The sequence below is a fragment of the Microcaecilia unicolor genome, chromosome 2 (genome assembly GCF_901765095.1).
Source record: "Microcaecilia unicolor chromosome 2, aMicUni1.1, whole genome shotgun sequence".
NCBI lineage: Eukaryota > Metazoa > Chordata > Amphibia > Gymnophiona > Siphonopidae > Microcaecilia > Microcaecilia unicolor.
In genome coordinates, this window is record NC_044032.1 from 64,073,476 (window position 1) to 64,217,654 (window position 144,179).

Genomic DNA, 144,179 nt, shown 5'->3' on the forward strand with positions numbered 1-144,179 from the left:
ATTCCTGCCTTAGTTTTGATGTTGTCTGTTCAAAAGATTGCCCTTCAATGGCCTCATTTACAGACCTAAAAACATCAAACTTCTTTGATAGTGAGGTAAAAGAAATGCTCTTTTCAATGCATCACACATGGGAATTCCAGAAAGTTCTAACTTTTGAAATGAAGACATAAGATGCATAATGTGATCATTACATTTACTTTTATCCCTTAATTTGGTTTCATTCAACTCTGCTAACCAAATTGGTTGCTGCTTTGCATATGTAGTTGCATACATAGTTCTCAGTTTATATAAAATGTCCTTTGGTGTATCTTTTCCCTCCACTAATATGGCTTGTTTCTCTGAGAGAGCTTCCAGAAGCATGCACTTCACATAATAGTTTGCATTGTCCCATTCAGCCATATTTTCAGCTGTTCTGTCTTGGTCTAAGCATATATTTAATCCTTTTGCTCGAAGGAGACATATGAATCTTAGTTCCCACTGCTGATAATTAAACTCAGTTAATTTAGGCACCTTGAGAGAATAGAAAAATGGTGAATTTCTTCCCTCAGCCATTTTCTTAGCCTTCTGTCTGCTGTGTGGAGGGAGAGAGAGACAGACTGAATCTTTCCTTTAAAACTTAAGAGAAAAATGTGGCCTTTTTTTCTGCCTGGTAATATTTCTCTTCTTTTTCAATTCCTGGCCCTGGGCCCGTAACCCTTTTGTTGGATTATTTGTAGTAAATAATTAGCAGATTTTAGTACACACAGCTTCAGCTTTAGAAATGTTAATTTCTTTCTTCATCTCTCTCTCATTCACCCCTGAATAATTCACTGCTGAGTCACTTTAAAGTTGAAGTAACAAAACATCTGTTTACTCACAGTTTGTAGTTAGATTATAATCAGACAGGCTTATATATACATATTACTATACATTTGTATTATCAGCTCCTTCCATGTGCTTAGATGGTAATGGATGCTCACACCATAGTAGATCCTCTCAGGTTAGGAGAGATCATGAGCTCCATGTGCTCCATGTGCTGCATGTGCTGCATCTGACCCCCACAGGAAGTTGCATAGCTGTGTGACCTCTCTAAGTAATTCACATCAGAGGTCACAGAGTAATCACAGAGAAATAATAGGTGACAGGCAATGCATGTAAAATACAATACATTCCAACACTAGAGTCCTTGCCCGGGGGCGCCGAAGCATGCTCCCTAGAACTCTTAGCCTTCTTTAGGGCCAGATCCACAACTCCAGAATCATGAGGCAACTGAGTGCGCATCAGATCTGGGTCCCCATGGATCCGGTACTGGGACTCGATCTTCTTGGGGATGTGGGGATTAGTTAATGGTTTTGTCCAGTTCGCAAGCAATGTCTTTTTCGGGACATGGTGCAAGGGAACAGTGGACGCTTCCTTAGGTGGAGAAGGATAGTCCAGGAGCTCAAACATTTCAGCCCTGGGCTCGTCCTCCACAACCACCGGGAAGGGGATGGCCGTAGACATCTCCCGGACAAAGGAAGCGAAAGACAGACTCTCAGGAGGAGAAAGCTGCCTTTCGGGAGAGGGAGTAGGATCGGAAGGAAGACCCTCAGACTCCTCGTCAGAGAAATATCTGGGGTCTTCTTCCTCCTCCCACGAGGCCTCACCCTCGGTGTCAGACACAAGTTCACGGACCTGTGTCTGCAATCGTGCCCGACTCGACTCCGTGGAGCCACGTCCACGATGGGGGCGTCGAGAGGTAGACTCCCTCGCCCGCATCGGCGAAGCTCCCTCCGCCGATGTAGTCGGGGAGCCTTCCTGGGAGGCGACGGCAGCCGGCACCGCACGCGGTACCGGCGCCGGAGACCTCACCTCGGGCGATGGGCCAGCCGGCGCCACGCTCGACGGTACCGGAGGTGCAAGCACCGCCGGTACCGGAGGGGTAGGGCGCAACAGCTCCCCCAGAATCTCTGGGAGAACGGCCCGGAGGCTCTCGTTCAGAGCGGCTGCAGAGAAAGGCATGGAGGTCGATGCAGGCGTCGACGTCAGAACCTGTTCCGGGCGAGGAGGCTGTTCCGGGCTGTCCAGAGTGGAGCGCATCGACACCTCCTGAACAGAGGGTGAGCGGTCCTCTCGGTGCCGATGCCTGCTGGGTGCCGACTCCCTCGGCGACCCAGAGCTCTCGGTACCGACACGGGAAGGGGACCGGTGACGATGCTTCTTCGACTTCTTGGAACGAAGCATGTCACCGGAGCTTCCCGGTACCGACGAGGAGGACGTAGAATCCAGCCGTCGCTTCCTCGGGGCCGAGGCCGAAGGAGGTCGGTCTCGGGGGGGCTGTACCGCAGGAGCCCTCAGGGTAGGGGGAGACCCACCCGAAGGCTCACCGCCACCAGCAGGGGAATGGACAGCCCTCACCTGCACTCCTGACGATGCACCACCGTCCGACGACATCAGCAGACGAGGTCCCGGTACCACCGACGTCGATGCAGCTATCCGATGTCTCGGCGCCGATGCAGAGGGCCGATGCCTCGATGCACTCGATGCACTGGCAGCCGAGGATGAAGCTCTGGACGCTGAAGACGTCAATGCACACGATACCCCCGGTGCCGATGCCGACGAAGAGCCCGAGAACAAAACGTTCCACTGGGCCAATCTCGCTACCTGAGTCCGCCTTTGCAAAAGGGAACACAGACTACAGGCCTGAGGGCGGTGCTTGGCCCCCAGACACTGAAGACACGACGCGTGCCTGTCAGTGAGCGAGATAACCCGGGCGCACTGGGTGCACTTCTTGAAGCCGCTGGAAGGCTTCGATGTCATGGGCGGAAAAATCACGCCGGCGAAATCAAAATCCGAAATGACGAAAATGAGCACCAAAAACTTTGAGGGAGAAAAATCTCGACCGAGGCCGAAAAGAGGCCTACCCCGACGACGAAAGAAAACTTACCGGGGTAAAGACTGGAAATACGGGTAGGGGCAAACGAAACCCAAGGGGGTTTGCGGAGCACTTCCCGAACGAAATCAAATATTTTCCGAAGAAAAAACACGTCGATTAGACAAAGGACGCGCGAGGTCGACTCTCCGGGGCTTGACACGGCGAAAAACACAGCCGTACCGAGTGCAGACGAAAGAAGACTGGCCGGCTCGAGCCGGTTTCGGGCGGGAAGACGGCCGCGCATGCGTGGTGCGCGCGGTCGCGCGAGAGCAAGCAAAGGACTTTGCTAGTGAAGATTCCGATTGGAGGGGCTGCCGTGGACGTCACCCATCAGTGAGAACAAGCAGCCTGCTTGTCCTCGGAGAATGTATTTTTTCTTAACCTTTGGTTTCATTATCGTGTAAAATATCTTCATGACAGTCTTTTTTGATATATTTATTGATTTTGGCACACAACACCTCATAAATTGTCTTGAGATATATATATATATATATATATTTTTTTTTTTTCATTTTCTTTGAAATTTTAATAGGTCTTTAAATGTGTTCATATGTATTCATTTTTGTGTACAATGTTTTTTAACATTCCTTTTTGATCTGGCCATTCGTTTTATTTTTGTATACACCACCACTTTATTGACACAACTTGTTTTTATCAATGAACTGTTTTATCAATGACTGATGTTTTGATATATATGTATATTTTGTTTTTAAATTTGGATAGCTTTGGTAATGTGTTTATATGCATTTATGATTGTCTCATATATATCAATATGGACTTTATCTACAGATGTTTATATATTTTCAAGTCGTGCTTTTGCTATATATATGTGTAATTATTTTGGCATTCATCTATTAGACTCATGAATAGTTGGATTAGTTTATTTATTTATTTATATGTAACTTTTTAAATATATATGTATTGAATTCTTATATATTTTCCTTTCAAAGATATGTTCTTTTATGGCTTTGGTGATTTTGATAGATTTTTTTGTATTTTTTTTTTTAAACACCTTGTTTCATAGACTTCTGAGGAATGCGCGTGGTAGCGCTGAAACACAGCTGTGTTGAGTCGAGTCATTTTCGTTTTTCTTGCAATAAAGAATTGATTCTTAACACCTGTCTCCTCCGGTTTTTCAGAAGAGCCTACCCTTTCTGCTTCTTGCTTCTGCATCTTTTCACATAGGAAACTAGTGTACCTCCACAGTTGTGGAAAGGGTTCATTCAAAGATGAAGGTTCTAGATTTCATAAACTAATTTTGTTCAGATGGAAGATTAACTCAAGGAGTTGATAGCTAGAAGAGAACATCTGAAAGAAGTAGGAAAACAGTGGGAAAAACTGAAAGGAACAAACCTTTTTGTAAGGATTGAGAGGAGGACTGGATAAGCCATATGGTTGTTATCTGCCTTCATGTTTCTGTTTTCTATGCTTCTATGATGGTGGACATGGAAAAAGAAGAAATGTTAAATGGACAGAAGACCCTGCAAATACAGGAAAACAGAAAAGAGACACTGGGACAAAAACAAATAGAAAAATAAAATGCTCAAAGGTAGAAAAAAGTATTTTATTTTTAATGTATTAATTGGAATATGTCAAGGCTTTGGAAATACTGACAAAGATTTTAGTTGATATTCTCGAAGTAGCTCATGTGTGGATTACAAAGCAGGTTCCATTTCAAATGCATGTGTGCTTGCAGAGTAATTATAAGCATTCCTCAATGTGAAAGAGACAGCAGAGTTAAAAGTGCATTGCTGAAAGGCTTCTAATATGTGACCTCAAGTGAAAAATAATTCTGCAGAAGAACTGTGCAATGGGAAAGCTCTAAGCCTCAGCTCTATCTCCAGCATAGAAAATAGAAGTTTGTTAAAGTAAATTGCATTACTTGAAAATTACTTGTGGTGTCAGTTTGAAGAGAAATCTGGACTGTTAAAGTACAAAGCCTGATAACACTTGTTGTTGGAGAGTTATATAGAACACAGTTTTGGTACACTCAAGGAGACACTCTTGCTGAAGATGTTTAATAAAGCTACAAATTGTATGGCAGTACTGTGTGAATTTAAGAGAGAGACTGGTCTGTTTGAATGACTTGTAGTTTGCATTCAAATCTACAAGCCAGTGGTTCCCAAACTTGAACCTGGAGGCAACCCAGCCAGTCAGGTTTTCAGGATACTCATAATGAATATTCATGAGAGAGATTTGCATGCAGTGGAGGTAATGCATACAAATCTCTCTCATGAATATTCATCACGTATGATATTGTTTATGCTATACAATACTACAGCTGTACACATTTAATTCCAAAAACAACCATGCTTCTGCTTTTACATGACAGAACATTTCTCTTCAGCAGTCTGTTTTATTTCAGTAATTGTGGCCTGAGCTTTCTCTTTCAAAGTGTCCAGATTCAGATTTTGAATATCTTGAAGGTGCCCCAGAAACGAATCTTTCTCTTCTTCCTCCTCCTGATCTTCTGCTACCATTTTCTGAAGATCCTCTGGTAAATCTATCTCATCCCCTACTATCTGGATCTGGTTCTCATCTTCTTCACTCTACAACAAAAAGAAACAATGACCACTCTGTTGACTTAATTCTTGTGTAAATGTGCATCAGTTCTGCTGCACGAAAAAGCAAACACTGGGCCTTCAGGAATGAGAAAAATGTTAAACTTTTATTCAAGCAAAGACCCGACAAAGGCCGTGTTTCAGCGTTTGGCAGTATTTTCTGCTGACAGCGTTTTGAAACAGATTGACTTGTATAGTTGGGAAACTGTTCCTGATTGTTTATCTTTTCCTTTATGTCCACAAGCAGACCTATAGGACTTTTTTGACCCCTGATGTAGGTGCTTGAACGCTGAAACACGACCCGTGTCGGGTCTTTGCTTAAATATAAGTTTAACATTTTTCTCATTCCTGAAGGCCCAGTGTTTGCTTTTTCGTGTTTCTGTTTATATTTGTATGCTGTTACCCTCTCTTTTGTGACATCAGTTCTACTGACCATTGCTTACTGGTAAGACCACAAAAAAATCTGATTCTTATACAGCATGACTGGACAAAATGATCAGGAAGCTCCTGACGGAGTGAGGAATCATAGCGGAATTGAATGCATTTTTAAAAATAAGAGGATATTTCAGCAGCAGATTACTCAAGGACAGTCAAAATGTTGCAAATGATTATTTGACTGGAGGCAGTGCTTAATTTGATTACTATAATTGACTGTACATGGGTCTTTGGGGAAAACAGTTGAATCAGTCTAAAAATGTGCAAAATATTGCAGTGTGTATTTTGTCAGGCCTTAGGTTCCATGATCATATTACACCAACACTTCACAAGCTTCACACTGTTTCAATAACTTCAAGAGTTACATTTAAACTATTGACAGTCTATGCATTACTAAATCGTTAGCTAAACCCACACAAGAACCAAATGAAGACTCCTTGTTCTTGATTTCCGACTATTTATTACGAACAAGTATTTGTTTATGAATTATTTTCCTATCTTGCTGAGTACATTTTTGACTGTACATCGCCTTGATTTACTTGGTAAGGTAGGCGATTTTATCAAATAGAAATAAACCATAAACTATAACACTGCAGTTGTTGAAACAATGGCAGGATGTATTTGTACATAAATGCTTGGTTAATTGTCAGAATGAAAGATGGAGATTAGATTTCTGAATAGATGGATGATGAATTACTGCAGAGATGGATGTTGGACAGTAAGGTAAAAGGAGGATGTGTTTCCAAGGTTAGAGAGAGACTGTGGACTGCGTGTTCCTCAGCTCAAGATAGAGAATTCTAGTGCACAAAATGCCTATAAGGCTAGGGGGCTGTGGGTTGGCTGTTAGGGTCAGAGATTGAACCTTGGGCTGAGGCATGAAACCAGGCAGGTCTCAAAGAGACTGGGGGAATAGGGCACTTGCAACATATGTCAGAGATTACAATATCTATCTATCTACCAAATTTCTATACCACTTAAAATGAAGTGGTTTATAGAAAACAAACAAAATAAAATACAAAAAATACAAGTTAATAACATTACCACAAACAAACAAAACAGACAAAGTGCTAAATCTGCTAATATTACAACATACTGTCACAAAGCTATACAAAATTGTCTCAGTCTTGGTTACAAGAAGGCCCCAACAAACAAGGGGGTCTTTAAAAATCATTTGAACTGGGAAACCTCTGCACATAAACGTAACTGCCTTTTTAAAGAATTCCACAAGGAAATCCCTGTTAATGAAAAAGCTGAGAGTTTGTATCATTGTTATTATTATTATTTATTGCATTTGTATCCCACATTCCCCCAACTATTTGCAGGCTCAATGTGGCTTACATAGATTTGTAAACAATGGCTGAATCAACAGAGAGATGCATCGCCATATCTGATCTCAAACTCCTATTAGGATGGTATACACAAAAACAATCCTTCAAATATTTTGGAGCATATTGCTTAATGAATAAAACATATGACTTTAAACCGAATCCAAAACTGAACAGGCAACCAATGTAACTGTTTTAAGATAGGGGTAATATGTGTTATTTATTTATTTGTTACATTTGTATCCCACATTTTCCCACCTATTTGCAGGCTCAATGTGGCTTACATAGTACCGGAGAGACGTTCGCCGACTCCGGTATGAACAAATACAAAGTGATGTTGTGGTAATATAAGGTTCATGTGGAACAGACACATTAGGGAATCGTAGAGCGGAAGAGTTGTGTTATGTCCATTACGTGTTTTGGTTTTGTTGTGTTGCAGAGCTCAAGCATTTAAGTTGGATCAGTAGGGTATGCCTTTTTAAACAGGTTAGTTTTTAGTGATTTCTGGAAGTTTAGGTGGTCATACGTTGTTTTCAAGGCTTTTGGTAATGCGTTCCACAGTTGTGTGCTTATGTAGGAAAAACTGGATGTGTAAGTTGATTTGTATTTAGGTCCTTTGCAGCTGTTACCTTTCACACCCCAGTGACCAACGTTGTGGCAGCATTTTGTATTAACTGCAATGCTCTGATCGTGAACTTACACATCCCATGGTAAAGAGCATTGCAGTAATCCAGACAGGCCAAAAACCATATTTGGAATAACTTCATGAAAGTCATAAGAAGGCAACATAGGTTTCAACCTATATAACAGCCAAAATTGGGTGAAGCATGACTGAATGACATTTACCACCTTATGTTTTATAGTCAAACCTGAATCTAGAGAGACACATAGCAATTTTACAACCCTTTGAACTGGTGAACTCATCCCATTTAAATTCAAGGATTGTGACCAAAATTCTGTTCAAAACTCTGTCACACAACTAATATTTCACCAAAGTCGTTATGCCCATATCAGCCCTCTCCTGAAATCACTTCACTGGCTTCCTATCCGTTTCCGTACACAATTCAAGCTCCTCTTGTTGACCTATAAGTGCATTCACTCTGCAGCCCCTCACTACCTCTCCACTCTCATCTCTCCCTACACTTCTTCCCTAGAACTCCGTTCACTAGGCAAATCTCTCCTAATTGCACCCTTCTCCTCCATCGCTAACTCCAGACTCCGCTCCTATCTCGCCGCACCTTATGCCTGGAATAGGCTTCCTGAGCCATTACGTCTAGCTCCATCCCTGGCTGCCTTCAAATCCGGGCTAAAGGCCTACCTGTTTGATGCTGCTTTCAACTCCTGACTTGTAACTTTTATCTTATCCTTATGTGTCCTTCTGTCTGTCCTTCCCTTATCCTTTTTGGTCCTGTCTGTTTGTCCTGATTTAGATTGTAAGCTCTTTTGAGCAGGGACTGTCTTCTTCATGTTCAATTGTAAAGCGCTGCGTACGACTGGTAGCGCTATAGAAGTGATTTATAGTAGTAGTAGTTTTTATTTTTCTAGGAAGGACCTCGTGTGACCCCCCCTAGAAATTAATGTTATGGCATGGTAGAATTGCTTTATTGGTCCTGGGTGATTTTGTAGGGTTTTGTATTACTTCACAGTATGGCTGGTACTAGATTTTGGATATAGTTCATATCTTTTTCAATTGTAGCTCAGTGAGAATTATATTAAGATACAGTAAGTATTTTCCTGTCTCTGGAGGGCTCATAAATCTATATATATTTCCAGAATACTTCAAATATTGTTCTGTTTAATAAGTTGTACTATATTGGTGTACTATATTGGTGTACCCTCATCTTCTTCCCTCCATCCTTTACCATTTCCCTCCCATTCTCCTTCCTTTTCACCTATCATATCCTTGTCTACCTTCCCTATTCTAGTTCATTACGTTCTTTTCACATGTCCTTTGTAATGCCTTTCATAATGTAAGTAGTTATGATCATCACAATTTATAATACTGTTCCTACATTTCCTTGTTTTTACTGTATTCTTTACCATGTAAGATGCTTTTTACTATGTAAGCCACATTGGACCTGCTGTATGTGGGAAAGAGCGGGGTACAAATGTAATTAATAAAATAAATAAAATACTATTTTAACTTTTTCTGTCACATAATTCCTGGAGTGTATTTAGCGGTTAGTGTATCTGGGTTTAAAATGTTCTAGACAAGTTTCTGGTGGGAAAAGCCCATAGTCTGTTATTGATATGGACATGGGGGGAGCCACTACTTGCCCTGGGATTGGTAGCATGGAAAGTTGCTACTAATTGCTTTTCTGCCAGGTTGGAATGAGGATACTGGGCTAGATGAACCATCGGTCTGTCCCATTATAGCTATTCTTATGTTCAGTGTGCATACTACAGAGGTACTGGGGAGACAGTTGATACATCTGCACAAAAGCCACACAGTGAAAGATTCCTTCTTTGCAGTGTTCAAAAGTACTCTACTATACTTTTACTACTGACATAAGCGTTGTCCCCCACTCTTAAGGATTTTAACTTGTTCTGTTCCACTCTGTCCCATACCCTGACCCTGGCCCCACTAGGGGCGTATCTGAACTGCGGCGGTAGGGGGGGCCAGGGCCAGAGTGAGGGGGCACATTATAGCCCCCCCCCCCGCCGCCGCCGCCGCTATTGCCGATCCCCCTCCCCCCCAGCCGCTGCCATTGCCAATCTCAGACTCAGAAGAAACTTTCGGCGCCAGCTTTGCAGACTGCAGTGGAAGAAATGAAAGGACCTCGGCTTGGCTGGCGGAGGTTGGGGGTCCCCCGCCAGCTGAAGGAATTCTTTTAAAGGCAGCCGGCAGCGGCAGGAGGAAACGGACCTCGGCTGGCGGGGGTTGGGGTCCCCCGCCAGCGAAGGTAGGCGACAGCAACGGCGGGGGAGGGTTGGCGGCGGTAGGGGGGTCCAGGGCAAAATCTGCGGGGGCCCAGGCCCCTGTGGCCCCACGCAGATACGCCCCTGGGCCCCACCCTATAACCTCATCTAGCCCCACCCACTTTAGCCTCCCCAAACAGCTGAGTCACTGACTGCCTATGATAGCATGTATTTGTAAGAAGGGCATACACATCAGCAGGACATGTACAGGGCTCTCACTCATGCAGATAACTTACAGACTATTGTTAATTATTATGTATGTTCTTGCCACATTTAGGCACTCACATTTATGTCAGTTCTATGGCTGGCATAAGTGCAGTGCCTAAATGTTACCAGATTATGATAGCATTCTATAACAGAACCTTGGCACACACACATACGTGTATTCTCCCTCTTGCGGGCCCTGCCCAATGTTGATCACAAGCAGAAGAGAAGGAGAGTGGCTGCACATCAGGCTGCATCCTCCTCTTCTGCCACCCGGTATTAAATGTGTGAGAGTCTACCAGAGAAGAAAGGAGGGGGGAAGAGGTATTGTGAGAGTTTACTGGAGGAGAAAGGAGGAGGAAGAGGTATTGTGAGAGTTTACTGGAGGAGAAAGGAGGAGGAAGAGGTATTGTAAGAGTCTACAGGAGGAGAAAGGAAGGGGAAGAGCTACTGTGAGAGTTTACTGGAGGAGAAAGGAGGAGGAACAGGTATTGTAAGAGTCTACAGGAGGAGAAAGGAAGGGGAAGAGCTACTGTGAGAGTTTACTGGAGGAGAAAGGAGGAGGAACAGGTATTGTAAGAGTCTACGGAGGAGAAAGGAGGGAGAAGAGGTATTGTGAGAGTCTACGGAGGAGAAAGGAGGGAGAAGAGGTATTGTGAGAGTCTACTGGAGGAGAAAGAGGTATTGTAAGCGTCCACAGGAGGAGAAAGGAGGGGGGGGGAAGAGGTATGTTGAGAGTCTAACAGAGGAGAGAGGAGGGGGAATAGGTATTGTAAGAGTCTACCGGAGGAGAAAGGCGGGGGAAGAGGTATAGTGAGAGTCTACCGGAGGAGGAAGAGGTATTGTGAGAGGCTACCAGAGGAGAGAGGAGGGGAAAATATATTGTGAGAATCTACTGCAGGAGAAGAGAGGGGGAAGAGGGATTAAGAGAGGCCACTGCTTGGGAAGAGAAAGGAGAAGCTTCATCTGGGGTGGTTATGTAGGTGATAAAGTGAGGCTTTAGGCTGTGACTGTTGGGAGCGGGTGGACAAGCAATGGGGGAGGTTAAGACTGCAGTTGGGGGAAGGTGGGTAATAAAGAGAGGTTAAGGCTCAAGGTTCTGGGGGTAGGTGGCATGGAGTTATAGAATTATCCCCTAAATGATCATAATGAAAAAAATCCTAGAATATCCATAAAAATTTCAATGTAATCATAGCCATGGAAGGAGCGTGGGGCACACTCAAACACTGAACATATTTGGAATCAGCAGACTATCAAAAAAGCAGAATTCTCACTTTGAAATATCCTAGGGTTTGATTTGAACAAACTTGAGAAGATACAGTATGAAAAAACATATAAGTTCTTTTATCAGTATTTGAAGAGGACTTTTTGAAATATCTGGAAGAGTACTGCCTACCCGTCCAAGTCTGTATTTCTCTCTGAGGTACAACCGAAGTGTTGCTCTCTCTGCTTTTTTCTTTTTAAAGGCAGCATCTCTCTCCATCCTGTGTATTAAAAGCAGCACAATCTGAGTTTCTAAAACAAGTGCATGGACATATTTTCAAACAAACTCAAAGGAGTAACTGACCAATCAAAACATATTTATTATGAATACTACACAACTTTACTGAGGTCTATTGCAGTAGTCAAATGGCTGTGACATATTCTATTATATCATGAGTTCTCACATGCAACCCAACTCAATGTCTTCTCCCTCCATCTTTTAATGTCTCACCCTTTTTCCTACCACTCTATATCCTCCTCAAAATACCCCAAATCTTCTTCCATGATGACCTGCCAAGAAAGTGATCTAGGTGCCATTGTAGACAATACGCTGAAATCTTGTGCCCAGTGTGTGGTACTGGCCAAAAAAGCAAATAGGATGCTAGAAATTATTAGGAAAGGGATACAAAATAATATCATGAATATTATAATGCCTCTGTGTCGCTCCATGGTGCAACCTCACCTTGAGTATTGCGTTCAATGCTGGCCACCATATCTAAAAAAAAGATATAGCTGAATTAGAAATGGTTTAAAGAAGAGCGACCAAAATAATAAAGGGGATGGAACGCCTTTCTTATGAGGAAAGGCTGAAAAAGTTAGGGTGCTTCACCTTGGAAAAGAGATGGCTAAGGGGGGATATGATTGAGGTCTACAAAATCCCGAGTGGTGTAGAATGGGTAAAAATGAATCGATTTTTCACTCTTTCAAAAAGTACACAGACCAGGGGACACTCAATGAAATTATATGGAAATACTTTTAACACAAATAGGAGGAAATATTTTTTACTCAAAGAATAGTTAAGCTCTGGTACTCAATGTCAAAGGATGTGGTAACAGCAGTTAGGTTTGGACAAGTTCCCAGAGGAAAAGTCTATAGTCTGATATTGAGATAGAAATTGGGAAGCATTGAATGCTACTACTACTACTATTTAGCACTTCTATAGCACTACAAGGCGTATGCAGCGCTGCACAAACATAGAAGAAAGACAGTCCCTGCTCAAAGAGCTTACAATCTAATAGACAAAAAATAAATAAAGTAAGCAAATCAAATCAATTAATGTGAACGGGAAGGAAGAGAGGAGGGTAGGTGGAGGCGAGTGGTTACGAGTCAAAAGCAATGTTAAAGAGGTGGGCTTTCAGTCTAGATTTAAAGGTGGCCAAGGATGGGGCAAGACGTAGGGGCTCAGGAAGTTTATTCCAGGCGTAGGGTGCAGCGAGACAGAAGGCGCGAAGTCTGGAGTTGGCAGTAGTGGAGAAGGGAACAGATAAGAAGGATTTATCCATGGAGCAGAGTGCACGGGAAGGGGTGTAGGGAAGGACGAGTGTGGAGAGATACTGGGGAGCAGCAGAGTGAGTACATTTATAGGTTAGTAGAAGAAGTTTGAACAGGATGCGAAAACGGATAGGGAGCCAGTGAAGGGTCTTGAGGAGAGGGATAGTATGAGTAAAGCGACCCTGGCGGAAGATGAGACAGGCAGCAGAGTTTTGAACCAATTGGAGAGGGGAAAGGTGACTAAGTGGGAGGCCAGCAAGAAGCAGATTGCAGTAGTCTAAACGAGAGGTGACAAGGGTGTGGATGAGGGTTTTGGTAGAGTGCTCGGAAAGAAAGGGGCGGATTTTACGGATGTTGTAAAGAAAGAAACGACAGGTCTTGGCAATCTGCTGGATATGAGCAGAGAAGGAGAGAGAAGAGTCAAAGATGACCCCAAGGTTTCGAGCTGAGGAGACAGGGAGAATGAGAGAGCCATCAACAGAAATAGAAAATGGGGGGAGCGGGGAGGTGGGTTTGGGGGGGGGAAATGAGAAGCTCGGTTTTGGTCATATTTAATTTCAGGTGGCGTTGAGACATCCAGACAGCAATGTCAGACAAGCACGCTGAAACTTTGGTTTGGATGCAAGGTGAGATATCAGGGGTAGAAAGGTAGATTTGGGAGTCATCAGCATAGAGATGGTAGGAAAAGCCATGGGATGAGATTAATGAACCAAGGGAAGAAGTGTAGATAGAAAAGAGGAGGGGACCAAGAACAGAACCCTGAGGTACGCCGACAGGCAGAGGGATAGAAGTAGAAGAGGATCCACCAGAGTGAACACTAAAGGTGCAGAGGGAGAGGTAGGAAGAGAACCAGGAAAGGACAGAGCCCTGGAATCCAAGTGAGGACAGGGTATCGAGAAGTATGCTGTGATCAACAGTGTCAAAAGCAGCGGAAAGATCAAGAAGAATGAGGATGGAATATTGACCTCTGGATTTAGCCAGTAATAGGTCATTGGAGACTTTAGTAAGCGCAGTTTTGGTTGAGTGGAGAGGGCGAAAACCAGATTGTAGTGGGTCAAGAATAGCATGTGAGGAGAGAAAATCAAGGCAGTGGCGGTGAACAGCACGCTCAAGTAATTTGGAGAGAAAAGGAAGGAGGGAGATGGGTCAGTAATTAGAGGGACAAGTAGGGTCGAGTGAAGGCTTCTTAAGGAGAGGTGTGACCACAGCATGTTTTTTTTTTTTTTCTGTTCCAATATTTTTATTGTGTTTTGTAGTCAATAACAAATGGCTAAAATAAAAGCAAATAACCAGCATAACAGAATAACAAAGCATCAGCATACATGTTCAGACTAAGATTATACAAGAATTATTGCTATAACAAGTCATGATCATACATAAATTCAACTCTAAGAGAGGTTATTATGTAGTTGATCTAGTAAAGAAGTCCATATTTTATTGTATTTAACAAGTGAGTTATGTTTTTCAGCCGCAGCATATTCATATTTAGCTAATATACACACAGAATTCCACCAAGTTAAATACGTTACTTTGGTAAGGTCTTTCCAACAAAAGAAAAGGGTTCTTAAAGCTTGATGTAACATTATGTCTAATAATTGTGCTTGATATTTGTCTAGTGGTGATTGTATCATTAGGGATCCAAATATGACTATGTTATATGTTAAAACATCTTGAATATTCAAGGTAGATGATATTGTGTTCCATACAGAGTTCCAATAATCTTGAACAAATAAGCAAGAATAAATAATATGTTTGAGATTTCCAACATCCTTTTCACATGTCCAACATTTATTCATATTATTTTTGTTTTTTGTCGTATTCATTTTGGCGAGTTTAGCTGGAGTCCATAGGGCCCTGTGTGCTAGGTAGAACATAGATTGTGAAATGGACGCTGATTTGGTGGTATGAGTAGTTTTGAACCAGAATTTTTCCCATTCTTTTTCATTTAGTTGGGTGTTTAGATCGTGTTCCCATGATTGCATGGTACTAGTTGGTGAGCTGAATTTAGCTAATTGAAGTATTTTGTACCATGTAGATGCAACTTTTTTGGAAGACATAAATGATTTGCAGAGTTTCCAGCAAGTGGGTAACTCAGTAGTTAATTTACTTATATCTAATGTATTAGTTACACAATGTTTGAGTTGGATCCATTTATAGTGTTGAGAATTTGTGAGGCCAAATTTTATACATAATTGGGAAAAGGGAAGCCAAGAGTGATCTTTTATGACATCATTAAGGGACCAAATGCCAGCTCTTTTCCAAGCAGTCCAATTAATACAAGTGTTGTTAATTTTGAACTTTGGATTATTCCAAATTGGGATGTATATGGTATGTGTTAAGGGGTGTGTAAGAACTGAATCAAGTTCTTTGAAAACTGTTTTAAGAGTTTTAAACAAAACATTGGAAGAGATTTTAGTCTGTTGAGACCAAGGAAAGAAATGTGTTGGTGTATCTGGTTGCTTTAGTATTTCAAGATGGAACCATGGTGATGTGATGTGTTGTTCCTTATCATACATATAAGCTGAGTTTTGTTTTAAAAGAAAGGATATGTGGTATTCATAGAAACTAGGGAAATTGACACCACCTTTTAGTGAGCAAGCTTTCAATTTTTTAACAGAAATTCTAGGTGTTTTATTACTCCATAAAAATTGTATTAGTTTAGCTTCAATTTTCTTATATGTTGGAGGATTCAGTAATACAGGGAGCATACTAAGAATGTAATTAATTTTTGGCACTATCATCACCTTTATAGTTTCTAGTCTACCCCACCAGTTGAGCCTTAAAGGGGACCACTTTTGAGTTAATGTTTCAGTGATTTTAATTATATTATCAGAATTATATTTAATAGTATCTTCAATAGTGGGGCCGAAAAGAACTCCCAGGTACTTAATTTGATTTTCATTCCATTGAAAATTATATTGTTTAATAACATGTTTCAAATGTACACAGTTTATAGGCAGAAGTTCAGTTTTTGTGGTATTTAATTTATAACCAGATATTTCAGCAAATTTAGAGATTAAACACAGGATGTGAGGTATTGAGGAAGGAGAAGTGAATAATAGAACATCGTCCGCGTATGCTGCTAATTTAATATTTTGTTGACCAATTTTAGCACCGTGTATAAGGGGATGTTGACGAATAGCTGTTAGTAATGGTTCTAGAGCTAAATTAAATAATAATGGTGACAATGGGCAACCCTGTCTAGTGCCTCTTGTTGGAGTGAAAGGTTTAGAGATTACATCATTTATTTGAATATATGTAGTTGGGGAAGTATACAAGACCTTTATTATATTAATTGATTCATCAGATAAACCATACCATTTCAGTACTTTGAACAGATATGGCCATTCTACACGATCAAAAGCTTTTTCAGCATCAAGTCCTATTGCAACCAAAGGATCTGAGGTTTCTTGACCATGTATTAATATATTAGAGAAAATTCTTGTGTTATCTGAAGAGGATCTCCCATTCATAAAACCAGTTTGATCTGGGTGAATGAGTTTGGGTAAAAAATGTTGTATTCTCTCTGCAAGAATTTTGGCATCTAAGTTTATTAAAGATAATGGCCTATAATTTTGCACTAAACTGGGATCCTTATTAGGTTTCAGTAATACTATAATATTGGCTTCAGTGAAAGAGCCCTTGATGTTACCAGTTTCTATCATGTAGTTGAAATAATCACATAAAATTGGGGATAATATGGATTTGAACGCTGCATAAAATTCAATCGGTAATCCATCTGGTCCAGGTGCCTTTTTTATCGCTATGCTTTGAATAGCAAGATTAATCTCATTAACTGTGATCTTTTTTGAGAACATCTCATTATCTTCTTCTGAAACAGTGGGATGATCTAATTTTTCTAAGAAATCGTAATTTAATGGCTCAGCATCAATGTCTGAGGTATATAAATCTTTGTAGAAAGATTGGAATCTATTTGCTATGTTTATATTATTTGTTAAGGGGACATTGTTCTCATCTTTGATTAAAGAGATGGTGTTTTTCTCTTTACGGGCTTTCAAATAATTGGCTAGAAGATGTCCAGCTTTATTGCCTTCATAGTAATATAATGCATTGTTTTTGAAAATATCCTTACTAGCTTTAGTTCCTAATAGAGTATTATATTTGAGTTTGGATGCTTTAAGTTTTTCTAGTGTAATTAAATTGCTAGTATCATTTATATGTGCTAGTTCTAAAGATTTTATTGTATTTTCTAATTCCAATATTTCTTTGTTTAATTCTTTATTTTTAGAGGCTGTAAATGTTATTATTTTCCCTCTGATAAACGCCTTAAAAGCATCCCAAAAATTATACCAAGAGGTATGACTTGGCAAATTAAAGCTAAGATATTCACGCATCGCATTAGAGATATTTTCTATAAAACTAGGATTAGTTAACAGTGTGGAATTAAATCTCCATCGACCACAGCATGTTTAAAGGCAGCAGGGACAGTCGCAGTGGAAAGTGAGAGGTTGAGAATGTGACAGATAAAAGGAATAAGAGCAGGAGAGATGGCATTAAGAAGGTGGGTGGGAATGGGATCAGAGGAACAGGTGGTACATTTTGAGGAAGAAAGGAGAAGTGTAGTTTCCTCTATAGTAACTTCAGGGAAGGAGGAAAGGGAATGAGGGGAAGGAGAGAGAGGGGAACGGACTAGTGGAGGGAGAGGTGGTGAGGTAGAGAAAGCAAGGTTTAGCTTTTGAACCTTGTTGTGAAAGAATTCAGCAAGAGTCTGAGGAGATAATGAAGGGGGAGTTGGGGGAGGGGGCACCTTGAGGAGAGAGTTCAATGTGGTGAAGAGAAGTCGAGGATTAGAGCCAAGAGAGTTGGTCAGTTGGATATAATAATCCTGTTTGGCACGTAAAAGAGCAGATTGGAAGGAGGTCAGCATGAACTTAAAGTAATCGGCAAGGGCCCGAGATTTCCGCCAGAGGCGTTCGGCGGAGCGGGTACAGGAACGTAGGTAGCGGATATTAGAAGTCAGCCAAGGTTGGGGTTTTGTACGCCTTACAGGGCGGGTCATCAAAGGTGCAAGAGTGTCTAAGGCAGAGGATAGAGTATTGTTGTAAGAAGAAACAGCCTCGTTGACAGACGTAGATGGTGCCACAGTAGAGAGGAGGTTTGAAACATGGGAGGATAGAGATGAAGGGTCAATATCGTGAAGATTCCTAGATAAATTAGATAAGATAGGACGGGACTGGGAGGGAGGAGATTTAAGTGTGAAAGTTATAAGATGGTGATCAGAGGAGGGAAGATCAGAGGCAAGGAAACTAGAGGGTGAACAGTTGGAGGAGAAGATGAGATCAAGACAGTGACCATTTTGATGAGTGGGGGAGGTGGAGCATAGTTGGAGATTAAAGGAGGACGTTAAAACGAGTAACTTGGAAATATAAGAGTTGGAAGGATCATTAGCAGGAATATTAAAGTCACCAAGGATGAGAGAGGGGGAGGAAGGATCATGGAAGAAGGCAAGCCAGGCGTCAAAGTCACTGAGAAAGGATGAAAGGGACTTATCAGGGGGACGATAAATGACCGCTATTCGAAGAGGCAGAGGAGAGAAAAGGCGGATAGAGTGGACTTCAAAGGAGGAAAAACAGTGAGATTGAGGTGGAAGAAGGGGTTGAAATCTGGAGGACGGAGAGAGAAGTAGTCTAACACCGCCCCCACGGCCAGCAGGGTGAGGAGTATGTGAAAATAGATAACCGCCATGGCAGAGGGCTGCGACTGAAGCAGAGTCATCAGGGCAGAGCCAGGTTTCTGTTATGGCGAGCAGATGGAGGTGACGCGAGATAAAGAGGTCCTGGATATAGGCGAGTTTGTTACAGATAGAGCGGGCATTCCATAGGGTGCAAGAGAAGAGGAGGGGAGTAGAGAAATAGAGATGAGGTTAGAGAGGTCGCAGTGAGATCTGTAGAGTTGGGATAATAGTTGGTGAGGGGGGCCAGGATTGGGATTGATGTCACCGGCTGAGAGTAAGAGAAGGAGTAAAAGAGAGCGGAGGAGAGTAGGAGAGGTGTGGCCATGAAGGCGTCGAAGGCGAGAGGTATTTAGGTGGAATGGGGAAGGCAAAATGGACGGAAGAAAGAGGCGGAGATTAAAAGCCAAGAGGGAGGAAGAGGGTAGGAGAGAAGGTGAGGTAATGAAGTCGATGGATAGGCAGTGAGTTCCTGTAGCGGAGAGAGGTAGGGGGTGAAGGAAAAGATTAGGAAGGGACAGGGCTAGGAAGAGAATGTGAATAGGGGCCATAAATGACTGAGGTACTTTAGCAACTGGGAAGAAGATTAGATGTAAAGAGAAAAATGCCCCAGCGCGGCACCTAGAGCGGAGGCCCTGAGTGGATCGGAGTGGACCTGGGTGTCACCCCAGAGAAGGCTGTAAGGATATGCAGATAAGCTGCAAGTCCTCCACAGCACCTGAAAGGCAGCCGGTGGTAGAGCTGGGCACCTCTCAGCTGAGGAAAGGCTTACCAGGGGTTAGGCCGAAGCCAGCATTCATCCCCCTGAGGGTCGCCTGATCCTAGCCAAAAAGCACCTGGAAACTCTGTGCACTTGGAGCAAAGGCCCTGGAAAGATCGGGGTGGAACTGGAGTCACCCCGGATACAGCTGTGAGGAAATGCAGAAGGGCTGCAAGTCCTCCACAGCACCTGGTGGGAGCGCTGGGCACCTAGAGCGGAGGCCCTGAGTGGATCGGAGTGGACCTGGGTGTAACCCCGGAGAAGGCTGTAAGGATATGCAGATGAGCTGCAAGTCCTCCACAGCACCTGAAAGGCAGCCGGTGGTAGATCTGGGCACCTCTCAGCTGAGGAAAGGCTTACCAGGGGTTCGGCCGAAGTCAGCATTCCTCCCCCTGAGTGTTGCCTGATCTAATTGGGTTTCTGCCAGGTACTTGTGACCTGGATTGGCCACTGTTGGAAACAGGATACTGGGCTAGATGGACCATTGGTCTGACCCAGTATGGCTATTCTTATGTTCTTATTCATGGTGCTGTGTGAGACTGAAGAGCATAGCCCTGAACTGGAAGTGTTGGACCAACACCGCAAGATGTAGAAACCTCTGAAGCAGCAGCCATATGAGTATATGCAAGTATGCCTCCTTGAGACTGAGGGTGGTGAAAAATTCTCCCACTTGAACCGAGGCAATATCTGCTCTTAGTATTTCCATGCGAATGCAGGACAAGCAGAGGCAGCGGTTTAGACCTTTGAGATCTAAGACCAGATGAAAAGTGCCTTCCTTTTTTGGAACAATGAAATAGATGGAGTATCTGCCTTGTCTCTGTTCGGCCTGGGGAATTGGAACAATAGCCCAGGATGCAACAAGGAATCTACAGTGGCCTGAACCTTGACCATCATGGCTCCCTTTCGACAAGGAGACTTCAAGAAGAGAGAAGCAACTGGGTAGAACTCCAACTTGTAACCTTCTCTAAGAATGTCCAGAATCCACTGGTCTGACAGGATTTTGCCCTACATTTCCCAAATTCTGAAGACGTCCTCCCACTGGAGGAAGAGAAATCATTGTGAAACTCTGGAGGCATTGCATGCTCAAGCTGACTGAGAGGAGGACTTCCTGTCCATAGAAAAGGAAGATTGGTGTGCCTGAAAGTGGGACTTCTGACCATATTGCTGATGATAGTACCATCTGCTGTCTCGAAATCAAGATTGAGAGTCCCCTGAAGATGGACAACCAGAGGCTTTCAGCTTATCCTCCAGCAACCTTTTTGACTTAGTTTCTGCCAGTTCTTTCACCAAGTTATTGTGATCTTCTCCAAATAGCCACTTGCCCGAAAAGGGCAGTTCAACTAGATGTGACTTTGACACTGCATCTGCTGCCAAATGATGCAGCCAGTGTTGCTGACGTGCTGCGACAGCCAAAGACATATTGCAGGCCGTAACCCATAACGTACCATAAATAGCATCCCACAGTGGTAAAACTGCTTAACTGCCTCTGTGGGTGTCACCATTCACCTCAACTGGCACAAGCACAGCCCAACATAGTCCCAAATGGTGAGTCAGGAACCCTCCCCTGCAACAAGTACTGTAGAACCTGCAGCCTTCCAAATGGTTCTGAGTCAAACTCTAGTCAGACTTACCACTGCCAGCTGCTCCCTGCAAGCTCATAGTCTCTACAAGCCTTACCCCAAATAAGAAAAATCAGGACTTATGCACTCTCATGCTCTCCAGTAAACCTCTTTCCTTTTTTTTTTTTTTTTTTTTTTAAAGGTGGATGTGTTGGAAAATGAGAGCTCCACAGGAAACAGGGGAGAGGTGAAAGAAGGGAAGAAGCAAATTCATGGGGCACCAGAGACAGGGATCTGAAGACTTTCACGTATGACTTTGCAGACTCAAGCCATCTGCAAAGTTCAACTGGGGACCAGTTGACCAACTAGACCAGGAGCAAATCACTCAGAACTAAAGGTCAAAAAGTGTATCCATCCACCTGCTGGAGATAGAAAATACTGAGGAGCTACATTGGATACCAAGAGAGATATGTCTCAGCTTGGTGTTCGGTTCTCTATCTCCATCTTCTAGTTGATGGACACAACTATCCCATAGGTTCAGGAATACTGGGTAGCTACTAAAAAACTTGGTGTAAATCCTAGTGTACAAGTTGGGCGCAAATCCCAGGAATTCTATAACACTGCACACATCTTTTGAGAACACCCTTGACCTGCCCATGCCCCTCCCATGGCTACACCCCCTTTTGAGCTGCACGCTATGGAATTGGGATGCTCAGACTTGTAGAATAGCATGCAGGCAGATGCATGCAGAACCCCTAATTGGTGCCAATGTCAGAAATTGATTATTGGTATCCAATTATTGATGTTAATTGGCTCATTAATCAATTAGGTTGCACATGTCTCTTTGAATCGTGCCCAAATTTGGGCATGGATATTTGGGCGCACTTTACAGAATCCGGGTGATGGTACCTAGTAATCAGCCCAACTTTAGAGCACATTGATAACAAGCAAAATGTGTTTTCTTTTCCTCCTGTTAAACATGTTTAAAGTTCTAAGCCACTTTGAGTCCACATGCATGTGGAAAAAAGTGGGGTATAAATGTGCATAAATAAATAATAAATTATTTTTTAAAGGTATGGGAAGGGGATGAAATGGGAGAGAGGATTGTCTCCAGGTCATTCCTACCCTGACCAGGAAAGAGCACCTGCAGACTGGGAATTACTGGATGTGGTGGAATAATTGCTCAGTACTCACTTCTCGTCCATGACCTGCCTTCGATATTCTTCATACTCCTCACGTGTCATTCCCTGAGCTGTGGCTGAGTCTGAAGTGTCTGTTTCTTTATTTTCCTCTTCTCCTCCACCTAATCCAAAATTCTTCAGCTGGTTCCTCACCATACTTTTCAACAAGAAAGACATTTTCTTTCCCAATACAAAGGTACAGCAAACCAAATAAAGAGATGAATTGATAGACTTTCAACTACACTTCACCGGCTCAAGGACAGATAGTGAAAAGAATATGCCAAAACAAAGCACAACAGCCCTAATCTGGATTAGCTGGTGAACATCTTAGTATCCAGTGGCAGATGGCTCAAATTACTTACAAATCAACCATGAAAAGCAGCTGCCTACTTTCTACAGTAATAGTTTTAAGCTAATTTTCAATCATATTTTGCATTTATATTTTAACTCCACATTTTTGCTTTCTTCATTTTGGGAATTTCTCAGCAGCAGAAACAATGCTCTCATCAGACCTTTTGCTTTGAATGATGATAATTAAGATGTATATAAAACAGATTTTCTCTGAAAAATATAGGTTAGAGAAGAGATTTGCTGAACAAGAAACTCAGGGGTCAATGTTCAGCTGACAACAGTGAGTGTTTTAGCTGCTGCCAATGCTATTCCCAGATATTCAATGCCGGGTCATGTCCAGGCACTGGCATTGAATATCTGGGTTTATTCGATTGGCTCTCTCTTATGTTGTTAAGTGTGATATTTAGCACTTAACTGCATAAGTAACACCACAAAAAGATAGGACCGACTTTTATGTGGGTTGATTTGACAGCTAAATTTAGGCAGTTCTGCTAAATATTGCAACCTAACCGCATAACTCTGCCCCTGGACCACCAAAAATAGCCAACTCTCAGCAATCTGTGCTGATATTTAGTAGCACTAATCAGTTACATGCCGCTGAATATCAGAAGACGGCCCAAAACAAGCAATTTAACCAGCCAGTAGCCATTTCTAGTCGATTAAATTGCTTTGAATATCAATTCTTCAGAGTTCTTTATTAGATGGGATAAAATACTCTGTCCAATTAATTTATTTTAATTATGTGGAGAAATTGTTTCAGGGAAACAACGTTCCGCATTTAGTAGCATAACTCTGAATGACCAAAATGATAAAGGGGATGGATCTCCTCTCATATGAGAAAAGGCAAAAGAGATTAGGGCTCTTCAGCTTGGAAAAGAGATGGCTGAGGGAAGATATGATAGAGGGCTATGAAATCCTGATTGGTGTAGAACAAGTAGAAATGAATCGATTTTTTTACTCTTTTTTTATTTATCATTTTCAAAATAAACATTTACTTAAAATAAATGTAGGTAAATCGGGAAAACTCCAAACAGCGCTCTAAAAATAGCGCTGGAACAGCGCGGGGCTTTACCGCACTGATGATCAGAGATAATGCATGCAAATGTAGCAGCGCAATTATCTCTGATCATGGGGTAGAAGTGCGGGCGAACTGTGCCGAATCCTCCTGCACTTGTTTGACAGGTCGGGGCTGTCAAAAGCCCAAACCTGTCAAACCCTCATGATCAACAGGGCTGGAGGTCCATGGGACCACCAGGCCCTGTCTACCCCTGCCCTGAGCAACGGGGGCTGGAGGTCCAGCAGACCTCCAGTTCCCCTGACGATTCCACACCCCCAGGTTCAGGGAGGCCTGGAGATCCAGTGGGTCTCCAGCCCCCCCCAAACCCCCAGAAAATGTCAAAGTGGCCTCTCCCACACTCCCAGCGAGCAACGAGGGGGGGGGAGGGGGGCTTGGAGGTCCGGTGGACCTCCAACCCCCCCTCCCCCCCCCAGCATTTTCCGAACGATCCCTGGTGGTCCAACGTGAGGATAAGTAGTAGTGGTAGTAGTAGTAGTAAGGACAACCCCCGTCCCCCCTACCTTTCATTGGAGGAGGGACGCAGCCTGCCTCCCTCCTCTTCCTTCTGTTGATGCCACCACAAAATGGCGGAGCCAGCCCATTGCATCCTGGGATGCGCTGGGCGGGGCTACAGACCATGTGTCATTCAGTTCTAGAATGCATGTTCTATATATCAAACTTTTTATATAGATAGATATAGAAATATAGATATAAATATCTATGTGTCATTCAGTCCAAGAATGCCTTTGTGTGTATATACATGTGTGTCATTGAGTTCTAGAATGCCTGTATTTGTATATGTACTTGTGTCATTGAGTTCTTGAATGTCTGTATGTTTCATTGAGTTGTATAATGCATGTGTATGTGTATGTCATTGAGATCTAGAATGCCTTTATGTGTATATATTTGTGTTTATTCAGTTCTAAAATGCCTGTCATTGAGTTTTAGAATGATTTTGTGTGTACATTATTGAGGTCTAGAATGCAAGTATGTGTGTCAGTGAGTTCTAGAATTCCTGTGTTTGTATGTTTCATTGATCTCTAGAATGCCTGTTTGTCACTGAGTTCTAGAATACATGTGTGTGTATGCCTGTTATTGAACTCTAGAATACCTGTGCTTATGTGTGTATATCTGTGTGTCATTGAGTTCTAGAAGGCATGTGCATGTCATAGAGGTCTAGATGCCTGTACTTGTGTATGTATATATGCATTGATTTCTAGAATACCTTTGTGTGTGGCATTGAGTTCTACAATGCCTATATGTGTGTGGCATTGAGTTTTAGAACTCCTGTTTGTTTCATTGAGCTGTAGAATACACGGGTGTTTGTCATTGAGTTGTACAATGCATGTCGGTATGTATGTCATTGAATTCTAGAATGCATATACTTGTTTGTGATTGTCTATGTATACATCTGTGTGTCATTGAGTTCTAGAATGCCTGTGTGTGTATTGTTTGTGCCATTGATTTCTATACTGTCTGTGTCATTGAGTTCTAAAATGCCTGTGTGTATTGTGTCCTTGAGTATGATAATGCCTTTATATGTTTGTATTTATGCACATCATTTAGTTCTAGAATGCTTGTTTGTATGTCATTGATTTCATTGTCTAGTGAACATGTGTGCTGAGTTTAAAGTGACAGTTTGTGTCTATCATTGATTTCTAGAATGCCTATGTGTGTGCCATTGAGTTCTAGAATATATCTGTGTGCATCATTGTATCTATCGAATTCTAAAATGCCTGTGCTTATGTGTATATGTCATTGAGTTCTAGAATACCAGTGCTTGTGTATGTGTATAAGTCATTAAGTTATAAAATCCTTGTCATTGAGCTCTAGATTGCATGTGTCTATATATATCTCACTGAGTTCTAGAATGCCATAAGTACATAAGTAATGCCATACTGGGAAAAGACCAAGGGTCCATCGAGCCCAGCATCTTGTCCACGACAGCGGCCAATCCAGGCCAAGGGCACCTGGCAAGCTTCCCAAATGTACAAACATTCTATACATTATTCCTGGAATTTTGGATTTTTCCAAGTCCGTTTAGTAGCGGTTTATGGACTTGTCCTTTAGGAAACCGTCCAACCCCTTTTTAAACTCTGCTAAGCTAACCGCCTTCACATTTTCCGGCAATGAATTCCAGAGTTTAATTACACGTTGTATGAAGAAAACCTTTCTCCGATTTGTTTTAAATTTACTACACTGTAGTTTAATCGCATGCCCCCTAGTCCTAGTATTTTTGGAAAGCGTGAACAGACGCTTCACATCCACCTGTTCCACTCCACTCATTATTTTATATACCTCTATCATGTCTCCCCTCAGCCGTCTCTTCTCCAAGCTGAATAGCCCTAGCCTCCTTAGTCTTTCTTCATAGGGAAGTCGTCCCATCCCTGCTATCATTTTAGTCGCCCTTCGCTGCACCTTTTCCAATTCTACTATATCTTTCTTGAGATGCGGCGACCAGAATTGAACACAATACTCAAGGTGCGGTCGCACCATGGAGCGATACAACGGCATTATAACATCCTCACACCTCTTTGCCATTCAGTTCTAGAATGCCATTGTTTATATATCTAGAATGCCTCTTTGCCATTCAGTTCTAGAATGCCTTTGTGTTTGTATATATGTGTATCATTTTCGAGAATGCCTGTATCTAGAATGTGTGTGTTCATCACCAAGTTATAGAATACCTATGCATGTTTATCTGTGTATGTCAATGAATTCTAGAATGCCTGTGTGTGATTGATTTCTAGAATGCATTTGTGTGATTTCTACCATGCCTGTATGTGCATGTCACTGAGTTCTAGAATTTCTGTTTCACTAAGCTCTAGAATGCATGTTTGTCACTGAGTTCTAGAATACCTTTTTTTTGTGTATATCTGTCATTGAGTTCTAGAATGTCTGTGTATATCTGTGTCACTGAGATCTAGAATGCCTATTTGTCTGTGCATGTTTATGGTTTGCTCCATTGAGTTCTACACTGCCTGTGTATATCTGTGTCACTGAGATCTAGAATGCCTATTTGTCTGTGCATGTTTATGGTTTGCTCCATTGAGTTCTACACTGCCTGTGTATCATTGAGATCTAGAATGCCTATGTTATTGGATTCTTGAATGCTTAAAGGAGTGTGCATTTGTGTCATTGAGCCCTAAAATGCTTGTGTGCAATTGATTTCTACATTGCCTAAAATATTTGTGAGTTTGTATATGTCATTGAGTTTTAGAATGCTGGTATGTCTGCGTCATTGAGTTCTAGAATCTCTTAATGTGTTTATATGTCAATGTGTTCTGGAATGACTGTGTGTATGTGTCTGTCATTGTGTTCTAAAATGCTTTGTGTTCCATTGAGTTCTAGAGTGCCTGTATGTGTGCTAAAATGCCTGTGTTTGTATCTGTATGCTATGGAGTTCTAAAAAGCATGACTGTTTATCTAGAACTGTGAGAGATTTGTAAACATTTATTCTAGAACTCAATGACAAACACATACGAGCATACACATAGGTATTCTAGAACTCAATGACACACACATAGAATAGGTTCCAGAATGCCTATATAGGTTTTATTTAATTCTAGAATGTCCCCCTCTCTTACCTATACATGTATAGCATTGAGTTCTAGAATGCCTGAGTCACTGTGTTCTAGAATACCTGTATGTACATTTTGTATCCTACAATGCCTGTGTTAAGTTCTAGAACGCCTATGTCATTCAATTTTAGTATGCAGCCTGTGTGTATATGTATATAGGTGTCTGAGTATTAGAACACCTGTGTGTGTAAATATAGCGCATGTATTAAGTTCTAGAATGTCATTGAGGTCTAAAATACCTGTGTATATCATGTTCTAGAATGACGTTTATGTGGTCCAGTTCTAGAATGCCGGTGTGATTTTATATATATATATATATATATATATATATATATATATATATACATACACACACACATATATATATACACACATTCTAGAAGTAAATGTCACACAAACACAGGCATTCTACACTCAATGACATGCACACACAATCATACAGGCATTCTACAAATCACATACAAATACACATTGGCATTTTAGAACTCATACATAGTTACTCTAGAACTCAGACATACATACAAATGCATATACACAGGCATTCTCAAACTCAAAAACCACTCTCTCTCTCTAAAGAGATATCATTGTGTTTTAGAATGCCCGTGTATAAGCATTTGTATGTACATCAATGAGTTCTAGAATGACTCTGAGTTCTAAAATGCTAGTGTATTTGTATATCAGAGCTCTAGAATGCTTAGGTCATTCAGTTCTAGAATACCTGTATTTTTGTGTCAGATTTCTAGAATGCCTGCATTTTTTGTGACATTTACTTCTAGAATGCAAGTATGTGTCTGTGTGTATCATTGAATTTTATAGCAGGTATCACCTTCTAAATTTAACACGCTATGTTTTTTTTCTCTTACTCTTTCCCATAAAGTACTGATCCTTTGTAGTTCAATTTTCTTTCAAATTTCAGCTGATTCAGAATGTACTGACACTTTCCCTGGTAAATGTTTGAACTCCTTCCCCATGCTAGCTAAGTCCTCAAGCAGTGTTTGCTCTTCTGAGGTGTGTTGGTGTTGTCATCACTTATCTGAAGCTCTCTAGTGGCTAGGCTTTGGGCTTGCATATGGGAAGGGAGGGCCCGTACTGCTCTTCAGCAGTGTACTGTTCCCTGAAGGCTTGGCACCTGTATTTAAATCAAATCCAAAAGCTGTGGTAAAAGGGGACCTGTGCATGGCCATTTTTGGCACACGCGAGGGCCCCTTTTATCACAATAGGTAAGAATGAAATGGCTGGGTGGTATATTCGCACTTGCCACACGGTTATGTTGCGGGGAGTATTTACTACCACTGGAAATGCCACATGCTGGGAGTGGAAGCACCCCCAGAACCCACGTTGGGCCAGCATTAGTTCCAGATTGGTATAATGTAAGCCTGCAGGGGACTTACCGCTGCTTAGTAAAACGGCCCCTTAAGTAGCAAACTCAAACTTTCTGGGTACGTAGTACGGTGGTCTTATTAGTTAAGTTTTATTTTCCCTATAGGGCTTCCTACTCTTTTACCGTATTTTTTGGACTATAAGACGCACTTTTTTCCCCCAAAATTTGGGAGGAAAATGGGGGGTGCGTCTTATAGTCCGAAGGTAGAGATTTCCCTCCCTCCCTCCGAGTTCGGGATCGCCCTCCCCCCGGCCGTATCACCACTTCTCCCTACTCACGTCACGCGATCTTCCCTGGGGGTCTAGTGACGTCAGGGCAGGAAAGAGCCCCCTCTTTCCTGCCCAGCGCGCTGCTCTCCGTCCTCCTGTATGCTGCCTGACGGTCTCGGCGAGATTCAAAATGGCCGCCGAGACTTCAATTCTCAGCGGCCATTTTGAATCTCGCCGAGACCGTCAGGCAGCATATAGGAGGACGGAGAGCAGCGCGCTGGGCAGGAAAGAGGGGGCTCTTTCCTGCCCCGACGTCACTAGACCACCAGGGAAGATTGCGTGACGTGAGTAGGGAGAAGTGGTGACACGGCCGGGGGGGAGGGCGATCCCGAACTAGGACAAGACGCACCGGAGCACCTAGGTTTTAGAGGAGGGAAAAAGGGAATTTTTTTTTTTCCTATTTCCCTCCTCTAAAACCTAGGTGCGTCTTATGGTCCGGTGCGTCTTATAGTCCGAAAAATACGGTACTTTGTACACACACTCATAAACCAGCTGCTCCTTTGCTCAGTCACCCATAAACCACCTGGCCCTCGTTTCAGGAGTACCAGGTTTCTCACTGCCCGTTCTTTCTGCATTCAATCTGCATCAGACAAGTTGTTGCTGTTTTGGACCAGGCTGCCTAAGGCAGGAGAGCCTCCACCTCTGACCGCTAGCAGACAGAGCAGTCTCTTGCTTGTAGGCAACTCTCACTCTCATTCATTTTCTAGCCTGTCACACTAAAAAAAAAAAAAAAAAAAACAGCTTAAAGCAGTGTTTTAAATTTTTCCTATGGGGGGGGGGGGGGGGTCCACAGGAACCCGCCCAATTCCACTGTTTTCCTACACACATGGCAACATTGGTTACAACTGCTATTACCCAGGTGACAGGGTCTCATCTGGGGCCAAATAATCCTCTAGAGCCACTCAGGCACAAGTGCATGGAATATTTACTGGGGTTTTTGGGTTTTTTTTTTTTTTTTTTAACTCAGAGAACTTTTCATCTTTAAACCCATTTTCCCCATTGATTTCAATGGGAAAATATTTTTCTTCATAAAACATAGCCAGAATTACACAGAATTTCAATAAAGGCCACACAGATGCCTTTGTCACATTATTTTGAACCAAACCATGTTTTCAAATTTTTAAAAACCCTTTCCGTTACCACATTATACAATTTCACCCAAACATGACCCCTAAAATTCAATGACATTTTTCCAAACTTTCAGAAAGGGTTAAAATAATTTCATACTTGTGGAAGCAACAGTTGGATTTCAAAAATCCTCTTCCCAAGCAGAAGTAGACTCTGCACCACAACTGGCTAAAATAACAGTTACTGTTGGCAGGAAAGTAGGTTTGCAGTGAGTACTGTGGATTTCCTAACTGGACCAAGCCCTTATTGTTTATACCCTTGCACTTTTTTTAAAAGATGGATTGCAATTGTACACACAATACCAATTGCACATTGCATCATTTCATTATCAGCCCCCTGACGCAGGCCTTATGGCCGAAACACAGTCTGTGTCAGATCATTATTAATGCAATAAAGATATTCTGCCATCATTCACTTCGCTACAAATAAGATGTGACATACATTACAGAAATCAATCACATCAATGCGGGTTTAAAAAGTGTTAGGGTATTTTAAACTAGTCCAAGACTTCTTTATTTTCAGATAAATATTTTTTTTTATTATTTATAATTTGCAAATAATATCAAGATATACAATCTTTTTAGAATTCACACCTTTAAATCCAAAAGGATAACAAAGAAAAAATTTTTCAACAAGAATATATTTTCAGTTAAATATTTAAGGTCTAAATGTAAACTGAAATGCTTTATTATAACCAATTTACAGTGAAGGGGCAAAGGAAACGAAGTTATAGAACTCACCAGGAGAAAGAAGTCAAAATCAAACCAGGATGTTTCCATTTCAGGCTTTAAAAAAAAAAAAAAAAAGACCTCCCGCCACTGTCAAGAGCCTATTTCAAATATAGTGCTTTTCAGGGATGTCCTTTCCCCTCCTTATCCCCAAATGCTGTAAGTTCTCTCTTTGTCAGGTGAGCAGTAAGACTGTCCCTTACTAATGGCATGCTTTCTCTGCAAATATCTTGCAGTCAAGTGGCAACAGATGACTGGTGTGGGATCTCTGATTCCACTTTTAGCATAAAACAGTGCCGTTTATATCTTAGCACTTCCCAATCTGTGGGTCACAACCTTGGGCGGGCTCTCATTGGCAAGGGTGTCAGCAGCACTAGGGAGCAACAGGAGTCAGTGCCTGAAGTCTGGTAAGTGCTGATTCAGATGGAATATGCAGAGTTGTATCAATAACCAAAAGTTACTTTCAAGCACTTTGCTGTGAAATTGTGAGCCACACATTAGGACAGCTAGTGTAAAAACCTTGTTCAGAAACTAGAGAAGTTAGTAATTTTTTCCAAAATGGATGCGAGTTCTGGATCCTAGCTGGTAACATGTATTGGTGCCCCTATTACAGTGTGGTCTAATATAAACAAAAAAAAACACAATATACTAAAAATATTATTTAATTTTCACAATTAGTTCCAAATTGCATTCTGATCATCATCCAGCATCAAGTTATATTAATCAGAAACAGACATATACTTAGGGGTTAAAATAAAATTGGCTAGAAAATTGTTCCATTTAATATTACTGCATACTAAAATACAACAGCACATCCAATAAGAAATCATGTTTGGGTGAATAAAAGCAAGTGCATCACAGTAGACATAAAACCCCAATACTTCAAAAACTTAAGAAAATAAAATTTCTAGTTCTGTGGTTGATCCATCTTTGTTCTACAGTGCCTTCTAAAAGAACTAGCACCCTTGCACAATCTGCTCCCTAAAAAAATATGTTCAGAATACATTAATGTAAGAGCTTGTTGCAGTGGTGTAGCCACAAGTGGGTCAGAGTGGGCACAGGCTCACCCACTTCAGGCTCAAGACCACCCAATAGTGGCTAGCAGGGCTCCCGAAGTCCCACCAGCTGAAGACTCCCAGCAATTTCCCTCCCGTCCCCACCACAAGCATTCTGGTATCTCAACTCCACCTCTCAAACCCCCTTTCCTATAACTTTTAAAGCTTTTAATTCTTTGCCAACAGCAACTCTCACCCACTGCTCGTGCTAGGCCCAAGACTTCCTTCTGACACAACTCTGTTTCTGCAAAGGTGGGGCCAGATCAGACAGAAGGCTTATGGTCAGCAGGTACAATTCACTGCTTGCTGTCAGCAAAGACATGAAGTCTTTAAAATGTACAGGGGCCGGGGGAAGGGGTTGAGAAATACGTGGTTGCTTAGGGGAGGGTATGAGAAGGCAGGGCCAAGGTTCTTATTACTACCCACTCTGCACTCAGGCCCGCCCACAATTGGGTGTCTAGTAGAGAATGACATGGTTACCCTTACCACAGCTAAATTGCAGTAACGGCAACACTCAAAAAAACAACTTTTTATCGTACCATGGGAATGGTAAAAAAAAGCATCTTCTCCTTCCCGTGGGTGTCAACTGAGGAGGTACTGGAGTCACTGCCCCTCCCCTGCAGGTGTTACTCAATGAGGTTTTGGTGTCACTTTGCTGCAGTTTGCCACCAGCAATTCACATAGGCTGGCTCCGTGGCCTTTCTCCTGCCCTCTCTATAGCAACTTCTTGTTTAGTGTGAAACAGGAAGTTGCAGTAGAGAGGGCGGGACTTGGCAGGCAGAAGGTCACAGAGCCCGCCTTTGTGAATTGCTGCTGGCTGGCTGCAGGAAAGATGCTGGAATGGGAGGGGGAAGAGAAGGAGAGGAGACACATTGGTGTGGAAAAGGGAGGGGAGAATCTGGACACAGGGCGGTAACAAAAGTGAAATGATGTGCATGCGGGGGAACACAAACAGACACAAAGGGGAGATGAAGTTGGGATAGTATATGGACACAAGGGGGCAAGGCACAGAAGGGAGATGTTCAACACACGGGGAAAGGATAGGGAGATAATGATGGATGTGGGAAAAGGAGCACATGGGAGATACTGAACAGGGAAGTATAGGGACACAGAAGGGCGATGCTGAACATGGAAGACAACAGGGACACAAAACATGGAAGATGGATGGTGGACATGGAGAGGGACATGGAGAGAAAAATCAAATCGACAGGAGAACCTGGTGAGTTAAGAGAAGAGAGAAGCACAGACAGAGCCCAAGACCAACATAATTTTAAAAATACAATGCCATGACAACAAAAAGGTAGAAAAATTTATTTTATTTTCCATTTTGTGATTAGAGTATGTCAGATTTGAAATGTACAACTTGCTAGTGTTAGACATGGCTGTGGCCAAGGGCAGAAATCTGGGAGGGGACTCCAAAGCCCACTACCCAGCTACACTTTCATCAGACTTTGGGATCTCTCTGGTCATGGGCCAAGGGCAGTTGCCCTAGTCACAATTCCCCTAACACCATCCCTGGCATGTGCCATCTTTATATTTTGCACAGTATAGCATCTCTTTCTATATCTCTGGCCCTGTACTAAATAACTGTTTCAGGTTAGTGCAGATGGGGGTCAGAGCTTGTGGGGACAAACTTTGTTCCCATGCCATTCTCTAGTGTCTAGCTATAACTCTGGTTTGTTGCACTGATCTAAAATAGCAGTTACTACTATTTTCAATATGCAACAATTATAAGAATTATAAGAATATTCAAAACATAACTGAAGGGCAGCTGGTAATCTAGCAGTAGAAGTGGCTGCTTAGATTTAGTGCCATTACCTTAACCGATAGGATTTTACCTAGTCTGACCTCAATGGTAGGCAGACAAACCAATACCCGACTTGGAAGAGTAGCCTAATGGTGACAGTCAACTGAGAACCAGAGCAAAGATCCAGAGAGATAGCTAGTTCAAAGTGCCACTGCAGCTTCAGTGGCAAATGCAGAGCTCTCCAAGGAAAAGGATGTTACCAGTAGTGTGCCACAAGGTCCAGTTCTTGGGCCAGTTCTGTAAAACACTGCTGAAGAGCTGTCTGGTAAGGTTTGCCTCTTTGCAGATGATACAAAAACCTGTAATAAGGTAGACATCCCTGATAATATGGATAATATGAGGGAGGCTGACCATGAATTAGAGCAAAGTTAGACGGATGCTTAGGTGCACAGCGAAAAGAATGACCAGGAGGAAAAAAAGAGGTGATGATGCTCCCTATCTAAGACTCTGGCAAGACAATTTAGAATACCGTGTACAATTATAGATACCACACCTTTAAAAAGATATAAACAGGCTGGTGGCAGGTCCAGAGGGTGGCTACTAAAATGGTCAGTGGTCTTTGTCAAAGCAAATGGGTACAGACTTAAAGTTCTCAATATGTATACTTTGGAAGAAAAGGGAGATATGATAGAGATGTTTAAATATCTACATGGCATAAATGCACAGGAGGCTTGTCTCTTTCAACTAAAAGAAAGCTCTGTAATGATGGAGCATAGGATGAAGGGGAAAGGGAATACACTTAGAAGTAACCAGAGGACATATTTCTTCATGGAAAGGATAGTGAATTTGTGAAACAGCCTCCTGGTGGAGATAAAAACAGTATCTGAATTCAAGAAAGCTTGGTCCAAGTACATTGGACAGGTGCATGCTTAACAGCTAGTCTGCACTAAAAATGACTAGGCACATAATGCAAGTGGAGCATTCATAGTGGAGGGGCATCAGCAGGGCCAACATTTATGACTTAAAAAACTTACAGGACACTTTAAATTGCACATATAAATGCAACTGGCTCTGGGAAAGTATGACTAAGGTCACAGATCCATTCTGAACGCTAAATGCTCAATTTCTCAAAAATTAGTATTTAGCACTAACATGTTTGAACTTCCGTAACTATTTTTTTTTCTCGTATAACGGATGAGGTTTGGACCCTTGTATTACAAATTAGGCTACTCCTCCGTTCCAAGGGATTGAACATTTATGCAATCAAAATAGTCTGATGGCATTATTTTTAATTACTTTTTTGCTATTTCTATACTTGATCTTTCATGTCAAAAGTGTAAGTCTGTTGTATAAATCAGTAAAAGCAACTTCTACTTTAATGCATTTTGAATGATATTCTTTAGTAAACATGTGCAGAAATGTACAAGGTGTATGAAGACCAGCAAGGCACTGGAATATTCCACTATTGATGACTTAAGGTTATTTTGATTTTAGAATGTTAATGTGTTTCCACATTCTATACTGTTTTCTGCTGTAGTGCAATGACATTATCAACTCAAGTTACTCTCTACACTTCAAATCAAAGTCATTGGGAGATGTTATTGATGTTTAGTGGTTATATTTCATATAACATTTCAGCTCATGAACTGAAAAAAAAAATTCATACTGATCAAACTAGATCAGATGTCACAGTGAATTGATCAAATCATTTCCAATGCATCTGATTTTTGGTGCCAGTTTCAGAGGAATTTCAATGAGTTGATATTTTGCAGCATTTACTTTAAGATTTACTGAAAAGACATGCAAACTAAGGTGATTTTTTTTTGTTTGCCATATTAATGTCTATATCTACATCTCCTAAACCCAGATAGGCCGAAATTCTTCAACGTATATAAAATAACTGGGGTGAAAAACAACCTGCAATATTAAACTCAAAGCTTAACAAGGATGTTTTGCATGATTTTTCTGGGCTCTAATAACCTGATCTACTAAATCATACCTGCTAATAAACATCTCATTATGGACAGGATTTCAGACCATTATTTGTTTGGCTTTGTCCAATCTATTCATATGTACATATCATTTCAGTCATGAACTTAAAAGGAGAAAAAAAATCCAGGCTGATGACCTGACATAAAATGTATTCATTCTGTTTCTCTAACATTGAACAAACAGTTGGTCACTTCTGCACAAAATGTGAACAGATTTACATGGAACATACAAAAAAAAAAAAAAAAAAACCCAACCCAAACACACACAACTCTCACTTTCTCATTTCTCAACTTATGTACAATTCTTAATCTATTATAAATTAAACTTGCTTTAATTGGAGGCACCTGTGATATTGCCATTAACACAAGCAGTCATAAGTGAGATGTTTAATCTTTGTTTCAGATGACGGTATAACAGAAGAACCAAAAAGACCCTCGCTGTCTTGAGGACACACCACACAGCGGGTGACAACAATGGAGACAACAGTCTCCATTCTTGTGTCACCTTCACTGTGTGGTGTGTAACTTTCGTTTCAGATAGCTGAAGAATAGTGTGCTCATCAACAATTTATACATAAAAGCCAACTGTGCAAAGTTATTTTCATTAGATAAAATTATTTTACCCAGTCATAAAATACATTAAAAAAAAAATGTAATTTCTTGTCTGGGACTCTATAAATGCAAATGCCAAATTATATCCCACACATATAAGGCAAACAGTTTTAGATCACCACATTTTGACATCAACAACCAAATCAAAAGGTATAATTTATGCTGAAATTTCAGTTTACAATATAATTCTGGAAAGTTCTATTTAGCATTCAAAATCAATTTTACAATTCAGTCTCTCAGGTGAATTTCAGTGTCTATGTAGTTCTACTTCTGATACCATCTTAAAACAGGTGCACGGGGAGATCTCGCGATGCTGTGAGCTGGACGGACGCTTAGCGCTGCAGCTCTGGGACCCCGGCTCCTAAACGCCCCCAAAATAAAAGAAATCAGCTGAGTTGCCTCCCTCCCGCGAACACACATAACGGAGGACTGTATGGACAGATATTTACGCCGCTCACCAGCTCAGATGGCGCATAAAGCGGTGAAAAAAGAAAAAAACAAACTCGCGAGCGAAAACAAAATGGCGGACAACGAGAACGAATTGAGAACGGAATTCTCCGAAGCTCAATTGGCACAGATTACAGCAGCGATCATGAAGGCACTAGCCCCGCAGTGGGACTCCCTGTCCGAAAAACTAGACAGTTACGCGGCGGGCTTTGATGGCTTGCAAACGCGAATGGGAGATGTGGAGACCAGAGTAATGGCGCTGGAGGACGATGTTAGAACGCATGGGCCTGAGATTGTCAGCTTGAAACAGCAACTGGTAGATCTGACAGACAAGTTCGACGATCTCGAGAATCGCTCGCGGAGAAATAATATAAGGTTAGTTGGCCTGCCTGAAAGCATACCGGAGGCTAACATGGCGGAGTGGCTGGAACAATGGCTGGGCAAAGAACTGGCTTTGACTGATTCAAGAGGGCCATTGGTGGTAGAAAGAGCCCATAGAGTAGGCCGGAAAAACGAAGATGTTAATCGACCCCGAGTGGTAATAGCAAAAATACTGAACTATAAGCATAAACAAGAAATCCTGCAGGGATTCAAATTGAAGAGAGACTCACTGACCTATAACACTAAACGAGTACTAATTTTTCAAGATTTTTCCCGGATTATACAAGAAAAAAGGAGACAATTTCACCCCCTCTGCACAATACTGATCAAGAAAAAAATTAAATTTATGCTAACATATCCAGCTCGATTCCGAATCTTTTACCAAGATAAATGGCAATATTTTGACACAGTACAGCCTGCACGAGCATTTCTGAATGGATGTGGATTATTGACGGGAGAATGAGAGTTGCTGGACAGGCGCGGGAGTCTGGTCATGAAGCATAAGCAGATTGTAAGGTGAGGGAAGCACAGGGAATGGGGGGGCAGGCGGGGGTCGGGGCTCCCTAGCGTCACAAGAGATCCCCCACTTTCAGCTAGCGCTGGAAGGGCACATAGGGTTTTGGCAGAGGGTGAAGGGGGGAGGGGAGGGAGGGAGGGACAAGAAGAACGGACAACTAATGATCTATGAAAACCAATCATCAGGGCAGGAGAGACAACGATTAATAACAGAAGACAGATGTTCCAGAGGGATAGGGGGAGGAAGAATAGATAAAGAATTGGATATAATACATAGGATTAAGACTCATGCAATCCAGCACCATAAGACACAAACATGCCAATTAGGCTAGCTACATGGAACGTAGGGGGAATAACTTCCCCCATAAAACGAACAAAAATCTTGACTGCACTAAAGAGACATAAAATAGACATTGCTTGTTTACAAGAAACGAGGCTATCAGACCAAGAGCATAAAAAATTGAGAAAGCAGTGGGTTGAAGAGGTTTATGCAGTTTCGGCCCAGGGACGGAAGGGGGGAGTGGCTGTCCTAGTGAGGAGGGGAGTGACCTGTAAGTTTACAATAATTGAAAGAGGAGAACAAGGGAATTATATACTGCTCCAAGGGTGGGCACAGGGAATAAAATTTCACTTACTAGTAATATATGGTCCTAACGTACCGGATAAAAAGTTTTTCCAAAGTTTGATAGCTAGATGTTTGGCAATCCGGGAGGGAGAGCTGATGGTAGTGGGCGACTTTAACCTGATCTCTGACCCCACCTTAGACTGCTCGGCGACCGCGTCCCCATACTATCGGGGGTATAGAACACAGATGTGGCAGACTTTCGCCGACACTCTGGGATTGGTGGACACATGGAGGACCTTCCATACGGGGGAAAGGGACTACACCCACCGTTCCAGGGCCCATAATACCCAGGCTCGATTAGATTACATACTAACAGATCGTTCCCTGTTCTCCCGGATACAGGCGGTCCACATAGGCCCTGAAGAGATTTCGGACCATGCCCCAGTGTGGGCGGACATTGAATTTGCTGTGGAGGGGGGAGGGGGTGGCCCAGGCTGGCGTTACCCAATTTACTTGGCTAAGGACCCCCACTTCAATCAATATATACATACAAAATGGGCCGAATTTAAAGAATATAATATACAACATAGGGACCAACCCAAGTTATATTGGACAACCTCGAAAGCGGTGCTGCGAGGAGATATAATTGCCTATGTGTGCAGAAGGAAAAAACAAATGGCGAATAGCATCCTACAGTTAGAGAAACAAACCCAGGTAGCTAAAAGGACATACATCCAAAACCCTAATACATACACAATGGAGGCCCTCAGGGCGACACAAGTCGCTCTAAACACTCTTATCCATGAGAAAACAACCCACTCCATGAATTATCAGAAATACAGACTTAAGCGCTTTGGAAACAGATCAGGGAAACTGATGGCCAGGCTAATTAAGGGATGGGGAGGCTCTAGAATTATAGAAGCGATTAAAGGCCCTAATGGACAGACAATAAACGATCATAAAGCAATAATTGACCGGTTCACGAAATATTTTGCCTCCTTATATGGAGCAGAGGAGGGGGGGCCGGGGACACCCATGGAGATACAACATTACCTAGAGCAGGCGAAGGTCCCCAAACTGACGGAAATAGAACTAGAATCCCTAAATGCACCTTTGCAACTTAATGAACTTCAGGCAGCGATAAAGACTTTAAAGACATGTTCGGCCCCGGGACCTGATGGATACTCCGCGGAATACTATAAAAACATACCGATAGAAGTAATGGGAGACTTGCTAGCCTATTTTGAGGAGATAGTTGAGTCAGGTTCATTTCCCTTACACGAAAACACAGCATTAATCACCCTGATCCCGAAACCAGAAAAGCCCAGAGAGCAAGTGACATCTTACCGACCTATCTCTCTCATAAACGTAGAAGTAAAACTACTGGCTAAGATACTGGCAGAGAGGATGGCAGCACCCCTTGCTAGGATGGTGACCCAAGAACAGGTGGGCTTTGTCAGAGGGAGACAATCCTCATTTAATGTTAGGCGCCTGTTGTTGGCGATGGCTCGCTGCCGGGCGGGGGGGAATCCCGCCCTGGTGGTGAGCCTAGATGCAGAGAAGGCCTTCGACAGGGTCGCTTGGCCGTATCTTTTCCAGACGCTAGAACACATGGGTTTCGATGGGTGGTGTATGGAGGTGATGCGGGCACTCTACAGAGAACCCTGGGCAGGGCTATTGGTGAATGGAAGGCAGGGCCCGCGATTCCCGATAATGAGAGGGACGAGACAGGGTTGTCCCCTGTCACCACTCCTCTTCACTATAGCCTTGGAACCCCTGCTCCGAACTGTTTTGTTAGCGGAGGAGGTAAGGGGGGTTGCGCTGGGACAGGAGCAGGTCAAACTTCTGGCTTATGCTGATGACCTACTCCTAGTGTTAGAGGAACCGGCACGCTCTCTCCGGGGCATGATGACCTGCCTGGAGACCTATGGACGCTATTCTGGATTTAAACTGAACTATGATAAATCTTGGGCGCTCCCACTGATGCCCTCGGTGAAGGGCGACTGGCGTGGTCCCTTCCCTCTCGGATGGGCAGAAGACTCCCTCAAATATTTGGGGATTCAGATTCCAGCAAACTTGAAGAAACTTCATGAACTTAATTTAACTGCTTTGCTGTCAGATACTAAATCAAAGCTGGAGGGGTGGGAGAACCTCCCGATATCCCTATTTGGACGAGTGGCACTATACAATATGTTTATTATTCCAAAATGGATATACGTCTTTCAAACAGTGCCCCTTTATCTTACCAAAACGGATGAACGGCAACAGAACAGACTCTTAAATAAATTTCTGTGGAGAGGAGGGAAGCCAAGACTCCCGTTGAGGATGATGTGCACCCCAGTGGAATATGGAGGGGTGGGCCTCATGAGCTTACGGCATGTGACTGTCGCCTGCGGAATGCGCCATGTCAACGACTGGCATAGACGAACTTCAGATTTTTCAAACACCCCTCTGGAAAGACGGATGTCCCCGGTTGCGGACTTGGGATGCCTCCTGCATCTGACAGGGAAGGAGACCCCTACGGAACTACATCAGTCAGGTATAATGCCGGCGGCGCGGGCCGCGTGGCGCTGGGTGTGTAAGCTACACCATTTTTCGTCGAGAGTAACACCATTTCTACCCATATGTGGCAATCCGCGGTTTCCCGCGGGAAATCTATACCCAACATTTAAACGCTGGGAGAGACAAGGACTCAAATATCTGTTACAAGCAGTGAATGACGAAGGGAAAATTAAACCCTTTGCGGAATTACAAAGGGAGTACAGTATCCCCAGCAAAGATTATTGGCACTATTACCAACTGGCACATTATATACGGGGGCTGCCTTGGGCAGACCTGGCGGAAGATGTTAGGGAGGAACTGTCGACGGCATTCTCCTTTGAAGCACAACAACGAGTGCCAATGACCTTCTACCACAGACACATCAAGGACTCCGCCTCAGAACTGGATTATAAAAAATTAGCGGAGGCCTGGACCAAGGATCTCGGAACCCCTATTCAGGAGGAACACCTCAAGTCTTTTATCCTGGGCATTCGCAAAAGGTCCAGATTCATTGAGCACTGGGAGACATGGTATAAATTTGCGCTCCGAATGTACATTTCACCCCGCAGAGCATTCCACATGGGGACCTCCCCCTGGGGAGAGTGCCCGAGGTGTGGTACAGCAGGAGTATTAATTGGACACATGTTCTGGGAATGTAGGAAGGTGGAAGAGTTGTGGAGGGAGGTGCTGTTCCAGGTCTCCTCTTGGTGGAGATCTAAGTGGTACTATGATGTGTTGCTGTTGTTTGGCAGACCCCGCCTGGGACTGCCAACACCAAAAGGCTATAAATCTTTTGCAAATAAAGTAACTTTAACAGTAATGCAATTACTCCTGGCAGGATGGACTACTGGACAGTGCCTAAATATTCAGCAATGGCGGGTCAAGCTGATTGAACTGATGAGACTTGAAAGGCTAGACATACAGGACTGGCAATCCGAAAGGGGGGTAGAGTTCCAGGACTGCTGGAACCCCTTCTGGAGATCGTTGTCACCTGGAGTTAGAAGTAGACTTTTAAATGTTTGAATACTTGCCTGTTCTTCTGCAGGGGGGTGGGAGGGGGGGAAGGAAGGGATAGGAATTAACATTGGGGGGGGGGGGGGGGGGAGAAAATAAAATGCTTGGTGACGCAGTTGGAGATGATGTTAAATACAAGATTTCATTCATGTTCATGTTGGAACAATGTATAAGTTGTGTTACCAATAAACAGAGTTAAACATAAAACAGGTGCACTGTGTACACTGGTGGCTACCTAAGGGTGTCTATTGCAAAGGTACAGTAAACGCTAGAGACGGCCATAGGAATATATGGGAATTTCTAGCATTCAGAACATGCTAAAAATGCTAGTGCGCCTTTGTAAAAGGGGCCCTAAATTAGAGCTGTACTCTGGTTTGCAAGCTCTCTATCCCCTGGCAGAACATGGGAATAACTCATTTTTCCAAATCAAATAAGAAACAGAATGAGGTTATTAAAACTGAAGAGTATACGTCTCTTTCTTTTCAAACACCTCAGTTTTTAATGTTATATTTGATGCTCATGTCTAAAACTGTGGTATTTACTGCCAGTTTTCAAGGACTGCCCAACAGGCCAGGTTTTCAGAATATCCTTAATGTATATGCATAATACATTTGCATAGCAGAAACAAAAAGCACAATAGGCCCCAAGAATTGGTATGAAGGAACAAAAAATTATTAGAGAACCTAACATGGGCCATGTTTCACCAATGCGCCCTCGTCAGGGGTCACGTGGATAACTTGTTCCAGCATAAGTCAATGGTTCTAGTCAATCAGGCTAAAAATGATAAATCCAACATAAATACCAATTACTATGTCAAATTCAGAAATTGTGAATGTGACATGCATTGATCATTCATAAGAGCTTTGTACCACAGGTGGAATGCTCATCTGCAGTCTAAAAAAAAAAAAATCTGCACACAATGGAGGTGGAGTAAGGGAAATCTTTCATGCATATTCAGAAGGGCTATCTTGAAAACCTGACTCACTGGTGGTCCTCTGAAGGGCTGGGAGTGAATTCCAACAGAGGCCACCATAACCCCTTGCACTCAAGTCACAGAGTACAATACTGTAAGAAGCATGGTTAAAGAGTAGATAAAATTGTACCCAAGCTGCTACAAATTTTAAGAGAACCACATCATGCCCGTAAACCTTTCTGAATGTCAAGCAACTCATTGTGAAATAGATCTTGCATCAAATACAACCAAAAAAAGTACCAGATGTTTAGGGGGAAAAGAGGCTCCCTTTCTAGTAGGACGATAAAGCAATTTACAGTATATTGGGGGGGGGGGGGGGGGGGGGGGGGGGTATCTACTGAACTGGCAATCTGTTAAACAGAAATTAGAAATCTGTCTCTTGTGTAGTATTTGTTATTTTTTTTGGTTCTCCAGTCATCTTTCTCTCCTTTTACCTTCTTCCACCACCAGTTTTAACTATCTCAGCTTTCTCCTCCACTGTCACTCTCGTGCACCTCTATCTATAAGACAGTTCAAAAGTCTTCAATTCTTCTTTTTCACAGCAGATAAGAGTGCAGCAATCTACACGAAACACATACAAGCCCATTCTTCTATGTAAAACGATTTTAGGCAACTCCAGATCTCATGCCAGCGAGGAGGAGGGTGGCAACTCCAGCTGGCAAGACAATCAACATCTCAGAGCGTAAGCAAGGACTAACATTCATTTGTTTGATGATACAAGCAGATGGCTGCCGTTCAGTCAAAAGGAAGCAATGATGTAGCAAGGAAGAGTTGTTTCTGACATGGAAGCAGAGATATGGTACAGTCGTTTCTTCTTAAAAATATTGCTCTCCATCAAAATGCTGGGAAAACATCTATTAAAAGTGTAGCTTAACTAGAATCATACAGATTTTGAATTTTACTGGTGGTGTGTCCTGTACTGGTCCTCTTGAAGGCATTCATATTTAATAATGAATAAAGTCTGGAATACTGGTCTTGTAAAATATATGTTCTCACTGAATACAAATACTGTAGGGTTTCAAAAATAAAATTTTCAATACTACAAGGTTCCACAGGGCCAGAGGCATTTATGATACTGTAAATGGAAGTTCTAAACAATTAGAACTGAACACAATTCTAGACTTTAAATCATCTTCTATGTTCATGAACTATATATTCAACTCTACAGACAAAAATAGTCCCTAAACTTCATCTGCTGTCTCTATTTCTAGATCTGATCCTTCAAAAATATTTTAATGCATAATACTTCAAAAGGAAAGAAAAATATAAAAATTCCTAAGGTCATGTAAAGACGGCTGACTGAGCCATGCTTTTATACCTTGTTGGGTATTTTTTTTCTCCTTTAACAGCTTATTGGTAAACAGTGGTGTCAAAATATAGTAAAAAATGACAAAACTACATAAGCTTAAAGACTGCTAATGTACCAAATAAACTGAAGGTATCAGAACACATATTAAAACAGTAAACTAACAAGAGGACCCACCAACATGTGCAAAAATGTTTCTTACAACTAAGACTAACAGTTTTCATAGGGACACACACTATGTATTTGTTTCCAAATGAAACATATTATAGCCTGGAACTTAATACCTGCTTTATTTGTTCTACTCAAGATTACAGTATCTCCCCCCGCCCCCCCCAAAAAAGGAGGAATCATTCTTTGTTGTTATTTCATTTTACATCAAGTTCAACAGCCAAAAATAAAGTTTTTCAGGAGCTCTTCATGGCTCCACATAGCAAGAAAAACATTGTAGGAGACAAGCTAAGTCCTGGTTCTACCTCAATGTGTATAAAATATCCAAACGTGTTAACCCTTATAATTAAAAATCAACTGAGATATCAAAACTACTTCTCCCTGCATGCAATGAGATAAAAACCAAGCCTGGTACAGTCATAGTCACCCCATGCTTAATTCGCCACTGGTCAGGCTATTCCAAAGGCCTTGCTGCTCTCCGTGAAGAAATGCACCGAATGCTTAAATTTTATTGTACCTGGAAAACAAATCCTCCTGTAATCTTGCAAAGGACAGCATAGCAACCACTATAGAACAAGAACTTTTGTATGCTTATAATCTTTCAAATAGAAATCTTTAAATCAAGACTGAAAGATACATTTTTGGTCAATATCTTCACCATTCGCCAAGGAAAAACAGCATCCCTTTCTTCCATTAAAAAGCACCCATACATTCCCCCAAACCAAATTTGCACCTTGTGGTCCACCTGCCATGCCAAGCATTCTTGAAAGCTTTCCAAATCTACCTTACTTTTTACGTAGTCAAAGAAAAAAGAATTTAGATTAATGAAGACTGTAGCATCTTATGATCTCTTCCAACATTGTCCCTGGAGCTGCCATCCAAAGGCTTAAATCTTCCATTTTGGCATATCTTTAACTAAGAGCAAACCCACTTCAGTGAGGTATGCAAGGACTCCAGTTAATAAAAACAGAAAAGGAAGCTTTCCAATAACAGAAACTACACAAGGAAATAGAAAGAAAAAAAATTGTGAAGCAATGACCCAAGGGAGTATATGATATGAAGTCTCAACGCCCTCTTGGGTGTTTTTTTGACGCATGAGAAACAGCTAAACAAGGAAAACCTTGTCACATTTATAAAATGATTACTTTAAGAAATGTTTCACCTAGTCAGTAAATATCTGCACAGTAAGAAACTGAACTGTTATCACACAATGATCTCTTCAGCAAATCATGGTGCCCCATTTCTCATTGCCATTTCCCAGTCAAAAACACGTTTCCCATAAGAAACCTTTTGATTTACCCTTGGGGGAAAAAAAAAAAAAAGGAATCAGACATTATAATGCTGATTTCAATGGACAAACACCCCAAACTAAGGGAGTCTTACTAAGCAGCGGTAGCATTTTTAAAATGCAGTAGAAATCAGCTGGTGGTAAACACTGAGACACCCATTATATTCCTATGGGCATCTCGGTATTTACCGCCAGTTGATTTGTACCACGAGCTAAAAACACTACCCAAAGCTTGGTAAAAGACTCCCCTCCTCCCCCCCCCCCCCCAGAAGCACTGGTACCAATATTTTACAATTTACAATTATTTTCATAAGCCAGGCTGCCGCTGGCTGAGCGTAAACAATTTTGTTAGTAGGGTCAGGAAAGCAGACATAAAATAATAAAGTCTACAAGGATTTAAAAACTCAAAGTGCTTCCCATTTCCCATGCCTCCTTCCATTGCAAAGTAAGAATCAAGTCTACCAAACTGGAGATAAATGTTTAAAAAAAAAAAAAAATCTAGGCCTCCCACATCAGTCTTTGTTTTAATGTTAGTTCTTTTTACATCTGTTGTAACATTATAAACCAGAGATTTTTGTTTCACATATGGAAAATGGAATTTCAATAATTTAATCTAGCAAAGTACTTAAAGAGACTAGAAAAATTCCCCCTGTAGAAACCTGTGCAATGCTGTGAGCATACATACAAGAGATGCATACAGGCACACATACACAGAGCTCATCAAAAAAACTTCTTGGCTGCTGCTTCCTGTTGGCTCCTAAGGGCAGAGAAAGAGAAACAATAAGGTTAAAAACCTTCATTTACAGTCATTGTATTAACACACATGGAATGACCCATCTGAATTCAAGCAATTTGATATGGCTCCATAAAAAGGAGGACACATTGATCCAGTTCAGGTTTTGCTTCCATTGAAAGTAATGGAAGTCAAACCCAGACTGGCTCAATCTGTCCTCCTTTTTCTGGAGCCATATGGTAACCCTAATTGTGTGGAACATCTGCCCACTGTTTTCTGAAAAGTCTAGGTTTCACCGACATAAAAGCTTGGAAAGCTGCTCTGGTTGTTACATAAGGACACCCATTTGTAAAAACTGAAGCCAATTTATAACGCCATTCCCGCAAGCTATGTACATACAGAAATAAGGTAAAACAAGCTACTGACTCCCGCCCCCCCCCCCATAAAAAAAAAAAGCAAACAAAAACAAAAGAAAACCCAACCACCACCTGTCCACCTTGTGTAGGAGTAAAAAGTATATGATGTTCCTTTGGAGCGTGCACTGTTAAATGCAATTCAGAGGTGTTCTTGGGGGTGGGGAGGAAAACAGAAGCAATGCAGCACACTTCTGTATGTTTGAAAGCACAAAAACACAAGCACCGTTTTCACTGGGGAAAAATGCCTACAGAATAACAATGTGCAAGTGATTGGCACTGGATTTTTTTGGGCTGCTTTCCAAGATAAAGTACATATATGACTTCACTTTTGAAAACTTGTTCTCTAATTCCACCGTTAAGTATCCACGGATTTTGATATTATGCAAGCAGATTAGCAGGCTAGAATCAACACATTGGTTTTCAGGTTATATGCGCTGCAGTTTTTCCCCAGTGAAATTCTAAACTAGTGCTTTACTACTGCAGTGGGTAACACTATAATGGCAGTTCACAACATACAGCTTAAACTACTCACACAACCTCCCTTAAATAACTAACCACCAACAGAAAAAAAAAAATTGCAGTCTTCAATATTAACATGACCTAACCATCTCCAGCCCAACATTTCCCAACCACTTATCTATTTCACCTTTTATGCCATAGCAAAACCCAACCATGCCATAGTGATATATAAAGTTCCCCCACCTACTGAATTCCCCTATAACTGCATATATGTCACACTGAATGGTTTAAACAAAGGGAACCTGAATAAACAAATGACCAACAGTAAAAATTACATCATGCAATATACAATCAGCAGAAAAACATGATCCAGTTCCATCTACAAACTCACCTGTACATCATATAACTAATGAGTAACAATGTCTGCACAGCTACAAATACAAAGAAGTATGTTGTTGATAGACAAGATGGAAATGGTGGCAAATCAGCGCATTTTTGCTTTTCACTTGGCTAAAAATGAAAAAAAAACCCAAAAACATTTAAAACAATTAACACACAATACTGAATACTTCAACACAAAATAAAATGTTTGTAACCTATACAGCAACACTATCAGTTCGGTGTCCCTTGATTAGATACATATTGGATGTAAACCTATAAAAATAGCAAACAAATTTATATTCATCTAACAGTCATTACTATAACAGTTTAAAATTGTGAACTCAAATTTTAACTGCTCAGTTTTACAAATTCTATTTTTTGATCATACTTAAAAAAACACACACACAACCCTACAGAGTAAAATTTATTCATACCCTTTTCCTTTCCTTGAATTCTGTTACACAAGTCAAGTCGATCGAGTACCCCTACCAGCAGATAGATATAGATTCTGAACTATTCCAGTGACATCACAGGTATATAGTCTGGTGCAGCCTGGAATTCTCCAGTATGCTATTGCCAAAGCAGAATTAGTTCTAGTGTGCCACACTACTGCAGCATAAAAAGTTGTGGAAACCATAAACAAAAAAAAAAAACCACAAGAGGCAGATTACAGGTTGAGCTCGAAAGATATCCCCTCATGCCTTAGACTGGTATAGCAGGATTCAAGGAAAGGAAATTAACAGGTCTGAATAAAATTTCATCTTTCTTGTTCTGCTAGACCACTCCAGGAAAGTGGGTTGTATAAAAGCAATACTGTACAGGGTGGAGCAGTCAGGGCCAACTGACTCACAGCTCTGCCAAATGCCACATCGTCTCTGGCTAGTATGTCAACCATGTACTGTTTTATAAATAAATGTAGCAACGACCACGTTGCCGCCTTGCACTGCAGATGTCTTCAAGCATGACCATTTGCACCTCTGCCTAGGATGACGCCTAAGCTCAGGTCTAATGGCCTTCAAGCTCACCGGTACTATCTTTCCACAAATGACACAGACTGTTTCAATGGCAGCCTTAACCCATCAAGCTTTCAAAGACTTAAAGAAGTTGCATGACCTTTAGGCCGTCCATGAAAAGGTTCAAAAAGATTGTTAGGCGAAAAGATTTAGTGACCTCCAGATACCACAACTAGGCTCTGCAGACATCCAGCTTATTGAGTGTTCTGGCTGAATCTGAATTATTTGTGATCCAAAAAGGCGTGCAGGACAACCACATGATTCACATGGAACGGTGATACCGCCTTCAGAAGGGAGTGGGTACAGTCTTAAGAGAGAGACTGACCACCCCACCCCCACTACAAAGGAGGACAAAAATGGGTCCCTTCACAAGAGGTCATGTAGACCACCGGGGGGGGGGGGGGGGGAAAGCATCTTCAGGGTTAAGATCTTTAACCGAAGCTTCTTTCTAGGGCTCAAAGGAGGCCCCCAAAAGGGTGTTCAAAACCAGGTTAAGGTTCCACTATAGAAGAATCATCCGGAATGGGGATCAAAATGTTTCACTCCCCACAGAAACTTGACTATATTTGATTGCATCACTAAAGGCGCTCCAAGGATACTTGCCTCTAAAGTACAAGAGTACCACCAACTGCACCATCAGGGAGTTGAGGACCAGGCTATGCTCTAGGCCTCTGCAAAAGGTCCAGAATATCTGGGACCTGCACCTACTATGTGGACAGAAAAGTCTACAGGCATCAATGCGACACCAGACACCCACATAAGCCAAGAGAGTAGAGATGACCAAGTAGAAGAGTTTACTCTGCCTCCAACACCACCTCTCAAAGGCCAGACTGAGAATGGGATTCCCCATTACTACCAGGCCTTGCCTGAGGATTCCCCAATCCCCTAGGAGTAAGACAGGAGGTTCCACCAGAAGGCATATCAGATCCATGTACTACAGCTGGTGAAACCAGTCTGAGGCTACAAAGAGGAAGAAATGGTGACTGGCCACCCTTCAAAGCAATCAGCTGATTAGTGGCCAGGACAGAAACAGAGGGGCTCCTGCTGGGGCCAGAGTAGCACTAAGGTGTTGGTCTCTGTTGTACTGAATTCCCTCCCAAGGCTAAAACAATTGTGTACACTTGAGGCATATTTTCAAAGCACTTAGCCTTCCAAAGTTCCATAGAAACCTATGGAACTTTGGAAGGCTAAGTGCTTTGAAAATATGCCTCTATTAGTGTCCTGACCCATTGCCGTGAGGTCAAAGCACAGAACCACCACCAAACTACCAGGAGTTGAAAAGGTTGACAAGTTGAACTTGCATTCCCTTGGATTCAATATTTTCTGACTCAAGTCCACTTGCACCTTCTCTGTCCCTGTGATGTGGGCTGTGGAGGTTGCTGGGAGGTGAGACTCTGCCTAGTGACAAATCTAGGCCACTTCCAGGGCAACTGCTGCACCTCTTACTTGTTGATATAGGTCATCACTGTGGCACTGTCTGACATCCCTTGGACCACCTTGTCTTCCAAAAAGGGAAGCAACTCCTGTAGTGCCAAGCAAATGGCTCTCATCTCCAGAAGATTGATGGTCCACTATCCCTGTGCAACTCAGCCCATACAGTGAACCTCCCAAACTTGAACGCTCACATTGGTGGTCACCATCACTAACTCACGCACGTCCAAAGGGAAACTCTAGAGGATGTGGTGGGGATCATTGCAAACAGGTCACAGGAAGCGGCAATTGCATTGAGCTGCTGACTCCAACAGCATCCCTGGAAACGGAAGATGAATGTTGAACTCCTAAGACTTCAGAAACCACCTGGAGAGCAATGCCTGCTGCAGCGGACCTATGTGGGTTTTCATCCATCGAGCTGCAAGTAGTCCCAGGCCTATGGGGCCTTCTAAACCCAGAGTTCCCTCTTTTCAGGGAGGACAAATGCCCCCCCCCCAGGAGGGTGTTGAACCAAACCTTGAGGTACTCCCAACTCCTACAACAGAGCCAGGTGACTTTTGGCATAATTTACCACCTAGCCCAAGCACTCAAGGAGCTTTTCATGTCTTCCATGGAGCAAAGGATGGGTCAAGCTCATTGCAAACACTCCCACAGAGCTCACACCGTTGGGCCATGTGGACATCCCAGCATGTGGTCCAAACTTGGGGGATGTCCTCTCCCACACTCCAGACCCAGCTAACTTACCCCAGGATCCTCCTCACGCCAACTGCTAATCTCCTGCCCAGATCAGTTCTCCAGTCAAAGAGTATGTGAACTTTTGTGGCTTTAAACAAAAGCAACTTTATTCATCTGACATGCCAGTGGAATAAAGAAGAGCCATTTTTTTTTTTTTTTGGGGGGGGGGGGGGGTCGCTATGACAGAGGATCTTGATGGTAGGGGAGGAGTGGAATGGGCCAGAACAAATAACCCTAACTGAAAGGGAACCCACTGGAGCCTCACCAAGCTAAGGACTATAAGCTAAAGCTTGGGGCTCCGAAGAGCAAGGCAACCCCAAGAACACCAAACCACTTGACTCAACCTCAAGGAATGTAAACCATTAACTGTCCTCTGGGGAGTCAGGCCTACACTAGGGAACTGCTGCACCAGAACAGACCTACACCATCTGCTGGAGATACATAAATACTAGCAGTATCTCTACCGCCATCTGCTGGTGGGGAGACTCAACCCATTTGTCTGAACTGGTCTAATAGAATGATAAGGAAAATGGCCAATTCAAACCTTTTGAGATCCCAAATGTGTTATCCTTTTGTTTGTGGTTTCTTTGTTAACATAGCTCTGCTCAGAAAGTAGTCTTCTGTGGCAGTTTGAAAATACATACAATGTTTTGGTTGGGAAAGTACCAACAGAAAAGGCAAGTGTGATTCTCTGCACGTATTTTCCTTTTAAAACAAGTTTCAAAATCAGAACATGAAAGAATGCATGCACAGTGATACAGGCAGTCTGAATGACCCGAGAGCATGAAGGCTATACACCTTAAATATCCAAGATGACAACTTGCCATTAGTGAAAAACATGAAAATTACCAAATTCTGCTGTACTAAATTTTCAATGTCCTTTTTCACCACGTGAAGATGTTCTTTAATATCGCTGAAGTGCTGGGTTGATTCATAGAGCCCACCTGCAGACCCTGCATGTTGTGAACCACCTGATAGTTTCAAAACGTCACCCATAGAATTCCTGAAGTACAAAAGAATAGTTGGTTACTGTGCCATGAAAGAAAATCATATGATCTTTTAGGCACCGATTATAGAATATGCTTAGTTGATATTTCAGCAGCTAAATCTACACACAACTGTTCACACTAACAAAAACGTGGCACAAATCCCAGCATGTAGATTTAGGCACACTGGGCCATATTCCATAACTAGGAGTGTAAATTTCAGAACGCCCATAGAACACCCATTTCCCTGCCCATAACCAAACACCTTTTTGCCTGTGCGTGTTAGAAGTTTGGTACACATCGTTATAGAATACGCTTAGCAAGCTGTGTGCCTAAATTCTATTCAGTGCTCATTACTGCTTGTTAAGTGTCATTATCAGTACTTATTAGCTTGTTAAATTACTCACACCATAGAATTTGTAGGCACGCTATATAGATTCCGGCAGTAAACACTTAGCTGCTTGAACCAGGGGCGTAGCTACGGGTGGGCCTGGATGGGCCCAGGCCCATCATGAGTCTCTCGCCGTGTCTCCTCGCCGGCTCGCCCTCTCCCACCCTGCCCCCGCCGTAGCGCCTGCATTTAATGCTATCGGCGCTGCCTCCTCCTGCACTTGTCTCTGCCTTCCACTCCTGCGGCAGCGCTTGTAATTTGCTCGGCACGTGGCAGAGGGAAGGTCCCACAGCAGGTCGTCGGCGCCTTGTCTATGAGATGATCAGGCAGCGCCGGTAGCAAATTGCAAGCGCTGCCGCGAGGGTCGGAGACTGAGGTGCAGGGGGAGGCAGCACCGATAGCGTTGAATACAAGCGCTGTGGTGGGGGGGGGGTGGGACAGAGTGAGGAAGACAGTGGTCTCTGCTGGCTCTGCAAGGGGAGGGGGCTGAAGGGAAGGGAGAGGTTCTTGATGTGTGTTTGGGGGGGGTCAGGAAGACAATGGGGTGCTGGCTCTGCAAGGGGAGTGGGCTGAAGGGAAGGGAGAGGTGCTAGACTTGTGAGGGGCAGGGGGTTGGAGAGAACGGAAGGGAGGGAGGTACTGGACTTGCAGGGGAAAGGTTGGAGGGAAGGCGAGAGGTGCTGGATTTGCACGGGGAAAGGTTGGAGGGAAGGGGTGTGGAGCTGGATATGGGGGGGGGGAGTTGGAGGGAAAGGGGAGAAGTGCTGGATATGAAGAGAGTTGAAATGAAGGGGAGAGGTGCTGGACATGTGGGGGGGGGGGGGGGGGGGCTGGAAGAGAGGTGCTGGATATGCAGGGGATGGCTGAAGGGAAAGGAGAGATGTGGACCTGTAAGGAGGGCTGGAGTAAAGAGAGAAAGGTGCTAGACCTATGGGAGGGGTTAGACGGAAGGGAGAGAGATGATGGACAAGGGGATAAAGGAAAAGGGAGTCAAATGCTGAACCCACAGTGGGAGAAAGAGCCAGATGCAAAAGGGGAAGAAAAGAGAGAGCGGAAGAGAAGCTGGTTGGGGTGGGATCAGAGAGGAGAGGGACACATTGGTGTGGAGGAGGGAGAAAGGGGACATAGGGAAGTGTACAGATACAGAAGGGAGATGATGGGCATTAGGTGGGAGTATGGGGAAAGGCACACAAATGTGAGATACTGTATGGGGATGGCAATGGCATATGGGCACAGAGGGGCAATGCCTGACAAGAGGGGGGGGGAGAAGGGGGATATGGAATAGAATACAATGCTGGGCACTGGAGAGGGGGGAGAATAGGAACACAGAAGGGATATGCTGGGCACAGGGTGCACAGAGGAATAATGATGAATGAGGGGATATGAACACAGGGGAGATACTGGACAAGGAAATATAGGAAAACAGAGATGGGCGATGAATGATGGACATGGATAAAGAAGAAATGTCAAATGGACAGGAGACCCTGGCAAGTGAGTTAAGAGAAGACAGAGGGAAGCAGAAATCAGACACTGGGACCAATATGATTTGAAAAATAAAATGACCAAACAAAAAGGTACAAAAAATTATTTTCAATGTTGTGAATATAATATGTTGGGTTTGCACTGCTACCCTCATTGAAGTTATGGGGAGCACGGTAGGGACAGAGCATGGGTGGCATCAGGTTGCTGTTTTTTCTCTTTCAAAAAAGTTGTAGTGCCCTGGTTTGAACAAAAGCTTTGCTGAGCAGTAAACTAGCTATTGTAGTATCTTCCAAGTCTTTACCATCATTGTGTTGTAATGTCTGTCTACTTTATTTGCTTGCTTAGGAGGTCATTGACTAACACTTAGGAATATAATGAGCCTTGTGGCAGATAGATAATGACAATATTAACATGTGCTAATTTTGCATTATGTTCTTGGATATAAATCTTCAAAGAAGCAGATTAAGATCACCACAAAATATTTATTTCAAGGAAAAAAGGTAGCAGATACAAGGAATGGACTCCTAAAAGGAGCTAGAGACAAACAGCAGCAATGGAATTCAAAAGACATGGATAAAACACAAAAGGATCCCTTACTGGCAAGAGGATGATAAAGCAATTGAAAGTGCTAAGCCACTGTTGTGCAGTCTCCACTGGTTACCAGCAGAAGCTCATTCTATTTTTAAATTGTGTTTTACCTTTTTGATTCTCTATGGGATGGCTCCACAATAAATGGTACACAAATGGAGAATACGTTCTGTCAAAAATACAGTCTTCACTCGATATCAAAAAATATAATAAGGTACCACCGATTATGCAGGATAAAAATTACACCGCTAATTCTAAACATTTTTTAAGGTTTCAATTTTCCTGTCTTTAAAGGTTGTAAACAAAACAGAACTTGCACCGACATTCTACCACCAACTAAATAAATGGTGAAATATTAATTTGCTTATAGCATCAGTCAAATTATATGCTAATCAGAAAATTGCTTAAAACGTGGTTAAGAAATTTGTTCTATCATGACTACTGTCAATTTTATTTTTTATTGTATTATATATTGTGTGGGGTTTGCCCTACTCTTTACTGATTGTGAGCTGTGCTAATCTAATTTTGTATGTGCGGCATAAAGTGATGTGATTTAAGTCTGTGAAGAGCAATGGTTGATCCTAAAGAGGCTGAAAAGCTGGCCTGGAGCATTTTACATGGGAAGAAAGAGGAAACCCTGACTGAATTTCAAGTTCTGAAAGTTTGTTCTTGAATCAGCCTCCATGCACTGACCCCTGCTAGGCTGAAGGTGATGTACCCATCTAACAGAACAGATTTATATTGGCTCTGTAGGATACTTTTTCCATATGTGGTGGACTTGTGTTCAGGTGCAACATTTCTGGAATGCTGCTGTTCAGTGCATCACTACAGATTTGAAACTTGATAGTCACAAGACTCTTAAATTATGTTTGTTAGGCAATGGAGCCCTAGGGGGTCACAAATGGCAACGTAGATGGCATTGGACTAGCCTTTTGTCTGCTAAGTGTGTGATTGCTGCCTTTTGGAAACAACGTACTTGACCTGCTGTTGATGATTGGATTTTACGGCCATGTCTTGTGGCTGAAATGGAGCAACCTATGGACAGACATTGTTTTCAACCGTCAGATGATTAGCGGATTCGCCTGGATCAGCTGTTGAAAGCAAGGGATGGGGGGAAGGTATATTGAATAGCGGTCAGTTTGAAGGAACCAAAGGCTGATCAATTTTATTTCCTCTTTATAAGTATAGCATTTAAGAGAGGCATAAGGAAGGGTGGAGGGGGATGACTGCATTTCTTGATGTTTTAGTTGGAATGTTTCAATACGGTCTGTTATTGATTTTAAGAACATAAAATAAAAAAAATTCTTATATGAACTGCAAGTTTACTTAATATACTATATTCTTGTGAAGTGCAAAAGAATATATTCCTGAGAAAGGGGAAAAATCCTCTTTACCCCAACCTCCACCCAATCTATACTTTTTGTGGGGTATGGAGGAAAAAAATGGGTCACACTTTCTTCATCAGCATAAAAAAACCCTTATCTCATTTCTATTTTTACTAAAACTTCACAGGAAGATCATGTTTCTCATGGATCCAAAAAAGAAGAAAGAATACTTAAAACGTCTAAGTTGGTGGTAAACACAGACATGTAACAGAAAATCAATCACACCGATTATGGCCAAAATTTCGCCATCATGGGCTGTCTCAAGGCGTGCATAACTCATCAGTAACTCTGAGCTCACTACGTCTTCAATGTAGTGGGATCCCTCACTTCACAGGAATATAGTATATTATTAAGTAAACTTGCAGTTCATATCAGAGAGAGTTTTTTTTATTTTATGTTCTTATAACTAGATACTCATACTCTTTTTGGATTGTTATTGATTTTATACAGATGTATTCTTTTCTTACAATAAAAATAGTGATACCAAAAAGAAGACCTCCCTGATGCAGATATATGAAACATGATATGCTGGAGGATGAGATCCTATGATTAGGCAAGATAAGTTAATTTCAGCTTTAAATATGCTATTTGTTTCAGAAATTAACTTTTTGAATTTCAGACATTAGCTATCATATCATACTGTTTATAAACGCCATGGACCTATGACAAAATGGATTGTGACAATTATCATTATGAAACTTTTAGAGAATTTATCCTTCTGATGGTCCAAAACATTTTATTAGAGGACTGCTATTCTATGGATGATTAAACCCTCCCTCAGTTTTTGAACATTTGAATTAGTCTGCTTGTAATATACTTATCTTCTTACTTGATCTCATTTACATAAGTCAGAAGGTCCTCCTGAGTTTTCAGAATAGCTTCAAGGTCATTTTCTGTGACCTGAAATGAATCAGAATAGACTTCTTTTACCACTGAAACCTCTAATGTGCCTGAAAAATGTGTCACAGTATTACCTACCTGAAATAAAAGCTCTCATTTCTTCTAGAAACTCACCTGCCCTTGCTCACCCATAGTACCAGATCCTCTCTTTGTAATCCTGTCCACATACTTCCTCTGCTCATCGAGGATCAAATCCAGCTGTCTGTTAAGCTGCTTAATTTCAAGATGAATCCTGTTCTGCCCCTCAAAGATCTGCCTCAGTTCCCGATCACCTATTGACTCATAGACATCATCTGCTGTGGGACAAAAAGGTACTTATTCACCACTACTGTTACTTCTGGGTATTTATTAGAACTAACTTATAGAGAAGAAAACATCAAAAACAAAAAGAAAGGCCACTGGAAAACAATAAAAATTGCCAATGAAAATAGTCATACTGAGGAACAGCTTAGCTGTTAAAGAAGCAAGTTTTGAACTGGGAATGTCCCCCCCAGGCAGTTCAATTTTACATTCAGCACTGGGCCAAAGAGAAGAATGCTGCCTGACATGCAACTGATCAGCAGTGGACCTGGGCCTGGAGAGAGATGGAGGGAGGGACTCATGTGTACATGTGTCAGAGATGCCACGGTGGGAGAGGGGAAGCAAAAAAAAAAAAAAAGAGCACTTGCTGCTGACGGTACTTGCTTTCTGAAGCTCCAACCGAGCTGACCACTGCTATGTTGTGCTGGCAAAGCCTAAATTTTTTATTCTTCAGGTTTCTGTCAAGCCCTGGCAATCTACAAATATGCTCTAACTGGGTGCCTCCATTTACGTGCCCTAAGGCTGTGCAGTAGGAACCCAAACGCTTAGGTTCCATTATAGAATACTAGCGTAACCTGGTATCAGCACATCTAACCTTTACTTATCTGCAGTTATCCATTAGAGCTGGGCAAGTGTGTGTGCTTATATGCAGCAGGGACATGTTAAACTTACAGTATTCTGTAAGTTACTTGTGTAACTGGGAGGATGCCTATGTCCCACCCCTTGCAAATAAGCGTACACTCTGCTAGCAAAGAAACAGAGCAAGAGACAAAAAGCCATATGGCCTGTCCAGTCTGCCCATCCATACTGTCTACTACCCCTTTCTCGCCCTTACAGATCCCTATGTACATGTCCCACACTTTCTTGAATTCAGATACAGTCTTCATCCCTACCACCTTCATAGAAAGAGTGGTGAATTATTTCCTCAGGTTACTTCTGAGTCTATCCCTTTTCACTTTCATCCTATACCCCCTTATGCCAGAGCTTCCTTTCAAATGAAAAGGCTTGCCTCCTAAGCATTTATTCCACAGAGACATTTAAATCTCCCTTTCTTCCAAAGTATACATATTGAGACTGTTAAGTCCATTTCCATATACTTTATCACCATTTTAGTAGCCGCCCTATGGGCTTCCATCTTGTTTATTCTAATCATTTACATTTGAAACACACACATTTATGTGACCACCTTGGGTTTCAGAATTGCCCTTATAGTGGCTGAAAATCTGTCACTATCCCCTGGATTCTATATATGGTGCAGCGAGTAGTGTACATTAAATTGTGTGCACAGAGGTGCACATGTAACTCAACTAAGCAACGAGCCAATTAGTCATAATTGGCTAACCAATTATCACTAACTGGCAATAACTGGAATTTACACGTGCTTCTTTTTAGGCATATTATATAAAGAGGTGCGTCAGGGGTGTCAATCACATTTACACATTGTTATAGAATTCAAGGGAACACATGTACATTTAGGTGCTGGTATCTACACCATGCTTTCAGTGGCGTAAATGGCTGCACCTAAACATATGTGCATTCTCCTGCCTACCCACTATTCTATAACCTACATCCTACTGTAGACACGGTTTATATAATATCTCTATGCAAGCTATTATGACACACCTACATTAAGACGCCTTATATAGAATCTGGCCCTTTTATGCGTATTGATATGCCCTAACGCTGTCCTCCCCACTCTATATATAGCCCTATGGAGGCAATTCTACAATATAGGCACCTTGGTAACATGGGGTGAGATCTTATGTTGTATGAACACAGACACTTAAGCATCCATAAAGAATTGGTGCCTCCACTTATAACCTGCCACAGACCTGGTGTAAATGGGGATGCCTAAATGTAGCAGGCATGCAAGCAACAAACAGTATTGTTTAAGTTGCCCCTTCCAAATGTCTGCCCTGCGTATGGCCTGTCCACGTGAACACCCCTCCTTACAAAAACCAACGTGATTTGAGCGCTTTAGGCACCCAAACAGCATTTTCACAGATAAGTGTATATTAGGCACCTGAATGCCAGTATTCTGTACATTTAGGTGCACAGTTAGTGCACAGACGTACAGACAAAACAGAATTGCCCTTTATAAACATAGTAGAATATTCTTATTCATGTACTAGGCTTCTGTATTAGGCTCACAAATTTAAAAAGTTATACGTCTGGCATAACACCAAACACAGAACTACTTTTGAATGTTGACCTGTAGAAGAGTGAGGAACCATTCAGATTATGCCACTTGCATGCCCTTCTTCCTAAAACATGGAATCTAGGGAAAGGGAAATGGAACTTGATATACAGCCTTTCTGTGGTTTTTGCAACTATGTTCAAACCAGTTTACATAGCATATACAGGTACTTATTAGTGACTGGGGCAATAGAGGGTTAAAGTGACTTGCCCAGAGTCACAAGGAGCTGCAGTGAGAATCAAACCCAGTTCTACAGTATCAAAGTCTGGTGCACTAACCACTAGGTTACTCCTCCACACAAACATGGAGTAAAAAAAGGCAATCCTTTTCTCTTACCTAGATGCTCCTGCATGTCCGGATGGTCCTTTTGAAACTCTTCTTTCTTTTTGTCTAGTTCTTGCTGAAAATGTTCAAATTCTTCTTGATACTTATCTTTTTCCATCTCGGGAATTTCTGAATCTGGAGGTGGCTGAAAAGTATATCAAGCAAGCATAAAACATAAGGAACCATACAGGTTGCAGACTCTATACAAACTCTTAATTCTCAAATTAGCAAGTACACTTCCCTGTGGATGTCCCCAGATCACAGCATGGCAGCACGTAGCAAAGTCCCTTAATGCCAAACTTTCACAAAACTATGCATTCCTGTAACGGAACAGAACCCACTTTCTAGTTTAAACACACCAGTTTTTGACACAAGGGGATGTTCTGTGACATTGGTGTAACAGGTGCCATGATTTACTTTTAATGGAGCTCCGAGAGACGCGCCTTATTTCAAGCGACAGAAGCTTTTTTACTTCATACGGGGGGCTCATATTCAATCCGTGACCCCAAAGGGGAGAAGTTTTCAACTGGGCGATTTCCCTTCTCACATGGTAGGACACACTTCTTTTGGTTAAATCTAGTCTAGGTTTTGAACAATCCCTTTATTTTAGGACTAGGGGGGCGTTGGGGGAGGGGAGATTGGAAGGTGGTTAGGGTACTTGTAGAGTAGGCTAGTAGACGTCAGCCTAGGGAGTTATACGAGTCAAAGCTCCTTAGCTATATGGATTGGGGAACTGAGGGAAGAAACCTGTTGATCTTTAGTTTTCTACTCTATTTTATTGACACCAGTCCAGGAGGGGAATGAAGGGGCTTGGAATCTAGGTGGTTGGGGGGAGGTATAATTGGGAAATTTCTCAATTTGAAAATGATAAGTACAATTTCTACGTACGAGGCATGTGCGTTAATTTTTCTGATATTGTGGACGGTTTCTTTGCTCTTGTTTGTAAGTTTGTATTGTATCACCAGTGTTGGTCAAAGCACTTAAGTGAAAGTAAAAATAAATGTATATTTTAATACTTAAGTAACAGTACAATGAAGAACACATAAGCAGCGGTAGCATTTTTTGCTCGTGATAGAAATCAGCAAGTGGTAAATGCCGAGACGCCTATAGAAATATAATGGGTGTCTTGGTGTTTACCGCCAGCTGATTTCTACCATGAGCTTAAAAAAACCGCTACTACAGCTTAGTAAAAGATCCCCATAATACTGAGTAAAAAGAAAAAAGTACCGCAACTACAGTGAATGTAACTATTAACATTTTTATCCCAACAATTTTATTGTTCTACAATTCAATCTACTTTGCTTTTAGTAAAAAATTTTGAGAATGACTGTTACTCATGCGACTGCACTTGCAAGTCTTTAATCCACCACAGTTCAGCAACTACACTATCAGGAAGTGGATTGTTCAGTCTGACAAAAAGTTCCTTCAAATCAGGCCAGGCCGCAATATTACCGATGCCTTTTAACTGGGTCTGCAGGTATTGATCAAAGCAATCTCTGTCTGCAACACTTGACATCCTTACAGCAAAGAATGCTATCATCATGTCATTATCATCTGCATTAGTAGTGCTAATTCATCACTTGTATGTCATGCTGTCCAATTACAGAGAAGGCTTTTACAAATTTAAAATCATTATCTATTGTCCTATTTTTCATATGATGGCAAACTCTGAATATCTTCAAGAACTGATGCAAGAATACCAAAAGTATGGAAACTCTTCAGTCTTAATGCCAGTCTAGCAGACTATAAATCCAGTGGACTGTCATATCAATGTAAAATTTTCCATGGGATGCACAGCAGTCTGTTGTGATAGAGACATATGTCTGTTCACCAAGAACTGCACTGCAGCCAGCTTCATCTCTGCTTCAAAGTGACCAAACTCATCACTTCTGTTTGGCTGGAGACTTTTAACCAGTTCAACAAGCACAGGTAACTCTGTTCTCATAAGCTGTATTCCCTGAACACCAAAATTTAAAGATGAGATGATCCACTGCTTGCGTGACAAGGTTTGCAATTCTAAAATCCTGTTGAAGGTTTTGCTTTTTCATTTGGTTTACTGAGGAATCATCATTTAGGTCTCTCTGCCATTTTTACTTTTAACTGCAAGCATCAGTAACTACGTAGTAAAAATTGGTAAAATTAGGAGGAAGTGACGTCGCCCACCTAGATGGCAGCTCGATTCCTTCGCTCTTGTTCACTCCAAAATTCATCGCCATTCAGCACCATCCATCTGTGGCTAAATTTGCTTCGCTATTTGCCTTCTCTACCTGTTCTAATGAGTAAGGAACAGAATCTGGCAAGTAAGAAGGAAGAGAAGGTTGCGTCGCAGTCTACCACAAACACACCTCGCTGCCATGTTGTCTTGGCTCCAGCTTCGGACTCCAACTCTGCTCTGTCGCTGGTTCACTGGGAGAAGCTAGAGGAGTTTCTGCTTGATCTCAGCGTCTGCAGCAATGCTTGGCAGAGATTAAGGCGTCTCAGGAAGATATTGTGGAGCACACTGACAACTTAAGTGCTGACATGCGGGATCAGGGCAACTGAATGGCGGAACTGGAGGCAAAGGTTGAGAATCACAAGGAGTAACTGTCTAATCAGCAGCTCTTTGATCAGAACAAAGAGTTATTATGTAAAAGTTCACAACCTTGAAATTCGTAGATGCTGGAAGAATTTGTGTTTTCAGGGAGTACTAGGAGGAGGAGAAACAGAGGATGTCTTGGTTATTGTACAGGCTCTGTGCCGCCAACTATTTGCAGCAGAGGGTGATCAGGAGCCAATCCTCTTTGAGCGGGTCCACCGTGCACTGGGGAAGTCAAAGGATAATTTTCCTCGGGACATTGGGCCATGTTTTTGCACTATATGGATAAAGAGCAAGTTTTGCTGCAGGCTAGACAAGCTTTGCCTTTGCTGTATAATGAAGCCTGGATCTCCGTGTATTAAGACGTTTCAGCCTACAACTTGCAGGAACATTGGGGAATTAAGCCTGTTTTGGATCTCCTGGTGTCAGCTAACATTAAATATCGCTAGGTTGTTTCCATTTGCTCTGAGCTTCCCTGCGGGGGGGAGGGGGGGGGGGGGGAATGCATTGAGTGAGCAAATTGGCAGAGGTTTGGCAGATCCTCCATGAGGCTGAAGTGGCCTCCACTGCACTTCATCCAAAGGTGGTAGCAGTCAGGGACTACACTTTTTTCTCCTCCTCACATGCTACTTATTCCTATCTTGACTACATTTTTGCAGATAAGACATTGAGGATGTGGATTGTTCCATGCTCCAGTGTGGGCTACTACACCTTCACTTTTGCAAAAAGTCTGACAGGCATTGGACACTGAATAAATTTTTTTTTAAATATCTTTATTGAAATCAGAAAAATGCAAACAACAGAATACATCATAAACATGTCCGTCTAACACGTTACAAATACGCCGCAAAGTACACATAAGCAACATTAAACTCAAAAATCACATCCCAACCTTTCCGGACACCAAGGTTATAATCAAAACACCCGATTCACATTTTAGTGAATTTAACGCCCCCCCCCCCCCCCCCCCTTAACTGTGGTTGTTTTTTTGAAAATACCTTGAGTAAGCCAAAGGAAAAGTAACAGCGATTACCCACACAAGAGTAGCAATTATACAATGAACATCCTTAGAACGATGCACAACATACCTCACACACCTCCTAAACAGAAGAGATAAGAATAAGGCTAAACTTGTAACCTAAAATGAGGAACACCCCCTAGGCTCACTTTATGAAATAAAACAAAAGAAAATGCCTCCTCCCTCCCCCTCCACCCCTAAGACCCGTCCAGATACACCTTTAAATGGGTTGTTCCCCTTCTGCTCTCTCCACTGGGTACATGGAAGCATTATCTACTCCAGAGATCCCGGTAGCAACGCTGCTGCAGCGAGGAAGAGAATTTAAGAGAAATAGCTATCCACTGCGCCATCTCACACATAATGCTGTGCCACACTGCTAAAGATGGAGGTGCTGGGTCGGCCCATGAGCCCAAGATACACTTTTTTCTTTTATTCTTTATTAATTTTTTTATATTATACACATATCAGAGATAATATGGCAATTGTAATTTTTAAATCGAAACATAAGAAATGTTTACTAACATAAGTTTGAAATATATCTAATTCTATCGACCTATAAAAATGATTTCCAGAAATAAAGATCCAAGAAAATGAAATATTTATAATTGAAAAAAGTTATTATAAGGGAATCGCACACAACCTACTCGCTTTTCCCAATATATCTTAAACAGTGTACATCTGTTTCTCAAACTATGATATTCACATTCATTCCTCTTTCGATTTCAAAAATTCCTCCAGTTGTTTAGGGTCAAAAAATTGGAGATTCTTAGCTTGAAATGAAATACAAAATAAACAAGGAAATTTAAGTACGAAAATGGCCCCTAGGGCCACAGTCCTTTGACGGAGCGCCAAAAAGGCTTTACGCCTTTTCTGCGTTTCTCTAGCTAAATCAGGATATATTCTAAATTTTTGAGCCTAAAAACATAGAGTCCAAATTTCTAAAGAAAAGTCTCAGAACAGCATCCCTGTCCATTTCCAGGGCAAATGTTACCACAGCAGTGGTTCTTTGGGAAACGACTTCCATCGAAGATTCCAAGAAAGATGTTAAGTTCATAGCATCCCGATTGTGATTAGGGAACCACATTATTCACCGAAGTTTTACCTTGGAAGTGTTGTACTCGCACAATTGGAGGCAGCAACTCTCTTGACATTCCCAATACATCAATTAAATACTTTTTAAACATTTCTAAAGGAGACATCAATGGTGATCTTGGGAAATTAGTCAAATCTCAAATTGCACCTCCTTAGTTGGTTTTCCAAGTATTCCATTTTCCTATAGGAGAAATTTTTCTCCTTTATTGAAATTTGACTCAGTCTTTAATTTACTTAAACTTTCCCCCATACGTTTTACCTCTGAAAACTGACGGGCATTTATTTGTTCTTGAATTATAACTGCTTCAGATAGAGTTTTAATTTTTGAAGTGTTCTTCAGAATCAAAGTTTGTAAAGACGAGTGAAGATTATAGGTTAAGTCCCAGAGTGACTCCAATGTCACTACAGCTGGTTTTTTTTACTGAGCCCACTGAAATATCCAGGAGAGGGGTTTGGAGTGTTTGGTTTAGGATAGTAATTATATTACCTGGAATGTTTGAAGTTTTAGTAAAGTAACCTCCTTCCAATACACTCTCCACCGTTCTTACTGGCAAGGGCAGGTTCCCTCTCTGAACATTCCTTTCCTTCTCTTCGGGCAGTCGGGCATCAGACTCTGCTACCTTGCTTCCACTTCCTGGTTGTGGGGGAGCTGCACGTTCGATGGGGTTTAGGGAAACCCCGTCTACACTGTCAGCCGAGTGAACAAACTCGGCACCAATATTCGGGGAAGAAGCTGCAGCAGGTCCCAGCGTTACTCCCACTTGCTCCAGTGTCAATTGCTGTTGAGAACGAGTTCCAGCTGGGGTTGAGGGTAAGTCCCGAACCTTTCCTCTCCTCTTCCCCATATCAAACGATACAGGGCTAAAGGGTCCAAGATACACTTTTTAGCAAGCAGGGTAGCCAGCAGGATGAATTTACTCTGCGCCTCTACCACACCCTTTGCAGCCAACGGGCCTTTACTTCCCAGCAACACTACAGTGTAAGACTATTCAAAAGAATGGTGTACTATAGAGTCAATTACGCCTAAAATTGCGGTCCAAAAATTGGAAAGTTCGATACATTCCATGAAGGAATGGAGAAAAGTGCCCGGACCGTTCCCACATGTCACACATTATCCTCCCACAAACTCATCAACCTACTTCCACGCCTTGTGATGTAAACTCAGTGTAAAATTTTGTATTCAATATCCTGTAACGCTGCATTGGGTGTCACTTTATAGGCCTTCAAATGCAGCCTCCATCTGGGAAACTGTTATACCTTACCCTAGACCTGTGCTCCAAATTTCTGCTAACTGCCCCAAATGAGGTACCCTCCTAGTGTCCCTAATCACTAGGTGCTATTGAGATAGCTTATTTAACTTAGAAGGCAGTTGCAGAAAGAACTTGTCCAATTGTGAAAAAACTACCTGCACCTTCAGCCCTCTCTCGGTGGCTAGAGCATAATCTCTGACCTGAAGGTAGGCAAAAAAGTGGAAGTTGGGGATAGTCCACGCACGTCTAATCCAATATCACTATTATTTACACACAAACAATATCATTCAAAGCTGAAGTGTACGAATATATAAACATATATACTGGAATGAAGTGACAGGAATTTGTTGCCACAGAATGTGGCAAAAGTGGTTAGAGTTGTAGGGTTTAAGAAAGGTTCGGACAAGTTCCTAAAATAAAAGTCCATAAGTCGTTATTAAGAGGGACTTGGGAAAATCTACCATTTCTACCTGGGATAAAGCAGCATAAAATCTGTTTTACTCTTTGGGATCTTGCCAGGTACTTGTGACCTGGACTGGCCACAGTTAGAAACAGGATACTGGGCTTGTTGGACTTTCAGCCTGTCCCTAGTATGGCAATGCTTATGTTCTTATGAAAGGCAGACTTCAACTAAAAAAAAAAAAAAAAAAAGATAGAATTTCTCCCAAGCACCTGGTTTCAGAGTGAATTAAGGCAACATTTGTCTTCCTACTCTCTGCCTAGCTCTTGTTAAAAGGAGAAGGGTGTTTCCAAACTGGTTAGCTGAACTGTGGTCCATGAACTCTGTCAGCTGGAATCACAAGGAGCTTAATTCAGAGAGCCAGAGTTACAGAACACTGAACCCAGCAAAGTTGCAACCCATGGCAAGGGAAGCTCCTCACAAGGAGGAAGGCCCCATCAGATATTGAGCTGAAACTGAGAAGTGCAAAGAGCAGACAGCTCACAAGAAGTGGTTGCAGTGCTAATAGACAGACGATAGATGGTCCAAGGCAATGCTGTGTGGTCCTGCAGTTAAGAGGTGCACAGAGTTGTGATTCCTCTAAGCAGGGGGGAGGTCCTAAGCACAGAGGCAACTAGAGGAGGGAGGGGTCCAACTCAGGAGACCCAACATCCTTCAGGCAGAACGATCAGTTGCATAGAGACGGTGGAGCAGCGAACCCTTCAGTTGGGAGGCTGGTCCAACAACAGATGTCGCGGAAACACAACCCCTGGAGGTGGAAGCTCTGGGACAAAAAAGCAGCAAAGACAGGTCAGCAAGGCCGAGCATCACAGATCCTTCTGAGATGTCCAGCAACCACTGGTCCAGCTGTACTCCTGTCAATTAGTGAGACCTGGGAAGGAGAATGAGTAGCAGGCAAGGGTGGACCGATAGGTGATTGGAAGCCCAGATCACTATCAAAAATGATTAAACTAGATGGAGGATAGGAGAGAGAGGGCCCCCTACTGTGGTGGGCCCTCAAGCACTGCCCTGAGTGGAGGAGTGGCCTAGTGATTAGAGCACTGGGCTTGCAATCCAGAGGTGGCTGGTTCAAATCCCGCTGCTGCTCCTTGTGATCTTGGGCAAGTCACTTAACCATCCATTGCCTCAGGTACAAACTTAGATTGTGAGTCCTCCTGGGACAGAGAAATATCCAGTGTACCTGCATGTAACTCACCTTGAGCTATTACTGAAAAAGGTGTGAGCAAAATCTAAATAAATAAATAAAATGGTCAGACCCCACCCTGGGAGCAGGACAACTAATAATACAACGTGGAGGAAGATACAAGAGTTCCTTACCTAGCTGGTATTATCGTAGTGGAATTAATGCCTTGAATTATCTAAATTGTTATTTGAGGCCAACAACAACAAAATATTTATATACTGTCTATACATGGACGGCTTATAATAAAATGTCCAAATCGGCATAAAAGAATCTTATTTAAAAAAATAATTTTTTTTTTTAAAATCAGAAATGAATTAAAAGAATATAAAACATTATCAATTATTTAAATATTTTTCAAACAAAAAGCTAGGCCTTCAGTTTTTTCTTAAATTTTAAGTAATCGGTTTCACACCAAATCAATAGCGGCAATGAATTCCACATTGATGGAATTACATAAGAAATATTTTTTTTTTGAAAAGGGACAACATTCTAACAGATAAAGGTGAAATCAACTCAAACTTATTCACATGAATCTTTCAAGAAGAAATTGAAGAAGGCCGGACAATAGTTTTGACAGATAAAAAGGAGATTCTCCATATAAAATTTAAAAAGCCAAACAAGCTTTATAGGAATGCACTTCAAGAGATTCTTGCTGTTTTCTGAACAGTTATGCTTCAAGATGTTTAATATCTCAACTGTTTAAAGTGCACAATTAGAACTTGCTATAAGCCTATGGTTACATAAGATGAAACAATTATCAATCAGCCATGTTAAGTCATGCTTGTTTTGGTTCTTTTGGGGGGGAAGGGAGGGAAATACCACCCATTAAACACCCTTCTTTGTCAGGTGGAGAAACCAGGTGACAAACATTCATGTGCCTACAGAGCCTGAGAAGGACTCCTGAGAGTCAGTCCTGAATCTAGAATGCACATAAGGGGGCACCAAAGAGAGAATGTACATTTGCCCCTTCACCCAAGAAAGCATGCACAGCTGAACATCAACCATGCAGTCTTAGGGAACAAAAGTCTAAACAGAGGCATTTTGCCAGCTCCAATCCTAGCATGAGCAGCAGATCTTTTCCCTTTCTCCACTCCACTGCATGTTTCAGTACTACCAGGGTTCAGATTTGGGACGCGATTACAGGATCTGAGGCAGCATGGTTTTACCAGAAGTAGAACTTGACACAGGAGTATGATCACTTACTGGGTAACATATAGAGTTGGATCCGGGGAGAACACTTGACCTAGTGTACTTTGATTTTAAACACACAAAAGAAAGGTCCAAATTTCCCGTGAACACGAAACAAACCACAAAAAAATGGCGGAAGATAAACCAAAACAGACCAAAAACCAAGGGAGTAAGAATGCCAGAAAAGTTTAATGGGACCCTACACGGTCCGTGTTTCGGCCAACAGGCCTTCCTCAGGGGTAATAGTCCAAGCAGGACATGAGATTAAAACGTAAAAAACCAGCAGGGGGTTTTCCTTAATCAAGGTGAGGACATCAGCTCAATACACAGCTACTGAGAGATGCAACTGGACTTACCCTGTGTATTGAGCTGATGTCCTCACCTTGATTGAGAAAGCCCCCCTGCTGGTTTTTTACATTTTAATCTCATGTCCTGCTTGGACTATTACCCCTGAGGAAGGCCTGTTGGCCGAAACACGGACCGTGTAGGGTCCCATTAAACTTTTCTGGCGCTCTTACTCCCTTGGTTTTTGGTCTGTTTTGGTTTATCTTCCGCCATTTTTTGTGGTTTGTTTCGTACTTTGATTTTAGCAAGGACTCAGATATGGTTCTGAATAGGTAACACTAGGGCCCATACTGTGTGTGCTCTGACTGGGATAGAAACTACTAGTTTGAGTGGGGATGACAAGACAGTGTTAAACAGAATTTAAAGAAAAGGGTGTTACCAGAAGAGTGCTGCAGCTCTTAGCATTTTCAAAAGCAACATTATGGAAGGGCCATTAGAAAAAGGTTTGTCTTTTGGTAGAGGATACCAAAATCTGAAGGAATGAAAAATGAGGAGAGATTTTATAAAGCCTGAGAACACACACTCAAATGCAGAGTTATGCAATTGGCAGTGGAACAGTAAAGAGTGCGACGTTCTCGATATAAAACAGGACCTAGGCGTATTGGTATTTCATGATATAAACGGCTAGAGAGGTAGATAAAGCATGCGTAAAAGACAGAAGGCTTGGGTGCGGAGGGAGAGGAATGGTCGACAGGAAACAATAGTACTTTTACATCTCAGGTTACACTTTGAGTACAGTGTAGAATTTTTGAGACAATGCCTTCAGAAGGATATAAACAGGATGGGGTAAGTTCAGAGGGCAGCTTCTAAAGTGGTCAATGATCATCATAAAGCTTATAAGGCAAAGATCTAAATACGTCCGACATTAAGGAAAGGTGAGATAGGGGAAATATATAGACATCTAAATACCTCCATGGTAAATACACAGCAGGCAGGCCTCTCAATGGAAAAGAAGCTCTGGAAGATGGTGTCAAGGAATAAAAGGAGTAGCGGCAGATTTGGGATGGGTCAGACTCCCAGTGGAAGTGGTGTAAAAAAACAAGGGCAGTAGATCCCAAGAAAGCATGGGACACGCACAGAAAATCTTTGAGACAAGAAAATACTAGACAGCTCAGCAGCTAGTGTGGATGGGCAACTGATTTGCTGTATAGTCTAAACATCATGTTATGTTTTCATAGTGCTACAGGAAGTGATTTTAGGTTATATGCTATTTATACAAGTAAAAGTGCTGATTTACACATGTAAAAGTAGCAATTTTAGAAAAGGTGGTACTTATGTTGACTCTGTCTCCTTCAAATCTCTGAAGACCACCAAGCCACGGTATGAGTGGACCTTCAAGGTATACACATCTTCTGTATTGCTGTTCTAAAATACATGTATATTATAGAAAAATTCCCCTGCTTCAAGTCAAACACAGCTATCAACTAATTTTTCATCTGACCCTGAGCATGAACAGTTACCTGGACCTGGGATTGGGTGGAGAGCTTGATGGGAAGGAAGATGAAGGAGGGCATTGTGTTTACCTTTCTGGCATTCACAACCACCATGAAAATTAAGTTTTGGAAGACCACTCTAATCAGTTTCCCATATGAATTTCCAAATTCTGCCACTTTTTAATAAAAGTATAATAAAACCGCTCTCTTCTCCACCCGCCCCCTTCCAAAACCTTGTTTTGTAAAATGGTTCCCTTTTGCTGTGTGTTGCACCAAAACACACACATTTCAGGGTAACATAGTAACATAGTAACATAGTAGATGACGGCAGAAAAAGACCCGCACGGTCCATCTAGTCTGCCCACGACAAACTCATATGTGTATACCTTACCCTGATCTGTACCTGTCCCTTCCAGGGCACAGCCGTACAAATCTGTGTAGCAGTATTTCCCATCTCCCAACCACCAGTCCCTCCTCCCATCACCGGCTCCGGCACAGACCCCGTATAAAAAGTCTGCCCTCCCCCATCCTAGCCTCTCAACCACCAACCCCTCTTCCCCCTGCCACCCAATTTCAGTTAAGCTTCTGTGGATCCATTCCTTCTGCACAGGATTCCTTTATGCCTGTCCTGTGCAGAAGGAATGGATCCACAGAAGCTTAACTGAAATTGGGTGGCAGGGGGAAGAGGGGTTGGTGGTTGAGAGGCTAGGATGGGGGAGGGCAGACTTTTTATACGGGGTCTGTGCCGGAGCCGGTGATGGGAGGAGGGACTGGTGGTTGGGAGATGGGAAATACTGCTACACAGATTTGTACGGCTGTGCCCTGGAAGGGACAGGTACAGATCAGGGTAAGGTATACACATATGAGTTTGTCGTGGGCAGACTAGATGGACCGTGCGGGTCTTTTTCTGCCGTCATCTACTATGTTACTATGTTACTATGTTACCCTGAAATGTGTGTGTTTTGGTGCAACACACAGCAAAAGGGAACCATTTTACAAAACAAGGTTTTGGAAGGGGGCGGGTGGAGAAGAGAGCGTGCAGTGTGTATAAGAGACTCTGCATTTAGCAAGCTTTTTTATAAAGTACTACCGCACTTTTGCATGCGTAACTTCAACATTCATTTTCCAAAACAGACACACTATACAAAATTTTGCCATTAGATCAGGCCTCAATATACTTCAATCAAAGGTATCAATTATCTCTTATGTTAAGTAAACAAAAAACATAAGCCCTCATATAAAACACACTGTCTCCAAAAATTCCAGCTTTCTAAAGCAATATCCATCAAGTCAGGGCAACCTTCCCAGATAACTTACGCCTCTAACATACCAGGAAACATTACTCTACTGAAACCATCAAAACACTGCTTTCATTAACTCATGTCTCTGTGCTTGTCACAATACTGAACATGTGTACAGGAGGGAAGAGAGAGAGAAAGATACTGGCACATGGCTTGGGGCTAAATTTAACATCAGGCAATTGGGTGGCTAGGCCCCCTTTATGAAGACTTTCCCCCCACTGGTAAAAGCAGCCCTGGCTGAACTGCTGCTGGGTGGGACTGAGCTGAAAGTGAATGGGCCCAGGTTCACCCAAGCCCACCAGTGGCTATGCTCTGTCGTGCTCATATCTCCCTAATCCCTTATTTATCCCATTTCTATGTATTGAATAGAATACAAGTGCTGTTTGTCCAAGGGGCTGTCGTTCTCAAATTTATGTACAGTGTTGCATATGTCTAGAAGTGCTAAAATAATAGTAGCAATGAGAAAGCTTGGTATTAGTTTCAATTCTTATGCTGATGACAAAGTTGTGTTTTCTAAAACAGGAAATATAAACACTCTTGTTGCCAAAAATTTTTGCTTGGGTGGATTGCCAGATTACCTCTCATCATTTAAAACTAAGGGCTTTTATAAACCATGCTAGTGATTCCGGTGTGGCAAATGTGACAAAGCCCATTCAATTCCTATGCCCTATGGACGTCATTGGATTTGCTGCATGGGAATCGCTAGGGTGTCTTTGTAAAAAGGAGCCCTAAATGTAGACAAAACTGCTTTGGTTTACGCAATTCTTTTAATATTAAAATCAAAGGAAATCCCTTCAATTTGGGGGATTGATGTTTTTTTTTGAAGAATTGTGGAAAAATACTAGGTGTGATTTTAGATTCGATCCTTTCTTGGAAGTCCTAAGTGAATTCAGATGGAAGTAGTTTTTTTTTTGTTTTTTTTAAATGCAACAGCTCAGAAAATTTAGATCACATTTACACAATGAACATTTTAGAATTTTGGTGCAGTTATTGTATTGTTAAGAATTTGCCTTTTCAGAACACCATTTCTCAGACAAGTGTTTACAACATGTGGCATCTTATCCGCAGATTAAGCTGCAAGAGTCATTCAAGTTTTCTATGTAGCCAGGCTAGACTTATGGAAGTCTTTGCCTCTTGGCCAGTCTTAATGGAAACTCCTTTCTAATCCAGCCTTTCAGAAACAACTAAAGGCATATTTGTTTAAAAAGGCTTCTTACTGCTTCTTACCTAGCTAAATCCACAGATTCTCAGTGTCCTAAATGTTTTAGAAGGTATTATAAATTTATGAGATCAGGCTGCGTTTGGTTTATTTGTATGATATGTATGTAGCCTAATGGCTACACAGTGGTGCACAGTTAATCCATAGTCTGATTGTTTTATTGCATTTGTTACCTGATAGGCAGACAACATATTAAGATACTTTCCAGCTCTGTGTCAATTCCAAATTAAATCAGAGTAGATTACAGCCAAAATACATACAAATACTTACTACTGTTTTCCCAGGTTCAGTCAACTGAAAAGTCAGGAAGGACAAGACATCGTGATCATCTGAAGTCAAATGTAAATAGGAAAAAAAAAAAAAAAAAAAAAAAGAGTGAATGGTGCTAGTGTTAGAAATACTACTGAGACAATGAAAAAACAAACAAAAAACTCTCAGTAGTAGCAGAGGGCTGTTACCTGAGTTTTTCTATTTAGATTGCATAGGGAAAAAAAAAAAACTGTGAAATTGGGAAGGCCCCTGAGCGGCACAAGGCTCAAACTAGTGCTACAAGACTGATGTAATAAAGCAAACAAAGTCACTTAGGAAGACGATATTCTAAAAGGATTTTCCACAGGTAAACGCGCTACCACGCTATTTGAAAGCGACCTATGAACTGACCAACTTCCATAAACTACGAAAGACTCATCTCTTTGAAAAGATATACCACAAAGAATAAAATATGTAAAATCTCCAAATACATCTAGAAACGTCATAATGCGTTTTACAATGTCTCTGCTACACCATGATCTTGTATTTCTAATGTCTGAGAACGTCTTCTGTAAAACCAGTATCTTGTATTCATAATGTCTGTCAATGTCTTCTGTAATACCACTATCTTGTATTCATAATGTCTGTCAATGTCTTCTGTAATACCACTATCTTGTACTTCATGACCATGTAACCCAAATCCTTCTGTAAAACCAAATGTATATCCTTTTCTATTTCCAGTATCCATGATATATTGTAAGCCACATTGAGCCAGCAAAGAGGTGGGAAAACGTGGGATACAAATACAATAAATAAATAAACGAGTCATGCACACTGCCGACTGCACAAACACTGACCCCCCAAAGGGCAGGCCAGTTGAAGTAGATGCAGAGATTTTCTTTTAAAACCACTTCTTACTACTTCTCCACCCCAAAAGAGCATGCAGCAAATAGCGTCAAGACACCAGGGACTTTCCCTTTTAAAATCCAACCATGTGTTTGCAATCTAACCAAGAGGACTGAAAAATGCTTTCCTAGTGACACAACGGGGTCAATTTTCAAATGGCACACATAGTTAATCAGCTACGCAAGCACTTTGAACCCACATACTTCATGTAAAATTTCAAAAAATTACTAAGTGCCAGCCACAGTTAAAATATGCAACACCTTTGAGCACATGTGCTATTTGTAAGAAGGTAAAAATCACACCTGTACATTTGAAAAAAAAAGTATATAGATTGGCTTTTTAGCTCACTTATTTGGAGAAGCACAAAGCCAGGCTTACTCTTAGAAGTAAATAAAGCCGCACACACAAGATAACACTCCTAGGGACCTGTTTACTAAGGTACACTAGCGTTTTTAACGCATGCTAATGCTAGAGACATCCATATAGTCTTATAGGTGTCTCTAGCATTAGCGCACTCTAAATTTTCAGTGAATGAGAGAGATGGTTGTGGCATTTCTATTGCTGCTTTCATTGGATTTTAGCTCCACTGAACATTTGTGCCCTTGGGACCACAATAGCTGTTTTAGCCCCTGACACAGCCTCTAGTGAGGCAAAACTTGGCCAAGTCAGGACATTTTACAGAGTGCACAAATAAAGCCTATTTATCATACTAAGATGTGTGTTCTGCTCTTCTTTGGACTACTTTCTACACTGCAGAACATTTCATTCCTCTTCTGGTGTTTCTGGCAAAGCAAAACCGTCCAGGACTAAAACCAAGACATTTTGAGCTAGACCTATTTTAACAACAACTAAGCCACAAAGAAGTGCCCTACACGACCAGATGACCACTGGAGGAATAAAGGAATGACACCCCCTTATACTCCCCTACGATGTGAAAGCAACAATACACACCAACCTCTAAGCCAGCCTCAGGTGTTACTGCCAGTCCTATTAAAGCAGCAAGCAGGACCCTGGAGTAGCTTAGTGGTTGGTGCAATGCACTGTAGAGAAGAGGACTCAGACCCATAATCCCAACTGTTAAGCTTGCGATGGAAAAAGTGTCAGCCCCCCCCCCCCCAAAAAAAAAAAGAAAAACCTACTGTACCCACATATAGGAGACACCTGCAGCCATAAGGGTTATTGTAGTGGTGTATAGTTGAGTACAGTAAGTTTTTGGTGGGTTTTGCAGGGCTCACCATATAATATAAGGGGATAAGGGTGAAATATGCACCTGGGACCTTTAATGTGAAGTCCACTGCAGTGCTCCCTAGGGTGCCCCATTGCTCTGCTAGGATGTCTGTTTGGCCAGTCTAAAGACTTCTGGCTTCCTCCTACATTCCAATGGCTTGAGTTTGTGTGTTTGTCAACTTTTTTTTTTTTTTTTTTTTTTTTAATTGTCCAAAAATATAGACGCACCGAGTACAGCAACATCTATCAAATGGCCATCTTTGAAACAAAAAGCTAAAACATTTTGCTGTCTCGAAAATTATAGTCATCACTTGAATTTTTAACATTTTGAGCAGAACGGCCAAAGTCAGATTTAAATGTCATCCCTCCACATGAGCATGCAAAAATACATCACAAAGAGAACACAGAGTTTATATGACAAGAAATATATACATGTATCTGCTTTCTCATGCTTCTGGTTAGGTTTAAAAAACATTTGTTACCTAAAGAAGGACTTAATTTTTTTGGGCAACAGCCATTATCAAATACAGTCGAGTAATACTGAAAATTTAATGAAAAGATCACCTGCAAGTCCTCCCGTCGCTGCAGATATTCCAAAGTAACCTTGTTTCGGTAGCATCATCTTATCCACCTTCAGACAAAACTCATAGTCTTCTTTATTGGGAGTAAATCCATTGTTGATCATCACCTATAACAAATGTACTAGGTCAGAAAAACATTGAATATGCAATAAGAGTAGATGACAGAACATAAAGAACCTAGTCTGTCCCAGTTGTTTGATATACTGTGCTGTGGCAACAGGTTAAAACTTGACAAAACTGATTTGAGAAAGGAGCAGGCCTAAAGGCTGTCACAATTCCACTTTGACCCTCGATATAGTGCAAGAGATCCCTGAGGGAGGGGAGGAAGAGAGGGAGACTTGAAACTGAGAGACCAACCCAGATTTCTGCCACTGCACAGCTCATGGATAGAGAAGGTACGTGATCGAAAGGCTGGTAGAGGGCATGAGAGAGCATGGAGTGTTTGCTCATCAAAATGTTATAAAATATTAAACATGGCCCCCAATTTAAAAAAAAAAAAAAAGTTTGGACAAGCCTGTTACGTGACTTTATAAAATAACCACTCAGCTAGCAATGCACAAATTCTCATAGGCTCTGAAGGTTATTTATATATCAAATCATTGACCAATTCTAGCTAAAGCTTTTGATAATTTGAAGTTATCATTACACAGATAAGCTCTGAAGGTGGTGTAAGATGTGTGCATGTACTTAAAACACAGGTGCCTTGATTTGCACAAATTACACCCTCGGGAATGTCCACAAGCAGACTGGGTGCCATGTACATGCATCCTGGTGCACACATGCAGGTATACCGTTCTGCAATTACTGTATTTTCACACATCTAAGCCACAGCTAATACTCATTTTGACTAGAGAGGTTGCAGTTAATACAAAGGTGCTGTTTATACACATTCCTAGTTAAATAAACTTCACAGTACACTGCAAATTTATCATAAAGACAACAGCAAAGCAAATCGTATGTAAGTTTTACGTGTAGTTAAATTGTGCTATTAAGCCGGATGTTTGGGGGGGGGGGGGGGGGGGGGGGGGAGAATGTACAGTGGGGGAAATAAGTATTTGATCCCTTGCTGATTTTGTAAGTTTGCCCACTGACAAAGACATGAGCAGCCCATAATTGAAGGGTAGGTTATTGGTAACAGTGAGAGATAGCACATCACAAATTAAATCCGGAAAATCACATTGTGGAAAGTATATGAATTTATTTGCATTCTGCAGAGGGAAATAAGTATTTGATCCCCCACCAACCAGTAAGAGATCTGGCCCCTACAGACCAGGTAGATGCTCCAAATCAACTCGTTACCTGCATGACAGACAGCTGTCGGCAATGGTCACCTGTATGAAAGACACCTGTCCACAGACTCAGTGAATCAGTCAGACTCTAACCTCTACAAAATGGCCAAGAGCAAGGAGCTGTCTAAGGATGTCAGGGACAAGATCATACACCTGCACAAGGCTGGAATGGGCTACAAAACCATCAGTAAGACGCTGGGCGAGAAGGAGACAACTGTTGGTGCCATAGTAAGAAAATGGAAGAAGTACAAAATGACTGTCAATCGACAAAGATCTGGGGCTCCACGCAAAATCTCACCTCGTGGGGTATCCTTGATCATGAGGAAGGTTAGAAATCCGCCTACAACTACAAGGGGGGAACTTGTCAATGATCTCAAGGCAGCTGGGACCACTGTCACCACGAAAACCATTGGTAACACATTACGACATAACGGATTGCAATCCTGCAGTGCCCGCAAGGTCCCCCTGCTCCGGAAGGCACATGTGACGGCCCGTCTGAAGTTTGCCAGTGAACACCTGGATGATGCCGAGAGTGATTGGGAGAAGGTGCTGTGGTCAGATGAGACAAAAATTGAGCTCTTTGGCATGAACTCAACTCGCCGTGTTTGGAGGAAGAGAAATGCTGCCTATGACCCAAAGAACACCGTCCCCACTGTCAAGCATGGAGGTGGAAATGTTATGTTTTGGGGGTGTTTCTCTGCTAAGGGCACAGGACTACTTCACCGCATCAATGGGAGAATGGATGGGGCCATGTACCGTACAATTCTGAGTGACAACCTCCTTCCCTCCGCCAGGGCCTTAAAAATGGGTCGTGGCTGGGTCTTCCAGCACGACAATGACCCAAAACATACAGCCAAGGCAACAAAGGAGTGGCTCAGGAAGAAGCACATTAGGGTCATGGAGTGGCCTAGCCAGTCACCAGACCTTAATCCCATTGAAAACTTATGGAGGGAGCTGAAGCTGCGAGTTGCCAAGCGACAGCCCAGAACTCTTAATGATTTAGAGATGATCTGCAAAGAGGAGTGGACCAAAATTCCTCCTGACATGTGTGCAAACCTCATCATCAACTACAGAAGACGTCTGACCGCTGTGCTTGCCAACAAGGGTTTTGCCACCAAGTATTAGGTCTTGTTTGCCAGAGGGATTAAATACTTATTTCCCTCTGCAGAATGCAAATAAATTCATATACTTTCCACAATGTGATTTTCCGGATTTAATTTGTGATGTGCTATCTCTCACTGTTACCAATAACCTACCCTTCAATTATGGGCTGCTCATGTCTTTGTCAGTGGGCAAACTTACAAAATCAGCAAGGGATCAAATACTTATTTCCCCCACTGTACCTGGCACACGTACACAAAGGTTCTGTGGTTAAGTGTGCCTCTTGTGCATATGCTCAGACAAAAACAGAAGTGTCAGCACACATCTGTACCCATTCTTCTGTGCCTAGATCTGCAATTTCACCTTTGTTGCTTACTATCTGCGTTTAAAACTTACAATTGCAGCCATCTGTACCATGCATATTAACACTTGAACTCTAGTATCTGGCACACAATAACATACATGCACATCCGAGGGGTGGCTAATACATAGCTGTGGCTTATTTAGAGGCACATTTACACAAAGGCAGAAATCCACAGCCTATATGTGCATAAATATGGTATTTAAAGCTCTTTCCTGCATATAAAAAGCATTTTCTCACCTGTAGCAGATGTTTTCATAGACAACAGCATTGATCAGGCACACAAGTGGGTGACGACAGGAAGTATAGTTAATTGATAAAGGTCTCTAGTTTCAAAAAAACATGACTTGTGGCAGGATGCCTTATTGCTTAAATAATGTTTTACAGGGTGAAAAACAGCCAGTCCATGCTGGGTGGCAGACTTTTCTGATGCAACTCTATTATCACCCAAGAACAGTGCTAAAAACCAAACAAGATAATGTATACAGATACAAGATGTAAGCTTTTTATTCATGTAGTCTTGCTCAGAAAGCTTTTTTAAAAACTTAATACTGTCAACTGTACTAAAGTGCAGCAATTTTGCTTCAATTCAAGATGGCTGTGGCTAGCAAAACCCTGCATTACAACAAGCATACATTAAAAAGATGCACTGGATGCTTGTATAAAAATGCAGCCCCATTCATACTCCTGTGAACAAGCACACACTTTGCTTGCCACTGCTTACATTTGGCCAGATGATCAAAAGGTAAATACGGGTGCTGGAGGCCACTAACGCTGGACTAGCACCAGCATTTACCCTCGCACAAATGATCAGAGGTCCACAATGAGCTCTGCGGTATTACGCCTGTATGATCAGAAAACAGCGCTCTGATCATACAGGCAGAATAGAGCCTTAACCCTATTCCAGCATTGAGGGATAAGCTCTGTCCCCCCCCCCCCCCCCCCACCTTGTTCAAGTCAGCCAACCCAGGCTGACAGTGAAGGTCAGTCCTGGGGGTCCAATGGACCTCCAGCCCCCCCCCCCCCCCCAACCTCTAGGTCCCCTAACCCCTCCAACACAAATAATAACTCCCTGGTGGCCTAGTGGGCAACATACCCCCACCCGCCCTGGTGGTCTAGCGGCCCCCCTCATACCCTCTCGTGACGGAGAAGGGAGTAGCACTCCTTCCTCCTTCCAACATCACGGCACCCTGTCCTGCCCTGTGCATCCATGGGCAAGGCTTCCCTACCATTTAAGGGAGAAACTGTGCTCTCGTGCTTGGGGGGGGGGGGCCTCCAGCCCCTTGCATGCTGAAGGGGGGGGGGGGGAGACAGCCTTCCATGCCATGCCCGAGCAATCCTCTCACACAAATATCCCCATGATCAAAACTAAATTGTGAGCATGAATTTGCATGCTATTAATTTTGATCATGAAGGCTTGGAAGGGTTCAAGATCATCTGACTTTCAGGAAGTCTCTCAAGACCTACTTATTTGGGCAAGCTTACCCTAAAGATCTAGTCCTGCCTCTGATTCCTGGACTCCCAACTCCTCTAAAGATCTTGTGGACTTAACTACTTTCTCTTAACCCTGCACCTTTCCGCCCATCATATCACTTTCCATTTATTGCACTTTCCTGTTTGTTAACTAAATGTTGTAAGCCACATTGAGCCTGCCAGTGGTGGGAAATTGTGGGGTATAAATGAGATAAATAAATAAAAAATAAATAATCCCTGGCACTGTTCTGGCACTAATTTTCTAGCACTGTTCGGAACAGCGCAGGGGATTTGATCACTGGGGCCACAGACACTGCTGTCTTGGGGCACAGCTTTGTCAGTACTCGCGCCCATTCAGAACAGAGGTGAGATCACAGAATGTGCTAAATTGCAATGCATTTACTCTGGCTTAAAAGGGAATTGTAGGTAAAGTCTTTGCAAGAAACAGTTGGTATCAACAAAGGTAATTTGGTGATTTGAAATGTTTTCTGAATGGAGACAAATCAATAAATTTCTCTTAAGGAGGTCTTATTGTTCAGATACTGTTCTACTGTGGCTGCCATCATGTTTCACACTCCCCTTAGCCCACGGATTAGAGCATATGAACATGAATACAACCTGCCACAAGTTATAATTACAGAAAACACAAACAAAATAAGGTTTCAGGAAGGGCAGTTTTTCCCTCCACTGATCATTTAGCCATAATCTTCACAGAATTACCGATAAGGAGGAGGGGAAATTAATTATGTAACTAAACAAATTTTAAGTTTGTTCAAATAAAAAAATACAAGCTGTGTAAGCTAGCTACTTGCTCTGATTCTACTTATACAAGTATATTAAAAAAAAAAAAAACTGACGGCAAATCACAGCTGTGTCTTCTGTTCAGTGTATTTTCTTGGCTGCACAGTCTTCAATGATTCTAAGATCTATGAAGCAGGGACTCTCTTGTGTGTCCAATGCTACATATGATCCAGTGCCACAACTGACAGAATATAAGTATTTATTACTATTTTCAGTATCATTACTGAATACATAGGTGTCCTTACGTTTTTAATGACCAGAAACAGCCAGAATCATTCAGCACAGTTATGTAACCTCTTAATAGCGTAAAAACTGGCAACGTACTTACAGTCAGCGTATTCTGGTAGAAGGTGACCTTGGCTCGGACAGGATAAGGCTTATTACGAAAATCTCTCTGACAGGATGCCAGTGCTTGAGTTGCACCATCACTAGGGAAATCAATACATCATATTCAGCAAGACAGAAGTGTTCCAGGTCACTCACAAAGCCACTAGTAAATTCTGAAATGGTGGCGAGTCCCTTCAATTTCTTGCATGCGTCTTCCCTTTTTCTGAAGTCTGTTCCCCTACTAACTATTCAGACCGATTCAAAATCTTGTAGCTTTAAGAGTGAGGGATGCTGTTTATAACTAAAAAAAAAAAAAGCATTACTCCAAGGTGCCTTGAGACAGCTCCGGAGAAAAATGGACCATGTCGGCACCCTATCTATTGCTGCTGTTTTGGCAATTTAAGTACACATTAATTTTTTTTTCACAATTTCAAATTCACAATTTAAGTTTGGAACTTTGAAGAATCGTGCTGTGATTACAAGCCCGGACATGGGGAGAAAAAAACAAAACACTGTTGCATCTATGGCTGTCCGCTGTATATTATTATTTATTGCATTTGTATCCCACCTTTTCCCACCTATTTGCAGGCTCAAAGTGGCTTACATAATGTTAATGTCAATACAATATATCAGATACAGTTAGTATTGTGCATAAATTAAGTAGGGAAAGAGTGATCGGGAATTATGTAGTTGAATTTTCATAACTGATTGGGTTGGTGAGGTGAATTGATGAGTTGTCAATTATCGGTTTTCATTGTAGGCTTTGTTGAAGTATGTCTTCAGAGCTTTGTGAAAGATAGTTATATCATTGATTGCTTTCAGGTCTGTAGGTAGTGCATTCCATAATTGCGTGCTCATGTAAGAGAAGGAAGTGGCATGCATCAGCTTGTATTTTAGTCCTTTACAACTGGGGAAGTGTAGGTTGAGAAATTTGCGGGATGATCTTGTGGCGTTTCTGGAAGGTAGGTCCACGAGTTTAGACATGTATATTGGGGCGTCTGCGTGAATATATGAGCGCATCTTCTAAAAATTATAGTGTCTTGAATAATCTCATTCATAATGGTTGGGAACTGTTTTGTGTGTTCTTATGTAATGCTTACAGATGTACAGAATGGAAATAGGCACTACAATTTTTAACAAGACATACCCCAGGCAATTTTATATATGTCTACTTGAGTGCATTAAAATACCAGTCTTCACATTCAAGGCAACCATAAAAATTACCTACACGCACGATGTTACTCACAGTAGGGAGAGGCATTCTTGGGGACAGGGCTTGGAAACAGAGGCATATTTTCTGAAGTACACACATTTTTATGGGGAAACAATACAAAACAGTGGTGTGCAGGTATGTTCTCCTTAAGAGATTTTCTAATTGATACTGCTTGTGTATTCTCACTTTGACAAGGGGGGCAAAATCCCAAGTCAAAGTTACCTGTCAACTTGCAGATGTCAAGGCAGTTAGCACGCACAGCATTATTTATTAGACCTCTGCACTAGTAAATAATGGACCACATGCATCTGCTATGTGAACTAAGACTTGCATGTGTGTTTCATGAAGGCACTTTAAAGAAACAAAAGACTATTTGTTAATGAAAAGTGGGAAAAAGTTGCAAATAGTCTATAAAAGTGTGGTAGATTGGTGAGGCAAGATTTTGAATGTGCTCTGTAGTTTTCTCTCTTTATAGTGGTCTCTGCCATTTTGTCCGGCACCAACGTCGGGCTCACCGGTCTATAATTTCCCGATCTCCTCTGGAACCTTTTTTAAAGGAACGCACTGTCAAAAGCAGTACGCCCAACCACCTTAATTTCCAGAAAGTACTAAAGACAGAACTGTTCAGTAGGGCTTACCCCACTGACCCAACAAAAAACACCGGACACTTGCGACACAATGTAACCAAGGACCGTAATTGGACATTATCTGACTCTTCCTCCCCTCTCCCTCTCTAAGTTCCCCATTCTACCACAGTTCACTTTGTATTCATTCAAACCATGTATTTGTTCAGACCGAAATCGGCTAAAGCCGATAACGGTAATATGTAAGCCACACTGAGCCTGCAAAAATGTGGGATACAAATGCAACAAATAAAGAAAAGGAAATGCCCTAGAAATGACAAATCACCAAAACGTGATCTAGCAACCATTTCACAACAATGAAACACCAGGGCAGTTCTCTCTGAAACAAATCAAAAATCATTTTATATTTTATTTTGAGCTGCTGCTTCATGGGCAAGATTACCAGAGAAATACTTTTCTAGGAATTCTCTCAATGCCAAAAGGAAGGACCATTATTTTAAACAAATACTCTTGTCAACAAGTGAAGAGAAAGGAACACAAACAGAATGAAGCTTTTAATATTTCTAACTTAAGTGTTACACTGTGTTAGAATCAAATTCCTAACATTTCAGCTTAAGGGACCCTTTTACTAACGATTAGCATGAGTGGTGTAGCCATGGGTAGACCTAGCCCACCCAAAATTGTGGCACTCTTGCAGTGGCTGGCAGGGATCCCTAAATCCTGCCAGTGAAGATATCCTCCTCAGATGGCCAGTGCTCTCCTAGATGGTAGCGGGTAGTACTTGCCTCAAGCCAACGCCAACAATGGCTCCCCACTTTCTCTAATACTTAATATCCTTATGCAGTCATTAGGTGTGGTCTTTGATCCGCTTCAGGCAGATCTTTCATATACGCTGATGATATTGCTGCTCTTTTGCCTGTACTTTTTAGACACTATCCCCGGGATTCTATATATCGTGCTGAGATTTCCTCACAGAAATCAAAGCGTATTCCATAACAATGCTCATAACTTAATTAGTTAAGCTAATCAATGCTGACAATTGGATGTTAAACAATTGGCACTAATTTGCATTAATCAAAATGTACGCTCACTACTGTCTAAGCTTATTCTGCAAAATGGTGCACCTAAAGTCTAAGTTGTATAGTTGAAAAGTGGGCATGGAATGGGCATTTCTAAGATCTATGTAAGTTATAGAATACACCTGCTCCGTGCCTAATTTAGAAGTCAGGATTTACACCAGGTTTTAGTTGGCATAATTGACCGCGACTAAAAATGTAATTGCGTGGACCGGTGCTCGGCATATTCTATATGTCAAGCAGAAATTTAAGCCTATTCTATAAAATTTAGGCGTACTTTAGAGAATATGGAAAAAATTAATTCTTAACTGATAATTTTCTTTCCATTAGTTCCAACAAATGGATCCAGAGACTTATGGGTTGTGTCCCTCTACCAGCAGGTGGAGAGAGAGAGAGAGCCTCTGAGGTTTGCTATATGCGGACCTGTGCAGCCAAGTAAACCTCAGTATGAATGATACCAAAGCAGTGGAATGGAAACAATAGAAAACTCTCCTGACATTGTCAGACCAAATGCCCAACATATTTCCACCACTTCTTTATTTATTATTTAATCAAACATAACAACATAGTAGATGACAGCAGAAAAAGACCTGCACGGTCCACCCAGTCTGCCCAACAAGATAAACTCATATGTGCTACTTTTTGTGTATACCCTACCTTGATTTGCACCTGTCCTCTTCAGGGCACAGACCATATAAATCTGCCCAGCACTATCCCAAACGAAAGAACATTCAGAACGGAACCTGAAAAAACTAACCAATCAAAACAAAACCGCAGACAATAAATCCAGGAGGGGCCTCTGGATTGATCTGTTGGGAATAATGAAAAGAAAAGTGTCAGGTAAGAATTAATTTTTCCTTCCATAGCATCCCACAGATCAATCCAGAGACTTGTGGGATGTACACAAACAGTCCTCAAGAAGGGCGGGACACCCCCAAGCCCAAACCCCGCATCTTGCCGAGCTGCCACATCCACCTGATAATGACGAGTGAACGTATGGACCGAAGCCCATGTAGCAGCTCTGCAGATATCTTCCAGAGAAACCAAACGGGACTCTGCATAGGAAGAAACCTGAGCTGACGTAGAATGAGCACGAACTTGCGCAGGGGCTTACTTGCCCAATGCCACGTATGCCAAAGAGATGGCCTCCTGCACCCAACGGGCTATGGTGGCCTTGGAAGCCACAGGACCCTTCTTACTGCCCCCAAAAAGGATGAAGAGATGGTCAAAAAGATGAAATTCATTAGTCACCTCCAAATAAGAAGAGCCCATCTCACGAGGTAATAATCCCGGAGAAAAGCCGGCAAATGCAGGGACTGCCCCAAGTGGAAATGAGAAACCACCTTGGGCAAAAACGAAGGAACTGTCCTAATCGATATCCCCGCCTCCATAAAAAACGCAGGAAGGGGTCTCTGCAAGAAAGAGCCTGCAACTCAAATTCTCCGAGCTGAAGTAATGGCTACTAGGAAAAACCGCCTTCAAGTTGAGATCCTTAACCGTAATCCTTGATAAGGGTTCGAAAGGAGGGCGCTGAAGCGCTTTGAGAACTAGATTAAGGTTCCAGGATGGCAGCACTGGCACGTGAGGAGGACACAACCGATTTACGCCCCTCAAGAAACAAACCACATCCGGGTGGGAGGCGATGGACGTCCCCTGGAGCCGGCCTCTAAAGCATGCCAGAGCTGCCACCAGCACCTTAAGAGAACTCAACGAGAGTGATTGCTGTACACCCTCCTGAAGAAACACGAGGATAACCGATAGTGAAGCCGAAGCCGCTGACAATCCCGAACGCGAACACCATGAATCGAAGGTACGCCACACCCTAGCATAAGCTATCAAGGTGGATCTTTTCCGAGCCTGCAGCATTGTAGCTATAACTGTGTCCTGATACCCTTTCCTTCTCAACTTTGAGGCACTGTGGCTAGGCCGAAGGGCATCGCCTTGAATTGAAAATGACGACCGAGCACTGCAAAGCGAAGAAAACACCTGTAGGGAGGCCAAATTGAAATGTGTAAATACGTCTCCGAGATTGAGATGTCAAAAACTCCCCTGGCTGTACTACTGTGATAACCGAGCGGAGGGTTTCCATTCAAAAATGCCAAACCCGTAAGGACCTGTTGACGCACTTGAGATCTAGGACTGGTCGCCAAGAACCGCCCTTTTTTGGTATCACAAAATAAATGGGGGTACCGGCTGGACGGCACCCAGTCGTTGCAAGTTGAGGAGGGTGTGACGAACCGCCCACAACTTGGCAGATTTGAAAGGAGATTCAAGAAAAGAGAGTCTACTATAGGATGAGCCAATTCTAACTTGTAGCCGTCTCTGATAACCTCTAAGACCCATCCGTCAGATGTTACCCTGGTCCACTCCACCAGGAATAGGGACAGACTGCCCCCAGTAACCAGCTGGAAATGGACCAGGGCCCCATCATTGGGCAGATCTGGCTGCGGGCTGGGTTCTGTTACCGGAGAGGAAGGCCCACCTGTCATCCCAATAGGGCTGAGGCCTCTGAGAAAATCTTGCCCTCTGAAAAGAGGTACCGCGACCTGGACAGTAACGCTGGGCATCCCTAAACTTAGGTTTAGGTCCCGCTGGTCGCAGAGACTTGGACCCGTCCTCTGGGAGGCGCTGGCCCTTGGAGTCACCAAGGTCCTTCACAATCTGTTCTATGTCTGTCCCAAACAAAAGCTTTCCCCTAAAAGGAAGCTTTGCTAGCCGTGACTTAGAGGCTACGTCTGCAGCCCAATGCCACAAGCACGGCCAACGATGCATGGTGACCGCTAGGGAAACCTCCTTCGCCGAAGCCCTCAAAAGATCATAAAGGAGATCCGCAAGGAAGGCTAAACTGGACTCTAAGGCCGGCAAACCAGCCACAAGTTCCTCCGGAGAGGAGGCTTTCTGTACCCACGATAAGCATGCCCGCACTGCATAAGAGCCACAAACAGGCTTACAGGGAAAGAGCCACCACTTCAAAGGACAGCTTCAAGCAAGTCTCCAACTTACGATCCTCAGGGCCCTTCAGCACCATGCCACCCTCCACAGGGAGAGTGGTCTTCTTAGTGACTGCTGTGAATAAGGAAACCACCGTAGGGACCTTCAGCAAGTCTAAATCAGCAGCAGGCAGCGCGTAAAGACACGACATAGCTCTAGCAACCTTAAGCCCACTGTCCGGCGTATCCCACTGCGCCAAAATAAGGATCTTCATGGCCTCATGTACATGAAAGGAACGAGGTGGGCATTTGGTGCCATACATAATTGAGGGCACAGGACCTGTTCCCCCTGACGAATCAGGGGGTGAAATGGCCAAAACCTCAAAAGCCCGATCAGGGAGGTAAGTTCTTCCCTGCGAAAAAGGTGGCCAGCTGTAGGATCATCCCCCTCCTCAGAAGGCAGGGAGACGTCATCTGCTAAATCCAATGATTCTAAGGGAGAGCCCGCAGACAAAAACGGGCCATCTGTGTCAGATAGCTCCTCGGGGTCCAAAAACTCCACCTGGGGACGTTTGGGTAGGAAAGGAGACGGGGCTGCATGAAGAGAAGCTCCTGACTTCTTCAGAAGAAAGGCATTGTGCATTAATAAAACAAAACTGGGGAAAAAGGAACCTAAAGGGACGCCCCTGCTTCTTCTAAATCGTTTCCCTCCATCGGAGCCTGTGCCACAGAAGCACGCTGCGCCTCCTGTCAACCACCACATGCGGAGCGGGTCGCGACTAAGAGAAGAAAATGGCGCCCGCTGAACGCTGCACTAACTGCCCCGAGAAAATCGCCGAAACTATCCCCTGTGCTTCTGATTTACCAGACGCTGAGGGGAACCCCCGTCGCGCTGAGCAGCGTTTTGCAGCCTCAGAAGGCACAGACATGCTCCACAAACGCCTGCCCCAATTGACTCAGCACTTTGTCTTGCTCCTCCGTATGATTAAATAAAAACAAAGGCTCTTAAAGAGACGCTTACCTTTTTTTTTTTCTTTTTTCTTCAGGAGAGAAAGGAAACACCGGATCAGGCCAACAGCCCCACGCGAGGAAGGAAAGGTAGGGGGAGACCAGGAGGGACTTCGCACCACCAGGTGTACACCACAAGCTGCAAACAGCCACTCTGTGCTAAACTAGGCCCAAAAGACACCAGTAGCCAGATCAAACCAGAGCTGCACAGAGATGTCCCTCCACCTGCTAGAGAGAATACTGAGGTTTACTTTGCTGCACAGGTCCACATATAGCAAACCTCGGAGGTTCTCTCCATCTCCACCTGCTGTTAGAGGGACACAACCCACAAGTCTCTGGATTGATCTGTGGGACGCTATGGAAACCTAGGTGAATTTTTTTTTCCCCACGCAGAATTTTCAGGCACCATGTATAGAATCTAGCCCTACGTCCCTTATGCAAACTTGCAAGAGATTAATAGAGGACTGGGTCACGGTATATCAATTAAAGCTAAACAGAGATAAAACAAAGTTCTTATGGATAGGACCTCCTAATGATCTTAAATTCCATCAAACTCTTAAGGTAGGTTCTGATCAATTTTCAGTTGAATTACATTCAAAAGTACTTAGAGTGGAACTCGATAACCAGCTGTCTATGCATAGCGATACCCAGGTTGTTTTGAAGTCCTTTTAAGAAGTTTGTGAGGAAATATTTTAAGCCACTAGCCCTTACGCTTTTCTTTCAAGGTCTGATCTTATTTAGACTAGATTACTGCAATATTGTTTTTTAGTTTTTTGTTGGTTGTTCTAAATCTCTTCTCCATCAATTGCAACTAGTCCAGCTGTTCAGCTAATTTATGGATTAAATAGATGTGATTCAGTGAAAGTTCTCTTTTCCATGCTGCACTGGCTCCCTGTGGAAGCACGTATACAATTCAAAGTAGAAATATATGCCTTTAAGATATAAGTGATGCTCCAACTTTTCAAACTGATTTAAAATTATTCCACTTCATGATTAAAAAAAAACAAAAAAACGAAACATACACCCTCAACCTTTTATGCTATATTTTCCTGCAGTTCATAAGTTGAAGTCTGTGAAACAAGTTTTCTGCTTCTTTACCACATCAGATGGTGGCAATTTGGAAAATGTTAAAAGCTCATCTATTTCACAAATTTGGTTTAGTTAATAATGCTTGATGATTTTATTAGTTTTAAAACTGCTTAACAGTACTGTTATTCCTAGACATGTGGTTTTAGCTTCTTAATGTCATAATCTCCCTAGAACTAACAAGGTATTGGCGGAAGACTACAACCTGAGTGGAGGAGTGGCCTAGTGGTTAGGGTGGTGGACTTTGGTCCTGGGGAACTGAGGAACTGAGTTTGATTCCCACTTCAGGCACAGGCAGCTCCTTGTGACTCTGGGCAAGTCACTTAACCCTCCATTGCCCCATGTAAGCCGCATTGAGCCTGCCATGAGTGGGAAAGCGCGGGGTACAAATGTAACAACAAAAAATAAACAAACCTAATGTAATATGCAACCTGCTGGTGTTTGCTCAAGGCAAGTGCTGCCGTTTACTGTTTAAAAGAGAGCTGGCTGCCCCAGGCGGAAGAGGTCCCTGCCAGCTCTCCTGTTCTCAAATTTAAACCTGGGGTGATACCGGTAACAGAGTGTGGACAGTACAGCAACATGCTCTCACCGCTGTACAAGAAAAGGTAGAACTGATGCCGGTGGAGTGGGGAGTGCAGTTGCCAGAAGAGTTGACTCAGGGCACAGGAACACTTTGAACCAGCACCAAGTGTATCTAAAATACATTAAGCAATAAACCTAGCATTTTCAAACAAAATACATAAAAACAGGTCACTCACTTTTGGTGATCATAAATGAGATGGCCATCATTGCCAATCACCACTATCACTGGATTGTTTTTCTAAAACAAAAATAGAGTTTCAACTCTTTATAAAACAGAACATTTTCAGTTAACAGCAAGCACTACAGCAGATGAGCCCCAAGTGTTTTCAAGTCACCATGATCAGAAGTCCTGAATGTGAATAGGCAGCATTAATATTTTTCCCCTCATCTAAAATGTGCAGCTCATCTCAGATGACTTCATATTCACCAAATAGCCCTGCAATGCTTCAAAATCAAATGTATTAACTTGCTAGTGAAGCCTAGCAAATGACAACTTAACACCTACTCAAACTAACAAACACAATGTGCTTTTGCAATACTCTGTACTGAAATGATACAAGCATTCACCCAACATTAATGCACAGCTTAGTAAACAAGGGGGTAAATGTCTGGCGTATCAAAATGTTTGCAGGTACAGCTATAGGGGCTACCACAGCCTCCAAAGTTGCTAATATTTTCAAAACAATTAATATATTTGTTTTATTCAAAGATGGGATTAGGGAGTACTATGGAATGGAACAGAACATCTGAGAAATCGTATTTTTTGTGTGGTTAAACTCAATTCCAACTTAAGTTTACTTATACTTCCATTATAAAACCAGCTTTTTAATTTCTCTCTTTTTTTTTTATTTGCAGTTTCAAATATACATTCATAAAAAGAAATGTATAAAGAAAAATAGAAAGTACTCAAAAGAAAAAAAAAAGGGCCTAATACTATTAAAAAAAGAAATCTAGCCTACATTACAGGGAACATCCATTAACTGGCGGAGTAAATAATTACAAATAAAGAAAAGCAAGAAGCAGAATAGGCTAACAATTCTTATATCTTTCTTAACAAACTAAACATTTTCCTTTCCTTTATCCGCCAAAAAAAACTTTGCAATCGAACTGGGTCCCAGAAAACAGAACTATTGTTCCCATGATTGACAGACACTTACAAGGAAATTTAAGGAAGAAGGATCCCCTTGCTTCCAAAACCTAGAGCTTTCCTATGAAGTTGAGTTTGTCTTGCCACATCAGGAAACACAGTTATTGTTTGACCACAAAAAAAAAAAAAAAGTTTACCTGTCATTTAGCAAAATACAGTTTCATAATAGATCATTTTTTCCATTTCTGTCTGAACCACCACTAATAAAAGTAGCACATTTTAATATTGTACCCTTTGATGAGTCTAGAAATTAGGAAAATATCAAGATCATCAGGTAAGGTCAAATGATCTACACTTTCCTCTTCACCCAGTTTCTTAACCCTTCTTGGAAGATAAGGGGACTTATTTTCAAAGCAAAGTTCCATAAGTTACTATGGAGCTCATTTTCAAAACGTCCAAAGAGTGTCAAAGCCCAATTTGGATGTTTTTCTTCTCAAAACGTCCATTTTCTTCTAAACTTATCTTGCAGACGTTTATCTATGCAATTTGTCTGCAGTGCGTCCAAATCACAAGAGGGCACGTTGAGGGCATTTCAAAGATGGGATTAGGGTGTGCCTAACACTTGGACATTTTACAGTCTTAATGGAACAAAACCAAAAAGTCCGACTAAAAAACTGAGGAGTAGCCTAGCGGTTAGAGCAGCAAAATTTGATCCTGGGGAACTGGGTTCAATTCCTGGGGACTCTGGGCAAGTCACTTAACCCTCCACTGCCCCAGGTACAAATAAATACCTGTATATACTATGTAAACTGCTTTGAATGTAGTTGCAAGAATGACAGAAAAGTGGTATATCAAGTCCTATTCCCTTCCCTAAACCCTCCCCCCCCTCAATATCTCCCAGTGGTCACTGACCCCTTCCCACCCCCAAAAAATGTGAATAAAAATATGACTTACCAGCAGCCTCTATGACAGCTTCAGATGTTAAAGTCAGGTCTATTAGAACAGAATGCAGGTCCCTGGAATGGTCTGTGCAGTGCACCATGGAGTGGGTGACTCGGGTCCCTATCTCTCCTCTACCTGTCACACCTGTGGTAGAAAATGTGACCCCTCTCAAAGTCACCAAAACACCACTGTACCACATGCGTGATCCCTTAAACCCATAAGGTAGTGGGTTTTGGAGGGCTCCTGGGACGATATAAGGGAGCAAAGTGAGATGTGTACAAGGGAGCATTTTTGAATTACACAGAAGTCCCCTCTAAGGTGCCCCCACTGCTCTCCTGGGATGTCTGGGGGACAAGTATTCTAAAATTGTTGGCTCCTCCTACATCCCAATGGCATGAATCTGTACGTTTGTGTTTTGCACTTTTTTTAGAAAATGACTTTTTCCTATTGGGATTTTGGACATTTTGCACAAAACGCTGAAAGTCGGACTTAGGCATCATATCGAAAATGCCCCTCCATGTAAATTTTTAAGTCTATGTGCTTTGAAAATGAGCCTCATCATATATATTAACTAGGGAAGTGATGCCACTTCTGAAAATATCCCCAAGGTACATCTTAAAAATTTCCAGGAGAGACCCACTGGGTAAGAGGGAAATTAAGGAAAAATCAAATTCCTAGCCCTCGTAACATTTTCTAAGTTTTTAGATATTATTTCCATTGGCAAGTGGCCATTTTGAGCTATATAATCAAAAACCTCTTGCCAGAACCAGTTTGTTGCATTTTCAAGTTGCCGTTTGTATCATATGCATGAAAGGTTGCCCGTGTTTTCCATTTTAAACATGTTTAGAGGAGGTTTTTTTTTTGATATGCCATCTAATTCCAATTTGGACATTTTGCAAAACATGTCCAAAAATCCAGTAATGAACAGTCATTTTCAAACCAGGAAAACATCCAACTTTGTTTCGAAAACAGCCATTTGCTAGATATTTTTTGTGCTCAGTGCATCTATCTTTTAGGACTATTTTTGAGAAAAAAAAAAAAGCAAGCCATTGGGATGTATGGGGTGGGGGTGGGGCAGCATTCTTAGCAGACTGGCCACACAGCCATCCCAGCAGAGCAGTGGGGCCACCCTAGGTAGCATTGTAGTGGGCTTCACATGAAAGGTACCAGGTACACATCTCACCGTTACCCTCTAATATTGTATGGTGAGCCCTCCAGAACACATAAAACCTACTGTACACCACTACAATAGTCCTTATGCCTGCAAGTGTCACCTCTATGTAGGTACAGCTGGTATTAGTGTTTTTTTGCAGAGCTCACACATTCCACTACAAGTGTGCCAGTGGGATAGGGCCTTCTCTACAGTCCACTACACCGACCACTAGGCTACTCCTGGGACCTCTCTGCTGCGCTAATAGGAATGGTCATCATACCTGAAGATGTCATACAGCCTGTTATGTACTGTCACATCTTAGTGAGCCGGGAGGGGGTCAGTGACCACTGGGAGAGTAGGGGGGGGCCTATGCCTTAATCCCTCCAGTGGTCATTTAGGGCACCTTTTGGTCACTTAGGGGTCCTTTTACTAAGCCGAGGTAAAAAGTGGCTTGCCGTAGTGTAGGCATGGGTTTGGGGCGCGCACAGAAATATTTTTCAGCGCACGTACAAAAAACAAACACTCTCCCCCCCCCCCCCCCCCCCCCCCCCGAAAATGGACGTGCAGCAAAATCAAAATTGCTGCGCGCCCATTTCAGGTGTCTGACTTTATCGCCAGCAATAGACCTAGCGGTAAGTAATCTGCATGGTAATGACCTGCGCGCGTGCAAAAATAAAATTTTTTTTCCAGATGCACGTAGCGGACGCGTGTAGAGCCTTACCCGGCTTAGTAAAAGGGGCCCTTAGTTGTAATTGAAACTGGTCTAACCAACCAAAACCACAGTCTTAATTTTGGCCCTAGATATTTTTTGTTCCATTATTGCAGAGAAACAACTCTTTTGGTGCCACCCATGTCCTGCCTAAAACCTGCCCTCAATGTCTGGGCAACTGTGGAGAAAAATGTCTAAAATCAGGGTGTTAAAAATTGCAACTTCGATGTTTAAGAGATTAACATCTTTGTCTCCTTATGACTTTTTTGTTTTGAAAATGAGCCCTCTAATGTCCAGAGACAATTTTAAGATGCAGACTAAAGATATTGCCTGTTCCTTTCAAAGGGTTATCTCCATTCAACTGTTAAAGGTGCCTATAAAAAACAAATCATCATTGTGGATACCAAGAGGAAAAAAAAAATTTCTTTGTTTCTATGAGTGCCATAACACTGGCACTCACAAACATAGAAATAGAAGGCAAACAGGGCCAAATTAAAATAAATACTGAGCGCTATTCTACAAATAGTGCTCCAATTTGGGTGCCATTTATAGAATAGTGCCAGGATTCACACCCAACTTTGGGTGCAAGGAATTACACAAACTGAAACCTGGTGTAAATCTTCACGCCTAAATTAGGCATAGCTCTCCTGAACTCTACAATACTGTGAGCATCTTTAGTGATTGACTCTGACTCACCCATGCTCCTCCTATGACCACTCCCCCTTTTCAAGTTGCGTGCTAAAAGATTTTACACAAGCATCTTTATAGATTAGTGCTTAAGATGCGTATGGAAATCCAAATTACTGCCAATAATTGTTAACATCCAATTATTGGTGCTAATTGGCTCATTATTCAAATAGCACAAGTAAACTGGGCACATGTAATTTTGAACACCATATATAGAATCTGGGGGATAAAGATCATATGGCCTATCCAGTCTGCCCATCATTACCATCCACTACTGTCATAAAACGTCTAGCCACCTGCCTGGGGCTACCCCTGCGGCCACTTAGAGGGTCTATCCCCAGCACAGCTCAGGTCCACCTGCACCTGCCGCTTGTGCTCTACACAAGCAACCCTCCACCCCCACGCACTAGGCTCCACTTGCCTCTGAGCAGGTCTCCTACCCAGAAGTTATCCTCGGTGATTTCTAAGTTACTGGGGCAACACTCCCAGTGGTTCCACAGTTCCTAGAAAGCACTCAGACCCAACACACAAACCACCAGGATTCACAGTCAGTCCACACAAGCAGTCAATAAACTTAAAGGCTTGTCATAAAAATAAAAACAGGCGGAAAACAGGTAACTGAATAAGGATCAATATTAAACCAGGATTCTTAGTCAGTCCAGACGGAAAACAGGTAACTGAATAAGGATCAATATTAAACCAGGATTCTTAGTCAGTCCAGACAAGTGGAGTCAAACTACTGAACAATGAACTATAAAAACAGATGGAAAACAGGTAACTGAACAAGGTCCAAACTAACTAAACATTTAGGGGGTCTTTTACTAAGGCACGCTAGCATTTTCAGCGCATGCTAAAACACTAACGCACCTTAGTAAAAGACCCCCTCAGTCACTACCTGGATAGTGACTGGGGAGTACAGGAAATACAGCTGCTCACAGTATACAGAATATAACTGCTCACAGGGTCTCAGTAAAGAGATCTTTCTCTCCCCTCTCCCTGGCTGAGACTGGACAAAAATCCAGTATTTACAACTGAATTTGAGCTCTTAGGCCAATCAGAGCAGAGAACAAGAACAGTGCTGGGCAGACTTCTACAGTCTGTGCCTGAGAATGGCACGGACAAATCAAACTCGGGTACAAATATTTAAGATGGCCGCTGACAAGATGGTCATAGAGCTGCCGATGCTCCAGTGACCCCAACTGAGACCCAACTCCAGAAGGACCACAAGGCTGCCAAACTCATCAGCGGGGCCTGCCGCTAAACGGGGGAAATCACCAGGTTACACCGTGGGCTGCTGGCGTGAACGGTTAGGCACTGGAGCCCGATCGGAGCTCCAACCCTACCTCGTGGCTGAGACTCTGACCCAGGTGAACCCGACCCCACTCGCCCCTGAACAAAAAATCTCATCTACGGACCGAAGGACGAATGACCGAGACATCGACCAAGAGGGACCCGATCCCATCCCCGGACAAAGAACCTCGCCAGCGGAATGCTAAACGAGTGATCAAAGCTCTGATCCAGGGAAGCCGACCCCCACCCGCCCCCAGATAGAGGGCCTCACCCGCAAACCGAGGGACCTCGGACACCCCAAACAGCCCTCCCCAGCCGAGCTGACACCGGAGACGGACTGCTCCTACCAGGACCGCGGCACGACTTGATAAGCAACGGTGGGGCTCCGACAGCGGCGCATACCGAAGCCCAAAACTACAGCCAGAAGACAGCTGCCCTCCACTGCGTGGAAGACAAGGAGCGCTGGGCAGCTGACCACCCGCCACGACTGCACAGTGCAGCGAGGAAGGGAACAAAACGAACTCCGTTCCAGACTGATTGGTGCAATACACAGTCCCTCCATCATTTGTCCTCTCCTCACATTTTTATCCATGTATAGATACCTTGACACATTTAGAGCGGAAACTCAGCATAAGTAATACATGATCATCTTCTTCTGTTTTGCTAATTAGGAAAAACAAAATCTCAAGTAAGCTGCATCCCAAGTTTAGGCAAGATGCACACTGGACTCCCCTGCATGACAGCTAAAAGCTCCACGAGAACAAGTATGTGAGACAACCACTGTAGTCAAACATTTTTGAAAAGGGAAGATAATGTTTAATTTTTTAAGAAGCATCTTGAAGAACCATTATAGGTAAGACAGCAATAACATAGGAAAGAATTAACAATTAGAGTTCAGTGGAAAATTAAGGGATGGGATGGCAGGTTGCTATGAATTGCAGACAGAATCCCAAATGGGTTAAGATGTGTTGAAGCCCAAGTTACCATTTAAGCATAAAACTAAGGTTTTGATATTGAGAGACTTGCAGTATGCCCAAAATCAGCAGCCTACTTTTCTACATAGATAGGTACAGGTAAACATATAAACATCACTGTTCTTTTTCTACAAAAGCAGCTCTCATCACTTGTCTGCAAGGACCCCAGCCAGGTCTGGTCATCAGGGTGAGTGAGCTGTGGAAATGTATGATCCTATGTGCAATGTAAGAATTATTAAATGTTCAGTGCAAGTATCCTCAAAAACAGACCTGTTTGCAGACCTTACTAAAGAACTCCTGAGCTTTGAATGGATAGAATAAACAGACCAAAAAAAAAAAAAAAATAGTTTCCACAGAGAACAAGTCCCAATAGCCAAACAAAAACTCCCATGTGAGCAAGGTTGAATTCAGAAACAGGCAATACAAAACCAGACAGCTACACAAACCCTTAAACTGAGAATCTAATGTTAATAAGTGCATCACAATATACTTTCTTTTGCTTGTGCAGATGTGTATGGGATTACAGAAACTTAGTTTTCCACCCAATGAAATCACTTATTATAACTGCAAACTAAAACCAGCAATTTTCTGAACAACACAGCACAGCCACACCCAAGCAATCTTGTGAAAGACTACAAACCTTTCCATCATTGTCGAAGGAGTCAAAGAAAATGCCAACACCATTCCATGAATCAGCTGCCCCAAAAACGTTGCCATCCAAACCCTGGTGTGAAGTATACCAGATTGCCTGTCCACAAAGTAAATTACCAGTATTAGCAAACTTGAATAATCTCTTGTTATTTAAAACTATCTTCTTTCACATGTGAAAAAAGGGCTTACCAAACCATCCGCTCCAATTCTGCCTCTTCCTGTCACTCGAAATGTCACCTGAACCTCCCAATTCTCAAAGCTGGAAACACTTTTTGTCCAGACCGACCCCCGCTGGCTTTTCAAAGATGGGGTTATTCGAATCTGATCTGCACTTGGTATAGCATCTGAAAGAAAAATAATCCTTGCAATGGTCAGAGTAAAAATGCAGCATCACAACAATAGTAAAGTCTATGGCAACAGTAAAGCAGCATGTTTTGGTTGGGGAAAGGTGATGAAGCAGATCTGTGGAGTGGAGGTTCTCAAACTTTTTTTCTGTTTAGGATGTATGATAGCATTACAAAGAGGAAAGCTTTAAAAATTTCAGTGTCTGTACCAGAAACATTCTGCTCTCCCATACCCGTTGTTGTAAATATAAAAACTGCATCACCTCAGATCTTTGATCGTTAAACCAGACCTGACTGTTGATGTACTGAGTAGTTATTAGTCGGCAATTCTAGCTGTGAGGAACTAAGGCCAATACTGGTCAGACTTCTAGAGTCTGTGGCAGCACAGATTAGGATGGGCTGGAGTGGGCTTCAACAGCAGCTCCAGTAGTTGGCATGTAAGGACAGTGCCACGTGGACTTTTATGGTCTGTGTCCCAAAAATGGCAGGGAAAGATCAGGATCAACTGCCTATCTTTTATACCACATTCACTGTTAATCATCGACAATGAATATGACTGATGGGCAGTCTGGATAGAGCATTCAAGTCTTTATTTGCTGTCATCTATTATGCTCTTTAACCAGACTGCAACAGAGCAGTGTAGAAGTCTGCGGATGAAGCCAAGTTTATTAAAGGACCCAACACAGCCCCGTGCTTCAGGAAAAGACTGATGAGAATTTGAAAAGGTACAGAGAAGGGCGACGAAAACCATAAAGGGCTCTTCAGCTTGGAGAAAAGATGGTTGAGGGGAGATATGACAGAGGTCTATAAAATAATGAGCGGAGTGGAACGGGTAGACATGAATTGTTTGTTTACTCTTTCCAAAAATACTAGGACTAGGGTGCATGTGATGAAGCTATAAATTTAAAACGAATCAGAGAAACTTTTTCTTCGCTCAACATGTAATTAAACTTTGGAATTCATTGCCCGGGAACTTGGTAAAGGCGGTTAACTTAGTGGTGCTTAAAAAAAAAAAAAAGGTTTGGACAGCTTCCTAAAGGAAAATTACATAGACTATTATTAAAATGGACTTGGGGAAAATCCACTGCTTATTTCAGGGATAAGCAGCATAAAATGTATTGAGCTTTTTTGGGATCTTGCCAGCTACTTGTGACCTGGATTGGTCACTGTTGGAAACGGGATACCGAGCCTGATGGACCTTTGGTCTGTCCCAGTATGGCAATACTTATGTAGCATAAAAGTACAAAGATTAAAAATACAGTCATAACAATAAAATGTGACATGTTGTGTACATACAGAGCACTTAAATACCGAATGGAATCACAGCACAATGTATTTAACCAGAGAAAGACAATTTATTTTAGGATAAAGTATGCCAAGCAGAAGTGTTAACATCCTGTTCACTGTATTCTCTTTCATGATGGGTCATTCTATGATCCACCTGCAAGACTTCCCAGTCTGAACTCACCACACAGAGCCAAAACTACTAAACAAGCCAAATGCTGTCTCTCTGTTCAGCCAACTATAATTACTAATATCCTGCTTCTATTACCGTTTAGGAACCTAGCAGGAACTACCCATGCCATCCAGTCTGGATGTGTGCAAGCATATTTTCCTGAAGCACTGGTGTTGATTTACATTTGAAAGTGGCAATAGAAGCTGTTGTACATTTGAAAGTGGCTATTTACAGAAATGATTTGGGAGATGTTGCTAACTAGAGACCAGTGGTGTCTATACTTTTGCATGTTAAAATAGAAGGTATAGTAACAATTCATCTTATAAATTATAACACTACAATTTGTTAGATCAAAATCAACCAGGATTAAAAAAAAAAAAAAAAAAAAAAAAAGTTACTACCAAGACATTACCAGCTACAATAATTAATGCATTTAGGACATCTATGGAGTTATTGTCCACAAATTGTGCTGATGCCAATTCGATCTTTCTAGTGCATTTGATGTTGTGGAAATCTTAGATGTTTTTGGTATGGGGGTAAAGTATTAGTCTAGATTAGAGGTTTTCTTAAAAGCAGATCTTATAGTGTGAAGATGAAGGTTTTATCAGATGAATGGGCAGTGAATACTAGCGTGCCTCAGGGATTTACCTTTCTCCAATACTGTTCAATGTTTTGATATAGCCTTTAGGCTTCTATATGGATTAAGAGGGTGTTAATTTTTTTCTTATGCTGATATCCTTAAAGAAAGTACAATATAAGGATAATGTTAATATGCTGATCAATCATGGTTTATCCCTGGTTGAAAAATGGGCAAACGGTTTACACCTTAAATTGAATCGAGGTAAGACTAAATTCTTGTGACAGCACCTAATATTGATGTATCAAATATTCAGTTATGTTCTAGGTATTTGAAGGTTGAAAAAGAATTGAAAGTTCGGGGGACCATGATCAACATTTAACTTTAACACTGCCAATTATTGGTAAAAAAAAAGGTCTTAGAAATTAGTTTGGCTTAAAGCTGTTAAAGAGCCTGAGAGCCAGATGCACAAAGGTCCCGTTAAGGATCAGTCTGCGTTTCCAAATCAGTAAATATTTACCGATTTAGAAACAGAGGGATTTACAAAGAAAAATCGCATGCAAATGAGCTGCTCATTGCTTTTGCGACCCAGCTCATTTGCATGTGATATAGGGGAAGCAAGTCGGTCAGCTGAGCATGCGCAGAACAATCGCTATGCATGGCTGCTCTGCGCATGCTACAGACGGCTCTCATACACGCAGACAAGCTGTGTGTATGATAGCAGTAGATTTACCCTTTTTTTTTTTTTGGCAAACACAAAAGCACTTCTTTTGGATGGGCATACCTGTATTGCAGCTTCCTGCCTCCCGCTGCTGGGAAAGAGAGATAAAAACCTCTCTGTTTCTCTCCGCTTTTCTGTGAGGAATCAGCAGCATCAGGGCTTGGTTCCACCCCCAGCTGTTCCTGCTGCATCCTTCTATTGGCTGGCTGACATCCTAGAATGCCCATCTCCCTGAAGATGGACTCTCATTGGCTGGCTGCTATCCCAACTCCTCCTCCCTGTAGGACTTCCCTGATGACATCACTTTAGAGCTGTGAACTGATTGGATCCGAACTTCCTGGTGTCCCCCTCCAGTAATGAGTGGGCGAGACATCCCAGGCTGATTGATGCTGTCCAATTGGTTTAGCCCCTCTCTGTGTAGGGGGACACCAGGAAGTTTGGATCCAATCAGTTCACAGCTCTAAAGTGGACCAAGCCCGTTTCCCCACAGACGCTGTTTCTTTGATGGACCCTTGTGTTCCTTGCATCTTTGGTAAGTCACCATTACTTTTATGCTTTACATTTCGGTACTTCCCCCCCACCCCAATGTAATTTGAAAAAGAAACATATGGCACAGTTTTCATACACGCAAAGAAGCTGCCTGTAAGCTGGTATACTTTTTTTTTGTGCTCCATCTTCCCTGCCTTGTTTCTCCCCTTACTTGCGATAATGAAGAACCGGCAGGTCCACACCTCCTGTTAAAATTTCCACAGTAAAGGTAAGGGACTGCTTTTGTGCATTGGGTCGCAAACGGTAGTGCATCGCATTCACATTATAACAGTAATTAGCTCATTTGCATCCCGTTTGTTAGCTGCTACCGTGACAGGAAAATGGCTCAGAAAACCCTTTTGTGCATGTCCCGGTTTACTACTTGCGCGCTAAACTGGCTAGAACCAGTTTAACAACCACGTTGCTGGCTCGTTAAGTTTAGTACATCTGGTGGCCCTGACTTCTCTTTCTTTTAGTCAGCACACAGATAGGAGGTGTCTGTAATGATGTAGCCAGTTTTTACTGTTCTGGGCTCTGAATGGCTTGGAGTTTGAAATTACCCAGCCGATGATGGCTGTTGCTTCAGTTTCTGCACAGAAGGAGGAGAGAGAGCTCTTTGCTGAAGTAATGTGAACAGATATATGCCCTGATCTCCCCAGGAAGTATGCAAGTGTTTAGTTAAATGTTATAATTGATCCATATTTCAGTTTATTAGGATTTATTTACCACCTTTATGAAGGAATTCGCTCAAGGCAGTGTACAGTAAAAATAGATCAAACATGAGCAATAGGCAGTTACAGTTTGGGTTCTTCAGCTTGGAAGACAGATGGCTAAAGGGGAGATAGATTGAGGTCTACAAAATCCCGAGTAGTGTAGAACAGGTAAAAGTGAATTGATTTTTCCTGTTACCTGATATTTTTTTTTAAAGAGAATATAATTGTTCGCTCCGTTTGTCTGGAATGATAAAGAATCCTGGTGGTTTGTGTGTTGGGTCTGTGAGTGCTTTCTGGGAACTGTGGGGGGTATGGCTCCAGTAACACAGAAATCACTGGGGATAATTAGAGAGCGGGAGACTCGCCCAGAGGCAGTTATGACCCAGTCAGTGGGAGGAGGGTGCTAGTATAGAGAACAAGCGGCAGGTGCAAGCAGACCTGAGCTGTGTTGGGGATTGACCCTATAGGTGGCAGCGGGGTAAGCCCAGGCAGGTAGATAAGTGTATTTGTGCTTAACCATGGAATACCTAACCACTGTTACCACATCCTCCGACAAGGAGTTCCAGAGCTTAACTATTTGAAAAAATATTTCCTCCTCGAGCGCCCCTTAGTCTTTGTACTTTTTGAAAGAGTGAAAAATCAGTTCACTTACCCGTTCTACACTACTTGGGATTTTGTAGAGCTCAATCTATCTCCCCCTTAGCCATCTCGCTTCCAAGCTGAAGAGCCGCAACTTCTTCAGCCTTCCTCATATGAGAGGCATTCCATCCCTTTTATCATTTTGGTTGCTCTTCTTTGAACCTTTTCTAATTCTGCTATATCTTGTTTGAGATACGGCGACCAGTCATTTGACTGCACTGTACTCTGCCTGAAAGGCTTCTGCTTGATTTGCATCTGAAGGACTCCTGGCCATGACCACTGTCAATCCAGTAAAATCTGACTCAAGTGCAGATGCTAAAAGATTACAGGGCTTATAATGATCTGCTTTGGTTTTATCTGGTTTTGCACGTACATTATTGTGTGTCTAATGCTCAAAGGGATTTGGCGCTGCTTTTACCATTTGCAAAAGCAGCAACTGAAAACTAGATGCAAATATATTAAAACAAGCTCATTAGTACTAAAGTCAGCATTCCATGTGATGCACACAAAATACAAAAAAAAAAAAAGTAACCAACAAGAATTGTCCATGAACGAGCGCATATAACATCCGTCTATGACGCACGCATAGCTTTACTGTGGGTTCTCTCAAGTTACCAGACAACTGCAAAGACTGTTGGGATCAATTTCTCTCGCAAAAAAGCAGTTGCTGCCATTTATGCCCGAGCACGTGCAGACTATCTAAGATTACCGCAAGACTGTTCTACAAATATGTCAGGCACTTTCCCTTTCGAAACACATGCAGCCTTTCCACGCATCTCATTTGCATGTTGTTTCCTTTGAGCCTCAATCAATATTCCTCATTAGTAAGTTCAGCCACAGCTATTACCGATGACTTTTGTGTATCAGCCCCTCAGTCTGGAGACAGTCAGATGGTCTTGGACAAGAACAATTGTTTATGCAGCAATAGAGATGGGGAGAAGAATATCCAAGATATCATCATGACATTCTTGTGGTTGGCCACAATTACAATAGGGTAGATTTCAAGGCCACTTCCGATAAGAAGAGTGCTTTTTTAATACATTGGCTTGGGGAACATCCACTATTTCTGGGATAAGCAGCATAAAACGTTTTGTACATTTTGGGGATCTTGCCAGGTATTTGTGACCTGGATTGGCCATGTTTGGGATGTTGGGCGTGATGGACCTTTGGTCTGACCCAGTTTGGCAATACTTATCTACTTATGACATTGAGCTCATCAAAAACATCAACTTCAGTGTCACAATAACCACAGTGTGTGCACCGACACATCAACGACAGATTACCACTGCCTTGCAGCTGCTGCCAGTGTGAGACAATCCGATACGAACAGAGATTGTATAATCTCTAACTTAAGGTCTGTGATCACTAATCCAGCTGGGATACTCAAGTGGCTTTTGCCCATAAGGGGTGTGTCTCATTCCATCTGATTTCTGTTCATTTTATTATCTTAAGTGCTTGTATTAGGGACATATATCAGTCCTAAACTTTTAATCTGTTTACACATTGTTTTCCCACTTTACCTTTGTAAATAAATTATTTTCTATTTGGCTCCTTGTAGTCCAAGTGAATAATAAGATGGAATTTATTATAGAATTTTATGTATGCGACTTGGAAACCACCTAGAATTGTATGATAGAACAGTTTTAAAAAATTTTAAATGAATACAAATTCTGAATTCTAGGACCTCTATTAGACATGCTTATTCCCCTAGAATTAATGCCACTATTTACATGTCCCCCTGGAAGTCGGGGGGGGGGGGGGGGGGTCATAGTTGTATACCCACAGGAAGAAAAGATGCTTTGATGTATACAGAAGATATGGCCAGCAGAAAAAAGAAAATGACGACGACTTTGCATAACTTTCTGACAAGAGCTCATTTAGAGTGCGGTGTACAGTCCTGGAGAGCGCATCTTCAAAAAGAAATAAACAGGATGGACCCGATATTGACCACAGGAGTTATCCTGGCTAACTCCTTCAGTCGGCGCTGAGCCCAGGCATCAAATGCCGGGCTGATTCCGGTGAACAGCACTGAATATCTGGTTTATTTTTGGAAGGTTCAAATTTAACCGGTTAAGCCGATATTCAGCGCTGGCCAGTTAAATCTGAACCGGCCAAAGACAGGCCTGATATTCACACAGCCAAATATGGCTGCCAAACGTACACTGAAAAATTGGCAGATAGCTGGTTATATCACTTGATATAACCAGCTATCCATTAGCTGTGAGTTTTCAGTGGGTCATGGCTGGCCATATCCTGATAAAAATTCACATATAGCCAATTATGATGCATTTAACCAGACAGGTGCCGATCCTGGCCAGTTAAATGCTTTTGAACATCGGGGGGGGGGGGGGGGGGGGGGGGGGGAGTTGTAATTTGTCCAGAGGTCAATGGTCTTCACCATAAAAGTATTTAGTGACAAGACATATAGCTCTGAATAACTATACTTACATAGTATATGATGGCAGAAAAAGACCTGCACGGTCCATCCAGTCTGCCCAACAAGATAAACGCCTATGTGCTACTTTCTGTGTATACCTTGGATCTGTCATTTTCAGGGCTCAGACCGTAGAAGTCTGCCCAGCACTACCCCCGCCTCTGCCACCCAACCTCGGCTAAGATTCTGAGGATCCGTTCCTTCTGAACAGGATTCCTCTATGTTTATCCCACGCATGTTTGAAATCCGCTACCATTTTCATCTCCACCACCTCCTGCGGGAGGGTAAAGTATCCACCACTCTCTCCGTGAAAAAATACTTCCTGACATTTTTGACTTTGGGAAAAGATTTTTGACTTTGGGAAAAAAGAGTGACAGATATGCCACAGATGTACTTAAATGTCTGTCATAAATGCACAGATGTAGGCCTCTTAACTGAAAGGAAGTTCTAAAATGAGGGGCATAAAGCAAATGAAAGTACAAGTGAAACAACCAGCAGAGGAGTTGGAGATGAGGACTGTATCTGAAAACACGGGGCAAGCATCGAAGATCCAAGACAAAGGAGGAGATTATAGAGCTTAGTAGTTGGTATGGATGGGCAGACTACATAAACTCAAAAGAACCAAAACTAATTAAAAAAAAATCTATAGCCCAGCTAGTCATACAAAAAGTGGGGGATACGCACTCCAAAATTTTACATTCATGGGTTCTTGCACACACTTAGTACAAGAAATTCCATCATCTTGATCATCAATACAATAAAACTTTTCCTTTTCTTAACATTAGCTGGGCAGACTAGATAGCCATATGGTCTTTACCTGCCATTATTTTCTATGCTTCTATTTGTATAAAGCATAAACTATATACATGGTAACAATCTGCTGTGTGAACTCACTCATCATAGTGTGTACACAGTCAGATGTATTCTTAGTTTTGCAATAACTCATTAAAGCAAGCCAGAATTTGAGAGCAACATACAATACAGGTCTGGTGAACAGCAAACCAAATACATCCTGTCAGCATAAAAGTCATATGCGCTGGACCTTGCTCCTAGTTAGGCTCTCGTTTCTGAAAACTAATTCCAAACTGAAACTGGCTATCATTTGCACGATTTCAAATAAGAAAATGTGCAATGTAGTGCACATATGCACCTCAGTAACACATCACCAAGATAGAAAATCCTATGTTCATCCTCAACAACATATTCTGCACGTCAAAGGCGCACCTAGCACTATAAAGCGACTGGTAAGAGCGGGCCTTCCCCAGTATACGCTGTAGTACCAGAACTTCATAAGCAGCACTGTACTGTTAACAGCACCAAAAAAAAAAAGCCAATAGCAAACCGGTATCACTCTGAGATTGTAAGAGACAGAGGGCTTTGGACCCAAGGGCTGATGGCGTGGCCACCAGCACAAAACTCCTGCAACGAAAAAAAAAGGGGGCAAAACTCGAGCACAGAAGGCAGTGACCAGTCAGTACTAATCTCTACAAGCGGGAGGTCATGCAGGATACCCACATACAAACAAACAAAATGCACCCGGTTGCAGAAACAGCCCTAATAGCTAGAACTCAATGTACCAACCATCCCCGAGACGGTCTCGCGCTTTGTGAACACATGAATGGACCACAGAGCTGGGGGGGATACTTACTGCCCGTGTGCACCCAGAAGGGCACAGTACCGTCGCTCTGAACTAGATGCGGTCCTTTGAAGCTGTACTTGTACTCAAATCGACGATGCGGCGGGGACGCAGGCGCGCTACCGTCCGCAGCAGCGCCGAACCGGCATGGGGAGAATAGAAGCAGGAGTGGAAGCAGCAGACACTCTACGGACAGAAGCCGACCAGCCGCTGCAGCGAACAGAGCCACACGCGCCGCCATCTTTACTCTGCTGACGTACACTTCGCTAGTTCGCTGGAGCCAGAGGCGGAGCCAAGTGAGCGGCCACGCTGTCTGGCTGATAAAGGGGGAAAAAAAAGCCGAGGACACAGCCAACAGGGCGCCCGTTGATTGGTCGCGGTGGAAGAGCAGCGGGTGAGGAGGCGGGAGAGGGCGGTGAGAGGTGCACGTGGCGAGTAGAGTCCGGAGCACTGGCTGTGACGTCACTTATAGTTGCGTGCGGAAGAAGAGTTGGTTTTTGCAATGCTACCCGGGGTGGAGTGGTGATGGCCCGCTTGACACCTTGTTCCCGTCCATTAGGCGAGAGGCTGTGTGACCTAGGGCGGCAGCGTTTAGGAGGGCAGAATTAGCTGCAGTCAAAACAGTAAGCCCTGTCCTGACAAGCACAGTAGCTTACAGATCCATCAGTGCCAACTTTTAGTTGCAAAAGAGCTGATGTCTAATTTTGCGTTTTCATAGAATTGTTGTATGACAAGTCTTGGTTAGGTTTTCAGCCCATCCACGGTGAATATACATGAGATAAATTTGCAAGCAATACCGTCATTGTATTTTATTTATTTTTATTTTGTTTTACACTTTTTTTTTTTAGTAGTAGCTCAAGGTGAGTTACATAACATTCGGGTACACTGGGTATGCAAACCTATTCTACTACGTACTCATTGTGGATGCCCAGAAAACCTAACTTTGGCCCAGATGCTCAAAACTCCGGTGCTGTACTGAACAGTGCCAGAGAAATACCGCTGGAACAGAACACTAGAAAAACTCCTTAATGTTCCAAGCTAATGAGATGCAAATATAGGCGTGCTCAATTCTGTGGGAGGATAGTGTCTGGCACATGCGCTCAAGAGCTCTTGAGTGCATGCCCAGAACTTCAGAGGGTGGAGGGAAGGAGGAGGAAGAAGTGGTGGTTGCTCAGTGGTGTAATGCCTACCTGAAGCAGGGCCCTGATGTGAAGTGGGGGAATGTATGCTTTACAATCACTCTGTGCTGCCTATCTTCTGCCAGTCATTCTGTTGAAGGAAAAGCTCTGCATCCATTTTCCTGTCCCCATCTCCACAGCACCGTTCTCAGCCTTGGCTCCTCCCCTATGGTGCAGCTTTGGCCTTTGCTTGGTCAGTCTAGTGTTAAGGTTTTCTCTGGTGTTGGGGATTTTACCATTGCTCGGAGTTTAGGGTTTACAGCGGAAAGAGCACCCTTGTTTGGTGCGCTGTTCACTGAGCATTGGGGAGGAATAGCAAATGACCTCATGAGGATGCATTTGTATACTCATTGCACTGTTCCTTCCCACGTGCCGGACCGCTGAATATTCTGTAGTGGCACTAATGGATTCTAGCGCACACATTTACTTTTGAGCATTGGGGTTTTAGCTTAGTGTGTCCTGAGGACTGGGTTGGGAACCCCTGTTGTAGGGTGATCATGATTGTAGAATTTAATAATCAAAATCTTGGGGGGAGGGAAGCTGGTGGTCAAGGGCCCTGAAAATTAATTGAGAGGAATATGTCTGAAAGTTTTCAGGTGCTCAGTATTCTTGCACTGACCTGCCTGCCGCAAGTTATCCATTTCCAAGAGGGAGGGGAGAGTACAGATGCATGTTGTAGGAGCTCTCCCACTACAAGACAATAATTCGATTTAAAATTGGCGACTGGAAACTCAAGAGAATAAAACCTTTTTTCCCAAGAAACATCTTCCGTACCCTAGTACAGTCATTAGTAATAAGTCATCTGGACTATTGTAACACTTTGTATGCAGGCTGTAAAGAACAGACCATCAAAAAACTCCAGACAGCCCAGAACACCGCAGCCAGACTCATCTTTGGAAAAACTAAATACGTGAGGGCAAAACCTCTAAGAGAGAAACTACATTGGCTACCACTCAAGGAACGAATCGAGTTCAAGATCTGCACAACCATCCACAAAATCATCCACGCAGACGCCCCACTTTATATGTTAAACCTAGTGGACTTACCACCTAGAAATGCCAAAAGATCGGCCCGCAAATTCCTCAATCTAAACTTCCCCAGCTGTAAAGGAATTAAATACAAACAGTCATACGCTACTACTTTTGTGTATAAAAGCACACAGATCTGGAACGCACTACCCACGGCCCTGAAAAATATAGACAATCTAACCAACTTTCGCAAATCTTTGAAGAAACACCTCTTCAACAAAGTCTACGAAAGACTTCCTTAATAAACCATTCCTTAAATTCTCACAACACCTTTCTAGCACCTTGCATCTAATTCATTTAATCTCAGTTTAAATATTTAAATTCAAGTAATGACCTTGCATCTTATTCATTTACTTTCAGCTTAAGTATCTAAGACCATGTAATGACTATATCATAACAACACTCTGTAAGCCACATTGAGCCTGCAAAAAGGTGGGATAATGTGGGGTACAAATGCAATAAATAATAATAATAATAATTTATTCTGATTTTCACCTTCACTTAATGCTAATCATCTCCTTAATTAGAATGGCTGAGAACAAATCTGCAAAAACTGATTCTCAATTCACTATTTCCTCCAGTCTCAAGAGACATAAAACGACTCCTCTTACACCAGACAAAATTGCTGACAAACATAGAGACAAAACACAGGGTCTTATTTTAACTGAAATACAAACATTGAAGATCAGTATGAAACATGTACGGTATCTTCAATAAAGTCTTTTTGGATATTATACTGATGATCTGGCTTGTTTTCCACGTTGGATTTTGCAGATCGGTTGCCTTGTTGTTTTCTGATACAAACGTTGAAGGAAATACTGAAGACTCAGCTGAATCTAACTAGAGACATGCAAAGAGAAATAGAAAATCTCAACACTACATTTCAGTCTGAAAAGAGACCAAGCGATTTCACAAATCTCAAAACATACTGAAGACATTAAAAAATAACTCCAATAGAAGATCAGACATCAACATCTTAGGTCTGCCAGAATCCTCGGAAGGTTCTGATATGATTTCTTTTTTACCGGCTCAGATACTGAACACTCTTGACCTCTCCTTTGCTACAGCCCTAGAAATTGAAAGAGCCCACTGGGTTCCCTCAAGGCTACTGAAAGGTAATAAGTATCTGAGGCCTTTGGTAGTTAGAATACTCAAATTCCAACAACAGACATAGGAACATAAGAATAGTTATAATGGATCAGACCAATTGTCCATCTAGCCCGTATCCTGCTTCCAGCAGTGGCCAATCCAGGTCACAAATACCTGACAGAAACCCAGTTAGTAGCAACATTCTATCTCAATAACAGACTATAGAATTTTCCTCCAGTAACTTCAAACCTTTTTTTTTCAACTCAGGTATGCTAACTTCTGTTTCCAGCACTATCCCCACCTCCCAACCACCAGCCCTGCCTCCCACTGCCGGCTAAGCTTCTGGGGATCCCTTCCTAAGAGCTTTCTTAGCCATTAGAAAAGAGGCCCTAGCAATAGGAGCTTCTTTTTACCTCAATTATCCCTGCAAATGTGTAATAAAATACTTAGGGCTGAAATATATCTTCTTCAATCCAGAACAATTAAGAGTTTTTGTTAATTCAAAAAAGTTGGGCGTACCTTGATATCTGAGATTGAGTTTTTGAATTGTAAAAAGGTCTGTTGCTAAGCGTGTTAACTAAAGAGGATCCAAGTACGTGGAGAACTCAATAGATCCCACGGGGCAGCAAACAGAGATAAAAGAAGTTGGAAAAGTAAACCAGGCTTGTCCAAAGAACTGGGACCAAACAAATAATTAATAATAAAATCAACACAGTTTATTAATGTTTCCTTAGAAATGACTCGACACAACGTTATGTTTATATGGATATAGCTTACTTATTATTTTTTGTATGATATTCTTCATGATATAAATCTTCAGTGATACCGTTTCTCTTTTTGACTATTGTCACTCTTATTTTTACTTTATCTTTGTTTTAAGTTTGTTTTACTGCTGGATTCTGAATCAACTGGAACTGGAGCAGTAAGACTCATAGAAGGTTGCAAGCGACATGACCACACCACACCATTTTTTCAAAAACTTCATTGGCTTCCAGTACAGTACAGGGCTAAATTTAAAACTCTATGTTTGATCTTCAAGGCCCTGAAAGGAAATGGCCCTGAGTATCTGAAGAATAGGATGATCCTCCATACACCGCAAAGGACACTAAGGTCCTCCCAAGGACATTCACTACACCCTCTCCAAAAGACATTACACGATGTGATACCCACAAGCGAGCCTTCTCCGGAGTAGTCCCCACACTGTGGAATGCATTGCCTGAAAGGCTCCGCTTAACACAAGACTATCTCTACTTCAGGAAGCAGGTGAAAGCTTGGATCTTCAACCAAGCCTTTAATGGAAGTAATAACTAACTTGTTAGTCTCACTCACACACACACAAGGATTGACTCGGGCTGCACATACTGCAGCGGGACATGTTTATCCACTCCTACCCTAGCTGAGGTAATATTTAACCATCTCTCTGACCTCATGTGCAACTTTCTTCAAATCAATCACCTTACTTTCTAATTCTTCCTACTTTCTTACTCATCTATATGTTACAACTTTGCCTTACCCCTCGCTACCAGTTATAATGTTCTAGTACATATTGAGGTGTATTTTCAAAGCACTTAGACTTACAAAGTTCCATAGGTTACAATGTAGCTTTGTAAGTCTAAGTGCTTTGAAAATGAGTCCCATTGTGTTGTCATTGCAAGTAGTATACCATGATACATACTTTGTATTGTTGCTGAAATATTTTTTACTGTTCTAATTGCCTACTGCTCATGTTTGATCTATTCTTACTGTACACCGCCTTGAGTGAATTCCTTCAAAAAGGCGGTAAATAAATCCTAATAAATAAAAATAGATAAATAAAATTTTGTTTGCTAGTCCTGGGATCTTGGCTGAGGCAGATGTAGAGCATCTAAGAAAAGAGGATTCATGCCATGCCCTCTGTCGCACTCTGCCGCGCCCCCTGTCATACCCCTTCCCGCTCCCTGTCACTTTGAACCCCCAAAGAAAGCTAGATTCCCCTTGCTCCCCCCCCCCCATGTAGATCCCCTCCCCAATTTTCCAGCCTCCCTCCACCCACTTGACTCCATTCACTACCCCTCCCCTCACCTCCTTTACATTAGTGTGGTGCCCTGGTGGTCTAGTGACCTCTTCGGGCCAGGAAAGAGCCCCCTCTTTCCTGCTTGGTGCGTCTGCAGACTTTCTCCCGGTGCTGATTCAAAATGGCTGCCGAGAGTTCAAGTAGTGACCTTGCAAGACTTCTGTGGAAGTCTCACGAGGTTGCTGCTTGAGCTGGGCTCCTCTTATTAAGTTGTTTCTGCAGGTTTTCAGAAACTCAGAGATATTTGGTGCTTCAAAGGTTGAGAAACACTTGATTAAGCCATTGTACCACAGTGTGTCAGTAGAAGCAGACAGACAATGGAGAGAGGCAAGTTAGCCGGCTGAGAAAAGGAGTATGGAAAGAACTTTAAATTGAAGCTGTTGATCCTACTGGGTAGTTGTGGTTCTGGGAGGTGCTGATTTTTTCTTCCATGTATAGGTAGACGATCGGTGTGACAAGAATTTGGTGTGAACTGAAATCTGTACCAATGAATCCTCTATGTTTCTGTCTGTTGGATTATTTTTGTGTCATCATGTAAATTATTCAGCATTAGAAACTGTTGAAACAGTTTGAGAGTGTGAAAAGAGAGTGAGCAAGTGCACACTCACAGAACCTGCCTCCTCTCCCATCTCACTCCTCTAGCATCCATCAGCATCAGTACCATACTCCCATCTCTGTCCCCTGCATCTGTTGACATTAACCCCCTTGTCCTAATCCTAGCATCAGCCCCTTTTGCCTAGCCTCAGCATTAGCCCTCTTCTAGCCCCAGCATCAGCCCCTTCTTTCTAGCTTCAACATCAGCCCCTTCCACTTAGTCCCAGCATTAGCTCTCTTCTAGCCCCAGCATCAGCCCCTTTCACCTAGCCTCAGCATTAGCCCTCTTCTAGCCCCAGCATCAGCAGCGAGATGTGCATGTAAATATTTAAGACTGCCAATTAGCTTCAGTAAGTGGTTGTTAGCACCTAATTATTGACATTTCTGAACTCATTAGTCTATTTGTGCATGCATCTCTGATGTGCACAAAGCTGAGCGCAGAAATTTAGGCATGAAATATAGAATCCAGGGGATAGTGCTTGCTTTTCTTAAAAGCAGTTAGCTTAGCAGGGTTTTAAAAGGGTTTAGATAATTTCTTAAAAGAAAAATCCATAAACCATTATTAAGATGGACTTGGAAACATCCATTGTTTATTTCTAGAGTAAGCAGCATAAAATCATTTTTACTGTTCTGGGATTTTTCCAGGTACTTGTTACCTGGATTGGCTACTGTTGGAAACAGGATACAGGGCTTGATGGACTATTCGGTCTGTCCCAGTATATTCTTATGTAGTACATTCTGTCCCCCTAATTCTATAAATGTGGGCCCCCAACTTTATGTTTAGTGTGCTAATTTGGACATCCAATTTATAGAATAGGGTTGCATGTGCAGCTTAATTTAATAATTGGCTGTTAACTGGAGTTAATAGCAAATTGTAACCTGCAATGAGAAAAGGTATGAAAATTGGGGTATGTGATTTATTTATACCACAGGATAGGGGGATATCAACTGCATAATCTTGCCAAATTTCAGCCTCAGGTATGGACTAATTATGTCTTTAAAAAATGAGAAACATTTATCAATAAAAAAAGTAATTAACCCCAGAAATCACATACCCCACTTTAAGTACCTGTAGTATTTAGGCTGTAGAACATCAAAGTTATGAAAACAATTGCATAGTCACATTCTCTTGACCCTATAGTACACAAAATTTTCAAACATGAAAGTTGCCCAGATATACCTTTCCAACCTTTTATAGCCTTTATCTCTGTTATTTGTAACTCTTCTTTTGGTACCTTTTCACTCAACAGGTCACAATTATTGGCTTAAATTGGTATTAATTGGCACCATTTGGCAGTTGTGCATGCAACTGACCTTAGTCGCTATTATAGAACTACTACTACTACTAATCATTTCTATAGCACTACTGGACGTACGCAGCGCTGTACACATTATATACAGGTACGTTCTCTGTCCCTAGAGGGCTCACAATCTAAATTTTTGTACCTGGGGCAATGGAGGGTTAAGTGACTTGCCCAGGGTCACAAGGAGCTGCAGTGGGAATCAAACCCAGGTTGTCAGAATCAAAGCCCATTGCACTAACCATTAGGCCATTCTCATTTTCTGTTATGTGCAACTTCTAAGGGGCGTGGGTATGGGAGGGGTGTGGGCAGGTCAAAGACATGCCTATGAGTTATGCACGCATGTTATAGAATACTAGGGCTTACATGCCTAAGTGCCAACAGCTAGGCACAAGCGCTTACACTAGCGTTTGACACGGTTTTAAGTGCTGCCTAAAGTTAAGTGCAAGACTATGCACTTATGCTTGTATTCTATAACTGAATTTCCATGCAAAATTGCTGTCACAGAATTTGCGCTCAGCGCACATCATCTCAGTGTCTAAAGTTTGGCACCATTTATAGAATTTATCCCATATGACGTGGAGGGGCACTTAGAAGGCACGTAGAAGACTCCCACTCTCCAAATACCCGCGATTGCATGGACTTCTTTCAACTCTGCAACACTGACCTTCCTCCAGTGCAACCAACTCACATTAAAGGTCACTCGCTTGACATAATTTCTTACAAACTCTCCAACAACCAAAATATAACTATATCTGATGTCAAATGGTCTAATATCCCTTGGTCGGATCATCATAAATCGACACTAACCTTATATTGGCGCACAAAGGATATGCTTTTAACTCATAATCCTTCAACAATCACCACTAGAGGACGGATTGACAAAGACAGTTTCTGGCAACATATATATAACAACAGTTGGTCAGCTCAACCTAACTCTCTCTCCTTCCTCACAGATTGGAATACCAGATGCAAACTCATCCTGGACGAAATTGCCCCCCTTCGATCCAGAATTTTATGTAAACGTCACCATGGTTTAATGACCTACTAAAAACCTAAAATCACAAACCAGAAAGCTAGAAAAAGCATGGAGTAGATCAAGAAACAACCTCACCTTTAACGCCTGGAAACAGTCACAGAGAAATTATAAGAACGCCATTAAAAGAGCAAAAAAAAACCTACTATACTCAAAAAATCACAACCAATGGCACAGATATAAAGAAACAATATCAACTAATAAAGAGCCTCCTTAACACTAACCCAGTTACCCTCTCACCTTCAAATAGCCCATCTGCAGACCAATTGGCTAATCACTTCTTTAATAAAATTACTAATCTTCGTAAATCGATTCCCCATGATGACAACTACATAGGTTCCTTTCTTGATGAATTGGATCCCAACATTGATGAAACTCCGGTTGACCGTTCATGGACAAGTTTTACCCTCCTCATCACCGATGAAGTTTCCAAGGCGATCTCCAAATTCTCCAGATCCTATTGTCATCTTGACTCCTGCCCCAGCCATTTAATGAAAGACGCCCCTGAATGCTTCTTCACAGATCTCACTACCCACCTTAACTTCTTGTTACAACAAGGTTCCTTCCCTACAGAACATGGTAACACTTCCATTCCCCTGTTAACTAAATTGATATAAAACAGAGTGACCTTTCAAGTCAATGAGTATATACAAAAGTTCTCCATCCTTCATGAATCTCAATCGGGTTTTCCGTCCTACCCATAGTACAGAAACAGTATTGCTTACTTTAATATCCAAATTCAAACAAGAAATATCATTTGGAAATAGCGTACTCCTTTTACAGTTTGATATGTCTGGAGCATTTGACATGGTCGACCATTGTATTCTTACCAGACTTCTGGATAAGCTGGGAATTGGTGGCAATGTTATAAAATGGATTGAAGGCTTTATTACCGCTAGATCCTATCTTGTCAAGTCATCTACAGCAATATCATCTCCCTGGTCATCAGATTGCGGTGTGCCTCAGGGTTCTCCTCTATCCCCAATTCTATTCAACCTTATGATGATTCCTCTGGCTATGTCCCTTTCCAGACATGGTCTCAACCCTTTTATCTATGCTAACAACGTTATCATATTTATTCCCTTCAAATCTAACCTGGCAGAAGTTTCCGACAAAATATCAATTGGTGTGAATATCCCAACTTCTTGGGCCAACGCTTTCAAAATGAAACTGAACAAAGACAAAACTCAATGCCTAATCCTCTCCTCCCAATATTCCACATTCCATCAAACTACGCTCACCACTCCTGATGTCACAATTCCTATATCCAACAATCTGAAAGTCCTTGGAGTTACATTGGATAAATACTTATCCCTTGAAGACCACGTAACATCCATCACGAAGAAAATGTTCAACATGATGTGGATGTTGAAACGTGTGAAACCTTATCTCCCCTTGAATACCTTCCGCAGCTTGGTACAATCCATGGTACTCACCCACGCTGATTACTGTAATAGTATCTTCATTGGATGTAAGGCCCAAATGATGAAAAAAATTTCAAACTGCCCAGAACACGGCAGCTAGACTTATTTATGGGAAGCCTAGATTCGAAAGTGCAACACCCCTCCGTATGAAACTTCATTGGCACCCTATTAGAGAACGAGTCAACTTTAAGGCCATCACACTAATCCACAAGATCATCCATGGAATATCACCAAGTTACATGGTCAATCTATTAAAACTTCCGACCACAAACATGTCAATATCTTCACGATCATACCTTAACTTGCACCTTCCCAATTGCAAAGAACTAAAGTACAAAACATATCATGCATCTAACTTCCCCTACCTCGGATCCCAACTCTGGAATGCTCTACCCAGATAACATTCGGTCAATTAGTGAATACCTTCCCTTTAGAAAATTATTGAAAACCCATCTATTCAAACAGGTTTACCCGAACGACTTGACCTACCATAAGCAAACATAAAGAACCCATTTATTTACCGGTCCATCTTATCATTAACAACATGACTCAGAAATATCTCCTACCAATCCTTCTTACCCTCCATGCTCTTCCCAACTTCTCCTTTATCGCTCCACCTTCTTACCTATCCATATCCTTTCTCTCATACCTCTTTTATCCCATTTACTCCTTGCTCATTTGTCCTATCACATACCTCCTTTGTTGATTCTGATACTACAGATTGTATTCTCTTGTTACTATGTAAACCGCATTGAGCCTGCGATGAGCGGGAAAGCGCGGGGTACAAATGTAATAAATAAATAATCGAACGGGGCGCCAAAGTTTTCATAAGGGCGTCTTCTCAGGACGGCCCCGTAAAGGGGCGGAGCAACCCGTATTATCGAAACAAGATGGGTGTCCATCTTTCGTTTTGATAATATGGTCGGGGACGCCCAAATCATGAAATTTAGGTCGACCTTAAAGATGGTCGTCCTTAGGTCGTTTTTGAGATGGTCGTCCCCGGTTTTCAGCGATAATGGAAAATGAGGATGCCCATCTCAAAAACGACCAAATCCAAGCCATTTGGTCGTGGGAGGAGCCAGCATTCGTAGTGCACTGGTCCCCCTGACATGCCAGGACACCAACCGGGCACCCTAGGGAGCACTGCAGTGGACTTCAGAAAAAGGTCCCAGGTATATAGCTCCCTTACCTTGGGTGATGAGCCCCCCCAACCCCCCCCCCCCAAAAAAAAACCCCACAACTGTACACCACTACCATATCCCTTAGGGATGAAGGGGGGCACCTACATGTGGGTACAGTGGGTTTGTGGTGGGTTTTGGAGGGCTCACATTTTCCACCACAAGTGTAACAGGTAGGGGGGGATGGGCCTGGGTCTTCCTGCCTGAAGTACACTGCACCCAGTACAACTGCTCCAGGTACCTGCATACTGCTGCGATGGACCTGAGTATGGCATTTGAGGCTGGCAAAAAAGTATTTTTAAAGATTTTTTTTGAGGGTGGGAGGGGGTTGGTGACCACTGGGGGAGTAAGGGGAGGTGATCCCCGATTCCCTCTGATGGTCATCTGGTCAGTTCGGGTTCCTTTTTGATGCTTGGTCGTGAAAAAAAATGGACCAAGTAAAGTCGCCCAAGTGTTCGTCAGGGACGCCCTTCTTTTTTTTCCATTATCGGCCGAGGACGCCTATCTCCTAAGCACGCCCCAGTCCCGCCTTCGCTACACAGCCGACACCCCCCCCCCCCCGTGAACTTTGGTCGTCTCTGCAACGGAAAGCAGTTGAGGGTGCCCAAAATCGGCTTTCGATTATGCCGATTTGGGCGACCTTGTGAGAAGGACGCCCATCTCCCAATTTGTGTCAGAAGATGGGTGCCCTTCTCTTTCAAAAATTCACCTGATAGTGTGCACTCTTTCCCAATAGAGCACACATGACCAAAACACACATGTGTCTGTTATCTGAAAGAGTGCACACTATGTGCAAAATGTGTATGTTTGTTATGTTATGCAGTGCTTATATTCCACAAATAAAAATGGTTCAATATGGATCACAATAAAAACCAATATATCTCTGGTTACAAGTCAGCATACAAAATCTAAGATTTCAATCAACTCATATTAAATTCCATGAATAAAAATGTCTTAAGAGCTTTCCTAAAAGCATAATAATTGGTCAAGGTTTGAAATTGTAGTGGTAACAAGTTCTATACGGAAATAACTTGAAAATAAAGAGAGGAATTAAATATCCTATTGTAACACCCCCAGTGGCATAGGAGCCAACTTTTCAAAATTATTGGGGGTGCTAAGCCCAATGGAAATAACCCCTCCCTGGACACATACAAGGAATTTTCTCAATATTGGGGGTGCTCAAGCACCCACAGCACCCACAGAGTCGGCTCCAATGCCCAGTGGTGGAAAGACGTTGTTACAGTTAAAAATTATTTTCGAGTCGCAGTGTTGGGTTTCCTCTTTTACACAACCACCGAAGGGTGCCACAAAGAAAAGTGTTGAATGTGTTGAACATATTCCTGAACCTTTTACAGTTTCAAATCAGCAGACAATAGACGTGGAAGGGTATTTTTAATATGGCGTCTAAGTTCGACTTTGGAAATATTGCAAAAAACGTCCAAAATCTGAATAGGAAAGAAGGTCATTTTCAAAAAACGTCCAAAATCTGAATAGGAAAGAAGGTCATTTTCAAAAAAGAAACATCTATCTTTTTCTTTTTCTTTCTTCTTTTTTGAAAATACTGTTTTGAACAAAGTTTTGTGATATGGATGTTTTGGGGGTTTTTTTGTCCATTTTCAAACAAAAAACGTCCAAGTGCAAAACGCACAAAATCAAGCCATTGGGATGTAGGAGGAGCCAGCATTTTTAGTAAACTGGTCCCCCAGACATCCCAAGAAAGCAATAGGGCACCCTAGGGGGCACTGCAGTGGACTTCATAAAATGCATCCAGGTACACATCTCACCATTGCTCCCTTATCTTGTCTGCTGAGCCCCCCCCCCCCAAAACTGTACACCACTACCATAGCCCTTACAGGTGAAGGGGCACTTATATGTGGGTACAGTGGGTTTCTGGTGAGTTTTGGAGGGTTCACAGTTTCCTCCACAAGTGTAACAGTATGGCCCTGGGTCCACCTGTCTACAGTGCACTGCACCCACCACTAGACTACTCCAGGGACCTGCATTCTGTTCTAATGGACCTGAGTTAACATCTGAAGCTGGCAAGTAATGTTTTTAATCAAATTTTCTGGGGGTGGGAGGGGGTTAGTGACCACTGGGTGAGTAAGGGGAGGTCACCCCTGATTCCTTCCAGTGGTCATCTGGTCATTTAGGCCACCTTTTTGTGCCTTATTCATTATAAAAACAAGTCTAGCTCAAAACATCTTTGTTTTAGTTTTGAACGTTTTTGTTTTGTTCCATTATGGCTGAAAAATGTCCAAGTGTTAGGAACGCCCAGATCCTGCCCTTAACACGCCCCTGACATTTCTCCTTGTGATTTGAACGTACTTCTGACGGACTTCATAGAAAAAAAGTCTAGCAATTGGTTTAGAAAATACCAGATTTATGTCACTTTTTGGACCTTTTTTTCTTTTGAAAATGAACTCCAGAGTCACAATTAATGAACTTTATTGCACAGGATGTTTCAATAAATATTTTAAAATGTTTTGTAGTAAAAAATATAATACGATATAACTCTAAAATTCAGTTTTAAAAACTCACAACTGCATTAAAAATTATTTAAAGTGCTGGTGTTAAAGTGCACACTGGATATAAAGTGCAGAGCTTTTTGAAGTACAAAATTTTCATCTAACAGTGTCAAACAATTCTTTACCCAGAATTTACTTCTAGCAACGCAACGCAACATGTTCAGGAACAGAGGCGTTAATCAGATAAGTGTTTACTTTTCTTTAAAATTAACCCTTCATTTTGACTTTTCACCTTTTAATTGCTTTTAATTTTTCCTTCTATAAGGACCGAACCTTTGTGTTTAATTCATGTTTTACGGGTTGTCCTTCACCAAGACTACTTCAAACCCTCTCAGGTCATTTTATGAGTCTTTTCTCCAGCACTATCCAAGTCCCAGCCAGGAATGCAACTCTCTTTAAATGTATAGGTGATGATGTAGTTCACTTATCTGAAACTGTCTCGAATAGAACCTTGCTTGCTTTAGGGCCTGTGATGTAGTTTTCAGGATGTGCCACCCCTGTCGCTTGTTACCTGTCTTTATTGCAAACTTAAAATGAGAGATACCCTATCTCCCTCACACTAGTCCACAATTTGTCTCTAAATATGGGGTAAGGGTGTTACTGTGGTTGTTTAACCACAGTATTCTATAGGAGCTGGTCGTTGTAGTGTCTTGGCCCACTTTCACGTCACTGGTTCACTCAATTGTGACACAGGCCTGCCTAATAACTAACCTCAGCCTTCCAGTTATGGAATCGGGCTTCATCTGTACTTTGGGTGAGCAATACTCTTGTCACTATTTCACACTGCTTTACAGCAGTTTTTTACACTCACATACTCAATCTCCCATACAGCATTTGATCACAATTCAGTCAAACCTTATAAATTTGGAACTGAATTAAATTAAATTCTGGCACATGTCTCAATGTCACTCTAAAGTGCCACCATTCGTTTTGAGACAACCTATTTTAAACAGACATCTGTAAATTTGATAAAGGGGTAGATCAGGGGGGCCTTTTACTACTACTACTACTTAACATTTCTAGAGCGCTACCAGGGTTACGCAGCACTGTACAATTTAACAAAGAGAGACAGTCCCTGCTCAAAGAGCTTACAATCTAATAGACAAGTGAACGGTCGGTCCGATAGGGGCAGTCAAATTGGGTCAGTCTGGATTCACTGAACGGTAAGGGTTAGGTGCCGAACGCAGCATTGAAGAGGTGGCCTTTTGGTTATGGAAAGGGTGCTATATTTGTTCAAGGGGTTTATGAGGGATGCCTCTGGGCATGGTAGATGTTGGGTGTAGAGCGGGATAATAACATGCTTGCATTTTAATTAATAAGATACTTATAGTTTGATTGTTAATTGGGCATCAATAAATATTGTTGACACATAAAAATCTCTTTTCCAAGGAGGAGGGTAAACCTTGATGCACCTCCAGGTGGGCAATAATTTGGTTTTCTTGAATAGTTAAGTGAATACGTTTAGGTAAATGGGGTGGTTCACTAATGGGGGGAGGGGAGAAACTTAAAATCTTGAGGATGGATTTTCTTACTCTGTATTGTTCTTTATGATGCTTACTTAAGTCAAATCATATAGATTGTTGAAATGTTTAACTGGTTGGTTTCTCAATAAAAAATGTTGAAACATAAACAGACATCTGTTCAATGCCCGATAATACCTAGCAATAATACCTTAAATTCACTAAAAGTTCCTTTTCCAAGGATAATTTATTTTTCCTTTCACTTTCAGGTTATTTGAATCACTGTCATCAGATTTAAAAGCAAATCTGCCACTTTTTTTTCTTATGTGTCTCAGTCACACCAGCTCACGTCCAGGGATCCTCTGCCCACTGTAACAACTTCCGTTGCCCAGGCAACGGAGCTTTGGCTTGGGTTATTTGACCTTCTGCAGCCAACCAAGCATATCTACATTAAATATTTAACTTTTTTCCTGTTTGGAATGTAGTAAAAGTCTCCATTTTTAAACCCATTTTTTCCATTGGTTTAAATGGGGAAAAATGGATTGTTACACAAAACAAAGTCTAAGGGCTCTGTTTACTAAGGTGTACTAGCGTTTTTAGTGTGTGCACAAAATTAGCATGCGCTAACTGCGTAGACGCCCATAGGAATATTGTGAGCACCTACACAGTGCGCACTAAAAGCACTAATGTGCCTCTAGCACTGCATAATAAACGGCCCTAAATTACACAGGATTTAAATGAAAACCATATAATCTTCCATGTTACATCAAGCAGTTTTTAATTTAGTTTTAATGTTGGTTTTAAATTTAGTTTTAAATGTTAACATCTATTTTCTGTTACCATTTTACACAATTTTACCACAAAGCTACCATTAAAGTTCACCAAAAAATTACTGAATTTTTAAGACAGGTTGAAATAATTTTATACTTTCAGATGCCACTGTGGGATTCTGAAAATCCATGTCCTAAGTGGCATAAGGCACTCTGCACTAAAGGGTATGTTTATTAAGGCGTGTTAGGGGCCCTTTTACTAAACCACGTAGGCGCCTATGCACGCCCAACACTCGCCAATTTGGAGTTACCACCTGGCTACCGTATGGGTCTTGTGGTAATTTCATTTTTGACATGCATCCACTACGTGCGGCAGAAAATAATGTTTATTTTCTGGCGAGTGGCAGAAACCAGGCTGTAATTGTCATTGTACATGCTTAGACAATTACCGCATGGTTAACGCGTGAGACCTTACCGCTAAGTCAATGGCTGGCGGTAAGGTCTCAGACCCAAAATGGACGCGTGCCAATTTTTATTTTGCTGCACGTCCATTTCGGCAAAAATTTTTTAAAGGCCTTTTTTACAGGCACGCTGAAAAATGGATCTGCACACATTCAGAACACACGCCTGCACTGGTGCAGCCCATTTTTCAGTGCACCTTAGTAAAAGCACCCCTGAGTACCTTTGGATGTATACCAATCCGGTCCAGGTGATTTACCACTAATTTGTCAATTTGGCTCAGTACATCTTCCAGGTTCACCGAGATTTCTTTCGGTTCCTCCACATCATCACCCTTGAAAACCATTTCCAGTACAGGCAGATCTCTTTCATCTTCTTCAGTAAAGACCGAAACAAAGAATTCATTCAGTTTAGGTGCAGAAGAACAGGCGCTGATATGTGCTGACACTTCCCCCCACCCCCCACCCCTGCTATTCAGCACTATTTAACCAGCCAGGAATGGCTCCTGGCCACTTAAATAGCGCTTAACCGGCTATGTGCAAATATTCAGTGGGACATATCCGGTTATCTCCTATTGAGATGAAATAAGAATGTTACCAACAATAAAGAACCACAGTGTGAATACAGCAGCTCACCTGCACCTCCTTGCCTCTTGTTCTGCCGGCAGTGTTGCCAGGCAGTTATGGGAAAACAAGTGCATTTTGCTTAAAAAAAACCAGATCCAAAATAAGTGATATCAGTTCAAAAATAAGCCCTTTTTTTTTACATGTTGGACTGGATATGGATGAGCAAACTAAATACTACTACTTATCATTTCTATAGTGCTACTAGATGTACGCAGCGCTGTACACTTGAACATGAAAAGACAGTCCCTGCTCAACAGAGCTTACAATCTAATTAGGACAGACAAACAGGACAAATAAGAGATAAGGGAATATTAAAAGTGAGGATGATAAAATAAGGGTTCTGAACAAGTAAACCTGCAGCACATAAAAAAATATACCTCACTACAAAACCTAATATGCTGCTATATTCTCTGCAGAGCCTACACAGAGCTAAAGTGAATCCTAAAAGCATCCTTTCCAGCCCTGAAAACAGGTACACCTGCATATGGGAGCCCTTCCCCCTTGTGCGCATCAGTGGCTGTTCCCACTCCCCGGCTCCTTTTCTGAGAAGCAAGACACTTACTTTAGCTTTCTGCAAGAGAGTGAAATGCAACTCATGCACGAAGGGGCTGCAACCCCAGTCCCAGCCTCTGCACGGCTGACATCTGCTAACTCCAACTTAGTGACCTCATGGTTGCAAGCTGACTGCTCTGAGAATCCCCCTCCTGCTGCCTGTTGGCTGCGGCACAATTAATTTTTTTAAGCAGTGCTGGTGCACGTCAGCAGGAACAGGCTCCAATCCCAGGGACCTTCCTTCAGTCTGTCCCGCCCCCGAGGGCTGAAGGAAGGCCCCGGGATTGGCTGAAGCAGCTGTTTCTGTTGACGTGTACCAGCACTGCTTAAAAAAAATTAAATGCGCCACCAGCAGAACAAGAGGCAAGGAGTTGCGGAGGGAGGACAAAAACAGCACAGAGAGGTGCTGGGGGAGGGGGGAAGTGGGGACAGAAGATGTCTACAGCCTAAGCCACACAGGAGAAGATGACGCCAACGTCAGGAGGGTATCCAAGCCCAACCAGCTCCCAAAATTCTTAAAAAATCTAACAGCTTTTGTGAGCTGGCTTCAGCACACCACTGGTAAAGGGTACATTTCTCACTCAGATTTTGGAGTAGAAAGTAACTGCATTTGGAGCCATTCAGCCCAGGGTTCTACAAAGGTTGTTTTAGTACATATTACAGAGTAACTACATGGTTGAGGAGCTCTCACCTCAACTAAATCATTAATTAACAATAGAACTCTCAAGGAATTGCTTAGGGAAAACTAACATTTCTACCAAAGCACATTGAATCCCTTTGGAATTGTGTGCACATCCCTGCAGGGTGTTTTAGTCATTTTTCTGCCAGCCCCTTTTTGGCTGCCAGCTCTTGCAGCTGGATATTTGATCTTTGCCAGTGATGCAAGGCTAATATATATTTACATTGAAACTAATCTTGATGCTTTATGTTACATAAGTACATGTTAGTGTCTGTAATATCAAACTGATTGCTTATATTTTTTTAACCTCTCAAGAATTCAAAAATATGCACAAGAGCAATTAATCAAAAAACTAATCACATGATTGCTCTAAACTATGATATTGGCCAAACTCCTCTAGGGATAATATATCACAATATCAATTAATGTATTTTAAATAAATAAAGCCTCATAAGCCCAGGGTGCCAAATCATTGGACAACCCCATAGTGGGCTCTCATCATTGGCTCCAACCCCCTCCGAAAACACCTGCAGAGCAAAACAGCTCACATCAGGAAAAAAAAGGTCTGCAGTAAAAAACGGAGGAAGCTCATTACTTTATCCCAGAGGTGTAAAGACAATATCTCAAAACATTTTAATATTCAAATATCAGAAGAAATATTTTTTGTAAATAATTTGCTATGCTACCTTGTACTATGCTAAGTATATACCAATAAAGTTGTTTGTTGTTGAACACTGCGTGTTCTGTGATAAATTCTGGGGTGCAAATGGGTTTATCTGGTAGCTCTGGATAGCTTTTTTGATATCAGCCGACCTTACATAAGTACATAAGTAATGCCACACTGGGAAAAGACCAAGGGTCCATCGAGCCCAGCATCCTGTCCACGACAGCGGCCAATCCAGGCCAAGGGCACCTGGCAAGCTTCCCAAACGTACAAACATTCTATACATGTTATTCCTGGAATTGTGGATTTTTCCCCAAGTCCATTTAGTAGTGGTTTATGGACTTGTCCTTTAGGAAACTGTCTAACCCCTTTTTAAACTCTGCCAAGCTAACCGCCTTCACCACAAGTCTCAGAACCTTGATACCAGGTGCAGGAGAGCTAATTCTCACAAAATTAAACTCCAAAATCTGAAGGTGTACTGGGGCCTACCTCCTGTAGGGCATAAGCAGCCACAGGACAGAAAGGGGGCGGCAGGGGTTACACAAGGCTTTGTGTTACTTCATGTAGTACTGTGGGGAGTTATGTCCGCTTAATCAAAATGCAGCCTCCGGTGTTAGTCCCGCCCCAAGCGCGCACAATTTCTAAGGGAAAAAGAAAACCTCTGTAAATGGCTTGTGCAGCGATAACCCAGCGGTAATCGGGCATCACCACACAGTGCCCGGTTACCGCTGGGTTAGCGTGGGAGCCCTTATCGCCACCTCAGTGAGTGGCAGAAAGGGCTCCCTACCACATGGCCATGTGGTAAGAGTTTTCTCACTGTATGACCATGAGTGCTGGGGGCTTTTCTACCTGCTACGGTAAAATGGGCCCTGGCGCGTGGGAAAAACAGCCCCCATCGGTAGCGCTGGGCCCTTTTTCCCGCAGCATGGTAAAAGGACCCCTTTATTGATATGACAATTTGTACCTGAATTGCCAACTTAATACAATACATAGAGCCTAATTTATCAAAGTTTTTTCCTATAGATACAGAATGGAAGAGACACAATCAAAATACAAGATAGAATCAGGCCCAATCCTACTATATAAATGAAGAGTGACCGACACGTCACACCTCTCCTGACGTTGTTAGAGGCATGAACACAGCTGTGGGTGACCGGCGAGCACCGGGCGGGGATCGACAGCGGCTCTGAGGCACAGTCCAACAGGTCCGATCAGCTGCAGCCGCCACTGCTGCTGTGACCGCAGGCTGGGCTGGGAGCCGGCGCTTCCCTCTGCGACTTTCCTGGGCGGGGGCTCGGCTGCACCCAGCGGGGCTCCAACCGCTTTCTTGACGGTGCTTCTTTTGCCCGTTTTAATGGCCTCAACAGCTTGTGTGGAAATAAAGTGTCTGAGCTAGGGAAAGGAACTGAATAAATCATTGCTCAAGTGCTCCACCTGGTGACCCAATTAGGACAATCACATATATTAGACCTCATGGCCAAGATTTAAAAAAAATGTCAAGAAGACATGGAGGGGCATAATCGAACAGAAACGCCTATCTCCATGGGCGTTTATCTCCGAGAACGGGTCCGTGAAGGGGCGGAGTGAACCGTATTTTCAAAAAAAAATAGACGCCCATGTTTTATTCGCCAAGGTGTGAGCTGGGCGTTTTTGCTTTTCAGCGATAATGGAAAATGAAATCGCCCAGCTCAAAAACGAATAAATCCAAGGCATTTGTTCGTGGGAGGGGCCAGGATTCATAGTGCACTGGTCCCCCTCACATGCCAGGACACCAACCGGGCACCCTAGGGGGCACTTTTACAAAAACAAACAAAAGGTAAAAGAGCTCCCAGGTGCATAGCACCCTTCCCTTGTATGTTGAGCCCCCCAAATCCCCCTCAAAACCCACTGCCCACAAGTCTACACCATTACTATAGCCCTAAGAGGTGAAGGGGGGCACCTACATGTGGGTACAGTGGGTTTGGGGGCTTGGACGACTAATAAGATTAAGCAGCACAATTGTAACAGGTAGGGGGGGGATGGGCCTGGGTCCACCTGCCTGACGTCCACTGCACCCCCTAACAACTGCTCCAGGGACCTGCATACTGCTGCTTGGGAGGAGGGTATGACATTTGAGGGTGAAAATAAAAAGTTGTGAAACATCATTTTGTTGTGGTGGGAGGGGGTTAGTGACCACTGGGGGAGTCAGAGGAGGTCATCCCTGACTCCCTCTGGGGGTCATCTGGTCATTTAGGGCACTTTTTGGGGCCTTATTCGTAAAAAAACAGGGTCCAGGAAAAGTGCCCTAAATTCTAGCTACAAACGCATCCATTATCGGCGAAAGGCGCCCATCTCTGTTCGGGTGATAACCACGCCCCAGTTCCGCCTTCACCACGCCTCCGACACGCCCCCGTCAACTTTGTCCGCATCCGCGACGGAGTGCAGTTGAAAGCGTCCAAGTTCGGCTTTCGATTATACCGCTTTATTTGTTTTTGTGAGAAAAACGCCCATCTCCCGATTTAGGTCGGAACTTGGGCGTTTTTCTCGTTCGATTATAAGCTGGATAGTAACATAACATAGTATTGTGCTACTTTTTGTTTATAAGACAAGGTAAAAAATAACAACAGATTTGCAAGGCCTGTGTTAAATAAGATAGGGATGGTGGAAACGGGGGTAAGAAAAGAAGCAGAAGAAAATAAAGTTGATCATAGGGTAAAAGAGGCAATGCAGACACTGAGGCAGGCAGGTATAGAAAGGCACACAGAAGAGAAACGCCAAGGAAGGACTGGCTTGAAGAATAAAAAAATTACAAAGGGAAATAGAATAGTTGAAATTTGCATGGCAGAGCAAATTTGTAACGCAAACAGGGAAAGGTAAATAAAAGCAGAAAGAGAAAAGGGAAGGGGCAATTTTTGGGTGTTAATTTCAAACTGAGTATGTGCAGGAGAGCTGGCACTAGGGGATAGGACTTGATTTACTGCCTTTCTGTGGTTGCATATTTTGTACCTGGGCCAATGATGAGTTAAGTGACTTGCTCAGAGCCATAGAGGGGCTGCAGTGGGAACTGAGCCCAATTTACCAGGATCAAAGCCCACTGCACTAACCACTAGGCTACTCCTACACTCCTAGTGACTGAAGCATGCCTGATTAATTAAGTGCTGCTCGTTCAGCACAGGCAGGAGACATCTTCAGCTGGCAGGACTTTGCATCCCTGCCAGCAAAGGTAATATTGCAGCGGTGGTTGTGGAGGAGGAGAGAATACCAGGTCCCCTTGTCCACCTTTGGAAAACCCCAAAATGGACTTTTGGCTATGCCCCTGGAATGAAGGCTTTACTGTGAGCTTTTGAGCATTGGCCCCAGTGTTGGGCAGACTTCTGTGCACATGTACATACATATATGCGTACATGTCAATATTCCAAAACACTATTATCTTGGATAGCTTATATGTGCAAGGGAGAATACATGGGAGCAGAGCCAGGGAAGGGCATGGACAGGACTCCCATTTATGGGCATAACACGTGCAGCCCCATTTTAGGTCATAGAAGTAGGAATTGAGATGTGCATGTCAGTGCGTCTCAAGTTTGACCAGTATTTTAGAACAGATTTCATGTGCAGACCGGTGAGTCTGACGTCGGTGCCGGGGAAAATGGTAGAGGCTATTATTAAAAACAAAATTACAGAGCACATCCGAGGACATGGATTACTGAGACCGAGTCAGCACGGCTTTTGTGTGGGGAAATCTTGCCTGACCAATTTACTTCAATTCTTTGAAGGAATAAACATGTGGACAAAGGGGAGCCGGTTGATATTGTGTATCTGGATTTTCAAAAGGCGTTTGACAAGGTACCTCATAAAAGGCTACAGAGGAAATTGGAGGGTCATGGGATAGGAGGAAATGTCCTATTGTGGATTAAAAACTGGTTGAAGGATAGGACACAGAGAGTGGGGTTAAATGGGCAGTATTCACAATGGAGAAGAGTAGTTAGTGGGGTTCCTCAGGGGTCTGTGCTAGGACCGCTGCTTTTAATATATTTATAAATGATTTAGAGATGGGAGTAACTAGCGAGGTAATTAAATTTGCTGATGACACAAAGTTATTCAAAGTCGTTAACTCGCGACAGGATTGTGAAAAATTACAAGAGGACCTTACGAGACTGGGAGACTGGGCGGCTAAATGGCAGATGACGTTTAATGTGAGCAAGTGCAAGGTGATGCATGTGGGAGAAAAGAACCCGAATTATAGCTACGTCATGCAAGGTTCCACGTTAGGAGTTACGGACCAAGAAAGGGATCTGGGTGTCGTCGTCGATAACACACTGAAACCTTCTGCTCAGTGTGCTGCTGCAGCTAGGAAAGCGAATAGAATGTTGGGTATTATTAGGAAAGGTATGGAAACAGGTGTGAGGATGTTATAATGCTGTTGTATCGCTCCATGGTGCGACCGCACCTTGAGTATTGTGTTCAATTCTGGTCGCCGCATCTCAAGAAAGATATAGTAGAATTGGAAAAGGTGCAGCGAAGGGCGACTAAAATGATAGCGGGGATGGAACGACTTCCCTATGAAGAAAGACTAAGGAGGCTAGGGCTATTCAGCTTGGAGAAGAGACGGCTGAGGGGAGACATGATAGAGGTATATAAAATAATGAGTGGAGTGGAACAGGTGGATGTGAAGCGTCTGTTCACGCTTTCCAAAAATACTAGGACTAGGGGGCATGCGATTAAACTACAGTGTAGTAAATTTAAAACAAATCGGAGAAAATTTTTCTTCACCCAACGTGTAATTAAACTCTGGAATTCATTGCCGGAAAATGTGGTGAAGGCGGTTAGCTTAGCAGAGTTTAAAAAGGGGTTGGACGGTTTCCTAAAGGACAAGTCCATAAACCACTACTAAACGGACTTGGAAAAATCCAAAATCCCAGGAATAACATGTATAGAATGTTTGTACGTTTGGGAAACTTACCAGGTGCCCTTGGCCTGGATTGGCCGCTGTCGTGGACAAGATGCTGGGCTCGATGGACCCTTGGTCTTTTCCCAGTATGGCATTACTTATGTACTTATGTACTTACTTACTTATGTACTTAGAAATGGACATTTAAGCTCAAGGTGCAAGCAGCATAAATCTCCATTTTGGAAAAATAAACATATAAAAAATTAATCGAGCAAATATTTAAAGTGATTTAAGTGGACAGGAGAGGCTCCTGCCCGCTTAAATTGCTCAGGGCCACCCAACTGCCAATATTCAACAGCACTGCTGCTGAATATTGACTTCAACCGGCCATCGAAAAAGTGGGCGGGTCAGGGGTACTACGGGGGCAAGTTGGGGAAGTGCCTTCAGTTATCCAGGTGCTGGCAATATTCAGTGCTGGCACAAGCACAACTAACTGGGCAAATTTAGGGCTTGCCCTGACTGAATATCAGCCAAGATCCACATTAAAAAGTACCCTGTGCGCCTGCCGTTCCCAGCCTTCCCCATCCCCCGCACTCTCCCTTGCAAAACTAGCCCCTCTGCAACGAGAGGTTGCAACAGCCATTTTGGAGTCACAGCTCCTAGGGGCAGGAGCAAGTGGGGTTTGCTCCTGCCCCCATCACCCCACTGGACCACCAGGGACTTCAGATAGGCCCAGGGGCCAAATCTTAGCAGTGGGAAAGTTGGAAGGTGTCAGGTGTTGTGCTGGGGCTATTCTTGTGGGGGGGGGGGGGGGTCAGTCATGTAAGGGGGGTTCTGCACAGGGGTGGGAGAAGCACAAGGCACTTTTTTAAATGCAGGTGTCAGCCGATATTCAGCTGAATATTGTCCACAATCCACATAAACTCCTGCAGCCAACACCAATGCAATTAGCCCCCGATATTCAGTGTTGTACCTGCATATGGCCCAGCACTGAATATCCAGTGCTAATTTAGCTGGTGAATGGGTCCAAAGCTGGCACATAATCAGTTATCTTTGAGACCTTGGAAATATAAACAGTCATTCTGACGCTGTCTCAGTGTCCAGTTTCTTTTGCCAGTTTGGCATTTGAGGCTCATAAAGAGGATGGGATGATTTCTGTAAGAGGAAAGGCTAAAGTGGCTGGACTCTTCAACTTGGAGAAAAGACGGTTGAGGGGAGATACGATAGAGGTATATAAAATACTGAGTGGAGCAGTATGGGTAGATGTGAATCGCTTGTTTATTCTTTTCAAAAGTACAAGGTCTAGGGGCACAAAATGAAGCTATTAAATAGTAAATTTAATATACATTGGAGACTATATTTCTTCACTCAACCTGTAATTAAACTCTGGAATTTGTTGCCAGAGAATGTGGTAAAAGCAGTTAGCATTACAGGGTTTAAAAGAGGTTTGGCTATGTTCCATTGCTTATACTTGGGATAAGCAGCATAAAATCTGTTGTGCTGTTCTGGGATCTTGCTAGGTACTTGTGACCTGAATTGGACACTGTTGGAAGCAGGATACTGGGCTTGATGGACCTTCGGTCTGTCCCAGTATGGTGACGATTATGTACTTATATATTTATGCTACATGCATATATGCCCTGTTACAATAGTATTCTAGAAAGAAAAGTAGGTATCTACTTTCCTTTATAAAATAAGCTCCTACCAGGTGCCCTGTTAAAGAATTGTCCTATAAAGGGTAATTTTATAACTGATTGCTTAGTTTAAAGCAACAAAAAGGTGCCTATTCCTTGTCTATTTTATAAAGAAAAGTAACAGATCAATATTCAAAGCGATTTATCTGGCCAGAAACATCTCCTGGCTAGTTGAATCACCTGTTTGGGGCTAACCAGACATTTTTAGCAGCACTTAATTAGGTAGTGCCACTGAAAATGTCTGGCTAGTGCCCATCTCAAAGCCAACTATTTTGAGGTATTCCAGGGTAGAGTCAGCACTTGGCTAGTTAAATGCCGATATTCGGCACTTAACTGGCCAAGGTAACCCCATAAATAGGACTGCATAAAAGTCAGTCCTATTTTTATGCAGTGCTTCACAAACCTCGCACTTAACCAGCTATGTTTTAGTTGGCTCTGCAAACCTGGAAATTCAATGATGAAGCCCAGATATGGCCCAGCATTTAATTTCTGGTCATAATGCTGGCAACGTTCAGAAGAACACTAAGCAGTGCTAGATGAATATCGACTTCTAGGTGTTTAAAATATTGTGCAGGTCTGTATACCAGGTCCCATCCAGGGATATTGTCCCAAAGGGATAACCAGTGAACCTGAACCCCCCCTCCCCCAATAGTCAGTAGCAGACCATGTTATTTTGTTTGCTGTCATCTATCATGACAGTAGAATTATAAAAGGTACAGAGAAGGGCGATGACAATGATAAAGGGGATGGGACGACTTCCCTTTGAGGAAAGGCTAAAGTGGCTAGGGATCTTCAACTTTGAGAAAAGATGGCTGAGGGGAGATTTGATAGAGGTTTATAAAATACTGAGTGGAATGAAATGGGTGGATGTGAATCGCTTGTTTTCTCTTTCCAAAAATATTAGGACGAGGGGGCACACAATGAAGCTACAAAGTAGTAAATTTAAAACAAACTGGAGAAAATATTTCTTCACTCAACGTTTAATTAAACTCTGGAATTTGTTGCTAGAGAATGTGGTAAAAGCAGTTAGCTTAGCAGGGTTTTAAAAAGGTTTGGATAATTTCCTAAAAGGAAAGTCCATAAGCCATTATTAAGATGGACTTGGGGAAATCCACTGCTTATTTGTAGGATAAGCAGCATAAAATCTGTTTTACTGTTTTGGGATCTTTCCAGGTACTTGTGACCTGGATTAGCCACTATTGGAATCAAGATATTGGGCGTTGATGGACCTTCGGTCTGTCTCAGTATGGCAACACTTATGTTCTTCTTATGTTCTATAACAGAATCTTGGCATCAAGATTCCACTACAGAACTCGGGCACACAGTATTGGGGAACCTAAGCTGAGGTGCCTATTTATAGAATTGCTGCCCTTATTTCTAGAAACACAGAAGAGGGAATCCGAAGTATACTCACACGAGAGCGAAAACCAAAAAGCACAAGGAGCCTTCAAGAATGGGGGCATCAACTCAATATTTTATTGAACAGACCCGACTTGTTCCATGTTTCGGTGAAACCGCCTGCGTCAGGGGTCCATCAATATTGATGATGTTCAAATATGTCAAATGAATCAAAAATCCTTTATGTCAGAGGTAAAAGTCTCAGAGCAATGAAAAGACGCCAAAAGCAGAGCGGGTACACCAAGGAGCTTCGTGAGCATAAACCTTTATTTCTGAACAAGTACTTTATTGCTTCTCTTATAGCTCATTTTGTTTGCTTATTTGGTGGATTATGTGGTGCCCCTTTTCTACTTTATGTTGATTGTTTCTATGTTGAGTTCCAGATCATAATTCATTGCTTTTCTTCACAAAAATTAGTACCATCTCTGTATTCAGCCTGGCTAGGCTTCATGCCATTTTCTCCCTGCTCAACCCCAACAGTTAGCCAATATCTGCCTATTGTCTGAAGATGTCTTCAGCGGAGAACACTTGAGCTAGCCACAGTATATAAATCAAAAAGTGCACACCTACAGTGTGACATAATAATGTGTTTCACCTTTCACTGTTGGTAGACTCAGGCTCCTCTGTGTGAAGTACTCAGTAGGGAGGGGGGATGTGTGTCTCAGAGTGACAAGCGAAATGTGGGTATATGGTATGAAGTGATATAAATGAGGCCTGCATGTGTGAACTGGGATGCATATGTTTTTATTTTTTTAATCTATGGAGAGAGTATTGGTGGGAGGTATGTATGAGGGTGTAGGTGATATTTGTGTTTGTGTTTGGATTGGAAGGCAAGTTTGTGGGGGAAGGAGAAGGATATGGGGTGTATGTGAAAGAGAGTTAGGGGCACATACTCTCCATGTTGCTCTTTCCCTCTCACTTATCTTCCCTCTCTTACTCTCTCATCTCTCCTCTCCCTTCCTCATTGTCCATTCCCTTCTCTTCCTCACAAAAAATTTAAGTGTAAGAAGTTTTAGCAAGACTCATATTTAGGCACGAAAGGACAGGTACAGATGTGTGCTGGCATGTGTCGTCCTCCCTCCCCACCCCACCATTTGCCACAGGTTTTCTGTGTATATAATTTGAATTCATTTAATATGAATATGTGATTAAGTTTCACTTGATGAAATGTTCATAGTGATGAAGTGTCACGTGATGCACTGGCTTGGTGATGAGGTGACACAGTGATGAAATGCCTCAGTGATGACGTGTCATCTGATAAAATGTCCATACACCGTAATTTCATTCCCTGAGCTATCTCCACTCATTATTTTGGGTGGATAAAAGTATGTACACAGTCAATGCAAGTGTACTTTTACCCACGGAAAACATGGGCAATTATCAGACCACAAGTTAATTGCTAAAAGGTTCATGCTGAGCCCACAGCAATCAGCAGTTTTTTTTAAACACTAGCTGCTATGGACTTTTCTGTAGTCGTTTATTCAGTACCGGGCTATACTCAGCAGCGGTACACTGATAGCTACCCAGTTAACTTATGACAGCCCTTTTTCTTTCCTAAATTAGTGGTCCTTTTACTAAGCTGCATCAAAAGGGGGCTTGTGCTGGCATCAGCATGTTTTTTTTTGTTTTTGTTTTTTATTTGTAAAATTTTTTTTTATTAAACACAATGAAAACAGTACAATGTACAATCAGTAGTCACTAAATGATACAACTCTTATTTGCTAAGTCTAAAGTACTGCTCAACTTATACAAAGGTTTATATTTTCTCCCTCCACCCCACCCTCCCACCCCCTCCCCCCCAGCCCTCCCCTCGTCCTTCCCACTGATGTGCGCTGAGGACCCCTTTTATCACAGCGGGTAAAAGGCTGGGTTTTGTTTTTAAAGAAATGGCCATGTGGCAAGTGAAGCACTTGCTCTACAGTCATTTTGGAGGGAGCACTTACTGCCACCCATTGAGGTGGTGGTAAGGGCTCCCATGCTAACCCGGTGGTAACCAGGCTGCGCGCGGCTGTTACAAAACGCTAAGCCACCCACCTGGGCTTACCGTTCAGTCACTTAGAGAGTCTGTCTCCAGCAAAGCTCAGGTCCACCTGCATCTGCTGCTTGTGCGCCACACTAGCACCCTCCTCCCACTGACTGGGTCACAACCGGCTCTGGAAGAGTCTCCCGCTCTCAAATTATCCCCAATGATTTCTAGGTTACTGCAGCCACACTCCCAGTGGTCCCACAGTTCCCAGAAAGCACTCACAGACCCAACACACAAACCACCAGGATTCTTTATCAGTCCAGACAGGCAGAACAAACAAACAAATGTGTTTATTCTCAGAACTTGGAACAGTGGACAAAAAATGTGCAAACACAAACAGTAACAAGTAACTGAAAAATGAATCAATTAGAAAACTAACTAAACATTTGCATACTTCCTAGAAAGTACCCGGGAAGATCAGGACATATATAGCTGTTCACCATCTATCAAATATAACTTTTTTTACAGGGTTTCAGCAAAGATCTCTCTCTCTCTCTCCTCTCCCGGGCTGAAACTGAAGCAATAGCCAGCATCTGCTGGGTAATTTCAAACTCCAAGCCAATCAGAGCCCAGGGCAGTCAAATTTCAAATAAAAACTGGTTACATCACTACAGTTACTTCCTATTATCTGTGTGCCAACTAAAAGAAAGAGAAGTCAGTCCTCTGAAACAGCTTTAAGCATAAACATGCACCATCTGCTGGCCAAACTAGAGAAATACTCTTCAGACATATTTAAGACAAGAAAATATCCAATACATTTACAGGCTTAAAACACACTCTTTCTTCACAGTGGCAATGCCCGATTACCGCCAGGTAAACACCAGCACTACAAAAATAGAAATATTTTTGTAGCGCCAGAAATGGCACGCACTAGGGATGGGTACTACTGCGGTAGCCTGGTGGTACTTCCGGTTTAGCGAGCAGTAAGACCACTTAGTAAGAGACCCCCTAAATTTGGTAGCTATGTGAGTACCACTGCTGAATCAGTAGTGCCCAGATAACTCTTTCTAGAAGCCCTCCTACTCAGTTAATTTATGCTGAATATCGTCCCCTTTCATTATTGTCCCCTTTATACAGAAAACCCCATGTGCATATTTTGGACAAAAGGGTTTGAAGAAGCACAAGTCTGAATGCATGTAATAAATGAGATGTGTGAGCAGTAGTGGCAATTCTAAAGAGTTCAGCTCTACTGTCTGTTCATGCATTTTTCATATGCACTCATAATTTAATTATGTTTTTAAAATATGTAAAAAAAAACCACCCACACTTCTCTAAAACAAAAGTGCAAGTTTGAATGACTGTAAGATGCACTCTCCTTTTATAGAGCTGTTTTGCATATTTTACAATAAAATGTAATTTTGAGAATATGAAAAGATGCATGAAAGGACAGTAGCTAGAACTGAAGCCTTGACGATTGGTACTACCGTTCACAAATCTCGAGCCTTTGCTTCTTCAACTCCTTTTTGTGTCAAGACATTTTGTTACAATATTCCTGAAAATTATTTTATAGAAAAAAAAAATAAAAGGTAACGGGCACAAAGCTGCTAATTTCAAAATGCAGCATGGCATGCATGCCAACATGTAGAGCAAGCTTTGCCTAGTACTACTACTACTACTTAACATTTCTAGAGCGCTACTAGTGTTACGCAGCGCTGTACAGTTTAACAAAGAAGGACAGCTTTTAGTAGTTGCAGTTCCAGAATATCCACAGAAAGTTCTGTCAGTTTTATAAATGTCATTACATCTGACCTATTGATGCCTCCAGCTGGAAATCGATACATGAATCCTATAGCTATATTACAATTTAGTGTTAAACACAAAGGACACATGGGTACAAGTCCCTGTACCTTATGTAATCTACCTGCTCTTTACTTAGCAAATTGTTTAGAGCAGATTAGGCTGCAGTTCAAGAATCAAAACAAGGAAAGTGAGTGACAGAAGTATTATCTAGGCACACTGCCTCCCACTGCGAGAGTTCAGTCTTACTCCTGAAAGAGACGCCTTCAGGGATCATGTAACTTGAATTCTCTGTGAATATTGTGTCATCTTAGCTTGACCAGTTCTGGAAGAACATATTAACCTCTTGTGCTTTTCCGAAAACCGTTCTAATTTAGTAAGCAATTAAGGGTCGCATGCAGGATAAAGAATTAGATAATCTTGGATTACACACAGGAAGCTTTTTTCCAAGACTCCATCAGCGGAAAGACTGTTAATGCTGAGGTCAGTCAGTTAATGAACTGGGGATGGTCACTTGCTCCAAAATAGGTTAGACAGAGGGAGATAGAAGGTTACGGTGTGGTAATTATATTACTGCATAGTGATTCAGTCACATAATGTGAATGTTTAGAATGCTACAACTACAAAAAATATTTAGTTAAATACAACTTCTAATTGCATAGTATGGTTTGATATATCATTGTGTGAACATTGAGAAGATAGTTTAAATTGCCTGCATTAATGCAAAATCCTCCAGTTTCTTTTTTTACTGAATAAACTTTGCCCCAGCTTCCAAAGTGAAAATACTTGCATACTTTGACATTGAAAATTACATAGAAATTGATGGAAGAAAATGACCATGTGGCCTATGCCCTTCCAAATCTTCAGCCTAGGTGAAGTGAAAGAGGCTATTAGAGCCAAAAGAATGTCCTTCAAAGAATGGAAAAAGGACCCAAATGAAGAAAATAAGAAGCTACATAAGCCCTGGCAAGTTAGATGCAAAGCATTGATAAATAAGGATAAATCAGAATATTAGGGAATCTGCTACAGAGGCAAAAACTCACAGTAACAACTTTTTCAGGTACATCAGAAGCAGAAAACCTGCAAGGCAATCTGTGGGACTGTTAGATCATGAAAGAGCAAAAGTTGCACTCAGGAGGACAAGGCCATAGCAAAGAAAATGAATGAATTATTTGCTTTGGTCTTTATGGAAGAAGATGTAAGAGATCTACCTGTACCAGAAATGGTTTTCAAGATCGATGATACAGAGGAACTGAAAGAAATCTAGGTGAACCTGGAAGGCGTACTGAGCCAAACTGACAAATTAAAGAGTAGTAAATCACCTGGACTAGAGGCATGCATCAAAGTACTGTCGTGGACAGGATGCTGGGCTCGATGGACCCTTGGTCTTTTCCCAGTGTGGCATTACTTATGTACTTAACTGAAACATTAAATTGCTCATCTTCTGCTAGTAATCTGTAGCCTGTCATTAAAGTTGGCTGTAGTACCTGAAGATTGGAGTGTGGTCAATGTGATGCCAAATTTTAAAAAGGTTTTCAAAGGTGATCCAGGAAATTACAAACCGGTAAGCCTGACATTAGTGCCGGGTAAAATAGCAGAAACTATTATAAAGAATACGGAACACATAAATAAACATGGTTTAATGGGACAGAGTCAGCAAAGTTTCAGCCAAGTCTTGCCTCACCAATGTTCTTTATTTCTTTGAAGGTATGAATAAACATGTGGATATTGTTGAGCCGGTTGATGTAGTGTATCTAGATTTTCAGAAAGCTTTTGACAAAGTTATTCCATGAGAGATTCCTGAGGAAATTAAAGAGTTGTGGGATAGGAGGCAATGTTCTGTTGTGGATTAGGAACTGGTTATTGGACAGAAAACAGAGGGTAGAGATAAATGGCCATTTTTCTTAATGGAGAAGGGAGAAGGGTGAATAGTGGAGTGCCACAGAGATCTTTACTGGGACTGGTGCTATTTAACATATTTATAAATGATCTGGAAATAGGAATGACGAGTGAGGTGATTAAATTTGCAGATGACACAAAACTATTGAAGGTTGATAAAACACACACGGATTGTGAAAAATTACAGGAAGACCTTAGGAAATTGGAAGACTGAGTATCCAAATGGCAGATGAAATTTAATGTTGACAAATGCAAAGTGATGCACATTGGGAAGAATAATCCGAATCAGTTACCTGATGCTAGGTTCCACCTTGGGGCTCAGCACCTAAGAAAAAGATCTAGGAGTCATTGTAGACAATACACTGGAATCTTCTGTCCAGTGTGTAGTGGCTGCCAAAAAGCAAACAGGATGCTAGGAATTGTTAAGAAAGGGATGGCAAATAAGACCGATAATATTATAATGCCTCTGTATTGTTCCATAGTGCAACCTCATATTGCATTCAGTTCTGGTTGCTCTATCTCAAAAAAGATATAGCGGAATTAAAAACTGTTCAAAGAAGAGTGATCAAAATGATAAAAAGGATGGAACTGCTCTGATATGAGGAAAGGCTAAAGAGATTAGGGCTCTTCAGCTTGGAAAAGAGATGGCTGAGGGGAGATATAATTGAGGTCTACAAAATCCTGAGTGGTGTAGAATGAGTAGAAATGAATTGATTTTTTACTCTTCAAAAAGTACATCGACCAGGAGCACTCAATGAAGTTACATGGAAATACTTTAAAACAAAGAGGAGTAAATATTTTTTTGCACTCAACGAATAGTTAAGCTCTGGAACTCTTTGCCAGTGGATGTAGTAACAGCAGATAACGTATCTGGGTTTTAAAAAGGTTTGGACAAGTTCCTGGAAGAAAGTCCTTAGTCTCCTTGCCCTGGGATTGGGAGGCATGGAATTGCTGCTATTTGGGTTTCTGCCAGGTACTTGTGACCTGGATTGGTCACTGTTGGAAGCAGGATACTGGGCTAGATAGACCATTGGTCTTACCTAGTATGGCTTTTCTTATGACCTCCTTCTTTTCCCTTAGAAATCCTCACTGATTTTTCCATCTTTCTTGTACTCTGATAGGCTTTGTCTCCACCATCTCCACTGGGAGGTTGTTGTTGCATTCACATAGTATCTCTAGACAGATGTTTTTGGGGTGGCAACAGGGGAGCAAGCTAGGTTCAAACCAAAGAAACCTTTCTGCACATCATATCTCCAACTTTCCCCCACTTTTAAATTAGTACTGTAAGACACCACAGCCTTTTATTCATAAAGAAATCCTACCCCCCTCCCAGCTAGTTTCAGCTACCCAGTAAAACCACTGTTATAACTGATAGTATCATTCAACAAATTATTGTATGTAGGAATAGGATTAGTCAGAATCTCAATATTAACTCTGAATCTCCAGTTCTGTATAACAAACAAACAATGAAGCTACCCCCATACAATTCGCAATAACATACAGTAATAACATAGTAGATGACGGCAGAGAAAGACCTGTATGGTCCATCCAGTCTGCCCAACAAGATAAACTCATATGTGCTACTTTATGTGTATACCTGACTTTGATTTGTATCTGCCATTTTCAGGGCACAGACCGTAGAAGTCTGCCCAGCACTAGCCCCGCCTCCCACCACCAGCTCTGCCACCCAATCTCTGCTAAGCTTCTGAGGATCCATTCCTTCCAAACTTTATGTTTATCCCATGCATTTTTGAATTCCATTACCGTTTTAATCTCCACCACCTCCCGCGGGAGGGCATTTCAAGTATCCACCACTCTGTCCGTGAAAAAATACTTCCTGACATTTTTCTGCCCCCCTTCCATCTCATTTCATGTCCTCTAGTTCTACCACCTTCCCATCTACGGAAAATGTTCGTTTGCGGATGAATACCTTTCAAACATTTGAGCGTCTGTATCATATCACCCCTGTTTCTCCTTTCCTCCAGGGTATACATGTTCAGGTCAGCAAGTCTCTCCTCATACGTCTTGTAACGCAAATCCCATACCATTTTTGTAGCTTTTCTTTGCACCACTTCAATTCTTTTTATATCCTTAGCAAGATACGGCCTCCAAAACTGAGCACAATACTCCAGATGGGGCCTCACCAATGACTTATGCAAACAAAATATTCAAATTATGATTATCACCTCAGGAACAGCACATGCGCCTCTCACAGCCAGACACTTTGTTTAAAGAAGATGGATTTCTGTTTGTGTGGAGATCACTTGTACTGAGCATTTTTATTTTGGGTGTCCCTTGCCCCAGAGCCTGCGTTCAAATAGGGCCAGACACTTTGCAAAATAACACAATACCCTGCAAAACAACACTCAAAACCTATGTAGGAAACACCACAATACAGTCACTCTAATTCACCTATGAAAGATAGTACCCTAAAGATTACACTTGGCCCTAGAAATCCAATATGCTATTTGATTTTTCTTTTCCTATAAAATTGACCTCCTTAATACCGACACTGTCCCTATGTAGAGAACTTTAAGTTTAGGGCAAATGTGGATAAGAATCACTTGTTCAGTGTCATGTCCCCTACCTCAACGTAAGTGGCGTCCTCGTGCTGCGCGGGGTCCCGTCGACATGCACACTTGACTGGCACTGCCTGAGCCATGTGTGTGTGTAGTCCTCTCTGGGTTTGTTCAGAGAGTGGTGGTTGCAGGTTCCTTAATTGCTTTGCTTCCATGCACCTGTTTCTGCTCTCTCTCTCTCTCTCTGCCTGGCTTCCAGGCTCCTTGATTGCTTTGCTTCCACCCACCTGGGTCTGCTCTTCCTCTGCCTGGCTTCCCTTGCTTCTCTCCTATTGGTCTTCCGGTTCCTCCTTCCCCTGCTCTTGTCCTATGGCTGTGCCCCTTCTCCCTGCTGATGTCAGACGCCAGCACTTTATCAGCTGAGCTCTCCCTGGACTCCTTGCTTCGGCTTCTACTTTGGTAGGTGTTTCTAACTCTGTAGTCTGCTTCTTATCTACTGGTCCCTCGTTGCTGACTTAGCCTGTACCTGGATTACCCTTCTGCCTGCCGCCTGCCTACTGACTTTCTCCTGTACCTGGATTACTCTCTTGACCTGCTGCCTTCCTGGCCAATACATTCATCACCCCGCTTCCAGCTCCTACAGGCCGCCCGCACCTAGGGGCTCAACCTCTGGGGAACGGCGGTCAGCGCAGGTGAAACCCGGGGTTGTCCAGCCGCCAAGCAGAACCTGGTCCGAGTACCGGGCTCAGCAGCGCTCGACTTGGTACAAGAACTCACAAGTCTGACATTCAGTTTATAATGTTTTCCTCAGGTTTATTTTTTTACTTTTTTACCCTAATATTTCATTTTCAAGTATTATATTTGTTGATATAATTGTTAACTTGCATAAAGATGAAAGTTAAAAAAAAAGAGAGAGAAAATAAAATACCCTGCCGGACTCTGCATCCCCTCTTCTTTCTAAGAACCTCCCCCCAAAAACCCTGGTTGTCTAGTGGACCCTCTCCCCCTCCCTTTCCAACCCCCTGACAACCTAAATAAAATCTATGGTAGTTTACTGGACCCTGATCCCTTGTCCGCCCCCCCCATGCATCTTAAATTTGGGAGGCATGACAAAGCTTATTCGCTCTTGCCTCCATACCACATCTTGCAAAATGGTTGTGCTTGACCACACACTCTGCATCCTGGTATGCACCACTTGATGTCAGTCTACCAAATAATGGAGGACACCTGGTAGACACCTATTCTATAAAGAAATATACGCACCAGGGGCGTAGCTACGGGTGGGCCTGGGTGGGCCCAGGCCCACCCAATTTTTGCCCAGGCCCGCCCACCCAAGCGCACACACTGCAGCAGCAGCAGCGCATACCACGGAGACGGCACCCGCTCGCGCACTGGCTCAGCTCTCTCCAGGTTCTGAGGCCCGCCCACCGGTGCCTCCTGTGGCCTTTTCGCTGCCTCTCAGAAGAAGCCCGTGGGGGGAGCGGTCATACCGCCTTCGGTAGCGCGGAGTCCGTTGGCTGTTCACCACACTTGTCCGTTACACACACCCCCTCCCCTTCCGCTAGTTCGCTTGACCTTTCCAGAGACACGTGCTCCTTGGGTCATGCGGGAGCAGCGGGACTACGACGAGGTGACCGGCTTCCTGGGCCAGTGGGTACCCTTCCAGCAGCTCATTTTCTTCCTGCTCAGCATCATCCCCAACAGCCTCAACGGCATGTCCGTGGTGTTCCTGGCCGCATCTCCCGAACACCGTTGCCTGGTGCCGGCCACCGCTAACCTGAGCGAGGCGTGGAGGAAGGTCAGTGTCCCTAAGAAGATGGTGGATGGGGTGGCGGTGGACAGCATGTGCTGGCGGTACCGGCTGCTCAATTTCTCTGCCCAGGGGCTGCTGCCAGGGCTGGACGTGAACGTGTCCGAGATAGAGACGGAGAAATGCCTGGACGGATGGACGTACAGCATGGACGTGTATCGCTCCACCATTGTAACAGAGGTATGTGCTGGGACAGCAGGTGATTGTGTTTCTGTTGAACGCTGCACAGTGATATAATAGAAACCGCGACATGATGCATCAGGAAACACACATGTACAGATTGCCCATTACCACATTATAGCTTTGCATGTAGTTGAAATGATTGCAGTGCTGTGGGTAAAGGGCTATGTCTGAGCCTGTATATCAATCTTGAAGCTCTTTTACTAAGCTATAGTAAGCAGCTAGTGCAGGGTTTATTTTGTGATAGACAGTTTGGATCCATGCTAATATCTCCTGTGCTAAAAAGGCAGCCATCGTTGTAAAAATATTGCTGGCTGTCATGAGTGCTGATAGTAGTATGTGCATCTGCCCTACTGGTAGTCTGATTATTTACAGAAACTTTCAAACAGTGTTTCTAGAGACTGTCATGTAGCGTTCCTTCAGTGGATACTCAATCACTCAAAACAGTGGAGAAAAAAAAAGACCTCAGCAAGTCAATAACTGCTTCTTAACCAGCAGTGCAGACATACCAGCCATGGGAGGTCAGAAAAAAACTCCACAAATGGTGCAACTGTGTGGGAAGAAGAAATGCCAATAACAATTCAGAACAGAACAGAAATGTCAGCTATGCAGATGACTTCAATTTCTCAATATTTTCAAATTATATTTTTTCAAACACTACTTATCCAGATCCTTCCAATGCGTAGCTGTTACACATCCCAAGGAATCCTCATCTCACTTCTGCTGCTTTAGGGGATTGATTAATTTCCCTTGACCACAGCGATCTTCAATAGGGCAGTGTATGGGAGGTGGGGATAGTGCTGGGCAGACTTTTATATAGTGCCCACCCATATTAGCTCTGGGCCCACCCAAAATGTCAGGTCTGGCTACGCCACTGATAGGCACCTACTTTACTTTATAGAATACTAGTCTAACTGTGTAAATACACATCTAACATTTAGCTACAAGCACTTATACCAACTACAGAGCTGGTGTGTAAGTACCTAAGTGATGCAGATACCTCTGTACATTACAGTATTCTGTAACTTGTAAGTTTGTGATCTACACAATCTCTGCCCATTCATACATCCCCACTTGCAATTAAATACTGTGTAAGTTACACGAGTATTTACAGAATAGCACTTAGCAGGCGTGTAGCCAGACTTCAATTTTTGGAGGGGCCTGACTCCAAAGTGTGTGTGTGTGGGGACACATTTTTCCCTACCATCCTGCTGCTCTCTGCTTCAGCAACAACCCCACATACCTGGTCTGGTAGGGGTTTCCAAGCCCCTTCCAGCAGAAACCTTCATCAGGTGATGGTCGCCGCCTGCTGCCTGCCCTGCTCCCCCCCCCCCCCCCCGTATGCATGCTCAGTTTTAATGAAATTGAGCATGCACAAAGCCTTGCACATGCTCAATTTCACTAAAACCAAGCATGCATGTGTGTGTTGGAGGGAGGAAGCAGGGCAGGTAGCGCGGCAGCAAACATAGTTACATACATACATAGTAAATGACGGCACATAAAGACCTGCATGAGAAACTCCTGAGAAAATTAAAAAGTCATAGGATAGAAGGCAATGTCATTCTGTGGATTAGGAATTGGTTGTCAAGATAGAAAACTGAGGGTAGGATTAAATGGGCATTTTTCCCAATAGAGGAAGGTGAATAGTGGAGTTCCACAGGGATCTGTACTGGGACCTGTGCTATTTAACATATTATAAATGATCTAGAAATTGGAACGAGTGAGGTGATTAAATTTGCAGATGACACAAAACTATTCAAAGTTGTCAAAACACATGCAGATTGTGAAAAATTGCAAGAAGACCTTAGGAAACTAGAAAATTGGGCATCCAATTGGCAGATGAAATTTAATGTGGAGAAATGCAAAGTGATGCAGATTGGGAAGAATAATCTGAATCATAGTTACCTGATGCTAGAGTCCACCTTGGGAGT

General features: G+C 42.5%; 2 protein-coding genes and 2 long non-coding RNA genes across 5 annotated transcripts; 1 reads left to right on the forward strand and 3 right to left on the reverse strand.

Moving 5' to 3' along the window:
• Nucleotides 1-5,193: 5,193 nt before the first annotated feature.
• CPLX4 (complexin 4) lies at nt 5,194-22,460 on the reverse strand. Its single transcript, XM_030192092.1, has 3 exons — nt 22,297-22,460; nt 11,734-11,821; nt 5,194-5,442 (listed from the first exon to the last, which is right to left on the reverse strand). The coding sequence occupies exons 1-3, from the start codon at nt 22,458-22,460 to the stop codon at nt 5,215-5,217; spliced, it is 480 nt and encodes a 159-aa protein (XP_030047952.1). The 3' UTR covers nt 5,194-5,214.
• An 8,186-nt stretch (nt 22,461-30,646) lies between these two features.
• LOC115462910 lies at nt 30,647-45,399 on the forward strand. Its single transcript, XR_003940970.1, has 2 exons — nt 30,647-36,473; nt 41,858-45,399. It is a non-coding gene; the product is annotated as an uncharacterized LOC115462910 (long non-coding RNA).
• LOC115462911 lies at nt 34,795-44,221 on the reverse strand. The gene is made up of 3 exons (XR_003940971.1): nt 44,138-44,221; nt 39,936-39,937; nt 34,795-34,809 (listed from the first exon to the last, which is right to left on the reverse strand). It is a non-coding gene; the product is annotated as an uncharacterized LOC115462911 (long non-coding RNA).
• A 482-nt stretch (nt 45,400-45,881) lies between the features above and the next one.
• Nucleotides 45,882-105,773, reverse strand: LMAN1 (lectin, mannose binding 1). 2 transcript variants are annotated; one of them, XM_030192997.1, is made up of 13 exons: nt 105,515-105,773; nt 96,644-96,798; nt 96,444-96,551; nt 89,138-89,199; nt 80,484-80,583; nt 75,114-75,237; nt 72,438-72,496; nt 59,116-59,248; nt 56,397-56,575; nt 56,212-56,282; nt 51,400-51,553; nt 47,382-47,500; nt 45,882-46,139 (listed from the first exon to the last, which is right to left on the reverse strand). In XM_030192997.1, the coding sequence occupies exons 1-13, from the start codon at nt 105,741-105,743 to the stop codon at nt 46,103-46,105; spliced, it is 1,530 nt and encodes a 509-aa protein (XP_030048857.1). In that variant the 5' UTR covers nt 105,744-105,773; the 3' UTR covers nt 45,882-46,102. The 2 variants fall into 2 exon arrangements, with proteins under 2 accessions (XP_030048857.1, XP_030048856.1); XM_030192996.1 differs by having other exon boundaries at nt 56,397-56,578.
• Between the last annotated feature and the right edge of the window lie 38,406 nt (nt 105,774-144,179).

Excerpts from the sequence above, each read along its gene's own strand:
- CPLX4 (XM_030192092.1), bottom strand. The coding sequence starts at position 22,460 with ATGTCTTTCTTGTTGAAAAGTATGGTGAGGAACCAGCTGAAGAATTTT. Across the intron at positions 11,822-22,296 it reads AGGCAGGTCATGGACGAGAA|GATGGAGAGAGATGCTGCCT; the intron begins GTGAGTACTGAG and ends TTTAATACACAG. Across the intron at positions 5,443-11,733 it reads AGAAATACAGACTTGGACGG|AGTGAAGAAGATGAGAACCA; the intron begins GTAGGCAGTACT and ends TTTTTGTTGTAG.
- LMAN1 (XM_030192996.1), bottom strand. The coding sequence starts at position 105,743 with ATGGCGGCGCGTGTGGCTCTGTTCGCTGCAGCGGCTGGTCGGCTTCTG. Across the intron at positions 89,200-96,443 it reads CCTTCGACAATGATGGAAAG|AAAAACAATCCAGTGATAGT; the intron begins GTTTGTAGTCTT and ends TTTTTGTTTTAG. Across the intron at positions 56,579-59,115 it reads GGACATGCAGGAGCATCTAG|CAGATGATGTCTATGAGTCA; the intron begins GTAAGAGAAAAG and ends TTTGTCCCACAG.